The following is a 111057-nucleotide window of genomic DNA, read 5'->3' as shown; positions in this document are numbered from 1 at the left end:
TATTCTGATACAGAATCGTCGGAGACTGAACGTCCTTCGCCATCCTCCACCTCCAAGGATGGTCTTTAACCCTGAAACAGAAAACTCTACCAAAGGAATTGTTTACAAAACAGATTAAACTAGTAATCTGAACTTTACTCAGAGATGATATAACAAAGTGAAGATTCAAAATATCATTTTATTATTTCTAAAAATTTTTTTGAATTCAGGATGTGTTTTCAACATTCATATTATTGAAAAAGCATATTGAAGAGTCTAAGGGTGAATATAGAGCATATAACTTATTAAAAAATATAAAGTTATTTTTTTGAAATGATAAAAAATATAAAGTTTAATATTTTTTTATAATAGCAAATATTAAAGTATAATAAAATAATATTTTAATTTAAAAATTTAAAAATTACGGCTTACAATGTGTAATTTCGGTCTAAGAAAAGCAAATTGTTCTCTTGAGACACATAATATTAGACTAAAAGACTCGAAAATGATCCGATGAGTTTTCACAATCTATTAAATATAAGGATTTTTTTTTTTAATTTTTATCGATGGACAGTAAATCCTAAACTAAATTTATTTAAAATTAATAAAAAATTAAGAAAATTATTTAGATTTTTAAACGTATTTAATTGAATTCTTTTTAAATAAAAATTATAAACAAACAAAACATATAATTTAATTAAATTTATAAAATTTCGTGTAATTTAAATAGAACCAAACGAAGAGTTTCTGTTGGTACAGCTTAACATAAATTGCGGAACCAAACGGCCCTTAATGTCGCCCAGTTTCAATTTGTGGATCGCGCTCAAATTAAAATGAAGCTTCGTAAAGAAAGCATCCGCGGTTAAGCTTTAAGCCATGAAGAGAGGCTTTTCAGGGGAAAAACCATGCATAAATCCGCCGGCTTCGCGATCAAATCCTTTCGCTCTGTTGCCTATCATACGTCGTCCTGCACTTTGCCCAACCCATCTGCATCCTTGATTCATGAATTCACCCAGTTTTGCTACCAAAGAAATCTGCCCAGAGCCATGGAAGCCATGGACGCAATGCACAAACATGGAATTTGGGCCGACTCTATCACCTATTCTGAGCTCATCAAGTGCTGCTTGGCCCGCGGCGCCGTTGAACAGGGAAAACGTGTCCATAAACACCTTTTCTCTAATGGGTACCATCCTAAAAAGTTTCTGATCAATGTTTTAATCAGCATGTATGTGAAATTTAATATGTTGGATGATGCTCGGGAGTTGTTCGACCAAATACCTGAAAGAGACTTTGTGTCTTGGACCACGATGATATCAGCTTACGCTAATGCTAAGCTAAACGACAAGGCCTTGGAGTTTCTGATTTTGATGCTTAGAGAAGGTGTGAAGCCAAATATGTACACCTATTCTTCGGTTTTGAGGGCATGCGACGGATTATCTAATCTTAAGCAGCTCCATGCTAATATCATAAAGAGTGGGTTAGATTCTGATATCTACGTTAGGAGTGCTCTCATTGATATATACTCGAAATGGAGCCAGACTGGAAATGCATTGAGAGTTTTCAATGAGATGGCGACAGAGGATTTGGTTATTTGGAATTCTATCATTGCCGGGTTTGCTCAAAACGGTGATAGTGATGAAGCTTTAAAACTTTTTAAGAGAATGAAGCGAGCTGGTTTTCCAGCTGAGCAAGCAACGCTGACGAGTGTCTTGAGAGCCTGTACTGGGTTAGCTCTGTTAGAACTGGGGAGACAGGTTCATGTTCATGTCTTCAAGTATGATCAAGATTTAATCCTGAATAATGCCCTGCTGGATATGTATTGCAAGTGTGGTAGTTTGGAAGATGCCGATACTGTTTTCACTCGGATGGTGGTCAAGGATGTAATCTCTTGGAGTACCATGATTGCAGGGTTGGCGCAAAATGGTTACAGCAGGGAGGCGTTGAGGTTGTTTGAGTCAATGAAAGTCTCAGGCCTAAAACCAAACTACATAACCTTTCTTGGAGCGCTATTTGCTTGCAGCCATGCTGGGCTTCTAGAAGCTGGCTGGTACCATTTCCGATCAATGAAGAAGCTATTTGGAGTTGATCCAGGAAGGGAACACTACTGTTGCATGATTGATCTTCTTGGAAGAGCAGGGAAACTTGATGATGCACTGGAGTTGATAAATGAAATGGAATGTGGACCAGATGTTGCGACATGGAGAACATTGCTTGGAGCATGCAGGGTGCATCGGAATGTGGATCTGGCTATACATGCTGCCAAACAAATTCTAAGGCTTTATCCTCAAGATGCAGGAACCTACATACTGTTGTCTAATATTTATGCAAATGCTCAAAGGTGGAATGATGTTGCGCAAATTAGGAGGACCATGAATGACATGGGAATTAGGAAAGAACCGGGGTGTAGCTGGGTAGAAGTGAATAAGCAGATTCATGCTTTCATTCTAGGGGATAATTCACATCCTCAACTTGATGAGATCAACAAACATCTGACTCGGTTGATTCAAAAGCTTAAGGGAGTTGGTTATGTCCCAGACACTAATTTTGTGTTGCAAGATCTTGAAGGGGAACAAAGAGAAGACTCCCTGCGACACCATAGTGAGAAACTGGCACTTGTGTTTGGTTTGATGAGTTTGTCCAAAGAGCAAACTATTAGGATCAGAAAGAATCTCAGGATATGTGGAGACTGTCATCTCTTTGCTAAACTTGTAGCAAAGGTGGAGCATCGTATTATTGTGATCAGAGATCCCATCAGGTATCATCATTTTCGATATGGGGTATGCTCCTGTGGAGATTATTGGTAAGAGAAGATCAAGCATGGAGCTTTTGCTGCCTCCACCACAGAGCATTAGATGGATGAGAAGAGGGAAAGATAGAAGACTAACATTGCAATTTACACCTAAGAAACAATGAACAGCTCAAAAAGGTCATTTTCTAAGCGGATTGTCAGGCGATTGAAGACAGGTGTGCTAATTTGATAACCAACTGATGCTGCTAGACATGTAACCTATATGTATTTATCTGAATATTGAGCATAGCTTTGAGCCTCAATAGTAGTAATTTATTGAGATCTCAATAAAGCCCCATCAGATATAGTACAAACTTTGTCAAAACTTTCATACATAGACACAGGGACTGCAAAAATTGTTCTGCAATGAATTATCATAGCGGCAAGAAATGATATTTTGAAATTTTGAAGTGAAATGACATGAAGATGAATCAAGTGCATTGTGAAGCATTCCTTAAGGAAAAAAAGATACATTGTGCAGTACCAAGTTCAAATAGCACAAAACCAAACCCTAACAGTTCTATTTTTATCAGATTTGCCTGCTTATTGAGGACATATCTGAACAGTTCTTTTACAAGAACAGAAACTTCCATAACATGTGGCCTTGAAGATGGGGTTATCTTGTAATTCATCTTTAGCTTGCTTGCATGCTCAACTTAGAGAAGCACAAACTTTAATTACTGACTCGTGGATATCAATGTCTTTCAGGTGCTAAGCTTGGTTTAGGAGCTGCAAGGAGGTAGAAGACATGTTGGTTAAACTCCAAAACCACTGAATGGATATTAAGGTAAATTCGTAAGCATGCAAAGATTGACAGGAGTCAGCAAGGCAATATCCATGTTAGATTCCTAAAGATGGCACTCTTACAAATGCAGAGAACTATATGAATCCAAAACAGAATTCAGTAAGGCAAATTTATAATTACTAAAATAAATATTGATCCTCAGTCTTCCAAATCAACCCTATCACTCACTTCACTTTCTTGTATTAAATATACAAGGAAGAAAAAGAAGATGATAAAGACGCAGAATTATGATTTGGAGTTCGGCAGAAGATTTTGGTGGCCTTGGCTTCAAAGGTTAGCAGTAAATTTGGCATTAGGTTAAAGATGATTTTACACAGATTCTTAGAGGCTAGGTATGATTCCTTAAAATAATTACTTTGTTTAGATGAACCTTTTAATAAGGGTAAAGTTTCCATCAATTTGAAAACCTCCAAATTAATAGATTGTTAAGGTTTTGATATTCTACGTCACATTGCTTTACCGCATCATATTTTAACAAGCTTCCCTTCGCTTTTTTCAAATATTTTTTAGATTTTTTACCCCATATTTTGAATTGAAAATTTTATAAAAACTCAACTCAATTGATATTTTAATCAATTTTTTAATTTTAAATGAAAATTTTAATTATTAATCGCAACTAATTTTATAAAAATTTATTTAATTTTTCTTATAAAATACATTATTTCAAACAAAAGTTTATTTTACTTTTTGGCCATTTAGTAATTTGATTGCCTGGGTTTTGATTCTTTTATTCTTTATTTATTATTTTCACGCTTTTTATTGTTTGTTGATCTCGTGTAGATATAAATCTTAAATATTATTAATACATATTTTATTAAATAAGTAAATTATACAAAATATATCTATTTATATAATATTAATAAAATAAAATAAAATTACATATAATTTAAAAAATAAAATAATATTACATTTAAATGTGAATAGTATTTTTAACAAGTAAAAAAATATATTTAATTATTTGATAATTTAATTTATATATTAATTTTAAATGATATAATTTTATAAAATAATTTATTTTAAAAATAAAAAATCAAACTAAAATTGAATTCAACGGTTTTGGTTTTAATTCACAAGAGAAACAGTAATAAATTCCATTAATTTAAGATTTTGGTTTGATTTATGAATCGATTGACTAGTTCAATTTTTGATTTATTCAGTTTAATTTATGATTTGTTCGGTTTCATTTACGATTCAAATCAGACCGTGGACAAGTCTAATCTCGTACAGCATATGTTGAACTTTGGGTTATATATAATTATATATGTACCCCTAAAATGGAGATAAAACCTAAAAGCTGAGTGTTCGTTTTTGTTGGATCATGCCACTCTCTATTTCTGTATAACATGAAATAGAAATTTAACGATTGAAGTATGTTTTTCCAAGAAAAGGCAGAACATGATTGGAACATGGATTACAATCGTTAAAAATGATTGTAACATGTTTTCCCCAACAAAACAAAAACATGATTGTAACATGTTTTCTCAATAAAATAACAGAAAGGACATGATTGAACCATGGATCTTGGAAATGTATAGATGTTTGAATCTCAGAGACTGGAAAACTTTAACTATTCTAGAAATAATACTTCAAATGCCTAAATTAAAAATAAATAATTGCCATTGTCTAGCAATTGTAACAATAATTTAGAGCATTGAATTAGAAAAATGTGACATCGTAATCTACTTTTAAGTTCCTTGCTATCGTAACTAGGGATTTAAATCACCAACCAATAGAATTAGAATTAGAATCAACGGCCTAATCCCTGAATTTTCCCTTCGTGCCGAACTAGACCTAGATTTTTCTTTTTTCAATCAGCATAGCAACAATATGAGAAGTCTTGATCTTGTTTTAAGAAGATCGCAGATATAGGAGTAGGAATAAACTCAAAATCAAGATCTCATAATCTTTTTAAACAAATTTAAAGTTTATTGATTAAATAACAACTAGTTTTAACTCTTACGGGAAAAGAACTTCTAAAGAAACACATATACTTTTTTCCCCAAAAATAAAAAGTTCATGAGCCAAAACAAATCACTACCTATCAAACCATTTCACCTGCTAAATAACAAGTTTTAATCACTAGTAAACTGTCCTAAACAAATAATCCTGGATTTCCAAACACAAACTTGAGTCTCTCCCACTCCCACTAGTGTAAATGTAATGACTTTTCTCAGCTCCTGTGGGTCTCACCTCTTAAGTTTCTTCCTCTTTCATCTCAAAAGAAGAGCCAAAATAACATTAAAAAAATATCTAATATAAAAAGGGGTTCGAAGTTCAAACCCTAATTGAGCTAAAGTTTCGGATTCTTCTTTCTAATTCCAAGGCTTTCCGCTATTTGTGTCTGCCATAGTGCTTCATCGTCTCGGAAGGACTCAACTACGCTTGATCTCGGGTCTGCTGCATGTCCCCACAATGCGAATCAAGGCTTCCAAGGGTAGCTTTTTGAGAATTTCAACAGTATCTTCTATGGAGTGTCTAATCTTACCAGCAAAGCAAAGATAGCTTTCATTTCAGCCAAGGAGATTCAGGTCATTTCCTAAAGAAAAGTTCCCTCCATAGCCTCCCACAAAAGAGAGAAAAGGCAAAGCAAGAATAAAAGAATCAAATCTAAGTACATCTTAGACTTCTCCTAGGCCTCATTATCTCTAATGGGTGCTCTTAAAGCCTTAGTTCTGCACTTGATCATGTTACAGACATGCAAGATTGCTGCCACTAATGCCACTGATGAGGAATGGAAGACGGCCACTGCAACTTACACCAAAGAACAATTTGGGTCAATCACTATAGGTAACTTTTCTCATTACTAGTCCTACCATTTGGGTAAATGTTCCACCATTTCAACTCATACTGGGGCTTCATGTTCCACACATCTCGGTTCTAATTGAGAATGCAGAAATACATAAGTATGGTCGATTTCAGATAGGATGGGATTAAGTCTCGGCTAAGCTCAGTTGAGTTGAATATATACGGTTTTGCAAGTGTGTAATGGCCTTTTTGGTGTTGCAGAAGGAGCTTGTGGGTATGGTGATATTCACAGAGCCACCTATGGTAAGTATAGTGCTGGATTGAGTAGTATGTTGTTCAACAAAGGGAGTACCTGTGGAGCTTGCTTTGAGGTCAGATGCGTAGATCACATCTTATGGTGCCTGCAAGGTAGCCCCTCTATCATTCTCACTGCCACAGATTTCTGTCCTCCAAATTATGGGCTTTCAGCAGATTATGGTGGCTGGTGCAATTTTCCCAAAGAACATTTTGAGATGTCAGAGGCAGCATTCACTGAAATTGCTGAAAGGAAAGCCGATTTAATTCCAATCCAGTACAGGAGGTATAAGAATGAAATTACAAATAATTTGCAAAATAGTTACAATTAATAAGCAAACATTATTATTGCAATTTTATGCAGGGTGAAGTGTGAGAGGAAGGGTGGGGTGAGATTCACAGCTAGTGGGAGTTTTAACTTCTTACAGGTGCTCATTACCAACGTAGGAGTAGATGGTGAAGTGGTTGCAGTGAAGGTGAAGGGATCAAGAACAGGATGGATACCTATGGCAAGAAACTGGGGCCAGAACTGGCAATCCAATGTCAATCTTGTTGGACAGCCTCTTTCTTTTGAAGTCACTACTAGCAGCAGAACACTCACAGCTTACAATGTTGCACCAGCAAACTGGCAATTCGGTCAGACATTTGAGGGCAAACAATTCTAGCATGAAAAGCTTTCAAGTTCCAGTATGAAATGTGACGTCCAACTTGAAACTTTGATTTGAGACCCTGGTGGTGAAGAGTTCAGCAGTATTATCTTTAGCATACTTTTTATACAACCATTACTTCTGTCACTCAAATTTTCCTTCCATGCCATAAAGTTGTCCTTGGTCAAAAAGGGCGAGAAAGCTGTATAGAAAAGTTGAGAAGGAATAGGAACACAGGTCCTGGTTTTCTCTTTCTACGAGACATTATTTATTCAAAAGTTAATTAATAATGCAATGGTAATTATTACAAAGTTGGGGAATCTACACTCTATTCCAACTCCGAAGCTCCCCCGCTGCCCAAACAACCCCCAAATATTATTATTATTATTATTAATAAATACAGGTGTGTAAAACTTCAACTCTCTATAGACAATCCCTGCATAATGAATAAGGCTGTCTTTAAAGACGGCATACTTGGCATGACATATTAGCAAATTGAAAACTACTTAACAACACCAAAACCTTTTTTTACTCTCATACAAATGTTCGTGTGCTTGCACATGCAGGAAATGATTTTCTATATCTGACGTGCAAATTATGCAAGGAATATTGAAATGCGGGGATAGATAATAAGCACTAAGCAGCCAAAGGAGCGAATTTATGTCAGCATAAAGATGACACAGCAGTACTAATAGCTGCCCAGGGCAACATGATATGTGCAACATGAGCAAATAAGAATTTCTGCATCTATGTAGAATTTGAATTAATATTTGAATTAACTTTGACTTCCACCATCATGCAGGCTATCTTAAGTGGCTCAACAATCTGACGAATTTACGGTATTTACCTCTCCCATTGGCAAATGTAGATTACCAAGTTCACAGGCTATGTACCTCACAAGGAATGATCCAACCACATGCTGAACAGCTAGGGTAGAACCATAATCATAAAGGGGGGAAAATTGGTACATGTCACTCCTCTTTCTACACAAACTAAATGAGTAAAAGAGCCTTAGTTGAAAAAACTTGCAAGCTTTGAGCAGTAACAGAAGTGATAATGAAATCAATGAATGATGTGGCAAATAATCTTATGCGGTGATTAAAAGCCATTAGATGGCTCAGTAAAATACCGGTAATGTGAAAAATCAAACATACTGCAGAAGTAATCCCACAAGCTCTGGAAGAGGTTCAATGTTACTCCATGAGGTTCTTCAAAAGGCTTTACATGAATGAATGTAAAGATGGCTTATGCTCCCTCATCAGGCATAAAATGAAGAACTAATTCACCTTCCATCCGAGCTATTGCTTGCTATCATCTCATCCTCATCCTCCACTAAGAAATCCAGTGATTCACCATAATATCTTTGCGCATCCTGCCTTAGAATAGTAGAAGCACCAGATTCACCTAATGATTCTAAACCATTTATGAGTATTCTGAAGGTTGGCCTATCAGGTTCATATCCTATAGCTTTCATGAAATCATAGCACTCCATGGCAAGTCTAGGTAGGTTAGAATTTATCAATGTCGTCATCAGAGCACTAAACCCCTCAGTTTCACCAAGTAAATTACTTTCTGTTTTCAAACACGTGCACAGAAATTCGACTTCCTTTAAATACCCATTACTAGCCATCACTTGAATCATATCATTGTACAAAGAGAGCTGGGGCTTATACCAGTACTCCTTCTGAATATCTTCAAAAACCTGTGTCATGCAATGAATAAATCAGCAATTGCAACGTAGAAATCAAAAGGCTGAAGGTTGAAGACATCTTTTGAACTTTTTTTTTTCTTCTGAGAAAGAGAAAATTTTGCCTTGAACAAGATGGAAAAAACCTATCACACCCCGACTCTTTATTTTGACTAAAAACCTCACCTGGCTAGCTCAATGTGATCCACTTATTCTTGAAAGTTTGGCTCGCTGAGAAGCTTGTAATACCCGGCTAGATTCAGACATCGGAATTCCTACCGTCCGGGGGAGTTCGAGGATGTCAGAGGTCTCTGGAAGGGTAAGAGAAAGTTTTCTAAAATATTTTCAAGTGTTTTAAAGGGTTAGCGTAGAAAAGGATTGAGTTTTGAAGAGATATGGCCAAGGAGGCATTTTGCCATGTTCGGCCCCCTAAGGTTAAGTTCGGCCGCCTAAAGTTCCCTAGTTTCGGCCCCCGAAGGTTAAGTTCGGCCGCCGAAGGTTGCATAGTTTTGCATGCGATTCGGCAGCCGAACCTGAGGCGGTTGCTCATCTATAAGGGCACCGAGTGGCAGAAAAAGGAGGAGGTTTCTTCTCTCCTTCTGACCTAGGTGAGGTCTTGATCTCCTTAAAGTATTTTCATGGTTTTTCTTCAAATCTTTCACGGTTGTAATGAGTTTTACCCTTGTTTTGAAGAGTTGTGAGCTTTAAACAAGGTTTTGGAGTTTGAAGCTTTTGAAGCTTGGTTTCTCCATATCTTTGAGTTTGGATCATCTCAGCCTTTGTTCTTCAAGAGGTAAGTGTTGATCCATGGTTCTTATGATGTTTTTATGAGTTTTGTAAAGGGAAAAGGGAGCTAGGCATGAGTTTGCATGAGATGTGCATCATAGGGTTTATGAATCCTTTATGTTTGCTGTGTGTCTTGTGAGCTTGTTTGTTGGAGTTTAAAGTTATTTGAAGCTCCCTTAGGCTTGTTGAAGTGTTTATGCATGTTTTAGAAGGGTTAAATGCATGTGTTGAGGTCTGAACAGGTGATGGAGGGACTGACAGGCGTCCTTGTGCACGAAACTGAGTTCTGGCTAAACTCAGGTTCGGCCCCCGAAAGTCCAAGTTAGGCCGCCGAACATGCCTGACTTTCGTCTCTGGAGGAGACATTCGGCCGCCGAAAGTGCTGCCGAAGGTGCCCTGTCCAGCCTTCCTTTGCTTGTTTTGCATGCATGTTTTGTGATGTTTTAGAGGGTTTTTGGAGAGATGTTCATAGTTATGTTAGAGTATGTTTGGTACCTCATTTGAGTCCTCCACTGTAGGATTGGACCCGAGGAACCAAGGTGTTTAGCAGTAGTAGCTGTTTCAGAGGTAGAGGTAGCCCAGAGGTAGCCAAGTAGAGACTACAGGTGAGTGGAACTAACTGTACTATTTTACATTCAGAAATGACACGAATCTAGCATGATCCATGCATCATAAAATGCCATGTTATGTATTAGGTTGTATTGCATTAGATTCCACGAATATGCTGCATTGCATAAGCTGATATTTGTGTGGATGAATGTTGGATGATCCTAAGCCCTTGATAGAGCACAGATACAGAGTTGTGGCATGAGATAGCCATACCAGGTCGCCCCTGGTTAGTCCAGGTCGCTCCTGGTACTATGAGTGAGACAGCTGGGCTGTCAGATCAGAGCTCAGAGCAGTCCAGGTGAGGCCTAATCGCCCCTGGCACAGTTGGACATGTTATGATATGAGTTACTTCAGAGTAGTCCAGGTGAGGCCTCATCGCCCCTGGCACAGTTGGACATACTATTATGTATGTAGAGGGCTATGGTGACAAGTTCATCCTTGAGATGATATGTTTGTGATGTGATGCATTTCATGAGAGCATGTAATGAATGAACTGTTTTTATTGTTCCTCCTCACTGGGCTCTAGAGCTCATCCCACTCCCTTGACCCCAGTTTTGCAGGTTCTGAGAGAGCTAGGAGAAGTCAAAGTCAGCAAAAGTACAGAGGACAGTTATGCATGAATGTATGTTGTAATAGGATAGTGGACATGATGTAATTGAAAGATTAGTTGTAATGTAATAGATAGATATGTACTGTTACTGGATAGACTTATGCTTTCCCTAGTGTCACTGCTATAGTGTGATGTGTGATTCATCCCTTGTACACAATCCTGTTTTACGTTTCTTGATGAGAAATGTGTGAGTTAGGCTTAATGTATGGCTTCGATGAGATACCAGTGGGATGTGTTACAGATTGTGTGAATCCCTGGACCACAGCAGATAGTAGTCCCTGGTACAGGCCCTGAGGGCCATTTCAGATTGACATTTCTGAGTAGCAGTGGTTAAGCCTACAGAGTTTTACAGGATTGTTGAGTATCGTTGTATCATGTATGGGATTTATCAGGTACACAGAGAGTATAGTCGGCTTGCTACGGGTCCCGGCGGCCTTAAGCCGATCTGGATCCTAGTGCCAGTAATGGTTCGGGCCGTTACAGAGGGGTACCGGTTTCCGGGTCGTTACAAAGCTGTTCTTTTAGCTCACAGCATTGATATCTTAAGAGCCCAAATTGAAGGTGACTCTTCTGTGACTATCAATTCGCTGTTGGGTAATCCTATTATCTTGGCTATTCAAGCAGTCCCATGATATCACTGTTTTTTCTAGATTTTTACCCGAGTATTGTTTTTATCTTTGTTAAGAGAGAGGCTAATGTTAGTGCTCACAAACTTGCTGGGAGGATTTTATCGGACCCTGTGTTCTGAATTAACTCTCTCTTGCAATTTGATTTTTTATTTTATCTGTAATTCATTCCTTGCCATCTAGATGGCCTGTCAATGAATATATCTTTAATAAAAAAAAATATTTTTTATTTACCTACTGCACTCTTCGATTATTATTTTAACCAATTACAGTTAATATAATTTTCCGATTCATCTGTATACGGATTTTATATGTAAAAATTTACAAATAGATTAAGTTTACCATTAAGTTTCATATCACAATTATTCATTAATGAGTTTAATAAATTGTGCTTGTTAATAATAAAAAGAAATTAAGGATACAATATGGTCAATAGATTGCAATGACATCTCTCACTTCTGCAGGGACAGATTAAACGCAATAGGCCAAATCAAATCGACCATGTTTATAGTAGGCTAGTTGCAAAGATCATAATCCCTATGCTTGAATTTGATAGTAAATTACAATTCCCAATAGATAAAATAACAAATGACAGACTAAGAGATTAATAGAAAACCTGGAGGGCCAAAAGGCAGTGATTCTGGCGGATGAGTTCTCGGAGAACTGCCAACATATCGAGCTTCAGCAAGCGGCTGAATTTGGAGCGGATAACATGGCGGAAAGAGTGGGAGTTGTCGGCGTTGTTGTTATTGTAGTAGTAGGATCTTTTCAATGCCTGGATGGCCTGGATAGCTTCGATGCTGAGGTTCCTACCTTTCTGCAAGGGCTTTCGATTGTCTCCTCTTCCTTTCGCATAAACAATCATACTTGCAGCTCTTCTTCTTCTCCACACAAATGTTGTAGCCAGTGCAATGGATGCTGCTGGTATTGATGACGTCACCGTCATCTTTCTCCTCCTTCCCTAATCCCTGCTTCTGATACAGCAAAATGGCAAAACTCGCCGTTTAATTTGTTGGATAACACATTGGCAATTTCTAATACGCCATTTGCTGATGTGCTTGTATAAATAATATAAAATTACTATTCAGTCCCTAAACCATGTATAAATTTATTAGTTAATTTATTAATTTTAAAAATATATTAAATATTTATGATATTTTAAAAATTTTATTAATTAATATTTACATTAATTTTAACTATTAAAAATTTTAAAATTTTATAATTTTAAAAAAATTATTAATTAATTTTTAAAAATTTTTAAAAATTTATTAATAAATTATTTTATGTCAAGAATATTTTAAATTTTTTTTATAATATTTAACTATAAATTTAATGAAAAATTAACTAATAATTTTTTTAAAGTGTTAAAAACACTTTTCAAAATTATGAATTAATTAGTAAAGTCCTATACCATGAAAAATAAATAATAATTTTTTATAAATAAATAAATCTCTTTTTATATATAATTTATAAAATTTTATTTATTTTAATTAAAAATAAAATATTATATTTAAAATAATAAATAAATACATGCAGACTATTCACGTAAATAATTTTACACATAAAATACTTTATACACACTTAATCGAATTAATCGAGTCATATAACAACAAAGTACAATTCTAGCAGTTTGTTAAAATGCCTAAACTGCATGCATTATTATACTTCACTTACACTTATAGTAATAAAATAAACGGCTCATCTCGTCTCGTCGTGACATTCTTTTAAATTCTATGTCATTCCATTCCCACAGGGATAGAGAATTCGTCACTATTTTGACTATGCTATGTTACCGCCGAAGAAGTCATAACAGGAGAACACTCATTTTGAAATTAGGAATGTCAACGGGTAGGGTACCCGCGAAATTGAGGGTACCCAAATCTAAACCCGATTATATATAAAATTTCCGAATCCATTCCAAATTCGTTTAGTATTTTAATTTTACTATCCGTACCCGTTCCAAATCCGTTTAACGTACAATACTCAAATCCGACCGAATCTGATTTTTTTAAATTGAATTCAATGAAAAAAATTTAAAAATTTAGATTTTATAACCCAAATATTAAACCCTAAATTAGAAAATTTGCACAACCTGAATTAGAAAATTTGCACAACCTGAATATCAACCTCAATTATCTATTCAACTAAAACTATTCCTAAGATATGCACAAATATTAGAGACATACCCAGCAGTAGAAAAATGTTGGAGAGCAATAATCAAATAGCAAATATCCAAATAATCAAATTAATAGTTCATAAATTCTAAAATTCTTTAATAGCAACTAAATTTTTTTTAACAATATGGACATAAAAGATCTGATTATCAAAAAATTTGATTGCAAACCTATTCTAGCCAGGAGATGTCGCCGACGCCGATTGTGGAGAGGCGGAGAGAGTTGTCTCCGACTGAGAAGTGGGAGATGTGGCCACTGGAGAGAGAGAAGGAGATATCGGGAGAGAGAAGATTTATCGTCGACTGGGGAGAGAAAGGAGACATCGCCGGTGTCGATTGGGCTGCCGACACTCGTCAGTGAAATGGGGGAGAGAGGCGGGACTGTGGGAGATGTTACCGACTGTAGAGAGGAGATATTGATGACTGAGGGAGAAGAAGATCACAAAACCCTAACACGAACAAAATATCACAATCCAATGAATTCCAATACCTGAAAATTAAACTCGATTCCGATTCATTGAGTTAGGGAAGGGAGCTGAGTCGTTTGTAGGAGGAGAAGAATCGTTAATACCTCAGTATAAACAAATGACTGGCGGGGAAGAACAGTGAGCTCCTGCATTACTACGGTGACTGGCGGACGGGCGGATGAAGAAGAGAGGAGAAGGTGATATCTGATTGGGCGTCAGTGAAGTGGAGGAGAGAGGCCGATTGGAAATTGGGAATTATAGGAAGGGAAGCAGGGAGAGAGGCGCGACGGAGAGAGGGTAGTGAAAATGAAAAAAAAGGAATTATGGATCAGGGTTAGGGTTAAGGTTAGTTTTGTTATATACTAATCGGGTTCGGATAACGGGTATTCGATAGTCTAATTTCGAACCCTACCCGAATCTGAGACGAGTAAAATTTTTCAAACCCGAATCCGCCCAAATCTGTTTTGTAAAAATCCAAATCCGTCTAATAGGGTTTGGGCGGATCGGGTACCCGTAAAAACCCGCCTGCCTAACATCCCCATTTGAAATGGACTTACTACTCACATGCTCTGCACTTGTCTATTCGGCATTTATCGTGGGCACAATAACAGTACACTAAAAGTTCATTCTTGCCGGTCCTCTTTACTAGGAGTGGACTTACTATTTACATGCTCTGCACTTGGCTATCCAGCGTTTATTGTGGACACGATAACGGTACACTAAAGGTGCGTCCTTGCCGATCCTTTCATATTAGGAAAAAATCCTCTCAATGCCCTAACACCCACATCGAATATGAATAGAAGTCTCACCATATTCTGAACCCAATTCAAGTCCTTAATGCAGCGTTTATTGTGAACACGATAACGGTACACTAAAGGTGCGTCATTGCCGGTCCTTTCATACTAGGAAAAGGTTCTCTCAATGCTCTAACACCCACATCGAATATGAATCGAACTGTCTCACCATATTCTGAATTCAGTTCAGGTCCTCAATACTCTAACACTAATACCAAACTAAACCCAACTCATCGAATATGGACCTTTCCCGTGAAAGAGTGGATAACACTAGATATGGACCGAATTGTCTTAATATTTTTAATAATTATTAGTTTCACAAAATATGTACTTTTGTTTATTTTAAATTATAAATTACATTTTACAGCAAATATTTATTTTTAACTCTTTAATATAATTTTATTTTAAATATTATTTCATTTATATTGAAAAATAAAATTTCATAATTTTCAAGAATAATATTTTAATATAAAAATCATTTAATTTTTAATGAAACTATATAAATAAATAATACTCCATTGTCTCATAATTTTTATTATTTTATTTTTTATAACATATTAAAAATATAATTTTTTATTAAATTTTTAATTATATTCATTTTAAAAATATTAAATTTTATTAAATATTAAAAAAATATTTTAATATTTAAAAAGATGTTATTTTAAAAATAAAATAAATAAAATAGAAATATAATAGTTAATTTATATATTAACTATTTATATATATAAAAAATAAATAATAATTTTAAAACAACTCAAAAAAAATAAAATAAAAATTATAAGATAGAAATAATTTATCAAAAATATTAAATAAACTATTCTAATTATATTAAATAAATTTATTTTGATACCTTTTCTCAATAAATTTATAAATATAAATATTTGAGTTTTGGATAATTTACATAATTTTTTTAAAATTTAATAAAACTCTCGATAATTCATTAAATTTTCAGTAACAAATTAATTTATAAATTTAATTTCTATATAATTAAATAATTATTTTATTGAAAAAAATATATAAATTATTGTGAGTCACTATTAACTAGAGATTTTATGTTTTTTAATAGTTATAATGATTAATATCTTTTTTATGATAAAATATTTTTATTTATTATTTTAATAAAAAAATGTATTTTAATTTTTAAAAATGGGTGAATTTATGAGTTTTATCTATTATTTTTTATTTGTTATTATAGTAAATAATTTTAATTTTTAAAATATAAATTAATATTATATAAGTATAAAAAGTAATAATTAATAATTTTAATTTTTGTTAAAAATTAATTTTTATATTATGTATGTATAAAAATTACAGATTAATTTTATATTTAATTTAAAATTAAAAATTAATTTTATAATTAGGAGTTCGTCTACATTATTTTTATATGTATCAAAAAGTTTATACTTTATAAAAATTAAAAATTAATTTTTATATTTACATATTATAATTGAAATATGTTTAAATTGATTTTTATAAGTGTACACATTTTTATAGAATATTAATTTTATATCTTAAAAATGAAAATTATTTATAATAATAATACAAAAATAATGAATAAAACTTACAAATTCACATATTTTTAAAAATTACAAGTAGTTTCTCAATTTTTTATTATTAAAATAATAATAAAATAATTTTTAATTAAAAAATATTAACCAATTAAAAGAGATACTTTGATTATTAGAAAATATAAAATTTATAATTAATAATTACTTAACAGTAATTTATGTTTTTTATTAATAAAAATAATTATTTTATTAGATGAAAAATAAAATATTATTAAAAATTTAATGAGTACTGCCTTATAAATTTCCTCAAACCTGAGGGAGGTCCATTAAATTAGTTTTTAGTGAATGGAATTCTTAGGCTATGGTGTGGCGAATCCAAGCAATGGAATGGGCCACCATCTATCGTGCTAATTCTCAGAATCTCAACGGACAAAAAACGAGTAGAAACTGTGCGAGTTAGCATTGCCCACAAAAAAAAATAGAGGAAATTGGTATTCCTTTTCCGCTCACGAATTCGAAGTTGGACCCTCTCTCCCTCTAATCCTTAACATTTCTGTGTCGCCAATGAAACAGGTGAAGAAGTAATTAATGATTACGATCCCAAAAATCAAGCGTAAGTAGTAGAGCTTTGCCAGTTGGGTTGAATCGGAGATGTCGCTGAGAATTAAGGCGGTAGTAGACAAGTTCGTTCAGGAGCTAAAGGAAGCGTTAGATGCTGATATTCAAGATAGAATCATGAAGGAGAGAGAAATGCAGAGTTATATAGAAGAACGGGAACGCGAAGTTGCCGAACGAGAAGCTGCTTGGAAGGCTGAGCTCTCTCGTCGCGAGGTTCTTTCCTTTCCTTTTTTATTTTTTCCCCTTTTCACCTATGTGTATATGCCACTTGGTTTCACTGTTGCCTTGCAAAACAGGTTCGGGTTGTTGGAAAAATTTTGGGTTTTTATGGGTTATTTTGAATAAGCCGGATTTTTGTCAATTTTTCGTACTCGAGTATTTCAAAACTTCTGCTAGAAATTGATAGGGTTTCCAACCCAAAATTCCCAATCGATATTGATAATGGAGTGCTTCGATTGTAATTGATAAAACTGCAATCTCTAAATTGGAACTCACATCCCATTTCCTTTTGTGCAAATTACCTCCATCCCGAATAAACCCTTATATTTGGAAAAAAAAAAAAAAAAAACTTTAGTCAATTATGAACCATCTGGTACTTACCTAGTATGATTCTACAACTTCTCTCCCATATTAGCTCAAGGAAACTTTTTCTGTGCATCCTCTAACTTTTTCTTTTTTGGGTCAGTGTTGGATTAACACATTGAATGCTTAACTAAAATCAAAACTCATTAAATACTTGAACCCATAAAATCATACTAATTAAACATGAGTTAATTATATTATCAATAATTTCCTAAAAAAATAGAAATGGTCTCACCTATTGCATACTTTGCTTTAAATTTTGTTGAATTATCATAATCTTATTGCGAATAATTTTGCTACTTTATGAAAATTTAAAGCAAAATCAGCAAAAGTTAAAAGTGCAATTAGTAATAAGTTGGACTATTTTTCTTTCTTTTTTGACAAGCCATTTATATGATTTTTCATTTGTTCAATGGGTTGTGATTTTAGTTTTTAAGTGTTTAATAGGTTAATACAAATAGTAGGGATATAAGCATATTTTTACCCTTTTATTCACATTAAGTAAGGGCTGAGAGATATACAAGGAGAGTAGAAAGAATGTTTTCGATTAGAGTAAACTGTTATCTCTGGATGGATGTATTGGACAGCATTAAGGTGCTCCTACTAGTATCCTGCACTTTAACATAAAGCAGTTGTTTTTTGCACCTGGAAATTCTTTGGTTTAATATCTTGGGGTTGCTGTAGCAAGTTCTGAATCCTAATTTGCTGCAGCAAGGTTCTTTTGTAGTTAGTTCTATGGTGTAAGGTCTAATCAATACTGCCACATATGTATATTTTGAATTGGGATATTTCTAAAAACATCTTCAATTGAATTGTCATAGTCTTGAATAACATATTCAATATTGTAAAATGTTTCATATATGCGCTTTTTTCGCACCAGGGCATGCTTATCAAATGGAGCCCAGATCATACCGTGTTCTTTATTTGCATTTTGCGGGAATTGCTACACTAATGGATATGCCACATCACGTCATGTCAATCTAGAAGCTGACTCCTGATTCATATGATATGTTCTTAATGATTATTAGGGAAAAAAACCTTTATCATTCTTATGCCTATACTCTCTAACTATCCAACAGGACTAACACATTCTTATCTCATCAGCTGTGCAAATTAGTGTGTTGTTAGAATCATGTCAACTTAGTGTTAGAAAATCGACAACCTTTTACTAGTGTTTTTTGAATGCTTGGAATGCTGGACAGCTGATTTTAAATGGAGTCTCTTCATTGGTAGTTTTGATGGTCCCACAACTAAACGAGTGTGCTTGTTATCAAGCAACAAATGATGCCTGCTTAGTAACAAGTGCAATTAAGAGTGTAATACCACTTATGTGACTGCCTAGTTCCAAAATCGCTTGCTTGTCAGTAAACTGCTCATTGTCTCTTTATGATATTAACTTCACAAACATTATTTCTTTGCTTGTTTCAGGCAGAGATTGCTCGCCAAGAAGCAAGGCTGAAGATGGAAAAAGAAAATCTTGAGAAAGAGAAAAGTGTTCTAATGGGAACTGCATCAAATCAGGATAATCAAGATGGAGCCCTTGAAATCACTGTAAGCGGCGAAAAATATCGATGCCTAAGGTTTGCAAAGGCGAAGAAATAGGCTATGGGAGACAAGACCAAAACCACATTCTACTCTGCTTGGCTAGGACCAACAGGAGGAGACAAGTGGGGCGAGGCTTCATGACTGTAATATATATTCTTTCCTTAGACACTGCCCTGATAGTGCATTTGAAATGTGCACATCACTAGTCCATAAAGTAGTCCATCTGATTTAAATCAATGAAGAAGGGGTTAATGATCTATGGGATGTCATTCTGTTGAATTCGCAGTTATTGCTTTCATCACTTTTTTCTTTTCCAAATGATTTTATTTGATTGTTATTATTAGTATTTTCAGGCTATTTTATGGTTCTCCATTCCTCTTCTCCTCCATGATTTTCATTGGAGATTCCTCCCTGCCTTGAGTCGTTCTCTGGTGTCTGGTCTAGCGAGAGACAATGGTGACCTTGGCCCAACGGAAATCCTCTCTTAAAGCTACTGCTGGTGCGGGGGTTGACTGGAGGAGAAGCGCCACCAGCAGTAGCTGAGAAAATGAAGCCATCATATGATGTTTGGCCGGTTGAGATTTTTCACTTGCTATGATCTTCAGAAAATTATAATTTTAAACTCATTACTTTTAATACTATTTAAATTCTTAAATTTCTAAAATTATAATTTTACACACTTAAATTTTATAACGTACGTACAAATTACAACCACCTAATTACACTAATAAAATTAAGCAGTTACACTAGATATCAAATTAAATAAATTAGAAATGAATATGTCAATATACTTGGAGCCATTAAAATAAAAATCCATTTATAATTTTGGTTAATTCCTTAAACTTTATCAATTTTTATTTTATTTTTATATTTTTAGTGGCTTATATCGGATTATTATTTATTTCCATAGCCACTACTAAGAGTCAAAATATATTTATTTATTTATTATTAAATATAAACTGAATATCTAAATTACACATAAATTTTATTAGAAAAAATAACGAAATTTTCAATTTATATTTATCTATTTGACTTTCCTAATTTAACTTTAAAATCAATAAATTTAAAATACATAAATAAATAATTTATTATCATATATTAGAAAGATTAGAAGGATTGCAGAATATTTATGATTATTTTTAGATGTGTAACTGTGATTTATTTTAGATAAATTTATATTTAATAAAATTAAATTAATAAACTTTTTTTTTTCATTTGAAAAATATAAATTAGGCTAAAGGCATCTGTGATGGATTCCGAAGCCCGATGCGGAGGAGTAGAAAATAGGACACGCATTTCCTTTCTCAGGAAGAAATCAGAAATCAAGAAATCAGAAATTAGAAATCAGAAAAGAATACAGATTTGAATTAAGCCAATTCTAGAAGAATAACAATGGAAAGCTCATCGGAATTGGTAGCTTTCCCGTTGCTAATGACGCCGATCGAATCCAACTACAGAGCTTGCACTATTCCCTATAGGTTCCCTTCTGACAATCCCAGAAAGCCTACTCCTACTGAGCTTCAGTGGATCGACCTCTTCTTCAATTCTATCCCATCCTTCAAGTATTTTCTTCTTCTTCTTCTTCTTCTTCTTCTTCTTCTTCGCTTTATAAATTCAGATTATTTCATTCATTGCATGGGCTTCTGTTTTATATTTATGTGTCCCCTTTCAGGAAACGAGCTGAAACTGATACTACAGTTGTGGATGCTCCTGCTAAAGCTCAAAAGTTTGCTCAAAGGTAACTTACTTTTTTTAGCTGCTTCCTGATATTTATATATAAAAAGTTCTGGGTTATGTTTAGTTTTTGTGATCAAGTGTATAAGAATTTCGTTTTGCAAATGAATTTTCTATCTTAGTATGCAATGGATTAAAAATATACATTTTTTTAACTATGATATATGCTTTTCCTGTGCTTTTTGATAGGTATACTGAGATCCTTGAGGACTTGAAGAAAGATCCTGAAAGTCATGGTGGTCCCCCTGATTGCATTGTATGATAAATTTCATAAATTAATTTTATTTTTGTTTCGATTTCAGCAGGATAAGTTTATACTTGCTTCTGACTTTTATTTTCTCTCTTGATCTTTTTGGAAAATGTAGCTTCTGTGCAGACTGCGGGAGCAAATACTAAGAGAATTGGGATTTAGAGACATATTCAAAAAAGTCAAGGTATTTTTGTACTACTTTAAATAGGAGGAGTGTGTTGTGTGGGCGCAGTGGGGGTCACTTGCTTGTTTAGAATAGAGAACAATTTTTATATTGATTCCTCTCAATTCCAGTTCTGTTACCATGGAAGGAAAGGAATTGAAGTGAAGATGAGTGGAAGAAGAGGAATCACCTCTTTCTACCCTTAAAAGTAGTTGTTATGCTTACTCTTGGTATATGATCATTATACATTGTTGATGTTCTTGTTTTTGGTTTTGTAAATTGCTTGTCTTGTTAATGATTCTCTAGTGTGTTTTTCATTTTCTTGGCCCATTGAGATCGTTTGCTCATCAAAGCAATGGTGGTGATATTTCCATTTCATTTAAATTGAAGAGATTTTTTTTTTGTGGTGTGATGCAATAGGATGAAGAGAATGCAAAAGCTATATCTCTATTTGAGGATGTTGTTCATCTTAATGATGCTATTGAGGATGGAACCAAGCGTCTAGAGAATCTAGTTAGAGGAATATTTGCAGGAAACATATTTGACCTTGGTTCTGCACAGGTTGGTATAATTCATAGAAGATTTTATGATTTTGTGATCCTCTCTAGTTTCTTTAACAGGAGATAATTGTTTGTAACTGGTGGATTTAAGTCATGGTGATATTTAAGAAAAACAGATAACTTGTGTTTGGGATGACTTTGCTTGGATAACTCTTTTTCTCTACTCAGGCTCATGTTTTGTACATATTCTCACTTTAATGACTCTAAGTTTCTTTTGACCTTCCTCTTCCTTCAAGTCTTTTTTTTTTCAATTTACTAAGTCTTTTTTTTTTTCAATTTACTACCTTTTCTTGCTTCTGGAACAACAAACAAAGCTTTTATTTTGTTTATTTAACAGGTTCCAAATTAGCAAGTTTATGTAAGTTCTTATCATAACAACATAAATACTATGAATTGGTTCTTTCAAATTGATAACTTGCTGGCTGCTACTGATAATTTATGTCAAAAAATGAGATCATTTCTCAGTTCACCTTCCTCTCTCATATATCTAATATTTCCACTTGCTTGAAGCTTGCTGAGGTTTTCTCAAGGGATGGAATGTCCTTTTTGGCTAGTTGTCAAAACCTTGTACCTAGACCTTGGGTTGTTGATGATTTTTACACCTTCAAAGTGAAATGGAGCAAGAAATCTTGGAAAAAGGCAAGTTCCACATGCCTTTACTTTTTGTGATATCTCCTTTTGAAATAGTTTTTCCAAAAGAAGTTGGCACTACCATCCATGACAGAAATTGTCCTGACCCGTTTCTTTTCTTTTTTGTTACAACAGGCTGTCGTCTTTGTTGATAATTCAGGTGCAGATATAATTTTGGGTATTTTGCCCTTTGCAAGGGAGCTACTTCGACGTGGAACTCAGGTTTGTTCGCATTTAGAAATATATTTGCAACTAACCCAATCATAATTTTCTGATGTACATTTCTGATCAGATTCTACCTAGTCCAAGGTCTTAAATTGTGGTCATGGCTAGTCTCTAGTTCTACTGTGATTTTTTTTAATGATTAATTTGCAAAAGATGGGGGCAGCATTGTGGCCATAATCTCAAGGATTAATGACTGGTACAGGGTGGAAGCCATTACCATAATGGCCATAACAGCTCGTTTCACCTGTGATTATCAAATATTCTTTAGAATTAGCATGCCAAAACCATTGAAGAATAGCCATTGTACTGTGTAATGATTGTTATTTTATATCTTGATTTAGTTCCTCAACTTTCAAACTTTTTCTAACCTATTTTAGATGATCTTATGGTGGGTAAATGAATTCTTTAAATATAAGTTTTTCCATGTAGTCCTCAAATTTGATTTTGAACATTTAGTATCTTGTGCCTGTATTGCTACATTGATTTAACTGTGAAAAGGCAATATTCAAATATGTCAACCCAAAATTTACTGATTCTGAACAACCATCCTACTTTGATTTTGAATGAATCTTTGTATATACCTATATTGAGGTTTTTATTTTTGGGTACATTGGAAAATATATATTGAGCTTATTGACAGTTGTTTTTATTCAATTTTGAAATTTGAGGAGTTGCTTATTTAACTTTTTACTGCCCTCAGACATTTTGATGGGTATAAGAAAATCCATTTTTTCAAAATCTTCTACACCATTGCTATTCTGATGGGCTATTCTAAATCAATTTGATTTTGGCTATTTTCTAAGGCTGCTTATGATTCAGTTTATCAAATGAAGGCTTAATGATCGTTTACTTGAATTGTAAAATATAGCTTAAACTTTTGATTATATTATGTTTTACCTTAACTTTTCACTTTAATGTCTGTTTTCTTCAACTTTAACATAGAAGGCGAGTTCACTTGCTTTCTTAATGAGACCACTGAACACTACGGTGCTTCTAGTAGGTCACTTGATCATAAACAAAAATAAAAAATGGAAACAAAGCGAAAATGATTTTGGCCCTCTTAAGCTTACTTTTTCTCCATATCTTCTGTCTCTATCTCTCTCTCCAGGTAGTGTTGGCTGCTAATGACTTGCCTTCCATCAATGATGTCACATACCCTGAACTGGTTGAGATTATATCAAAGGTGAGAGAGAAAAACTCTTAAAACTTTGTGGATATTGTATTCTTGATTTTCTGACTGAAGTGCCATTTTCTAGTTGAAAGATGGAAGTGGAAAGCTTATGGGAGTCGATGCCTCTAATCTTTTGATTGCCAATTCTGGAAATGATTTGCCAGTAAGGAACAGAAACAATATATAAGACTTATATTGCTTGTTGAATGAGTATTATTTCATCAACTGAATGATGGGTATTTTAGCTGTATGGTAACAAGCCCCTTTTGTTGATTTCAGGTTATTGATCTTACAAGGGTTTCACAAGAGCTAGCTTATTTATCTAGTGATGCTGACCTTGTAATTTTGGAAGGAATGGTTAGTTTTCTCTCAAATTAGCAAGCAAACCTGTACAATATGCAATCTTATAAATTTACAATTTAATATTGATTTTTTATTGTTTAATAAATTTATTAGTTGAAAAAATTAACAAATTATCACATAGTGACTATTTTTCATCCTTATATTCTAATAAAAAAATAGAAAAATATCTAAATGCAAAACTATATGGGATGTAAAAGTGTAATGACCCCAAAATGGACCGTCACCGGCGCTAGGATTCAGGTCGGCTTAAGGCCGCCAGAACCCGTAGCAAGCCTGCTATACTCTCTGTGTACCTGTAAATCTCATACATGATCATACATTTTCTGTGAAAATAAAAACTCTTTGCTCTGAACCAAGGCTTAACCTGTGCATGCACTATCTCTGTACTCTGTACTCTGTACTCTGTACTCTGTACTCTGTACTCTGTACTCTGTACTCTGTACTCTGTACTCTGTACCCCTGACTAGAGCTTGCTCTAGATGGGTTAACTCATACCTGTTAAGCCTGGTTTTTCACATACAGTAAACAGATATACATATACAGATCATGTTATGAACAACATCACTAAGTCAAGCACATCTCTAACTATATACACAACTATTACATCTCTTTAATATTACATGTCCACTCTAGGCTATTACAAATCTCTTTACTCTTTCCGTACTCTGCTGGACTGTCCCTGTACACTGTACACTGAACCTGCAAAACTGGGGTTAAGGGAGTGGGATGAGCTCTATAGCCCAGTGAGTAGAACAGGAAAACATCTCATTAAAATATGATCTCATGGAATGCGTCATAACGCAGACAAACCACATCAAGAGTAAACCTGTCACCACATAGTCCCAGTAACTCTGTGCCAGGGCGTAGAATCGAGCACCTGGTCTTCCTGTCATATATGTATATGTGTATATAACACCTCTGTACTTACCATTGCCAGAGCGTAGTCAAAGGCTCCTGGTCGTTACTATAACTGCCAGGGCGTAGTCAAAGGCTCCTGGTCTTTACTATACCTGCCAGGGCGTAGTCAAAGGCTCCTGGACTTCCTGTCTGAGACTATTGGATCATTCAGCATTCACTCACATCACCAAATAACGATGCAATGCAACAGATTCGTGGATACTAATGCACTCAACCTATTGCATAATCATGATGCATGAGATATGCTAAAACATTCCATTGTGCAAGTAAAGAGTTAAGTTTAGTTCCACTCACCTCTGGCTAACTGGACTGACTCTGCAGGCTCTGAAAACTCTGGAGCAGAACTCACTGCTGCTCTCTCTGGTTCCTCTGGTCTGTACCTATACAAATAGACTCCAATGAGGGACCAAACTAACGTATGACCAACTCTATTACATTCCCCAAGAATCCCCTTAACCTCACTCTATCATCCATGCAAAGCATGCAAAGGAAAGCTGGACAGAACACTTTCGGCGGCAGGTTCGGCGGCCGAAAGTCCTCTCCAGAGACGAAACTCAAGCACCTTCGGCGGTCGAACTTCCACTTTCGGCAGTCGAACCCTTTCGGGGGCACGTTTCGGAGGCCAAAAGGCACTCCAGAGACGAAAGTCTCTAACCTTCGGCGGCCGAACTTCCCTCCAGAGCCGAAAGTCCAAAAGCTCGGGGGCAAGCTTAGGCAGCCGAAACCACCTCCTCACACCTCCTCAGGGGTTCGGCGGCCGAATGTACCTTCGGCTGCCGAACCTGAGTTCATCAGCAGGGCAGAAACTTGCCCTGCCTCTCGCCCAATGCACAAAACTCACTCCACTTCAAACACTTCAATACTTCCACTTGCATACACTCATGTATATGCTTCAAGGGGTCAGAAACTACCTTAAAACCCCAAACATACAACAAAAACAATACAGAAACAAGCCTTGCTCACAAAATCATCAAAAACTCACAACTAACCCTATTCATGCAACTCTCTCCATAAACCCCATAAAACCTTCAGAAAACATAAAAACAAGCTCAGGATCTTCACTTACCTTGTGAAAACAAGTAGATGAATGATCCTAACGTGGCGTTTTGAAGCAACTCTTCTTCAAACTCTCCAAACTTCACACCTTTGAGTTTTTAGCTTAAAACCTTCAAAAGATCATAAAAACGAAGCAAATCTTTGCATGATGTAATGAAAACATGAAAGAATACTCACAAAGGACAGAGTTTCACCTCAGCAAGTGAAAGAAACGGTGCTCTTACCGCTTCAACCGACTGAGGGCCATTTATAGGTGGCTGGCCAGACCACCTTCGGCGGCCACACGTGAAACCGAAAGCCATGCATGTTCGGCGGCCGAACCTCAACTTCGGCGGCCGAACCTGGCTTTTCTGCCTTGGTTCATTTCACCCAAAAACTCATTTCCTTATGCATGAAACCGATGAACATATCAAAACATTTAAGAAAAACATAAATCGAACCCTTCTAGAGACTTCCGACATCCCGGATCTCACCGGAAAGCAGAATTCCGATGCCGGACTCCAGCCGGGTATTACAAAAAGTACATCTATTCAACAATTACCTGCAATCCACTGGAAACTAATGTACTGAAAGTAATTTTTTAAAAAAGAAACCTCTAATGTACAATGAGATTACAAAAGAAAATGTAGAAAAAAAAACCCCTCATATTTATGATGTGAATTGGAAACCAAAGAGTACCAACAGTTATACCAGTAGAACATTAGCAATCAAAAGGACCCTATTAGTAGTCAAAACAAATAATAAGTCCTATCTTTGTTAAATATCCAATGAATAAAGAATAAAATAATAAGTAAAACCTTTAAATACCGTATTCACTAACATAAATGAAATAGGTATTCAAGCTCTAACTATTTCTTAAAATTTAAAAATTCTAAAAGTTAAAGAAAACTCGATAGCAATTTGGGAAAATTGAAAATAGTTTTTTGTTTTCCATTTTATATTCTCTAAGAAAGTTCCTGTTTTCAATTTTCACAGAAAATAAGGAAAACATATTTACCTATCAATAATAAAAAATAGTTTTTTATTAAGAAATTTTAAAGAAGTTCATAATTTCATTATTAATAAAAAATCACTATAAAATATATTTAATAACCTCTTTTACTTCTAAAAACATTTTAACATGTGTGATTCATTTATTTTGTAATAGTATAATTTATTTATTATTGTAAATAAATATTTTTAAATAATTATTTAATTGTAGTTATGAAATTTTATACTATAATATTGGTTATAGAAATGTCAATGTTTTTCATTTGGAAAATAGTGGAAAACAACTTAAAATTGTTTTCCAAAGCTTACTTAAATTCTTGAAAACTGGAATATAAGTTCTCCAATTATCCATTTGGAAAATTGGTACATGTAAACATGAAGCTGTGTTCCAGTTTCTCATAATAGCTTTTCAGAAAACTACTCTTGTTATCCACAAGTGAATAGACATTTACGATCTTGCATGTAGCTTCTAAGTTAGGGAGAGTAGATAAAAGAAAGAAAGCAAACTTGTAGGGAGAGCAGTGTGAAGAACTCCCTTGAAAACAAGTAATTGGATTGTTTTTTATACTAAATAATAAGAAGTAAGATTTTATTGCATTCTTTATGTTCTTAAGGGCTATTTACCACAAAATGACAAGAGTCAATGAAATGGGGTGGGCGTGATGACTAATTATTTACATTTTGTCAAGCAAAATGGAAGGCTATCATGCTTCATTTGGATACTTTTTTAGAAAAGATCATTTGAATAATTTTTTTATTACCCATTATGTCCATAACTTCAGCACAAGTATCAATTATAGTCATTCCTAATCTTTTCAATCTATGCTCTTTCTTGATATCAATTATGTCCAACGTAAGATTTTTGTGAAGATGTTCCATGTGTCAATGGAGAATATTGTATGTGCATAAAATATGAAAAAGTAGTGGTACAGCCAACACGAAGGAGGTGTGTATTCCACTGAGAAAAAATAAAACAATAAAAGAGGTCTGTGAGAATAACCCATGTGCTGATGTAGAAGAGTGTATAACACATGGATAAGTGAAAAATGCTTTTTTTTTTTCCTTTTCTTTTCTTTTTCCTTTGTTTTCTTCTCTCTCTCTCTCTTTTTTTTTAAAATTATAAAATGGTATTTTAACAAAGTTATAGATCATTAAATATTAAATATTGAAGATGTGACATTGGCAAGTACTTTATATATTTTATGCAATGGATGTAGTCCACGTAATACATACATATACTGCTCTGGCGAACACTTACTTTGGAGTAGCTATGATATGAGTATGCCAAAAAGAAGGGTATTGGTCACAGCTGATGCTTTGACAAAAGAATTGATTTATTTTGCATCATTAACTTGCAATTCCAAGTAACACGCTAATGATAATCTCAGGATGGCTCTAGTATTGACATAGCTCACGTCAATGAAAACTTTAGATTAGCTTCAGACATGGTAAAAACAACTTTGTCTCTCGTATATGAAAGTGATAGAGGGTGGAAGATATTCAGATGTTGTTGGTTGACCAAGGAACAAAGAAATAAAAATCCCTATTATGATGTTAGGATAGAAAGTTATATATGGTTATGAATGATTTAGGTAGTCACTAAGAACGTTGCATTCCCCAGATTTTGCAGCTAAACATTTGTTGCTTGTGGCAGGGTCGTGGGATAGAGACCAATCTTTATGCTCAGTTTAAGTGTGATTCTCTGAAGATTGGAATGGTAACTGTTTAAGTTATATTACTTCTTTTTTTCCTCTCTCAAGTTATCAGTAAATAGATTTGATTTTAAGTTGTGATTGGTTTCATAATGAATCTCTCTTTTCACATTTTTCTATCCTTCTTTAATCAGGTGAAACATCCAGAGGTTGCTCAGTTTCTTGGAGGACGGCTTTATGATTGTGTTTTCAAGTACAATGAGGTTTTGAGTTGATAGTGTTATTCTTATCTGTACTTTTAACCCATTTTTCCTAGCCAATTATTCAACGTACACATATTTTAGGTCTTTATCCCTAGAAGAATTTATATCTGTGAACAAAAGTCAGTTCATTCAATTAATAAAGCAGCACAGAAACTGATCAATCCACTTTCATTTTGCTAGATATGTATGTGTGGATACGCATCTTTTTTATTTTTAATCTGAGACATGATTGTTTTGTCTCTATAGTTGGTGTGTGGGCATATGCATGTGTGATTGCCCTAGCCTGCATAATCACTTGCATATCGCTGTTTTATACTGCTAACTAGTACAAGGAATTGTTGGACATGAATTTTCATTTCATTTTATTGAAAGAGACAATGGCAAGTGTTAAACAGGGAAATTGCATCAATCAGGGAAGGAGCTATCGCAAAAGAAGAGGAAACATTTTGCTGTTGACATTAAGATTACTTATTTTTGGTGGGATAAGAAGCCATTTTGTTGATCCCGCAGAGCCCTTCTGGTTTTCCTGTGTTTCTCTTCATTCTTATGTACCCTTTTTCACCCCATTTTGGTCCCCAGGAATTCTTCACAGTGACGTAATCTAGCCCCTTTGATGATCCGTATCCAACTGCTGCTACTCCATGATCTAGCTCTGTTCCACAAGGTCCACTGAATACCCCCTGCAAAACCAATAACCCCAATCCCTCTTTTTGTTCATGAAGTGTTTGAAAATTTGCATATATGACAGTATTCTTACTACATAATGTTTTTAGACGTGTGGAAGGTCTGTTTCCTTACCCCGCTGTAGAATTGGAAATCTCTCCCGGAAGCCTCAATAGCTACGCTGAGAGGCTGGTGAGCTAGTGCCTTCAAGAAACTTGATTCATCGTTCTCTGGCACATCATGGTAACCATTGATAGTCACTACCGCCATCTCTTCCTGAAGATTGACAGAGAAACGTTAGACAAAGATTTTACCAATCTTTTGACAGTTGGAATCTAGCTTGGGTTAAACCATTATCTGATGTTTGTTATCTAATGATATCTCACCCTCTTTTCATCACAAGTGCCTTCCTCCATGAGATATGGGTAGTCTTCCTCCTTGTGAAGTCCTCCATTGTTGACTATGTATTCAAATGCATAGTCCATGAGGCCTCCATTGCAGCCATTATTGAATGCAGTGTCACAATCAATCAACTCCTGCTCTGAAAGTGAAGTTAGGTTTCCTGTTACAATCTGGTTTATGCCCTCAACAGCAGCAACTGTGGAGAAAGCCCAACAGCTACCACATGATCCCTGGTTCTTTACTGGAGTCACAGCTCCTTTCTTTCTCCAGTCGACAGATTTGGGTAAGTCTACAATATCTCTGTAACTGAAGTCTTCAGAAGTTCCTTTCCTTGGGAAGTATCTATTCAATCCCAAGTATTTGCTCTTGAACTCTTCATGGGTGAGGTCTGCAAATTCATTCAATCCAAGCCAATATGTAGTTAAATCCCTGTTTCTACTATCAATGTGCTTCAAGTTATCTTTGAAAACCTCAAAACGGTATAGCTTCTCTTCAATGCTTCTATAGATCTTGAGGTGTTTAGACATCCATGATTCAAATAGCTCACTGAGTTTCTCCATAGAAGTCAGGTGCTCCGGTGAGTAACCCACGATGGAAAAATCATGAGCCACAACTGAACAGATGAAGAGAGATGCTAGAAAGGTAAAAAGAGAAATGTTTGAAACTGAGAGAGCCATTTAGGGTGAGAAATTGAGAGTGAGAAGAATGAAGAGGAGAGGGATGAAGGAGAGGGAGGAGGAGAAGAGTTATATATAGGCTTCGTTTCATGTATTTGTTGCTTTCAAGTGAAGTAGCCAAATTATTTTTTCAATGCATAACCAGTCTTTAAGATTGGTTCTATTGGCAAGCTTTTGCTTTTGTTCTAAGCATTTTGTAGTTTATTTGACGAGAGACTCAAGAGCATATATAGAAAGCAAAAGCTTTCTTAAACACTTTGTTTCATGTTCTTCCAGAAATCATGTTAATCAAATCAGAATTAAGTTTATTTTTGTTAGGTGTAAAAACTGTATGATTTACTTTTCCTCTATCCTTCTCAAATCAATTACTACCTCTTATCATCATTATCATTGTAGCTACTATTCTATAAAACTAAAGTGTTAAATTACAAAGAGACCTAAAGTTTTTTTTTTTTTTTTTGCACTTTTAATATGCTTCAATCTTTCTGCTTGAAAATTAAGTTCACCTCATATAAACTTTAGAAGAATGAAGTATATTCTAACATTATATGAAAAATTAAAATCCGAACCTAAAAGTCCAAGGAAAGTCTAGGTTTTGGAATTATAGGGCTAATATTGCTTGAAGACATTTTAGCAATTAGAAGTCTACTTAATTAGGTTAGATTTCTGTGGGTTTCATTATATCTTCTCATGGGCCGTGGCCATATCCAACAATAAGTGTGCATAGGCCATAAAGATCGAGCAAATTAGGCCTCTTTCATCAACTATCTTCCTGGAGGAGATCCGATTCAAGATTCAGATTCACAAATTGGATGAATTTAATTTAAATTCATTAAAAATTGTTCTTATATTGAATCAGAAGTGGTTGATCAGTTCAATTTTTTATAATTAATGCAAATTAAATTGAATCAAAATAAATGATGAAACCTTGATTTCAATTTTTATTATTCATAATCCTTAATATTTTATATTCAAACAATTGAATAGGCATGTTTTGGTAAACCTATCAAAATTGTAGCTTTTTAGGTTTTATTTTCTATTTTGAACCATGTTATTTTTTAAAGTTTATTAAACACAAATTTTTTATCTTCAATTTACTTTTTTAATTAATACATTATCTATAATTTAATAAATAAATAAATATTATAAATTAATAATTAATTAATTGTTACATTAATTTATATGGTAAACATCTGTTTATTGTGAAATAATTATTTTAATTATTTATTTTTTATATAATAAATTAATAGTTATATATTTATTTGAATAATAAAATAAAAGATATAATATAATTTTATTAAATACTTAAAATATATTAATTACATTATCATCAACTATTTGAACCTCAGTATAAGAACAATCTTTTCTTTTTCGAAAATAAGTTGTTTACATTGAAACAGTTTGTTGAGCCCAACAATACAATGCAACTTAGATTACAATTAAAAAAGGGAAAATTACTTTGTAGTCCCTGAGGTTTAACGTAATTAACACTTCTGTCCCTCTATTTTGGCGACCCAACACTTAAGTCCCTCACTTTCTTTTCTGTCCAATTTCGTAGTCCTTCCGTCCAAAATAGCCGTTTGGGACACGTAAATTGACAAAATTAACCCTCTTTCTTCTTCTTCTTCTTCTTCTTCTTCTTCTTCTTCTTCCCCTTTCTGCAACTTCTTCTTCTTCTTCTTTCTTCTTCTTCTTCTTCTTTCTTCTTCTTTCTTCTTTCTTCTTTCTTCTTTCTTCTTTCTTCTTTCTTCTTTCTGCAACTTCTTCTTCTTCCTTCTTCTGCAAGTTCTTCCTCTTCTTCTTCTTCTTCTTCTTTCTTCTTTCTTCTTTCTTCTTCTTCTTTCTTCTTCTTCTTCTTCTTCTTTCTTCTTCTTCTTTCTTCTTCTTCTTTTTTCTTCTTCTTCTTTCTTCTTCTTCTTTCTTCTTCTTCTGGGATTTCACATGGAGAGAAGGGCATTTTTGGAAAAAATTATCACATCTCACTTTTGACTCTTTGACCAAACGGTTTAAATGGACGGAAGGACTACGAATTTGGACGGAAGAGAAAGTGAGGGACTTAAGTGTTGGGTCGCCAAAATAGAGGGACAGAAGTATTAATTACGTTAAATCTCAGGGACTAAAAAGTAAATTTCCCATTAAAAAATAAAAACTAGGCCCAGACTATCACAAGGAACCCTAGAACCAGTCCAAGAACAGCTACTCAAACGGAATGGATATCCGTTATTAATAAATGGATAAACCCTTATAATTAAAATAATATTTAATATTAATGATTTCATTTAAAAAAAATTTATAATTACTAATGATCAAATTAAAAAATAATTTAATATAAATTTAATTTTATAAAAAAATCAACTTAATATCATTAGTCTATGTATTTATATTAAAATTTATATAATTTTAATTAAAATGTAAATGATAAATATATAAATTTCAATAAAATAATTATAGTGAAAATTTTCAAAAAGGGGAAATGTTATTGAATTGAATAAGGTAATTATTTTTTGTTTTTCAAAGGAGAAAAAGAAGACAACATCACATGACAAAACTTAGATGTAAATGCTGAATAGAGCGGTGGACCCCTCAGCACAAAAAACGAATAAACCAGCCTGTGATAGAGCTGTGAACACTACATTTCACCTCTTTCTCTCCTTTCTTCTTCTTCTTCTTCTTCTTCTTCTTCATTTCTCTGCTTCCTCCCAACACAAACCCTAGCTTCCTCTTCCTCTTCCTCTTCCTCCTCTCACAATGACCTCCATTATCCAGACCTTCCACAAGGCCTGCACATCAAACCATGGCCTCCCACTCTCCCACACTGACTCATCATCATCCTCCCAAGATCAAGGCCTCCGCCGAAGGCTCTCCTCTCTCTCCCTCAAAATCCACCCCATTACTTCCCCTGCAACATCGTGGTCCTTCCCCCGATCCAAATCTATGTCTTCAATGGGACAATACGCAGGCAGCTCCATCAGGAAATTGTGGGACTGGGGCTGGTCTTGGATCCTCTCAAGAAAACCTGTTTTCGCTAAAGATCTCGAAATGAATGAAGAAGAAACTAGGATTCTCGGTTGCCACAACAAAGGAAGCTGGAGACATGTTTTCTACAAAGTTAGATCAGAGATTAGAAAGATTGTGAGATCTAACGACAAAGTTGGCCTTCCTCAAACTTACAGGTATGATTCTTTCAGCTACTCCAAGAATTTTGATGATGGAATCAAGATTTCTCAATGAACCTAACCCTCAAACTCAAGATCATCATCAACCACCTTTCCCTTCCAATAAGATTCAAGAAAGGAGATTATATATAATATAGGATTTCTCTCCTTGTTGTCCGCCATTTTCTTTCTTTCTTTCTATCTTAATATTTGCCCGTCAAGCTTTTTGGTCTGCAATTGTGTATAGTAATTCTGCTATATCAGTTTGAGGCCTCTATTGGCTTCCGGATCGAGTTGGCCGAGGAATCGAACCGAATCGAGCTCAAATCGATCCAGTTGAGAGAGATATACGAAGTTGGTGAAATCTTGAAATTGGGTGTTATTTGATGAATGTGATAATGCAATAATTTTAATTAGTTTGGTTAAGTGCAAATTAAGTGTTCATTAGTAATAGAGATAAAGCATTATTGTTATTATTTTGTTGTTGTTATTATGTATTATTCATTGTTTAATTTGTATTTGTTTTACAATATAATTGTGTAATTAATAATATTAATTGCATTTTCTTGTTCATATATGTCATTTTCTAACCTTTTGAACAACTTATGGTGCAATTTGCTATGAGAAGCAACATCTCCTGTCTCACCGGACGCTTTGGGGCCCTCTTAATGTCCACATCATATTTAAATTTGTAAATTAATATTAAATAAATTATTATTTAATCCATATATTATTAATTATAACTAATTTAAAAATTGAAGGATGTAATTTAAATAATTAATATACAATAACTAGTAAATTATAACTATTGTTATTAAGGTAAAGTTTTTATCATTAAAATATTAAATTAGTAATTTTTTTTTATATTTTTTTATTGTGAAGATAGTGGTTAGATAATGCATTTTCACTTTAATTTGAATTTAAGGAAATATGAGAAATGAAGTGTCATTCTGACTGGCAATGATTGGCATCGCATTTGCACCTCTCAATTACGCAGTCAGTCAGTCACCGACACTTCCAACCTGTCTCCGCGTCCAAACACTCCTCTCTTTTTCCTTTTCCCATTAAAATAAATTTGTGGCCCATAACTTATATATATATATTTTCCTATGAAATTTATATTTTATATTTAGCATTTTTCATTGAATTTCATTTTCTGAGCATTTCCTACTTTCAAGAATAATTTTACAACGTTTTGCATAATTTTTGAAAATTATTTTACCAAGTTAGATTAATCATTAATCCCTGAGAATCTACTTTTTAATTATTATTATTATTATTATTTACAATACAATTTCAAGACTAATATAATTCTAATTTCATCAACAACAAGAGAATTTAAAGTAGGGTAATCCAGCAGTAAAGAAGAGAGTAGGCAGAGATCAATACGAAGCATACAAAATTCTTATTCAACAGTTAAAAAATCTATAACAGCAAAAGATTGATATCAGTAATGAAAAATAAAAATTTATAACTTTATTTATTCTCACCACAAATCAATGAATTTAAATCAAAATTTATTTTTTAATTCAACCTCATGCGCACAACCTCTATTCTTCTTATTTGTTCTTTACAAAATTAAAAAATAAAATTCATTTATAAGTTAAAAAAAAATTTGATGAAAAGTTTTGCTTAAATTTATTTTGACTTGTATAATTTCGATCGAAATTAATATTTTATAATTTTAAAAATAATTAATAAAAGTTATTAAAAATTATGACAAGTATAAAAATATATTATATAATTTAACCCATTTTTCACCGCACTTCAAAATCTTAAAACGATATATCGTGATTTACTTTCATTAGCAAATTACAGTGAGATTATAACATTTTTAAATATTACTGATCTAGCAGATATTTGTATTATTTTTAATTAACAATTTCTTTTTAAAAAATAAATAATTATATATAAATTATTACGTAGCAATATTTATAAGTTAAGAGTTTAATTTTTTATTTTTTTAGTTAATTAAAATATTAAAAAATAATAATTAAAAATTATATATAAATTTTACTAATAAAAATAAATAATCACGTATGATTTTAATACAAAATTAACTATATATTTTAAAGTAAAAAATAATGAAATTATAGGATAATTTTTTTAAAAATATTATTTATTTTTCTATCAATATTTTTTAAATATTATTTATATTCAGATATTGTAGTTATTAGCAATCATATCTTTCAATATTTTAATTTTATAATTTCAATTGCTAGTTTTTATATCTTAATTTTTTTTATTAGTGAAGACAAAAATATAGAGAAAGCAGAAGTGATAAAAAGAAAAAAAAATAGAAAACAAATGAATATGATAGATGAAATTATAATTAATTATTAAAATAAAGGAATAAAATTATAAATAAATAAATAAATAATAATTTAATTTTAAAAGTTGATAAAAAAATTTATCAATATGTAGTAAAAAATATTGGGTTTTAAAAATATAATAACAAAATTATCATAAAATTGATTGAATAAATATTAAGTTTCTCCTAAAATTAAGTAAATGACAAATAACTTATTTAGACCAACATAAAAACTATATTAAGTAAATGATTTTTTTTATAATTAATTTTGATTGGGCCATGAAAACGGGTACAGTATAGACATATGGTTTGATGCTGAGATGGAAAGTGTAGAGTAATCATGTGTCGGTGCATTATAAATTCCAACGGAAGAGAAGCACATGGATCCCACCTTCGTGTCGGTCAACAACCAATTTTCTTATTTTTTAATTAATTTTTTATAATAAATTTTAATTTCAAAGCAAATTGTAAAATTTATGAAATAATTATCAAAATCTCGACTTATCTAATTGGGTTTTTAAAGCTCCATACACTTCCCATGACTTTAATTTTTATTTTTGGAGAAATTTTTCAAAAGAATATTATAAAATTTCTAGGAGGGGACTGTGTTTGTTAAACAGTTGTGTGAAAATGGGATATTGCTACAATTATAAGATAGGCCAATGGTGGTAGCAAAGAGCCTAACCCTCCTCCTAATATTAGGTATTAGGCTTTAGATAGCCTTGATGTTGGGCCCTAATAGCCTCCTTTTCTTTTCTAAAGTTTGTTCCTTGTACTAGGCCTAGAAGCATGTTTTTATGCATTCAATAAAACTTTCTGTATATATGTAAATGTTTCAAACAATGCAAGTGTGAAAAAGAAAAAGAAGAAAAATTCCACTTGGGCTCATAACTGGACCAAAATCTAATCAATCAATCCCAATTCACCAACAATTTAGAAGCATGAATCCAACCATGTCATCTATTTTTTTTTCCTTTATTTTTTGAAGTAACCAAATTTCACAAGAAATCAGATGACCATCAATTATCTTTGATTCTCGTCTTTCCTCTTCCTTTAAAAAGAAAATTGATTGCAATTCCAGTGATGTGTGGACATCCTTAAAGCAAACCGAACTTCATTGAGAACAAATTAATCTCACAACAAACTTCATTAAAAGCAAATTTCAAGGTAATCTATCTAGACTGTAATAACAAACTAACTAATCTCAGGAACACCCTTAAGCGAACCAAACTTCATTAAGAACTTCTTTTGATTACAATCCAGCATCTCACTCAAGCTACATTCTACATTTTTCTGTTTCAAAAGTTTGTATCTTGACTCCACAATCTTCTTCAAGCTGTGCTGAAAGAAGCTGGGATAGTCGGCTGCTTCATCAATTTGTCTCCCCATTACTTCTACCAAAAATTTCATCCTAGGTTCCAACGAATTTTTAATACTCTTGATCAGAATAGGAGGATAACCAGTCACAATCGCAGCTATTTGTCTATCCTCAAATCCACATCTCCTTAGATAAGTAAGATTGGGCCGCAGGATCTTGTTCACATCTCTACACAAAACTTCAGGGAAGTTCATGACCACAGTTTGAAGATTCATATCTGTCAGGCCAACGGACTTCATAAACTCCAAAGTAGGACGTAGTCTTTTGTCGACGCTATAACCCATTATGAAGGGGTGTTTCACCAGGACTTTGCCAATCATTCCATCTTTGTTAAGTCCAAGACCAGCAAGAAAGTCGACAATCTCAGTTAGCTTGGAATTAATGCTGTAACTGATAAGCCTTGGGTTGAGAAATATGATCTTGCCCAGTTGCTTTTCAGGAACACCCAGTGCCTGAAAGAATGCCAAAAGTGGGCAAAGCTTCTCTTCTACACTATGAGAAAGTATGTGAGGGAACTTAGTTATGGCAGAAGCAACTTCAGCTCGTTTGTTCGCTAGTGTAGCAAGGCATTCAACCATTGGGACGAGCTTCTCATTGAGGTCCAGAGTAAGGATTTTGGGGCACTTTGAAATAACGTAAGGAAGCCTTCTCTCTTGAATGCCAATACTTTTCAGGTAAGACCAATTTTCAGATGCTCTTTCCTTTTGAATGCCCTCTAGGCGCTTGCACTTTCTGAACATTTCATGAATACTCTTATCATCAAAACCTCTATCCCTGAAGAACCACAAAATGCTACCAGCATTTGAAGTACTGGCCAGTTCCATATTGCCTGAGGGAGAAATGCAAATCAAGGTCAAGCTGTGCCTGAACTTGTGAACTTAAGAGAGAATTAGAACACCAATTATCTCGAGAATCACAACTACATTAAATGAAAAAATGGCTCAGATAAGCAAATGCTATGAACATGTGCATTAAGAGGCAACTCAGGCAAGAAATCAAATAGTAATATGTGAAAGAAGTAAACATGAAGAAAGAAAATATCGCCAAATAACAGAATCCTCAATGACATAAAATTCAAGTTTGCTAATCATTTGTTCATTAATCTCAGATCAGCGCAACCAATTACCACAATATACACATACCCATGAAGATAAACACGAAGAAAATAGTGCAAGAAAGAGTAATTGATGTCAAACTAGCATGAACTATGAAATGCTCATTGAAAAAGAAAAGGGATTCACCAATATATAAGGAAGAAGAGAATTACCTAGGGAGCGAGCAAAAGCAAAGAGCTTTCTATTGGGAATAACCAGAAGCATAAGGTCCGTAACAATGGAAAATTTGGGTAATCAACAGCAAGTAGAAAAAGCCTTATCTGTCTTCCACCAGAGCCGCCGATGTTATCCTATTTGCTGTGTGAATTCCTTTATTTGGTTAAGAAAAGACCAAAATACCCTCGTACAGTACTGCCTGCCCTTAAGCGCAAGCAAATGAGTTTCGTTTTGGGCTCCTTGTGGCTAAAACCCTAATTCCCTCCAAAACCCATTAATCGGTGGTAATCTAAATTGAAATCAGATAGTGCAGAAGCAGGATCCATTCCTTCAATCTATTAAACAATGGCGTCATCGCACGGTCGAGCATTGAAGCTGATCAAAGTGAAGCCTCATCCCCAGTTTGCTCGCTTCGTGTCAGAGAATCTACGCCGTTTCAGCTACATGCGAGAGCCGGCAACTGGTTTCGGTTCCAATTTCAATTCCAATGATGAAGATAATGGTGCAAGAGAAGTCCAGAATCCGCCAAACCCCATACCAAATAGACCCTTAAGAGGCGAGAGAGGCCAGAGGCCCTCATACAATCCTCAGTCTCAGTCTCACCCTACTCCTAGAGGACCCAGAAATGCCAAGCTTTCTGGCTCGCCTAGGAATACGAATCAATATCAACATCAACACCAGCCATCGGATGATGCTTTTCTCGAGAAATTCAAGCTTCGCCTTGACAGAAACAAGGAGAGCGAAATCCCCCTACCTAACGATCCTGCTGCTGCTAGTGCTACGACTAACATTAAAGAAGAAAAAAACAGCGATTCGCCTCCTCCAGAAGCCGATGACATCTTCAAGAAGATGAAGGAAACTGGGCTTATCCCTAATGCTGTAGCCATGCTCGATGGGCTTTGCAAAGATGGCCTCGTCCAGGAAGCTATGAAACTGTTTGGCTTAATGCGCGAGAAGGGTACCATTCCGGATGTTGTTGTTTACACTGCTGTTGTTGATGGGTTTTGCAAGGCCCACAAGCTCGATGATGCCAAGAGGATTTTCAGGAAAATGCTTGATGTTGGCATACCTCCTAATGCTTTCAGTTACACAGTCTTGATTCAGGGATTGTATAAATGTAAGCACCTTGATGATGCTGTTGATTTCTCCTTCCAAATGTTGGAAGCTGGTCATTCTCCCAACGTCACTACCTTTGTGGGTTTGGTTGATGGGTTATGTAGAGAGAAGGGCGTTGAGGAAGCCCAGAGGGTTATTGCTGCTTTGCGGCAAAAGGGATTTTTCCTTAATGACAAAACGATAAGAGAGTTCTTGGATAAAAATGCACCATTATCTTCTTCACTTTGGGAAGCTATATTTGGCAAGAAACCCTCACCGAAGCCCTTTTGATTACCGTTCTATTGTTTATCTAGTGCTATTACACCTTGTAAGTGTTTTATGTTCTGCTTGTACTCTGTTTCCTTGATTTTCTCCATGGACTTGCCTACAAAGGTTTTCTTGAGATAGCATTCAAAGAGTTTTCATCTTCATCAACGAGCCGGCTTTTTCTATTTTGGCCCCCTTCAATTTCTTATCCATGTACAAATGATAGGTTAATGATAACTGAGAATTTAGCAAGAGTATGAGCCAGATATGGCATTCAAAGAGTATTCATCCTTATCAACGAGCCTGTGGCTTTTTTTTTTTCACCTTCAGTTTCTTATCCATTTACAAATGATAGGTTAATGGTATTATTGAGAATTTAACTGGAGTATGAGCCATTATTGAGAATGTGCAGTCGTGGTCGTCATTGTAATGCATTTAACACTCTGCGATGGATGGTTAGTCATTCTTTAACATATACATAATGCATAGAGATATATCAGTTTCTTTTTATTAGTGACAACCTGTTTCTGTCCGATGTTAATTTCATGAATGTTCTTTTCTCTATGCTTGTGTTATATGTAATTTGATAATGAAAATATTGAATTTGTTGATTCATATGTAGGAGAGGGCATTGGAGGCATTATTCTTTCAAGACATGTAGAAAGCTGCATGAAAACACTTGTGATTTTCTCCTTAAAAATTAAGGTGTCAACTCCTTTGGAGTAACTTTGCACCAGAAGCTGTCACATGTCCTGGTTTATCCATTTTTTTTTTATTTTTTTTATTTTTTCTGGTCCAATTGACCTGCGATATGCAATCTAACAAACAATGTTTCAAATTTTCTTCAAATCCAGAATTTTTTTTGGTGCTTGTTTAGGTTTGGATACCAGCATTGTGGATTTACAAAGTGATATAACATGTTTAAGCATGACCAAAGAAATTCCTGCATTTTGTTGGAAGTGAAATGAATTCTATTGGAACCTTAGACATAGCATCTAAATGCTCTGACTTGAGGAAAAATCTGTATTGGAATTCCTGAAGTGCTTTGGAGCCTAACGTTAGTGCCCAAGCAGGCCTGAACTTTAGTTGGTTGGTTTATCTACATTCTCTGGTGAGGTGATTGCTTGAGGTAGTGAATCTGTGCTATCCTACAGTTCTTTTATGTTCTCTAAGCTTTCTTCTACCTATTCTACTAAACCACACTTAATTTAAAACAATTATTTGTGTTCACCTGTGTATATGTATGCTTGGCTTGTTCATGGTGCATGTTGATTTTAATTACTATTTGTTGTTATGTTTTGCTTTGCTAAATATAGTTTTCCATCCCAAGCCTTATTTGAAAAGCATTTAAAAGGGTTTTCTGTGCATTATTCAGTGCAGCAATCTGAAATTCATGATGGAGTAATAGTGCTTCTTGAGCTTTACATAGTCATCTAACTTTGCATTCAAACATTTAGTTTGAAAAGCTACAACTGCTAATCAGAAGTCTGAATCCACCCTTCAGAAGAGCACATGCACATGTATGGCTGGCTAGGTTGCTACTATCATTCCTATGTTAAGCTGGTTTTCCTTTGCTTTGACATAATTCCCATACGCAAAATGTTCCTTATGAAGAAGGTTTGTCGCTGGTCTTATGTCAAAATGCTCTTCCTTCTTGTTGAAGCTTATGGGACATCGTAGTGCTAAGGGCTGAGCAGTTTTTAGTTTAAATCAGAAACCAAACCAGAGTGAATCAAACTGAAAATTTCAGTTTGGTTATATGGTCCATTCGATTTGATTTTTGTTACTAATTTAGGTTTTCGATTAATGAACCGAAATCAATGAAAAAATCTAATAAAACCCGTATATATAATCTTAAAGAAACCCTAGCCCTAGCTCAACCTTCAGTTGTCTGTGTTCATTCATTCTTATCTCTCTCACCCATCAATTCTTCCTGCTCCTTTCTTTTTCCTCAAACTTCACTCACTATGCGTCTAGCGTGCCTCTGACTGGCCCTCTTCTTCTTCTTCTTCTTCTTCGCCCTTATCATTGGCTCCTCCATATCTCTTCATCTTCGTTGCCGTGGCCTTCAGCATTCCTCCAAATCTCTTCATCATTGTAGCCATTGGTCTATATCAAGTAACTGGCTTTGATGTCTTATGCGATGAAGGTAGCAATATCCAAGAGACCAAGGCTGCATCCCACTCACTAGATTCAATCTCCAGATTTAACTCCAAGCATGAAACATCTTGTTGATTCCTTGGTATGCAATGCAACTAGCAATGGATTTGTTTTGGATGATATGTGTCTCACGATGGTTTGGCTTTTTGTATAATGTGTTGTTTTTTATTTCACTGGGTAATTTAGTTGATTCTTGAAGTTTTTTTGCTTGATTACCCTGCTTTTCTGTGGGTAAACGTGTGTGCTGTTGATTGTGGAACTCAGAGCCAATAGACTGAACTGATCCGAACTGATTTATTTCATTTGATTCAGTTTGGTTATGTCCTGTAATTTGATTTGGTTCGGTTGCTTAAAATATGAATTTTGGTTTTTCAATTTTTTGATTTCAATTCAGTTCAATCGAATGCTTGCGCCTAACTGTGCTGCCAAGTTTTAATCTTCATAGATGCATGTTCTTCTAGTTAGATAGGTTGCTTGATTGAGAAAACAAAGAACCCTAACGATCCTTCTGCATGTTTTTGTTATGAACTTCAACCATCATATTTTACAAATTGAGGCACTCTAGACTGTGACACGTACATGAAATGAAGTGCTAAAAGATTGTGTAGTTATACTTTTAACACCTGCATTCCGTTGTGATTAGTTGGTAGTTTAAAATTTTGCAAATCCAACAAAGGAAAGTGGGTCTTCATATGACCTCCTGCTTTTCATAGACTTACTATGCATTTTGTTTTTGGCACTCCGGAAAATTGATGAAGGAAATATGAACTCTGTAACTTAGAACTCATAGGCATCCATTGGACTGCTATGTCGCCAATACAAGGCATTTGGTCATTGTTGTTTCTGCAGGTAAGAGATTTGCAATGGAAACAACCTAGGAAAAGAGGATTAGTATTATGCGTAGCACGTGGGTGGTTATTGTTTATTATAGGGCTGCAAAATGAAGAGGTATATATCCATCCTCATGGGAAGAGCTTAAACCAACTCAGCAGCCAATATTTTATCCTTTACAAGATCTTTGGGATTTGGTCGGTATTAATTAATTTTCTTCTACATTGTTTCCTTAGTCAAACCTCAAATGCTTCATGTTGGTGTGGACACATTTATATCAACTGAAATCAGCTCTAGATAGTTCGTGCCTATTTCCCTGGTCATTTGAGCTTATATCTGCACTGGGAGTGGAATATTACAATATTTTATAAGAATTTATTTCAATTTAATTGGTTTTTAATATCAAAATTTTCATATTTGAAAGCATAGTAATTGAAAGATTCAATTCTTCTGATGTGTGTTGAAAATTGTTATTACTTAAAAATTTCAAGTCAATCGAGTTTTTTTTTTTTTAAATGACCAAATTTAAAATATGAAACGAGGACTAGGATAATGTGTGGGGTCGGCGCCGGCCCTTCCCTTCCGGGCACATTTCTTTAACTTTTTTTTTTAAGAAAAAAAAAAAAAACCGTCTTCAATTAAAATATACTTGTATTCTAATTAATTAAGAAGTTCCCTGCCGAAAGTCAATACATTCATTCCATTGCTAACTGATTAATTAATTAAAATTAATCATTGACTTAATTTATTTATTTTCTGTAAACAAGGTGGCTCGCTGCTTATATATATACACAATTAGAGATCTTCCCCTTCATCTTCAACCCTCTCTACCACAGCAGAAAACACTTTCCTATTTTACTTAGTTTCATCACATACACCAACAAAAAAATAAGAAGAAGAAAGAAAGTGGAGTTAAAATCAGGCGAAATGATCCCAATGATGTGTTCGAAATCTCACATTTGCATGGCTACAATTGTGTTCTACACTTGTATTCTCGTTCCACTTCATCAGCTAAAGCAGAGTCTTCTCAGTTTCCTGAATACATTATTATATGGGCAATCCTCCTATGTCTCGTCGTCGTCGTCGTCGTCACGCATTGTCCTGCCTTGCCTCCCTCCAGCTGCCAGGTTTGAGGACTTGCAGAAGATGAGTCATAGTGATATGTGCTCCATTTGCCTGGTGGATTTTAGGTCTGAAGATTTAGTCACCCAGCTCTCAAGTTGTAAACATGTCTTCCATTTGGATTGCATTGACAAGTGGCTCCATTGTCATCAGTTTACCTGCCCACTCTGCAGATCCTCATTTCTCTTCCATTGAATTTCTAGTTGCTTTAAGTGGGTTTTCTTATTTTCCCTCAGCTTCTTATTCTCGAGATAGAGTTTGAGGTTCTTAATTTTGGGACATGTTTATTCAATAATCATGGTTAATTAGTCATCTTATGGTGGACAAGGAAATCAAATGCATGCAGAATTAGTATAATAGAATCCAAATCATCCTCAACTTGAATTGAATAACACTAAGCTTTCTCAACATACACTTGTTCCAACTCACTACATCTAAATAACCAGGTTATACACATTTCTTGGTATTTTTTTTTTAAATCAAGGATCACAATAACAAGTTAAAGTATTTTTTTTTATACTTATTCAATTAAATTCTAAAGAAAATAAAATTCATATCAAATATGAGTTTTATTTATTGAGTACTAATTACTGGAATCCATGTGTGTAAAGGAAGATTTTCATGGGTATTCTATTAATTGCACTCCCAATTTTAGAGAAAAAAAAAAAAAAAAAGAAAGTGACCATGAGTCGAATAGTTTCATGTATTATTTAAGAATTTGCTCAAAATAAATCATCCTTTGACTTCATATTTCATGTTGTCAGGTTCAACAATCTAACTACAGCATTCAACACATTCTTTAATTGGTGGGGAATGATTTCACTTGTTAAGGCAATAATTATAATACCATGTTAGCGTATGAAATAATATGGCAAGCTGATAAAGAGTGGGCACTGAAATGCAGTTATTCAAAAAAAAAAACCTATTTGTTTTTCTTTTTAAACGGAACCTGAAACTCCCAAAATTCAACTAAATAGAATTAAAACCGTGAGTTTGGAAAAAAAAAAAAAAAAAAAAAAAAAAAGAGGGATTGTTGATTACTCACTTTATCTATTATATAAATATATAATCCATGATTGTTTTGTCATTCCATGTAGACTATGCTACATGAAACAGTCGTATATTCTGTTTGACACCAGACAAAAACTTGTCAGTACAACAGAAGAATTTTGACCCACTTTACAAAATAAGTAGTAAAATAATAATAACAAAAATGTTGCCTTTAATTTATTTTGTCCTGAACGTTATAGGACAAGTATTAAATTATTATAACAATATTTATCCCCATCTTTTCCAACTTTTTCGTAACATCACAAACTATTCTTACCAATACAAACGAGTTAATGCATTTGGAAGAAGACCTAGATCACAGAGGAAAAACACACTTCAATCATCCTTCTCTTGAAAAGACAAACATCCTGCAATTTTAAACACAGAATTCAGTAATTAAGGATAATCTGAAAATTGATCACTTGCTATTAGAATTATCACATTTCAACATTTGATATCATAAACATAAGATAACATATACATATAACATTGCCCTGCTAGCTTCTGAACCCCATAAAATACATGTCATGATTCATGCAACATATTAATGCCATTTTCTATTCCCTATTAGCATACTGCACTGGGCTGAGACAAATCGGCAAATACTGCAAAATAACACCAGGGAAAACCCTTATATTCTCAAGATTGTCTAAAAACATGGCAAAAGATAGCAGGAAACTTATATTTGAGACAAATAAGAAAAGAAAAAGGGGTAAATTACCATTAGATCTCCTGGTTTTTTGTAAAAATTAACTATCTAGTCCCTATTTTTAAAATCCAACTAAAATTTCCTTTATGTTTTGTCCAACAAAATTCTTTAGTACTAGTATGAAAAAAAAATGTTAATAAACTTATTTTAGCCAGACTAAAATAGTATAAATAATTAAAATTATAGGGACTAAATAGCGTAAATAACTAAGATTATAGGACTAAATAACATATACAGTTAAAATTACAAAGAGTAAATAATATGCTTAGTTAATTACAAAAACTAAATAGCATGAGAAGGTTAAAACAAGATGACTAACAAAAAGAATTAAAGAGCTTAATCTTACAAGATACAAGAATGACTTAATTGTATTTTCAAAAGAATAATAAGGATTACATAGTCAATTTTATTAAAATACAGAACTTGATAGTTATTTATTCAAAATATTACTAGGTAGTAAAACTTAGCGATTAGAATGACAGCATGCCAAGATAACAGTGCTATGGTTAATACAATTCTTCTTATGACAGTGCAAAATAATTGAATATGCTTAAATCAAGAGTTTCATAATCAGCTATTATTGAAAGGAAAATTGCTGTTTAGTCATAAAGTTTTATCACTAAAAATTATTTGGTTCTTACATTTTGAAAGTTAAGTTATTTAGTCCTTCAATTTTGCTTGCATCACACCTAGGTCATTTCATTTATTTACTGTTAGTTTTTAAAACTAAGGTACTAGTTAAAGCCTTGAATAATATTGCAATTATTCACAGTTTTATCCTCAGTTTTGTAATTAGTTACAATTTAATCGCTCATATTTATCTCTTCGTCTCTCCCTCCCTATGTTTCTTCCCCTCCTTTGAGAAAGAGAAAAAAGATGATGAAATTGTAAATAATTGCAAAACTTAAGGATGAAACTATAAATAATTATAATATTTAGGGATAGGGTAGTAATTTATTATAAAATACTAACAGTAAAATGGATGGAAGGATCTAAGTACATAATGAAAGTAAAATTGAATGGCTAAATAATCTAATTTCTAAATTGTAAGGACCAAATTATTATTAGTGATTCAACTCAGGGACTAATAGTTATTTCTCTTGTTGAAATTGTACTCATTAAGCAGCAAAAGTCAATAAGATGGAAAAAACGCAAAGCACCAAAAGACTGACATAGTAACCTTTTATTGAAAAACAAGTGAATAAAGATTTTGAATCACAGATACAATAACTTAAGGAGAAGAGAAATCAAATTCAAATGCAATAGCTCCCACAAAAACCAATCACATACAAATCAACCCGTGGATTCAAACTCAACATCTAATGGAAACAACAAAAATGATTAATATAACAGCGAAAGTAGCTATAAAAGAGCACCAAAGTAAATAGAAATCGTCTATGTTGAATAAGCAAACGGCCTGAGCTAAAATAGTCACAATAAGAAATAAATAAACATAGTCAACTTAGATCCACAATCCCTCTAAAAAGAAACAACCAAAACAAACACAATAAAGAGAAAAAAAAAGTGGAACAGTGAGGTTAACCAAAAATATTCCTCATTTGCCAAGGTTTTAATTAGGCGAGAAGAAAATTCAGCCTTCAAGGGATTACCCATGAATTATTGACAGAGAGAAACAGAGAGTGTGACGGTCAGCTGCTTTCAGCTGCCTGCTTGCGGATTTGCGGCACAAATCCGTCCCACATCGAGAAATGATGAGAAAATTGAATTGAATATAATAGCTAGCACAGAACTACTAAATAACTTGGGTTAACTATTTTGGGCCAAGTGGAAAGTGGGTCTAAAAGTTATTTGGACCCGGCTGTTTCAATTGGTATCAGAGCCACCCTGGGTCAGACAAATTGTGCAGAACTAGTGAGCCTGCGAGAAAAGGGCTACCCGTGAAAGACGAGGTGGAGCCGCCCGAGGTACTAGCGAACCACAATACCTAAGGGTCCGGTCCTGGTTAGCAATTGTAACCGATTCAGTTGCGACGAGGACGTCGCAAACATTTAGTGGGTCCGAGTGTGACGGTCAGCTGCTTTCAGCTGCCTGCTTGCGGATTTGCGGCGCAAATCCGTCCCACATCGAGAAATGATGAGAAAATTGAATTGAATATAATAGCTAGCACAGAACTACTAAATAACTTGGGTTAACTATTTTGGGCCAAGTGGAAAGTGGGTCTAAAAATTATTTGGGCCCGGCTGTTTCAGAGAGGATGGAAGGGGGGGGGGGGGATGCAGCCACTGGGAGAATGTCATTAGCAGGTATAGCTGCACAGATGATTGAGACTCGATATATAAAAAAGAAGAAATGAAGGAAAGAGTCAATGACAAAATCATACCAGATGCTTGGAGATCAAACACAGAGTGAAGGGTCACACTACTGGGAGCATCAGTTGTTTGCCAAAGAAGCTATCATCTTGTGTAGACACGTGCCTTCACTATGAAAACAATTCTTAATGCTCAAAACGTCTTCCCTGTGGAGGAACCATAAATGAAATAGATATATGCAAGTTTCCTTGTAGTATGTGGCCTTGATTTTGCCAGGACCACTTGTTTTAAGTAAAAAAAAAATACACATCTTTGATCGGCATCCCTTTCTATTAACTCCTACCTCACAGAAAAGCCACAACAAGAAGATAGCCACTTACATGTAGCTAGAGTTCTTGAAATTTGCATGAGAAATATAAATAATTATTGATAGGTGAAGGTAAATATCTATTCAACTAGTCGATAATTAAAACTACTTCAAGATGAGTCCCAAGTTCATCTGGTGCAAACAAAACTTGACAGGGAATAATAGAGAAAGTTAAAGAGATCGCATCATACAAAGTATATTAGGATTCTGGATATTTTGATGTGTGCTCAAATATGTCTTTATCTCGAATAATAGACTAAATACATATCTAGGTTCTTGTACGATCATCAGATGTTCAATTCAACCCTTTGTGATTTACATAAATAGCATAAAGGCATGCCTGTACAATCTTGCCAACACTCTGTATAAATTCAATAAATAATAGTTTTCTTGCATGACTCATTATGGAAGAGTCGACGATGAAAGAATAATGTATCTAGCATAAAGGCATGCCCTTACCTTTCGTGATTTTTGCCTGCATGAGTCATCATGGAAAATCATGATGAGTCCTGATCATGCGGATCTTAGAGCAAACACAAAAGGGAAAGGAAAGACAAGGAGAAAAAGTGATATGTCACACCATTGGTTAGACCAATGAATGCCATTAATTTTTCTTCCTTTCCTGCAGCTTACCTGGTATAACCTTTTGTGATTGTTAATATGCTAAAGATGACACAAAGAAAGCATAAATCATAAGAAACAATGTGTAATATACAGCACCATTCTATTCTCCCTTAAGCTACCTTTTATATTATCCTCCACTACTTGCTATCAAGAAATAAATTACAGAAAAGAACTGCAGGTTACCTCTATTAGAATGTTCACGTTCCCTGAGCTGAGCCAGGGCTACTGCAATCTTTGCGCCAACAAGAGAATTATTTTTTACAAGTGCAATATCTGAGGTTTAGTTGAGAAATTACGTTGCTAGATCAACAAGACTATCATTAAAAACCTTACACAGTACAACTTGCCAACTTCTTCATAGACATAGATAAACAAATTAACAAAATATTTCAGGTATAGCCAGTATCAGATAGGATAAAATAAAATTTAAAGAAAAAAAGGAACTTCCAAAATTAAGATGCGTTTGGAGCAATAGAAAGGATACTTGACGCCAGTGAGGCACCTCCAGTTATTTCATTCACTCTTGCAAGCAAGAAGGGGGTTTCAGCATTTCCTGTTATATTCTTGTCCCTGAAGATAAAGCTGGACACAGTTACTAGGAAGTAAACCTAGCAGTTGGATATTTCATTACCTAAATACACTTATCAACCTGGCTTCTCTAAGGGCACTTTGTATGGCAGACTCGATCATGTTTCCAGAAGCTGAGTGCTCTTTTGGGATCGGAACAGCAATCAAAATTCCAGTCCCAAGCTTAAGTTTCATATTAGCATCTGCAATTAACAAAAATCAAACACAAAAATAATTTAATTCATATCTGGAAAGGATGAAATCATGATGACATTAACAAACTTCACTTGCCTATCAACCGAGCACAGTCCTCTGGGGTGTCTACACGACAAGTTACCTAGATTACAGTTACAAATCGAACAGCAAAATTTGTTAGACGAAACTGCATTTTAAAAAATGATACAACTACAAACAAATAGTTGGTATAAGTGAATACAAAATCAAGTTTCTAATAATATAATTTTTTTTTTGTGCTTCTTCTAGCATCACCATAAATAACAGGATTATTTTTCATGTTTGAGTTTCTCTTGTATATTACCTCACACTTCTAACAACTTCTGTTGTACAAGTGAGGATGCTATCCACATACTTAACTATGTATTAGGTAAGCCCACTCCTAACTACAACTCAAGCATATTTTGGAGAGAAAACAGATTTGACATACCTTACAGCCACTTTTTTCTGTGAAAAAAGCAGGAAATTCATTTGTCTTATAAGTAGCAACACAAACTCCTTGAGTTTCCTGCATTATAAAATAGGTATGAGATTCATGATCAAAAGTGAATAACTTCCAATTATATTTGCAGAAGACAAATGTATATACCAAATATTCAAGGGTTCTTGGAATATCTAATATAGATTTCACTCCGGCAGAGATAACAGCGACTGGAGTCCTGCCAAGCTCAGTGAGATCAGAGGATATATCCATTGCTGACATGAAAACATGAAAAAAGAATCGATGTCAACAATCAGGGTTTGAATAACAATATTCTATGCTACAGTTGTCTTATATGCTATGACTCAAAGAGGTGAGCAACTTGCCCTTGAAAAAAAAGGAGAAGAAAAAAAAAATAGGAGAGGGCCAATGTGAAAATAAATAGCACAAGTAAATGCCATTCAAGGATGCAGGCAGGGGGGAGGGGAGCTCCAAAACCATCTTAAGCTGAAACTAGCTTAACTCATGGAAGGAAGTACCAAGGAATCGTTAAGAGAAATAAAAAATTATTATACCCAAATGCTGACTAACTCAACTTAGTAACACCAAGGAATTGTTAAGAGAAATAAAAAATTATTATACCCAAATGCTGACTAACTCAACTTAGTAACATCATGGCAACTTTACTTCTAGTGCACATAGTACAGGAGTCTCACACAATGAAAACCTTTAAGTCACTTGGTGAGGTTTCAAAAGATCTAGGATATACACACACAATCACATCATGTCACTTGGTGAAAACTAAATGCATAGACGTATATATATAAGCCATCAGTTCAGTTTGTTGCTGCACAAAAATAATGGCAGAAATCAGATCCAGATTTCCAAAAATACCTATCAATTAGTCCATCTACAACAAATTCAAATCATTAAATGGGTCACGACAGTTGGATAAAGTAATTTATCATCCACAATTTAAAGGGCAACATTAATAATAGGGATAAGGTCTGCATATAAGGTAATATAGGACAAAGAAAAAAAAATAAAACTGTAAAATTCACCACATAGTCTATCACAAAGAAGCAAGAGAAACATACTTTGTTCGCCATGTCTATGTACTCCTCCAATTCCACCAGTAACAAACACCGAGATACCAACCTGCATGAGTTGCAATATGAATGTCAGTGAAAGCCACACAAGTAGTACAAGAATGGAACAGGCACAAAAATAAAAAGGTGTATTCAAAATTTTTGACTCAGGATTACAACCATAGAAGCAAAATACATGGTTGCAGAAACAGTAGTTGCACCATTTCCTCTGGAGGCCACCTAGGAAAAAAAAACATAAATTTAGCTACAAAAGTTAACAGGGCAAATTAACTGGAGCACTGAGGTTAAAGGAAATTTACTGGTCCCAAATCTATAGATAAGGAAAAATTATGATACAGCTATCCAATAAATATTTGATTGCAAATGCTCAATTAATAACAGTAAAAATATCAAATCTAAAATATCTATGTTGGTCTTAATACAAACAAATTCTAGGACATATTATATACATTGTTATTGTTGGAAATAATAACATCCACTTGAAAATTGAATTCAAGTATTTTTCAAATTTTGAATGTTTATTTCTTTCCATAAAATCAGATACTATAATATGATAAATTGTTTAAATTTTATGGTCGTAACCATCCTTATCAGATGGGATTAGTTTGTTATTTTTTTATTATAAATAGGCTTGTTAAATTCAATAATTGTATGCAGCCAAAATATAGCCAATGCACAACTATTACGTTCCTACCTTCTCCATCTTCTCTTTTTGTATTTTAACCTTTAAACATATTTAACTTTTAAACCCTTTCAATCTCATGTTAACTTTTAAACCCTTTCAATCTTTTAAACCAAATTCTTTAAACCCAACAAGTGTTTTTGTCAACCCTTTAAATCAAATCCTTTTTAAACTCAACAGTTATATATAGGCAGCGACAGAACAATTCACATAAATACATAAATTAAGAAAGTTTATGACTATAGGAATGATATAATTGAGTAATATTCAGATGCACACACCACATGAGCAATATCCCTCCGAGCAGTTTTTTGTGCTCTAGTTCCCAGAGTAGCAAGTCTCTCCAACTCTTCCATGCTTAAACCTAAACTTAGCAACATTATTAATACAATTTAGGAAATATATCATGCAAAAGCAGATGAAACAACTTTAAGTCTTTCACAATTGCTGGGTTGAAACAAAGAAACATAGAACATCCTACCCCAGTGCCTAAAACACAATCAAGAGAATCAGCAAAATATATAGCATTAAAATAATAGCAGTTCACTCTCTTTATTCTATTCTCTTCTCATAATGCCTTTGGATTAAGGAGCATTAACAATTCTTTCTTTCATGCTGCCTTTTTCTAAGCTCTAGCAATAAATTGAACATAAAGTCTTTTCTGCACTAACACAGAATACTCTAGCTAGCCAATCAAGCACATGTTATTCTATATTGAGCTTGCCTCTAAAACACATACTGAGGTAGTTATATAAATTATACAGCTAACAAATGTTATGCTCTAATTCCGATTTAGACAATTAGTTAATATTTACCATCTTGAACCATAGGCAGGTTTTTCTATGCTCCTGCTGAAATTAAAAAACATTCATAGAAAGATGCAACAAGATTGATGTAGTTGCATTTGTTAAGTTGAAGATCAATGTTAAAACCTATGCATGGTTTGCCATCTAAAATTGCAACTGTAGCAGGAACAGCTCCATTCTTCCTCACAATTGCTTCAACCTCCTTTGCTGTCTCCAAATTTTGAGGATATGGCATCCCTAAACATGAGTCAAAAAGACATGAGCTACATTTTGCCACATCCAGAGACATAAACTGCAAATGAAAACAATATTGCAATTTATGAACTCACCCTTCTTCATTTTGTATAAATATGAAAATTATGATTAACAAGTATGACAATGAAGCTCTAATAATGTTCTTCAAAATCAAGTACCAAGAGTTTGAATAAATTCAGAGAGTATTTTGGAAGTAAAGAAACTGGTGGTTTATTAATAATGTTTTAAACAATGTACCAACTCTTTTACCTGTGTTCTCAAGCATTCTCTTAAAGGTCTCATGGTGTTCACTAAACAAAATTTTTTTTGATAATGAAATTGATGCCAAGAAATTTTCAAACTCCTAAAAAGTTCAGGATCATAAAATTACAAGGACAAAACAGAGCTGAACCAAAACTCAAGTTAACTTTAGTCTCCGATCTTTGACAGAACAATGAAAGTAAGGAACTATCAAGATATGCTTCACAAATTAAAGTTCAAAGGATACAAAGCAATCAGAGTACATAAAAACACAAAATGCAGTGAACTGGAATTACCATGGGAAATAATAGTGGATTCCAAGGCAACAACAGCATGCCCACACGACAAAGCTTCAGAAACCTCTGGAGAGACCTTCACCAATCCTTCTCCAATCTATAAAGCAAAAGTGATACACTTAAAAAAGGTTTTTTTTTTTTTTTTTTTTTTTAAAAGAAAAAGACAAATTCCAAACAATCCATCAACTTTCTTAATCTAAAGAGAAACGGTGAATCAACATAGAGATAGACGGTCTGACATATATGCATTATACGGATTACCATGGAGTTTGAGTCTGAAGGGTGAAGATGTCCATGGATATTGGATAATCGTGATAGAGCTGAGGAAGACATATTAAAAGAGTGATTGGAACTGCATAGAGACACAAAAGAGAGTTCAACTAACCAGAATGGTGATCAATATGGTTCTTTGACCAGCTCCCAGATCAACTGGTCCACATGGTCTGACCAGCCAGGTCAATTACCCGACTTCACATCATTTTTGCACTTCAACGATCTCGTGAAAACGATCAAACCATTTTCAAACAAGAGCTAGATTACTAATACCGTGACTAACAGGGATTGTTAAAGAAACTAGCTCAGTTCAAAACAAGTTTTTGAAATTAGAGGAACACTAGGACTATGAAGAGGATTAAAAAATAGAATAGAGGGAATCATGAAGTAATTAAGCAAAAATGGTGTGTTGATACCGTTTGTATACTGAAGAAGCTTCAACGTCCAGACGTCGCCAGAACTTAAGTGTGCCTGATAGGATGGACGGTAGTTCAGGAGGGAAATGTATATATATATACAGTCTTCAGCTTTATCCAGAAGGAGAACGACCCAGCTGAACAAGAACCGGGTTTAATGGGTTTGATTCAAATTGGACCATTCACCTGGTTGTATGGGTTGGGCTTTCTTCTTCCTAGGGTTTAGTGGTTCGAAAATTCTAGGTATCTGGCCCAACTTGCACTTTCTTTCTTTCTTTTAATTTTTATTTTTATTTTTATTTTTTATTTTTTATTTTTTAATTTAATTTCAGGTTTCAATTTTATAATTGCATAATTCAGGTGAAAAAGAAAAAAAAAAGGGGCGGTGGTGTAGTAGCTAAGCAGCCTAAGCTGAAGAGGTTTTGACAGAGTTGTGATCTCTTGAGAAACAAACAGAGAATATGGTAAGCTTTTCAGATCCTTTTTTTTTTAATTTTTTTATTTTCTGCATTTGTCTTTAGATCTGTTGAAATTATTTCAATTTTTTTTTGTATCGTTTAGGGTTTGGATCTATTATTTCATTCCTGTATTCTGGATTTGGATGTTCTGCGCTATGTCATTCACGGTTGTGTTGACAGAAACAATGGTTGATTGCGTGAAGCTTTTTATAATTTTGAATTTTGATGATCATTACTTCAGAAAATTTCAAATCATGAGATGATTTTTTTCTTTGCCTTAAAATAGTTGGATTGCAAAAATTTTTTCAGCTTAGGGAAGCTTTCCAATTTCGAAAAATCCTTGCAATAATTCATTCTGTGTTCAATCATTCTACAAAGAAGAAGGAAATCCAATCATTTATGTCTTCTAATTTTCTCCAAATTATTTACCTAACAGTGTTACAAATTCATGTCATTGATTTAGTAATGTGAATACAAACATTGATGGCTTCTGTTACTTTGTGGACCAGATTCACTTTGTCCTTCTCATTAGTCGACAAGGGAAAGTGAGGTTGACCAAGTGGTATTCGCCATATTCACAAAAAGAAAGAACTAAGGTAGTTATTAGAACTTCTCTTCTTACAGCTCTTTTAGTTTTGGATTGAGATTTCGAGTAAATACATACTTAGAAAGACCGTAACGATAGTGGATTGATGGTCTCTTGTGGTGCTATTTTGTGTTGAGACTGTTTTGCTTTCTTAACATTATTAAGCTCTTTGTGTATGGTAATGTGTGTGAGAAGGTTATTCGTGAACTAAGTGGAGTGATTCTGACTCGAGGGCCCAAGCTTTGCAATTTTGTTGAATGGAGAGGATATAAAGTTGTTTATAAAAGGTAATGCAAGAACACGGTGCACTTTTACTATCATACAGAGAATCTGTGAAGTGTGTTTTGCCGTCTTAGATCTGATTGATTTGTTGCTTCCAATTAATGAATTTTGCAGGTATGCTAGTCTTTATTTCTGCATGTGCATTGATCAGGATGACAATGAATTAGAGGTCCTTGAAATAATTCATCATTATGTTGAGATTTTGGACCGGTACTTTGGCAGTGTGAGTAAACTTAAACCTGTGGACACACTATTTTCATTTTGTGTTTGTTCTGAAAAATGATTTGTGTATGGAAATTGTGTTTTGAGAAAATGAATTAATGCTGTGATTTCTTTTACACTGAAGAACACCTGGATTTATATTGCTTTTAGCATTTCAAGTTTTATTAAAAAAACATAATTTTCTCTAACTGGGCAAATACTCTGAATATTTGAACTTTGTGCCCTATGTTCTCACACTTCCTTTTGATCTGTTTAAAAGAAAGAGTAAAAAGAAAAGAAGAGAATGATGTTAAAATAGGTTAAACCATGGTGGATTCTGTTCTGTCTGCCTTAGGCTGATAGACACTGATCTTAACTGCTAATAGCCAGCAATGGCTAATGTGGTTCCTGGACTAGTGGTTCAGTGCTTATTTTTATTTGCATCTTTTTGAGTTTGTAGAATTCTTGCAAATGATTTTTTCCCCCCTTTTTTGGGCTTGGTTTGCCCATTGACATGGAAAATGCTTTTTTTTTCTTTCCAATTAATTTCTTGTGCCCCAAGCACCAAAATGAGAAAAGAATTGTATTGTGTGAAACAAATGGAGTTTTAATGATTCTATATGTTGATCACTTGGTAATTCTTTTTATGCTTCCAGGTCTGTGAGTTGGACTTGATCTTCAACTTCCATAAGGTGTGTAACGATGTGATTGAAAGTTAAATTTGGTACCATTCTCACTTATAATCTGTGCTTCTATTGTTTAATCCAAGTATGCCCGAGTCATTAAAGCAGAGTGTTATTGTTTTAATTTACACATGAATATGAGTGTTTTTGTGCTTTGTCATTTGCTTCTTTGAACATGGAAGGCCTACTATATATTGGATGAGCTTTTGATTGCCGGTGAGCTTCAAGAGTCAAGCAAGAAAACAGTTGCCAGGCTAATAGATGCGCAGGTATAGGCTTTTCTTGTCCTCCCTTCCCAATTTTCTTCAGTTATAGATTCTTTCATGTTTCCTGAGTTTATTATTCATTGAGCTGTAGGATTCACTGGTGGAGACTGCAAAAGAGCAGGCCAGTTCAATAAGTAATATTATTGCCCAGGCTACCAAATAAGACTAGAAAGAGCAATTGCATTTTTTATTGATTGATTTTAAAATGGTGCTGTCATTAGTTGATGCTTATTGCATTTTTTTCCTTTTGATATGTGGAATGTGTGAGCTTGTATTTTATTAAACTGGATAGTTATTGTGATTCACCTAGAATCTGTCAAATGTGATTCATGCGATTGACCCTTGCATCAAGTGAAACTGATCACTAAACGCTCTCTGAATGTTGTTAGCGGTGATTGTACTTAAATACTGTAACAACTGACTTGGTAGAAGCTGCCTCATTTTTAACGATGATTGATGGATCGTTTTTTCCCTTAGATCAGGTGCCTGGGCTCTAATTTTCTCTTAGATGTACTCTCTTTCCCCAAATTTGTCATAGTGGGGCATTAAAACACAACTACCAATTTTGTGGTATGTTTTCTCTTGATGAGTAAATTGTAGGTATTTATAGTGGGGGAGCTGGCAGGCACATTTTCTTGCGTACTGCTTCTTGTAAACATAATAAAAGTACTTCTTGTCTTCGGATTCTGATGGATGAAATAAGGCTGAATCTTTTGGTCTTGAGAGGTATTATGCAATGTAATATAATGTTGCCGAGAGCCCAGGAAATGGAATTGCGGTGTATGTTACCGGAACCTCAGAACTTTTCTTGGCAAGTTGGATCTCTTGCTTTTAGTTGCAACTTACCTATGAACTCAAGGAGGTGAAATTTTCTAAAGCATAGCAACAGGCAGGTAGAATCTAAATTTGATTATTTAGAGTGTTTACATTATTGAGTAAGAGAATCCGTCACCGGCCGGCAGTTTATTATGAAAGAAATTTATTTTAACTCTTTTACACTTGCTTTTGAATGCGTCGTCCATTAATCTCGTTCTCGTTTTTGTTACTTAAAAGTTCATGGCTTCATAAGCTAAGGCAAACCTGTACCATGCCTTAGCGGGACCAACAAAAAATACAAACTGCATAATCTCTCATTGTGCTATTCTTTTTTGGGTGATCCTGCACAATTGGCGTGATGTAAACAAATAAAAGAGCAATCACATTGCAAGATATCGCTTGGAGCCGCTAACAATGAGTTCTGCGAAAGCAAAGAAGCAAGTTGACACTGGTAATGCTGCTTTGAACTGATAACAAACCTTTAAAAGATCTCCATATCCATAGACGATTCAAGCACTCCATCATCTTCCCATGATTTCAATTAGAGTTAATTATCAATGAAGTATCCATATAGATGATCTAACCAATTGGAGATTAATACTAAACTGTTGTTGTTGCCATGCATGAATTATTTAGAGAAACAAGTTGTGTTCACTTTTTGAAGACTCGATCATTATTTTTTCCTTTTTTTTCTTTTAAAAAAGAAGTGAGATCTATTGATCTTTCACGTGGAGGGTGATACAATGCTTTTATTCATGATTGTCAGAAATGAATCTCATTGATTTGTTGGACTTGAATACACTGATGCATCTTCTTATTATTATTTAAATAATTTATAATTTTATAAAATATAACCAATTTATTCTATTTGTTGGAATTCAATTCCTTAACCATGGGCTGATGGTTATGTGTAGTGGGGTTGGCGTTCACTTGGACAAATCATATAGGCAAATCTTAACTGTATCCTTCGGTCGAGAATAAAAATCCACGCACTAGCTTAGTTGACACCAACTGAAGACGTAAAGAGATGCAGAAAAGACAAGCCAAGTGATCTACGACGGCCAAATGAAATTCCAAATTGAATTTACAGCAAAATCTCTGTAACAGTAACCAACCAGTACCCAACTAAAAATCGTAATGTTGGTTGAAACTAACATCGACCAGGATTCTCACGATTCATGCCAAGAATCAAGAGGAAAATAGGAACTGGTCAGGCATGCAAGAAAAAACCAACATATTTGGAAAAATAATGTGAATGTGAACTATCTCAACATGAACACAGTTTCCACACCTATCATCTTTCAGCAATAAGAATCAAACACTGGCCGCCATGGACGACTTATTTCGAGATTTCCTTATTATATTTGCATGTAATTATGACTTCAAAACTGTCCAGCTCATTTCCCTGCACAAGTAATCATCTCTCCATATCCCCTTTAATAGCTGATTAATGTCCTCCTGGGTTAGCCTCTTCGCAAAAGAACAGTCCTTTTGGCTTATGTGTTAGCCCAGTTGCTGCTTAAAGCACGATGTGGTTGCAGCTAATCTTCACTTTGAGCTAGAATTCTCTCTTTCCTGCCTATGGATTCAGGAGCAGTTTGGAATACTGACCTATTTGGGATCTCTGAATCTGTGCTTAACACTAAACATATTCCCACAGATGCACTCTTCAATCTTCATCCAGTTGCTGTGCTTTTATAGCGGGGAGTATTATGAGATGGATTCTCTTGTAGCTATAGCTCTACATCCATTCCCAGAAAGAAGGAAAACAATTAAAACAATGTCAGCACTATTTCAAAGTTGGAACATGAAAATATTAGGTATTAGTGAAGGAACATGCAAGTTACGTCGATACTCTAGTAACTATCTCAAGGAAGCGCAACTAAGATAGGGTAGAAAGTTTGTGAAGGAACCTGCAAGTTATACTGATACATTCTCTGTCCAGAAGACCAACTGGGTATCCTCTGTAGTCTTCTACATTCTCTGAAATGACTGGCACCTGACTCAGACCATACCTATCCATGATGATTTGTACAGAGAAAAGGTCCATACTAGGCTTTGCAGTGCATGGTACTTGACAATTTTCACCATCTAGGGCACATACGTCAGATACTGAAAGCTCCTGACATGAAAAGAATCACAACATTCAAGATTGGATTGCTATAGAGATAAGATGAGAAAACTATAAATTATTGCTTAATCTGAAACTCTGTTAAGTACAGTAATCACTAATAGGATTCTAGTCTTGAACAGATGATCCCCCCCAAGAGCATAGGCAGAATGTTTGAACCTAAATTAATAAATTATTGATCTCTCTATAATGTCCAAACCAAAGTTTACTATCCGCTTGAAGAAAATAACAAAACAATTCCACTTTTTTCTCCTTTCTGATTTTCTTTAGAGTTTTCAACAGAAGTTTCTTTCATTTTGGGCCTTCTCTCACATTTAACAACCTTAAACAATAGCCGAAAGAATTTGAAACAATTTTGATTTGGATGTTTGTTAAAAGAAGAAATCTGTACCTTGGTTCTCTCTGATTTTGCTTTTGCTGTTTTGATGAAATCTTCAACATCCCCAAGATTCAGCAAACCAACTAAAACGTTGTCATCATCAACAATAAGTGCACAAGACTGTTTCTCTGCAAGCATGCAACTCACTGCTTCAGTAACCAAAGTGCTCATGAAAACAGTTACATATTGTGTTCTCATGGCTTCAGAAACAAAAATTTTCTTCTTTAACACTTCATTTTCAGTACTAGAATCATCTAGACAAAGAGAACTTTCAACTTCACAAAGATCACTTGAATAAGGAGTCTTCTCAGCAAGTACATAACCGGAAGATGGCCCTTGTGTGACAGATATTTCAGATTGAGTTGTTGGTAGGGCATTTTCTTTTTTGACTTTTCTGGTTTCTTTGACATCTCCTCTTCTAGTCTGTCCAGATGTAATCCATGAAGACAGCCCTACAGCTCCTAGTAGTGGAAGAACTATACGATAGTCTTGCGTCAATTCAAAAAGCAGCAAAACTGCAGTAAGCGGAACCTGACACACTCCCGCAAGTGTTGCAGCCATTCCCACCTGCAATCCGAAATTACCAGTGACCAGCCGTATCATGTTGATAATAATGACCAAAAGAAGGCAACATTCTAAGAACTTTTCAAATTTGGGCCACTTCTTTTAAAATTATAATAAAGGCTGTGATCATATTAGTAACAATATGTGCCTTTGCCCTTTGGTTAGCTTCTCAGTTGAGGAAGTGTGCTTGCTCATATGACACACTGACATGGCATTTTTCCTAACAAATATGCAGACTCGTTTAAAAACATGTTATAAAAACAACTGTCCTCAAAATATAAGCATTCAAGACCTTAAAATCTAGGTGTGAAATATATATATAGATGATAGAATGGTGTCAAAGAATGGTACCAGTCCATAAGCTTGTGGTGATGCCACTTCCAAGATGGAAAGTTGGAGTACTGGACTAGACTGAGCAACTGCAAAACTAATCAATTTCCCATATGCCATTCCTGTTGCTGCACCAATAAAGAGTGATGGAGCATAGTAGCCTCCTACTAATCCAGAAGCCCGGCACAAAGAGGTTGCAACTATCTTGACTCCTACAAGCTGAAGCAGTAGATCAGCCGAGAGGCCTTTCACAAATGGCCGAGATTCCAGTAAAATGTCAACATTTTCAAAACCCCAGTATAGGATCTCTGGATATGCCAATGCCATTGTCCCAACTGCTAAGCCACCCAGTACAGGAAATACAGCCCTTGGTATGCCAACATCCCTGTGAAGATTGTCCACAATCAACAACAAAAATGATGTGCATCTGGTTAAGGCCAATGAAACCAAGCCGCAAAGGATACCGAGCAACATATACAACGGGAGTTCTGAAAAATGAGATTAACAACTTTAGGATAGTCCCTCATCTTTCTTATGAATATAAAGGCTGTTGGGACAGTTGATTCGAGTAGCATTACTTATCAAATATCACATAAGAAAACGATTTTCTTTTTTTTTTTTTCAAAAAATGATCATGGTTCATGGTGTATTCTATGTAATCTTAGACAAACGTAGCATCAGCAATCATATAAGTGAAGCTCCAAAATAATATGGTGGCCTCACAGTCCTTGATGAAAAATTTTTGACCTCTTGAAAATGTTTAAGTACAGAAAGCTTTTGGCAATGACAACAAAAATGGCAAACACTAAGATATAAGCAATCAAGATGTTGGAAATAGATTCATATGAAGCTGGAATTGCAGTTGCACAGTATAACGTATTTACCACCGGCGGAGCGGAAATCATAGCCGGGGACCTTAAAGGCAGGTTCAGAACCAAGACCTACTTCTGACACAACAGAAGCTATTACAGCACTAAGTATAACCATGGAAGTGGTGTTTGAAAGAGGTGCAGACGAATTTGACGACGATGGCCACAACACAGACTCCACGGCGAAGAAACAACCGGCAACCGCAGCATTGAATCCTGAGAAAAATAATTTTCCTTTTTCAATCTGTATGACTTTTATGAATAAAGAAAAAGAGTTAATAACAGACGAGTAAACAATGCAAAGAACCAGAAGCGATTCCAGCAGCAGAGCCAGCAGCCAAAAGCGAGAGCTTGGTTCGGACATCTCGAGAAGAGAGAGTGAGAGAACCGATTCCTTTGGCAATAGAAGAGCCAATCTCAACACTGGGACCTTCAGGGCCAAGGGAATTTCCAGTGCCGAGAGTGAAACAAGCAGCCACCGCCTTAAAGAAGGGCCGGAAGGCATCCTGAAAAGGATTATCATCAAAAAGAAGAAATTGAATGGCGTTCAGTAAGCTGACAATCAAACCACCGCAAGCGGGGACGAAGATGACCCGAACCCAGATGGAATCAAGAGGCTCCTCCCTCAACCAGGAGGCACCTCTGTAGGGAATTCCATCCCAGAAAAGGTCGCGAATTTCATGAACAGCATTATTGAAGAGAACTACAGCGATTCCAGTGAGGACCCCAACAACGCAGGAGGATATTATTATACCAGAATTTGAATTTTCAGTAGCTGTGCTGGTAGCGAGTTCTTGATCTTCTTGTTGGTCTTGTTTCTGTTCATTTGAAAATGGTTGTCTTCTTGGTCCGCTTTCAGGCAGGGCTTTGCAAGTTCTGGTGAGCTTGTAATTAGAATAAACAGAAAAGGAAAGATTGTTTCTTTTGGGTTTGGATTTGGATTTGGGTTTGCTAAGACAGGAGACAGAGAAAGGAGGAGGAGAAGAAAATATGAGAGGAGGGGGGTGGTGGTGGTGGAGGAGGTGAAGGAAAGAGCTTTCCATATTGTGTCTGCGCGCGTATTTCCGATTCTTTCTAATCCAATCCTTTTTCCTTCCCGTTTGTTTTTCTCTCTGTCTGCTTCTTACTGCCACGCTGGCGTTTTCTCCTCCAACCACTTTTTATGACAAATTACTATTAAATCCCTGTATTTTCTCAAATTTTATTTACTTAGGCTCCATTTTTTATGAAAATATTCGCATATATCCTGGTTTGAGGCCTTTAACAAAATCTGTCAGTGGAAAAAAAAAAAATCTTTTAACTAAAAGAAAATCAAACAATTAAAAAAATAACTAATTTTTAAAAGAAAATTTCATGTTTTACTTTGAAAAGGTATTAACACCACAAGATTTTCAATAAATGAATTTATAAACACTTTTTATTTTTAATATTGCAACTATTTTATCATGTTTGTAAATATTCAATTAAAATATAAAATATAATTAAATTTTTTAGTATTTATATTAAATTTTTATCAAATAAAAATATTAACAAATTTATTTTAAACTTAATTAAAGAAACTAAATTATAAATTTAAATAGTATAAATATTTAAGGTTAAAAAAAGTTGATAAATATTTTCTTATAAAGAGTTTAATTATATGAATATAGGAATGTTTTATTGAAATTAAAACAAGGATTAAAAAATAATTTTGATAAAATATAGAGATTTCATAATTCGAGAACCAACCACTGTGGAAGGAAACTGATTTTAATTTTAGAATTAATGGTAAAAAAATTAATTTTAATTTTATTATAATTACATTTTATATGTTTTTATCAATTAAAATATATTCTTTTAAAATTACTTCTCTCCTTTATTTATATTTAAAAAATTTTATTTATCACATTAATATCACGTTATCATACTACGTGAATGTCACAAATTTAAATTTTAAAATTAATTATAAAAAAATTTTATATTATATTTTTATTATAATTTTATCTTATATTTTTACTTTTTATTAATTAAATTTGATTTTTTTAATAGTTATCAAATACACTTTACTCAACTATAATTTATGTAGTTAGAGATTTATAAAACTATTAAATTATTTTTTTACTATTAAATATATTTAAAAATTATTATTTAAATTTTTTAATTTTTATCAATAATTTTATAATAATAATTTATTTTAAATTTTTAAATTTTATTAAATAAATTAATTATAAAATATTAAAAATAATTTAAAATAATATTTAACATCATTCATTCGATTTAAAAATATTAAAAATAATAAAATATTTTTTTTAAAATATTTTTTAAATTATTCTTTTAACTTTTAAATATAATATTAATCTATTACTTTTTTTTAATTATACTAATATTTAAAATAAATTTAAAAAAATAATAATAATATAAATATTTAATTATCTAGTTTAAGTTGGTTAAATGGCTAAAAAATATATATATATATAATCTATCTGAAATTATAAATTTAATTTTTATTCTTTCACCTTTTAAAAAAAATTATTAATAAAATAAATAATTATCAAAAAAATTATATTTTAAATTTTATTATAATTCTATCTAAACTTTTAAATTATTATCAATTTTAATTAAAAAATATATATATTTTGTAATTACAATAAAATAAAAAAGTTTTTTTCATTAACTCTTAAATTTATTTATTTTTTGAATTTGTACATACATATAATACCATTAACAACAATGAAAGGAGGGCAAACCCACCACACCACTTCCTTCTAAACATGTATGATCTCCGAACATCTAACACAAAATTTAATACATGACCAAAAATGGGGGAAAACTAAAGAGATTATAAAGAATATTGAATAAACTGTAATTAATTTAATTCTTTGTAGCCACTGAATGCACTGTTAACTTTTATACTTTAGACTGCCCAAGCTCAGCATCCTTAATCAATGGCGTCTCCTCCTTCTCCAGTGTCAGAAATTTCATAGTCTCTTCTGAGACATCGCCTTTCAAGGCAGGAATGAACTTGGCTCTTGTTTGCTTCTCAGCTTCCACTGCCCAGCTATAAACCACCATTCCAGCGACAGCAAGAGCCATCCCAATTATATTTTTCAGTGTCATTTCTGAATCAAACAGAATCCACCCCAATATAAGGACACACACAGTTTTCATGTGCCCTAAAACCTGGAAAGATACTGCAGAGAAACGTCCGATGCAGAGATATTGGCTCACATTGCAGAATACAGCCAAGGAGCAGGACACTAGTATGAAAAACTGCAAGACATTTCTAGTCAGATCATGAACATATATTATATAGGGAGAAGTACAAAAAACTATCATGTAAGTTATCGATTTTTAACTTCGGATTTGTGGTTTACTTCAAGTTCTGGTGTGGTTTCCTTTAAGATCTGTTGTTCGATTTTATATCAAATTAATATATGGTAATATCATACTATACTATTAGAAAATAATGGTAATTTCGAAATCTCATACTAATGTGCATATCACGATATATTATTTTGGCACAAAATTGATTCACAGCCTTTGAAGAAGTAATCCACAGAGTCCGAAGTAAAAAATTAATAAGACCACAAAGTATTTTTTGTACTTTTCCCTGGTTTTTTGGGAGAGGCTGCTACTTACAAATCCGCCTGAAGATAATGCATAATTTGATATGAGTTTACCACTGAGGTAGTAATCAATGAAGGGACCTGTGAGTAGAAGGGAGAGAGCTTGTATTGGAGCTGTCTTGCTTAGCAGTTCAAAAGAGCCTACTGAATACTTCTTCTGTAAGGATCCAATTGACTGTTCATCACAAGCAAAAAATTACAGATCTTGCTTAAGCTTCCCATTTCGCAATCCAAGAAACAAAATGGAAGTTCATTTATTATTCAGATCTTGTCATCTGAATCCTATCAAATTGATAATAAACATATCTTGTATTATGCATATCCTGGAATATTGATCGGGTACTTATGCATTAATAATCAAAACAAGTGAAAGATGATGAGGAGAGCTCACAATTTGCTGTAAAGATGAAGACAAGACAGCAACACAAGCACTGAGAAATCCTTTGGCATTGACATTGACATCAGTAACAGTGCAGACACCGACACCCGCAACCACTACCATGACAGCCGTCTTCACTTCCTTGGAGTAGTGTTTGCCATGAAGAAACCATTCCATTACACAAACAACAGGAATCATACTCAACTTGGAGATCTACACATAGACAAAAAGAAATTGCAGAAACATGAGGCTTAAATACGTTTAGAATTGTATTTTATGAATATATGCAGAATTGAAGAAAGAGAAAAGGGTGAAAGAACCTGATAAAATCCAACAGAGTTGAGCATGAGGCTCAAGTTCATCCCTGTGATTGAAACATTGGCTACAATTGAGAACCAAACAAGTTCCCACAAGGGAATTTGCTTAGAAGCAGAATAACCAGCAGCATTTGAAACAAAGCCAACCAAGGCCGTCACAGAGAAGTGTAGACCCGTCAATGTCGTTGCTGGAAATTAAAAATCACAAGAATAAGCCTTCTTTAGGCATGAGATGAACATAAGAGAAAAGGAAAGAAAAGAACTCACCAAACGCAAAATCAAAACCAGTGGGGGACATGAGTTGTTTGTTGGCCATGATGATTCCAATGGAACTGATAATGTTCATAGCCCAAGCTCCAACATCTGAGACTCTGGATGGTTTTTTCTCCTCCATGTTTTTGAGTTTGAGCTTGGTGGATTAACAGGAAAAGAAGATGAGATTTATAAGTAAATGATCCTGGTAAGAAGAAATAGTGATGTATCATTGGATCGGTTGTCGTATTCTTGCATGATTTGTTGGCTTCATATTCTTTTCTTGCTGTCTTTCTCAGCAAGGGCATGTTACCTGCACGTTGCCATTCAAGTGAGAATGGGATAATCTTTCCCTTTTCTCAACTTTAAGTTTGCATAACTTTTCATGGATTACCTTTAAACTATAATCAACAGTTTTAATGATACTTTTTTTTTCTTCAAATTCTTATTTTTTTTTCCCCCATATTACGAAATAAGCACCCAAGCCACTTAATCATCGATCCAATGGCTGAAATTCTATTAGTTTTGCTATTGCTATTTACAAAAGCACCGTCACAATAACTAATATAAAATTTTAATAATTATTTTTCTATGCGGAGGCAAATGGATTATAATTACCATAAGCTGCCTCCTGCCTGATTGCCCATGTGACCCTTCTTGATTTAATAACTATAACATTAATGTAATCAATTTTGTCGTCACAAGGAGCAACACCTGTACCCAGATTTCTCTCTCTTGTTCCTCCCAACCGACTGTTACCATTATCATCGGAAGTCCTGTTCTAACATTGCTAAAAGTAAAGCATTAGAATAAAATGTTGCACTCTCAAAGTCCACATCGTATGATTGTAATTTTCAGTGAAAATAGACCGACTTTCGCGAGCCGTAACGTGAGTGCCATTCGAAATGACAGGACTCAAATTAGCCATTTTCTGCCCACGCAAACGCATGAAATAAGGTAGGTATACGAAATGGCAATTTATCCGATACCCCTACGACTCTTTTTTTAACAAAGCAACCGCATAATACAGATCTCCATTTGCATATATAATACTTCTAGGCAATCCAACCAAAATCCAGTTTTAGGTCATCTTGGAAAAACGAAGCAATTAATCGATAATTAGCTGCTCGAACAAAAGGACCACACCATAAACAAAAATATGAACAACATACTGAAAATATATCATTCAAATGATAAAACAGATAGCGTGCCAACATTACCACAAAGGCGATGTTTACAATAAATGACAACTAAATGGAAACAGGGAATAGAAAACATGATATGGCACGACCTAGAAATCCCACGAATTTTTTTTTTCCAAATAAAAAAAAAAAAGAGACGGGGAGAAAAAAATTATGTTACTATAAAATCGTAAGATTTAGCAACCGACAGCTGCAAAGACAGCACAGGGAACAAAATGACCCATCACACTTGAAGTGCCTACAACATGCACATGTCCCTCATTCTCCTAGTTACAGGAAGGCATCCTTCTCAAGCAACTTTAGTACTTCATGCTGGCTGTTTAGCTTAGCAACATCAATGGGAGTCTTGCCATCCATGTTCTGAAGTGTACTGCAGTTTGATAATGAACCAAGAAGCAGACTCAATACAGGGGAACAAATGTCACATAAAAAAAGATTCTAACTGATGCTAAAGACTTACACAGCTGCGCCATTCTCTAGTAGAAGGGCTACACACTCCTTCTTTCCATAACCAGCTGCATAATGAAGTGCAGTGTTCTTATTTTTATCCAGTGCATCAACGGTTGCTCCTGCCTCAAGAAGGATTTGAGCACACTTTACCTGAGAAGTAGTAAATGAAATTAAATCTAAGTGCATTTCTTATTTCAATGCCACAAAAAAATCTATGCATGTAAATCAGGCAACTTGTGCCACAAAAAAAATCTATGAATGCCACAAAGATCGAAGCCACTTACTGAGCTGGTCAAAATTCCTAACTTGTGCACACATCAGGCATTCAAAGCGCACACATACAATTCAAATTCGAGATATGAAAAGGTGCAATTAAATGACAGCCAGATATCTGCAATATTTGTTAGATTGTTCATATTTTGCAGTATAGTAAACCTATGAATGTAAATCTGTCTGTGCTCAGGTTGAATGGATTATATAAGCTTAACACACATAAGCTAATAAGAATGACATGACCTTATTTAAATTAATTTAAGGGAAACTAAGCCATGAGTGCTTAAAACACACTAGACAAGGTGACATGTACGATATGTTCCTTCCTGAACATTGAACTTTCCAAAGTGAAAAAGAATATACTGAGATGAGTCCCAATTAGTCATCTCTGCTAATCATTATTTCACTAAATCGGTTTTCAAATATCCCATATATTTTCTGATATTTCATTGACCAGTAGTTAAAAATTCAATATACCACCCACCCGCCATCCCACAAAAATTAAAACAAAAAAAAAAAAAAATTGCATACATGCACATGAGCGACAAGTGAGTTAACAGTCATACCTCTCCATAACCACAAGCAAAATGCAATGCTGTTCTTCCCTCTGAATCCTCTTCATCCTTGTCAGCGCCAGAAGCCAATGCATTTTTCAAACCCTAATTGATTCATGGAGAAAATTTTAGTTTCTGCTTAAACAGAATGTCTTCAGCTATTTAAAGTTAGATGGAATGACAAATAAAAATCTTGATGTAAGAAAAAAAATTGGAAATTAAAAGACCTAGAAGATCATTTTTCGATAATGAAGAGGAATAAAAAAGTCGTCACAAAAGTAATTTAAAAATCACCAAAATTAGGAAGCAGCCATTTATCTTGGGAATAAAAACAAAGCTATTAGCATGGTTTAAATAAAAAATGGAATCAATAGTTTCCAAAACGGTTTTGAAATTGGTATAAAAAAAGGTGCAACAGAATCAAACTGGATTACATCAAAACATTACAGAACTACTATCCCACCCTGGATTACATCAAAACATTAGTAAAATGTCCAAAATTAACAATAAATGAAGGATTGCACTAAAGATATAAGGATAAGGTATAAATAAATATTCCAAAAAGCATACTTTTTCAAACAAATTATTGAGAGAATATTGAAACATTATTTTTATAATTTGAATCTCTAAGTTATTATACTAAAAAATAGAAAAATCTAAAAAAGAAAAAAGAAAACCATAAGTTTAGACAAACTGCAAATGCCCCAACATAGTAATTTGAACACTTTCAGATATATATCCATGATCATTAATTTTCCCCAAGTAGTTTGATTAATTAAATATATTAAGTAATGATGCCTGAAATTCAATAAATAAACAAAATAAACAGTAAACCAAAGCAAGTTCCTAAAACTGTGTGTGTGTGTGTGTGTGTATGTATATATATATATATATCTTGCATATCTAAATAATGATAATTAAACATATATACTTTTAAAAAATTTAAAATAAAATAGTACAGAAAAAAGATATTGATTGTAAATTGCAACACAAAATAACCCCAAAATATCAAGCAGCCCATGATATTTTGGGCATGCAATGATGTGTCTAATTGCAACTCAGCTTCACCATCTGTTTCAACCAATTTGAGCTCATAATACTCCATTTACATGAAATGGAAATATTGGATGGTCCCCTCCCTCAAAATCCATTAGGTATCACCCAATAAGAGCAATACTTAATACCCTAGCAAATAAAAGTGACAAGGAATCCAACAATCAAGCAAATACAAATACAAGTTATAATCTACCTCAACATCACCAACACTAGCACAATGGTGAACAATTGACTCATCCTCCTCATTTCCTGCTTCTTCTGCTTCATCTTGTCCAGGATTTTCTACAGAAGCGGCTGCTTCTCCAGAAACGGCAAGACCCATTGCTTCACCCAACTTTTGTAAAACTTCTTTGTCATTCCAATACCTATGAGTATGAAATCAATATGCTTTGCTTAATAATGTATTAGCATTAAGTCAACTGAATGCATCCACCTTTGCCACACCACAAGGCAAGGAACTCTATACAAATAAGAATACTTTTTTGGAGATGAAGTACACCACTGCTCCTGAACTTTCGATTAAGTATTGAGTCATCCAATAAAGATCACAAATCCATTGAAACTATTGACTAAAATTTGACCATTGGCAATTAAATATAAAAATGAAGTCATTATAACACCAAACCAAGTGTAAAAGCATTTGTAAGTAACAATTCCAATTCATCTTAGTAAATATATGTCACTAACCAGGATGTTTACCATTCTAACACTCATATGGAATTTAAAAGTTTAGTGATAAATTGAAACAAATTAATTTGTAATAACCTCCTACAAACTTGTCACAATTCAACAACTAATGGCTGCAATAAAACCCAAAGTTTTGGCCAGCTACTACAAGCAAACAGCCTCACAGTACTATCAAGCTACTCATGATCCAAACCTCATCATGGCTGCTGGACCACCAGACTCAATCTCTTCTAAAATAGGTTTTAAAGAAGGATCCTCTTTGATTCGTGCCATTCGTTCCTCAATCTGATCTTTTTGTGATGGATTTGTCAAACTCTCAAGCATTTGAGACATTGACGGATCCTGAGGAAACAAAACTAAAATTTCAATCTAGTGGAAAGAATTTAAATCGAAAAGAAAAGATATATGCACCACCAAAATGAATATGAACATGCACACACCAAAACCAAGCAATATAGATTACCTAGACCATCGGTTGCTCAAGTATGTTAAAAGAAAACAGGAATGTAAAGCTTCCTTGTCTGAAAATGTGGTATGATAAGGTTTCTTTCAATTTGCTTAGTGGGATACAAAGTAGATTATCTGAATAGCACGTGTAATGAAATGTAGAAAATGTCATATATATGGACTGAACAATAAACATAAAGATTTTCTGCTATCCCATAGTTATAGTAAATTAATTTTCAATAAAAATATGCTTATATCAACTAATTCAATGCTATAAAAGATTTTTAAAAATTTTTTAAAAAAAAAAGAAGAGAAAATTCCCAAAACTTACACCATCATAATGATGATATTAAAATCAATGTTATCTCAAAGTATGCTTGAGATTTTTTAATTATCTACTCATTCATTATTTTTTGCATTTAAAATTCCAAGCTTTAACTCCAGTTTGCTAATAATACATAATCTGGATCATGTGATTTGGAACGCAAATCATTAAGGTGCAATGTTTTCTGAAAAAATTAAAAACAATTAAATGAAGCTGGAGTCCAGATATACCTGCATCAATGCATTGCCAAGGCGTTCAGCCATAGTCATAAATTGAGGATTCTGCATAACTTGTTGCATGGTGGAATAGTATTGTTGTGAATCGAACTGAGGGATCCCATCATCAGCTCCTACACCTTGAAGCGTTTTATGGAGCTGATCTGCCATCTGGTTAAATGAAGGATCTTTTGCTATTTGCTCAGCCAGTTCCTTGATGCTTGGGTCCTACATAGAGCAAGCCATGCACATTGACTAATGACAAAGGAAAAAGGAAATTGTAAAACCTAAAGGTCAAGAAGAAAATACGAACAAGGCTACAAGCGAAGAACAAGTATCAAGTATCCAATACTGCAGTGAACTAAAGCCAATTAATTATATAAAAAGTTGTGCCAGGAATAAATACATAAAAGTTTTCCCATTCAAATGAATAACTTTTGCTGAACATAGTTCAATTCAAATATTCCTTTCCCCCATCAAGTCCCACCCAATGACTCAAGAGAGACAAAAGCAAAAGGTGCAATTACGGCAACAGTTTCCTTGATTGCTTGAGGTGCAATGCATGGCCCAACAAAAAGCACTACATTTGTTTGAATTGATGTCATGGGATGAGAATGTTAAGATGGATGATACCTGCCACAACAATTCTTTATGTGGGTTTTGGGACTGAATGATTATGACCTAACTGAGGCTAATAAAGCAACAGCATTCCATAACAAAGAAAATTTTAACACAAGTATAGAAAGTAGAAGGTATTTTTTCCTTCTAATAAAGAAACAAGTTCAAAAAGTTTTGAACAAATTACTATAAAGAAGACAAAGGATGATGAGGTTAAAAATATTGCCTAGAGAAGAAACAGTGGGACAAAGTAGAATTACTTCGCAAAATGATGCTGATGATGAGGATAAGGCAACAAATATTAGATTAAAAAATTTTGCAAGGTAAGTGGATAGACAAGGAAGTGAGATTTAAAACCAAAAGAAGGGGAGAATAGGAAGTAGTACCAAGATTTGAAAATGGAAACAGAGGGACTGAAATGGTAGAGAAGAGAAAAAATAAAATAAACAATTAAAAAGTAAATAGTTAAACTCACTGCCTGATGATGAAATCAATAAGAACCCTGGGTGCCAAAAAATAAAAATCTGATTAGACTCGTAACAATTAACTGCTTAACCTTTTTGTACATGTCTTCTAGAACCTGGAACAGAAACCAAATTTTTATGTGAGGTGCACAGTGACCAAAGCTTGGCAGTGTGTACAGTTCCATGAATAAAGCAAGCATCTGCATGAGGCATCTCGCATGAACATAAGCTTTTGACTGCACTGGGTGATTAACAGCCAAATTGAAATGGACTAACTTGGCAGCTATGCAACAAATTAAACCAGCTGCATTTTAACACCTAAAATCATCTGCTCATACTCTCTCTACACTTTCTGATCGCAATAGAAGCATCTTAGCAAGCACAACATACTGGAAAAGGAGTAGAAAAAAGCATAGATGACATTAAAATGAAAATAATGTGAAATTGGATAACATACATTAAGCAGGCCACTCATCGCTGAGAAATCAAAAACATTGGGAACAAATCCAGGTCCTGGAGTAGGGGGAGCTCTTCCCTGTCCTGACTGTGACTCCCCAGACGACACTTCTGATTTAGGGATTTTGCTTTCAGTAGAACCTGTTTTCTCGTCTAGGAAAAGGCAAGGGATACGTGAGAAAAATTAATAAATCAGGTAACTAATTCCAAATAAAGTGACAGCAATTCACTTCAACAGGCTAATTATGACATGCAGCAGGAAACATCCATAGTAAGCATGAACAACAAATAATGAATATAACAAAGTGTTCTTCGTAAGATCCAAAGCATGTACAGTATCCAAAATGGAACGGAATGAAAGTTCTTATTTCTTATCTTTTGTTTGGAATAAAAGAACTCAATTCTTTTCAACTTAAAAAATTTTCATTTCAAACATGTTGAAATCTCACATGATTTTGCAAAAATTCATTTGAATTCTTTTCTTACAAAATGAATCATGCGAAATAAAGGGTTAATGTTTTATACTCAATACAGAGTACTAGTAAACGATTAAAAGAAGATAAAGAAAACATCCGTTAAGAAAAGGGCATAGAATTCTAGTGCTGCCATCAACTCTTTCGGCGATTAAGTATAAAGAAGAAAACAATTGAAGGATTAGAGCGCAATCCTTAGAGGAGGACCGACAAAACTCGAAGCAAACAAACAAAGTAAAACCCCAATAGATTTCAAGAAAAATAAAACTAGTAAATTGAGCAGGAAAAAAGAAGAGCATACCAGAGGGAACATCCTTGTTCGAATTGGAAGCCATGAGAAGAAGCTGAATCGAGAGAATTATGAGATGTCCAGGAAAACAATAAAAACGAAATTAAAATTCAAAAAAAGAAATAGAAATCAGAGCCAAACCCGAGGGAGATGTAGTAAAGAAATGAGAGACTTCGGTTTGAGGACTAGATTGGAAACCCTATCTGTGAGTGTGCGTGGGTGTCTATCTACGTGCGATGTGTCAACCTTCCTTCTCTAATATTAAAAAATAAAAAGAGAAGCAGACAAGAGAGAGAGAGAGAGAAATATTTAACAGAATAGAGGATAGAATGAGTTGGCGAGTGGGGCCACCTTAATCCTCATCTTCTCCATTCTCGTTTCGTGCCAAGGATTTTACATCCCCTTTCCCAATCTTCTATTTCTAAAGCCCAATCCGTGGGGCCCAATACATGACTGGGCTTTACCTTTAATTTCTTACTTTTTAAGGAAGATTAAAAAAAAAAACTCGAAAAATATTATCACCGACAAAATTAATAAAATTTAATTTAAAGATAATTAATTAATCGTCTTTATTTCAATTTAATTTAATTTTTTCCAGTTCATCATGTAATATTTTATTTTTGTATTTGATACTAAGTTCAAACATTCACGGATTTGTTGTTTGTTTACTGAATTTATATGATTAAAATACTATTAATGAACAGAATTTTAAATATACTAATATACTTTATTTTTTTTGTAATATTTTTTTATCAGCAAACATCTTGTATTACAAGCGAAAATTTTTTATATAATAATTAATAAAGTGAGATTGTCTATAAAACATAGTGAAATGGAAAAATATTTCTTTAATTTTTGAAATTCGTATGTTCTTTCGTTGTGTTTTGAGTGTTCAATAAATAATGTTGGCATGAGATTACTCCCTTGTTTGATTAACATTAACAAGCCCTTCTTCAGCAGATTACGCAAACGCGACAATTATGACAATAACTTATAAAACAAAAATATTAAAAACCAACTTACCTCCCTTAAATATTTTCTTTGTTATAAATTTTATCCTATTGTTTAAAGTTTATTAATCTTAGTCAAACTTCTTGATATAAATAGCAATTCTAACCTATTTAATAAGGGAAATGAAATATACATATATATTTAACATAACTATATCAATTAGTAAACAAATTATTTTGCTTGAACTAATCAGCATAAAATATTTTTCTTCTAAAAAATTATGTTACTGATTATAAAACCGAAAGATGTAGCAACTAATAGATGCAAAGACAGCACAGGGAACAAAATGGTCTATCACACTTGAAGTGCCCACAACATGCACACGTCCCTCATCCTCCTAGTTACAGGAAGGCATCCTTCTCAAGCAACTTTAGTACTTCATGCTGATTGTTTAGCTTGGCAACATCAATGGGAGTCTTGCCATCCATGTTCTGAAGGGTACTGCAGTTTGATAACGAACCAAGAATCAGAGTCAATACAGGGAACAAATTTCACATAAAAATCCACAAAATATTATGCGAACTGATGCTAAAGACTTACACAGCTGCGCCATTCTCCAGTAGAAGGGCTACACACTCCTTCCTTCCATAACCAGCTGCATAGTGCAGTGCAGTGTTCTTATTTTTATCCAGTGCATCAACAGTTGCTCCTGCCTCAAGAAGGATTTGAGCACACTTTACCTGAAAAATAGTAAATGAAATTAAATTCAAGTGCATTTCTTATTTCCATGTAACCAAAAAATCTAGACCGTTTTGTCCGTGCATTTCCAAGACCTCCAACACTTCTGACAGCTTAATCAATATACAAACATGTGCCTTCATCAAGAAGAAATAACTGACATAGTTGAAAGCACACCTTGGGATGTCCCAGGGTGCAAGGAGGAATCCCCACTTACTGAGCTGGTCAAAATTCCTAACTTGTGTGCACATCAAGCACACAAAGCACACACATATAATTCAAATTCGAGATATGAGAAGGTGCATTTACATGCCAGCCAGAGATCTGCAATATTTGTTATATTGTTCATGTTTTGCAGTATAGTAAATCTATGAATGCAAAGAGGGAGTGGTCTCAGGTTGAATGGATTATATAAGATTAACACACATAAGCTGATAAGTTTGAAGTGACCTTATTTAAATTAATTTAAGGCAAGTAAATCATGAGTGATTAAAACACACTAGACAAGGTGACATGTACTATATGTTTGTTAGGGTCCTTAGAATGAGTCTATTGCTGAAATTTTCTGGGGAAGAAATTTTCTTTTTTAGACCTATGGTTGCGATGGAACAAACTCCTTAGAAAGAACTAGAAAATCTCGAGTTGAAGTATTAAAAAACTTTGAAAAATTTTCTCATAATTCTTTTATTAAGTTATTGCACCATCTCCTGAAAACAAGAAACCATTAAGCAACATGAGAGAATCACCCTCCTACCATCAAGGAAAAGCAAAAAATTATTCACGGTCTACATAATGAGTTAACCACTAAGGATATAGCTTAACCACTAAGAATATAACCCTTGAAAATAGAATAACAATTAACAACTTTAAAAATTGAAAATTGAAACCTCGCAACAACAATGAAATCTCATCACCTGGCAGCATCAACAGATAGAGTTAAGAGCAAATAACAATAAAAGGATGGGAAGATAAGACTGATATTGGATTTCAATGGCAATTCCCTTCTAATAAAGTTTCACAGCCCAAAAAAAAAAGAGGAAATTCTAGCTCAAGCTAGCCCAATAATGGCTGCATAAAAGAAAATAACAACTTATCGTCCTCTACAGCTAATAATATTTATAAAACAATAAAGATTCTTTCTCTTTCTAGGTACTACCCGAGAATCACTCTAACCACCTATTTTGTCCATTCTAGCTTGGCAAATTTTGAACTATCTACCCTTTTCTTTCACATTTCTTCTGTAGTAAAATCTCAAGGGGTTTGGCCCATGGCTCATGATTCCTTGATCCCTAGTTGGGTTGCTGCTGTCATCAACTGCCACTTGTAGCTGGATCTTGTGGAGGCTAGGTCTGCTAACATTACTCCCCGCCTCCTCCTCTATGGGAACTGTTCAGCCAATAGCTGGTTGGTTGCTACATCTCCCATGTCATCATATGTTAAATCCAGCCAAAATAGTTTCTTGCACGAGTGTTCTCAAACAAAGGGTTCATCACAGTTAAAACGAAGTCCTTTTCGTCGTTGTTCCTCCATCTTCTCGCAGTTCAAGCGCTTAATTATTCGGTACCTTCCGTTGTTTATTGAGATGAATGATTGGTCGAAGGACTTGCAGCACATATGGGCCAATTTTCCCGTTCATACAATCTTGACAAGCTCATGGTCGTGACGGTTGATTAGTGAAGTTCCACCTCCACACCAATGTATTTTTGCAACCCGCTGAGATAAAACTGTAATTTTTTATCTCAAGTGAGGCTTCCAACTCGAGAGACAAGAATCTCAAATTAGATTTGGAAGTCAACAATCAATCATGCTTGCTTTAATTTTGCTAGCTTTCCCAATTTATTACTACCGATTGGTGGTCCAAAATGAAAGTTGCATTGGTGCTTGAACTCTTCCCAAATTAAGTTAGAAAAATCATGCATTAACTGCAAAAACCATAATTGGGCTATACCATCCAAATGGGAAGAAGCTAAATCGATTTTTTTCTTCTGCTAGGTACATTGGTGACATAAGAAGTGCTCATATCTACTCAACCATCCTAATGGGTCTCTTATCCATTAGGAAAAAATTCAATTGGGTGAATTTTGAAACAATAGTTTTGTTACCTAAATTATCTTATCCTACTGTTTCAGTCGTTCCTTTGCCCCTACAAGGTTGAGAATTGTTGCTTCCTTCTGCTACATTTGCTAGTTTGGAGTTGGTGATGTCACGTGTGAGAGATTCCAACTTAGCATTCAACTCTTCTCAACGAGCTTTGTTGGTAGCTTGCTCTTCCAAAAATTATGCAAAAATTTAATCAAGTTGTTATTGGATGGATTCACCCATAACCCCTGGCTCTAGTACCAAAATATTAGAATCCTTAGAAATGGATTGAGTTATGGGTCTGCGATAGGAATATGGAGTATTCTAGATTATATGTTAACAAAAAGGATAAAGCTTGTTGAAGAGAATGGGGATGGAAACATGTGATAGAACAGCCGGCAGAGATGACAGAAATTTGTATAAAAAGAGGAAGAGGATAATGGAAAGGGGACCTGAAAATATATCAATTATTTCTTTGGTTAGAGGGGCAGGGTTCTTCTCTGCATGCGAAGCTTTTCTTGAGGGCTCTTCCGAGTCATTTTATTTTTCTTGTTGGGTTCTTCTATGGTCCTTGTTACTAGTTGTGCTATGAGAGTAAACTTGTAGAGTCTTCCATTGCTAATCAATACAAGTTTTCATCATAATTTCATTTTTACTTTATTGCTCTTCTCATTTTTCAAGCTAACTCTATTCCTAACTCTTATCAGTCTGTTGCTGGAATTTTCTCCTTAGAGAGAACCTGAAAATCTCCTGAGTTGAAATACTAAAAAACTTTGAAAAATTTTCTCGTAATTCTTTTATTGAGCTATTGCACCTAAATACAAGAGACCTAAATACTAGAGGAGACATAAACATCTACTAAAAACAGAAAACTATTAAACAACATGGAGAATCACCATCCTATCATTAAGAAAAAGCAAAAACTAACTTGCACTATTGCATTATGGGTTAACGACTAAGAATATGGCTTAACCACTGAGAACATGACTCTTGAAAATTGAACAATAAACAACTTAAGAAAATGACAATTAAAACTTGGCAGAACACTGAAATCTCAGCAACATGTGGCAGCATCGACTATCACTTGTAGCTGGATCTTGTGGAGGCTGGGTTTGCTAACAACGTTCCTTCATGAACATTGATCTTTCCAAAGTAAAAAGAATATAATCTTCAAGATTTCTATCATAGCGAAATATGGCATTCCAATCGGTCTGTTAAGCAAAGCACTAAAGCTTTTGGTTCTTAACATTTGTATGTTCATAGATTAAAAAATAATAATAATAATTCAACTTGGCCTACCTAGAGTAAAGGTGAATGACAAAATTTTGTGTTAGTGACATTGACTCTTCCATTTAATTTCTATTCTTCTCAAGTGCAAGTCCAAGTGTCCAACAAAACCTATTTAGGTTCCATTACTGTTGCGTCTTTTTTTCATAGTTTTTTTTGCAATTATATGCTATTACACTTTCTCCTATAAACTAAAGCCTAACAGCCAACAATAATTCTTTGCTATCCGTTGATGATAACTATCCATATTACATTTATCATCCTGCAAGCTTCCGAATGAAGACATTCATCATTCATTAACTAAGCACTCCCTTCTCGCAACATAGCATAGAAGGTCTAGGCTCCTAACTCTGAGGTTTAAGTCCCAATCAGTTATCTATGCTAATCCATCATTCACTAAATCAGTTTTCAGATATGTTGTGATATTTCATTGACCAGTAGTTAAAAATTCTTAATATTCATCTACACCACCTCTTGCCACCCTACAAAAATTAAAGAATGAAAAAAAAAATTGCATACATGCACACAAGCAAGAAGTGAGGTAACAGTCATACCTCTCCATAACCACAAGCAAAATGCAATGCGGTTCTTCCCTCTGAATCCTCTTCATCCTTGTCAGCACCAGAAGCCAATGCATTTTTCAAACCCTAATTGATTAATGGAGAAAATTTTAGTCTCTGCTTAAACAGAATGTCTTCAGCTATTTAAAGTTAGCTGGAATTACAAATAAAAAATATTTATATAAGGAAAAAAAATATAGAAGTTAAAAAATCTAGAAGATATTTTTCAACAATGAAGAAAAATAAAAAAATGTTATCACAAAAGTAGTTTAAATATCACCAAAATAATCAAGAAGCCTTTTATCTTGGGAATAAAAATAAAGCTATATAACATGGCATAAATAAATAATGGAATCAATAGTTTCCAAAAAGGTTTTGAAATTGGTATTAAAAAGGTGCAACAGAATCAAACTGAATTGCTTCAAAACATGGCAGATCAGATCTGCCATCACAACCCTGAATTTAATTAAACCATTAGTAAAATGTCCAAAATTAACAATAAACCAAGGGTTGCACTAAAGATGTAAGTAAATATCAATATACTAAAAAAATCCAAAAATTATATATTTTCAAACATAAATCATTGAGAAAACATAAAATTTAAAAAATATATTATGCAAATCCAAAATTGAAACATTAATTTTGAAATTTAAATCTGTAGATTATTTATACAAATAATTGAAAAATCTATAGAAAAAAAAAAAAAAACTCAAGTTTAGACAAACTGCATATGCTCCACCATAAATACAAAAAGTAAACAAAATAAATGGTAGACAAAAGCAAACTCATAAAAAAAAGTATATAATATTACATACCCAGATATTTACATTTATACCCAGAAATCAAAAATAAAATAAAATAAAGTAAAACAATACAGAAAAAAAGATGTTGATTGCAACCAAAAATATCAAGCAGCCCATGATATTTCGGGTGTGCAATGATGTGTCTCATTGGCCATTGCAACTCAGCTTTACCATCTGTTTCAACCAATTTGATCCCATAAAACTCCATTTACATTAAATGGAAATATTGGATTGGTGCCTTCAAAATTCATATGTATCACCTAATAAACACAATACTTAATACCCTAGCAAATAAAAGTGACAAGGAATCCAACAATCATGCAAACACAAACACAAGTTATAATTTACCTCGACATCACCAACACTAGCACAATGGTGAACTACTGACTCATCCTCCTCATTTCCTGCTTCTTCTGCTTCATCTTGTCCAGGATTTTCCACAGAAGTGGTTGCATCTCCAGAAACTGCAAGACCCATTGCTTCCCCCAACTTTTGTAGCACTTCTTTGTCATTCCAATACCTATGAAAGCAATATTTTTGCTTAATAATATCCTAGCATTAAATCAACTGAATGCATCCACCTTTGCCACAACATAAGGCAAGGAACTCTTCACAAATAAGAATATTTTTTTGGAGGTGAACTACTCTGCTCCTGAACTTTGGGTTAAATATTAAGTCATCCAATAAAGATAAAAAAATTCACTGAAACTACGACTAAAATTTGATCATTGGCAATTAAATATAAAAATGATGTCATCATAACACCAAACCAAGCATAAAAGCAATTGTGACTAGCAATCCAATTCACCTCAATAAACATATGGGACCAACCAGGATGTTTACCATTCTAGCAATTATATGGAAGTTAAAAGTTTAGGGATAAAATTGAAACAAGCTAATTGGTAATAACCACAACTTAGTCCACAATTCAACCAAGGGTGTAAAAAGCCCCAAATTTTTAGCAGCTACTATTAGCAAACAGATTCACAGTAATATCAAACTACTTGTGATCCCAACCTCATCATGGCTGCCGGACCACCAGACTCAATCTCTTCTAAAATAGGTTTTAAAGATGGATCCTCTTTGATTCGTGCCATTCGTTCCTCAATCTGATCTTTTTGTGATGGATTTGTCAAACCCTCAAGCATTTGAGACATTGACGGATCCTGAGGAAACACCACTAAAATTTCAATCTAGTGGAAAGAATTTAAATCGAAAAGAAAATACATGCATCACAAAAACAAATAAGAACATGCACACCACAAAAGACAACAATATTGGTTACCTAGACCATCGATTGCTCTAGTTTGTGTAAGGAACATAAAGCATCCTCATCTAAAAATGTGGTATGACGAGGAGTCTTTCAATTTGCTTAGTGGGATACAAAATAGATAATCTGAATAGCATGTGTAATGAAATGTAGAAAATATCATATTAATGCAGTGAAGAATAAGCATAAAGATCTTCTGCTATCCTATAGATATAATAAATTAGTTTTCAATTAAAATATGCTTATATCAACTAATTCAATACTATAAAAGAACTTTTTTAAAAAATCCCAAAACTTACAACACAACAATGATGATATTAATAATAATGGTATCTGAGAGCAAGATTGAGATTATTTGATTATCTACTGATTCATTATGTTTTGCATTTAAAATTCCCCACTCTAACTCCAGTTTGCTTATAATACATAATCTGGATCATGTGATTTGGAATGAAAATAACTAGGGTGTAATATTTTCCAACAAAATTAAAAGGCAAATAAATGAAGCTGGATATACCTGCATCAATGCATTGCCAAGGCGTTCAGCCATATTCATAAATTGAGGATTCTGCATAACCTGTTGCATGGTGGTAAAGTATTGTTGTGAATCAAACTGAGGGATCCCATCTTCAGCTCCTGCACCTTGAAGTGTTTTATGGAGGTGATCTGCCATCTGGTTAAATGAAGGATCTTTTGCTATCTGCTCAGCCAAATTCTTGATGCTTGGGTCCTACATAGAGCAAGCCATGCACATTAAATAATCATTAGGTAATTGTGAAACCTAAAGGCCAAGAAGAAATATTGAAGAAGAAATATTGAAGAAGGCTATGAGACGAGGAACAAGTATCAAGTATCCATCACTGCAGTGAACTAAAGCCCCTTAATTATATAAAAAGTTGAGCCAGGAATAAATAGATAAATGTTTGCACATTCAAACGTATAACTTTTGCTGCAAGTTCAATTCAAATATTCCTTTTCGCACCAAGTCCCACCAATGACTCAAGAGACAAAGACAAAAGGTGCAATCAAGGCAACAGTTTCCTTGATTGCTTGAGGTGCAATGCAAGGCCCAACCAAAAGCAATAAATTTGTTTCCATTAGTGTCATGTGATGTGACAATGTTAAGATGGATGATACCTGCGACAACCACCCTTTATGTCGGTTTTGGGACTGAATGATTATGACCTAGCTGAGGCTAACAAAACAACAGCATTCCATAACCAAGAAATATTTAACCCAATTATACAAAGCACAAGGTTTTTTCTCCTTCTAATAAAGAAACAAGTTGAAAATGTTTAGAACAAATTATACTAGAGAAAGATAGGGTGATGAGATTAAAAATATTGCCTAGAGAAGAAGCAGTGGAGACAGAGTAGAATGACTTCACAAAATGATGATGATGATGATAACGATAAGGCAACAAATATTAGACTACAAAATTTTGCAAGGAAAGTAGATAAATAACAGCAGCAAGATTTAAAACCAAAGAAGAGGAGAATAGGAAGTAGAACCAAGATTTGAAAATGGAAAAAGAGGGCTGAAATGGTAGAGAAGAGAAAAATAAAAATAAACAATTAAAAAGTAAATGGTCAAACTCACTGGCAGACGATGAAATCAATAGGAACCCCAGGTGCCAAAAAAACTAAATCTGATTAGACTCCTAACATTTAACTGCTTAACCTTTTTGTACATGTTAGAGAACCCGGGAACAGAAACCAAATTTTCATGTGAAATGCATTGTGCCCAAAGCTTGGCAATGTGAACAGTTCCATGAACAAAGCAAGCACTTATATGAGGCACCCTGCCTGAGCCTCCACGCAAACACATGACCATGAGCTTTTGACTGCACTGCTTGATTGACAACCAAACTGAAGTGGACTAATTTTCCAGCTTTGCTACAAATCAAACCAGCTGCTTTTAAGGCCTAAAATCATCCGCTCATACTCTCTCTACACTTCCTGATAAAACTAGCAGGAATCGGAACATACCAAGAGAAGCATCTTAGGAAGCAAAACATACTGGAAAAGGAGAGGGGAAAGCCATAGATGACATTAAAATGAAAATAATATGAAATTGGATAATTTACATTAAGCAGACCACTCATCGCTGACAAATCAAAAGCATTGGGAACAAATCCAGGTCCTGGAAAAGGGGGAATTCTTCCCTGTGCTGACTGTGACTCCCCAGAAGACATTTCTGATTTAGGGATTTTGCTTTCAGTAGAACCTGTTTTCTCAGCTAGGAAAGGGAAAGGGATATGTCAGAAAAAATTAATAGAGCAAGAAACTGATTCCAAATAAAGTCACAGCACTTCACTTCAACAGGCTAATAATGATAGGCAGCAGGAAACATCTATATGAAGCAGGAAGCAATAAATAATGAATATAACAAAGTGTTCTTTGTAAGATCCAAAACATGTAAAGTAAGCTAGAATAAACGGAATGAAATTTCTTATTTCTTAATGTTTTATACTCAATACAGAGTCCTGTAGAAGATTAAAAGAAGACATAACATTGTTAATAAAAGGGCCTAGAATTCGAGTGCTGGAATCAACTCTTTCCGCGATCAAATATAAAGAAGAAAACAATTGAAGGATTAGATCAAAATCGTTAAAAAAAGGATTGATATCCCAAAACCCGAAGCAAACCATCAAAGTAAAACCGAACAGATTTGAAGAGAAAACTAGTAATTGAGCAGGGGGAAAAAAAAAAGAGCATACCAGAGGGGACATCCTTGTTCGAATTGGAAGCCATGAAGAAGCTGAATCAAGGAAATTATGAGATGTCTAGGAAAACAAATAAAATGATATTAAGATTTAAGAAAAAGAACAGAAATCGGAGCCAAATCCGAGGGAGGTGAAGTAGTTAAGAAATGGGAGACTGGTTTGCGGACTAGATTGCAAACCCTATCTGTGCGTGTGCGCGGATGTCTATCCACGTGCAATGCGTTCAGCCTCCCTTCTAAATTATTATATTTATAAAAAAAAATTACTTTTTAATCCTTACCTATAGCGTAATTAATAAATTTATTCATTTATTTTTAAAATTCAAGAATTTTATTTTTAATATTTAATTTCACCAAAATTTAATTTTTGTAAATAAGTTAATAATTTTTATTTAGTTAAAAAAAATAAATATAATATTAAAAATACCTTTATCAATAATAAAATAAAAAAATTATTAAATATATATATTAAAATATTTCTAATATCTTAAAAAATCTATTAATTAACCATTCCAAAATTTAGCATGGTGAAAAGTGCATCATGTAACATTGAAAGGTCTAAGGTTCGATTTCCCCAACCCCTTATTTTAAAAAAAACATCTATTAGTTAATTCTTTATTAATTTTATCATTAAATATTTTACTATTTAATCTCTATAGTTTAAAAAAAATATTAATTAATCCCTTAAATTATTAAAAATTTATTAATTAGTCTTTTATATTAAAATATTTTAAATTTTTTATAATATTTAACAATTAAAATTAATAAAAAAATTAACTAATAAATTTTTTAAAATGTCAGAAACGTTTTAAAAAAATTTTTAAATAGCGAGCAGTGATCAACAGCGAGTGATATTATAAAAATAATTTTTATTAAATTTTAATTTTTTATTTTTAATAATTTAAATTCTAATTTTTATTATTTTTATTTATAGAGATTGAGTTTAAAAGTTTCTCCATTCAATTTAGATAAAATTAAATTTTAAAAATTAAAGTATTTAATTTAAAAATTAGAGGAACAAATATATTAATTATATAATATTTTAATAATAAAAATATTTTTTTTTCTTAAATTCTTTGAGAGTGTGATTTATAAATTTGTAAAAATTAAATTTTAAAATTAAAATGTTGAATTTTATAAAAAATAAATCGGTCATTTTTTCTGTCAATATTAATATTTTTGATGGACTGATATCTAATTTTTTTTATTGAAGTGACCTTTAATTTTGATAAAATTAAATATTATAGTTAAAATGTTGAATTCTAAAAATTAGAGAAACGAATTTATTAATTAATTTATATTTTAAGAATTAAATAATAATTTTTTTTATAAAAAATTTAAAAATAAAAAAACAGCACACAGTAGAGAGAGTGTAATACTTTTAACAGAATAGAGGAGGATAGAATGAGTCAACGCATGTGGGGCCGAGAGTATTTCTCAAGCCCAATCCGTTGGGCCCAATACTTGACTGGGCTTTTCCTTTACTAATCACAGACAATTTTATAAAATCCATCCTAATATTATAATTACTTAAAAATAAAGTCTTATTTTTATTATAAACTCTTATATTTTTATAAACTGCTTTCTAAATACTGTAGTTATTGACTTCAAAAAAAAAATACTGTAGTTATTTAAAAATACAATAATTATAATTATAATTTATCTAATTTAAAATATTGAAATGATAATATCAGATCAAGAACGTACCTTTATTTTTATTTTATTTAATATAATGAGATTTTATTTTTAAATTAAATTAAAATATTGGTAAATGGCTACTTGATTTTCATTGTGTGTTGGGAGTTTGTGGTGTGGTTGAGGCAGAATTATGAATCATATATCATGTTTTGAATGTGGCTTGGAGTAGGAAATGACGGAAAATTATTATTCAAATTGATTCTGAAGTTGTTGTTCAGTCTCTTCAAGGTCAAGACAGTGATGTTTATAGACTGCAGTTTTTAGTTATTAATTGCAGAGCTCTTATCTGGCGGGAATGGGAGGTTAAGGTTGTGCAAATATATAGGAAAATTAATATGGTAGCGGATTATCTTGCGAATAGTGCGCATGGTGGAGTTTTTTATATGAGTCTTATTGATTTGTCTTCATCTAGTATTAAACTCCTCTTAGATGCTGACTGTATGAATATTTTTCATGATCGTATAATAAATTAAAGGGTTCTATCCCTCCTTTTAAAAAAAAAAAAAATTAATTAGAACATGTAAAACAATTAAGCTGGTTTTATTAAATATAGAATAATTTTTATTCCAATTACATAACTTCTATATTCAACTAAACACTAAACCAAAATAGTTTTGATTTTTATTAAATATAAAATAATTATACTTTTTAATTTTGCAAAAGGACTGTTTAACACGATAATGATATATATACAAATAATCAGTATTTGATTTAAATTAAAAAAATTGATAGAATTAAATTAATTTAAAATTTTAATTTAATTTTTTATATATTTTGATTCGATTTGATTTTAATTTTAAAAAATTCGGTTATTTTAATTCAATTTAATTTTGATTAAAAAAATTAAAAAAATTAAATCGAATGGATTAGTGATAATAGTATATTATTTTCAATAATATAAAGAGATTATATTATATTAAAATTAAAATATTTTTACTAAAAATAAAAGTAAAAAATAAAATAATTATTAAAAATTTAAACCGATCAAACTAAATTGAATCGAATCGAATCAAACCAGTTTAATTTAATTTAATTTTTTATTAAAATAGATTTGTTTCAATTTATATAAATATTAAAATTTTAATTTTTAATTTATTCGATTCGATTTGATTGAAAATCAAACCGATCAAATTCTAACCTGCATATATATCAATTTCAATACTCCAAAATCATTTCTGCAATTTAATTTTACATAATATATATATGGCAAGATTACATTCGCTCTCATTTTCAATTTTGATTTGTACATGTAAACCAAACGCCCAGCAAAGCGGACCCAAAAAGAGTTTAGGCCGGGTTTACCGACGGGAACCGGCCCAATAATGTATTATCATGCCCGCGGGCAGCCGGAGCATGATTTGGAAGTTGGAAGTTGGAACCCATAAAGCATCTCCCTCTCGTCGGCGTAACGATTTGTTTTGCATGATGCTGAGCTTCTTACACGAGCAATTTTTTTGATTTCAGATATATTTATTATTCTCACAAAGCCCTAACACACATTCCGGCAGAAGAGATAAATCGTAAAACAACGGATAATTTTCCTTCTCTGCAATATTTCTTGTATTAAACCCTAGTCACATTCTACAGAAATTAGCAAGGGGTTTGCGTCATTCACGTTCAGCTAAATTCCTTATGGCTCATTGTCCTTAATTTCACCTAGTTCCAGCTGCAGTTAGTTATTTCCTGTTTGATTTGATTTCTTCATGGACTGGCCTAGGCAGTGAGAATCCAGGAATCACACATGCATAAGAGATAATGAGTAGGCTTTCATTCAGGCCGCGGCCGTTAGATATTCACAAGAAGCTTCCAATTGTGAAGTCTGTGAAGGATTTTGAAGAAGATGACACTCCCACTTCTACTCGCAACTCTCAGCTCCTCCGAATTGCTGCTGTTGAGCCTGATAACGAGGTACTCCCTTCTTCTTCTTCTTCTTTTTTTTTTTTATTAATTTATTTTATTCTTTCTTTAAAATAATGATAGTAGCTTTGTTTCCTAAAGACTTCCTGTGTAACAATTAAATAAACGTCCCATATGTTTATCGATAAGGATGCATATTCTTCAATTGATTTCAACGTTTCTTTCTTTAGGTGCACCACATTCCAACCAAGAAACTAGCTTCTGAAATACCCACTCCTGAATTTGTTGTTGTTGATACATATGAAAGAGACTATGCCCGCACTTTCGCACAACCCACATCCTATCTACGTGCAAGGGGAGGTTGTTAACTGCAATTCACCAAAACAATCATTTATGTAGATTTGCGTCTGTATGAAATGATCAAACTCCATTCAATCATTTGCAGCTCGAGCGGAGCTTGGGGAGTTTGTTGAATACGATCTCGACAATGAGGATGAGGATTGGCTTCAAGACTTCAATAAAGATAGGAAGAATCTGTCACCTGAAAGGTAAGTAATCAATTATTTAAATTTCTCTGCCTATTTATATCAAGAAAGCTGAAAGGGTTATGTCTCTAACCTGGTCCCTTGGCGAAAAAAATAAGCCAAGCATTTCGGCGATTGGAATTACCCATGGCTCTGGAAAAAATAAAGCATCTCTAAATGTATTAACTATGAACTAATACTAGGAATCCCTAACCAGGGGGTTAAGTGACAATATGGTGTTAAGTGGATACTGCTTGCTTACCTTTCAACTGCCTGAATAATAGGGTGTTTAAACTGATATTTTTTACTTCTATACAATTTCCTTTTAGTATTAGATTGTTGATTCACTTGGAACTTTCTTTGGCTTCTTTTATCGTTTGTTTGAAAATCTGCTTTTCACGTTATTTTAGGTTTGAAAATCTTCTTTTCAAGTTGGAAGTATTGGATCATAAAGCTCGGGAAAGAGCAGGGGTTATAACCCCCACTCTTGCCTCACCAATCCCTGTACTTCTTCAACTTGATTCTGCAATTGAGGTGATTCGTTGATTTCATTGGGTGGTTCCTTGCAAATTTCGATGCTAATTTTCACTCATAATCTTTTGCATTCACAATATCTACAACGACTATGAAGTATCATATTTAGGTTTGGCAATGAAAAATGTACAGGTTTGATTTTCCTTGCAAATTCATATCACATCTTTCCATAACAGTGGCTTCAATTTCATGCATTTTGATACTCAGAGTGATTATCTGACAAAAGATGGATTTATGAGCAGAAGAGCTTGAGAGTGAAATCCCCTGCTTTTTTTCTAATCTTTTATTTGTTATGGTTGTTTGACAATTGATGCTTTCATTTAGAATGATTGATTGCCAAATCATTATACTGATGCCTTCTGTTTTAATTTATTGTTTTGGGTTTTTGTATAATTAATTTCTCATCCATATCTAGGCCATGCAAGCTCAAGCTCCATCCATCAGATATGCAGCTTTACAGTCTGTTTATAATTATTGGAAGGAAAAGGTATGAATTACATGTTAGCCTTTTGAAATTATAAGAAATTCAATATCAAATACATTTTTCTCCTTTTTCTTCTTTTGGCTTTTGGTTTAGGCCAAAAAAATCTTTTCCCCTGATAATTTAAAGAATGCTGGAAGATTTGCAATAAATTTGACATAGGTTTGGAAAAGGAGAGACACTAGTGGGATACTGCATATTTAGTTGTATTAGTGGATAATTTGTGGAAAGAATGACATGGAATGAGATCCTTGATTTGTTGGCGTGTTAAGAACTCACATTGCTATATGGTCTTCGTGATCATGAAAATGAAGCAATATATTAATTATTTATCAAAACTTTATGGCTTTTGGCTAGTTCAACCTAGCTTGGTTGAAGGTATGCATGTTTGTAACCTTGTACAGCTCATCCTCATATGTCCAAATTGTTCCTACTGATCCACTCCCATGCTTACATATTAACACAATGTTTATAATGTTGGTGTAGCCACTTATCTTTTTCTGTGCATATGGGAAATTTCTATACATGCTTATCATTCTACCTTGCACGAGGCACTACTATTTTTTGCAGAGTCCAAGTTGAACAGGACAGGTTTTTTTTATCTTTTTTTTGTTATTGATGCGTCAGTAGAAGTGTTCTTGCTCTTCTATTTAATTTTTAATTTTTATTTTAAATTTATGTTCGCAATACTTTTTGTTGATATTTCCCTGGGATTTCTTGTATTGCTCGGGTTTCATTGTTGTCTACATCATAACCTAAAGATTTTTATATTTCTCTTTCCTTATTTCTCTTTTAAAAACCAAATCATTTAGTGGCTTCATCTTTTTCCTATTTGGGCCAGCGCGAAAGATGGCAGAAGCCTATTTTGAGACGCTTGCAGGTTAGTGTAATCACTTGCTTTGTACAGAATTTCTGTGTTACGCTTCACTGCTGGAATAATATTCAAAATGTGTTTATTGGTAGTTGGTACATGATTTAAGACATCTTATGTTGTTAGACTAAAATTGTCTGATTGTAAAGACTATGCTCCCTCTTCTCTCTCTCTCTCTCTCTCTCTCTCTCTCTCTCTCTTCCCCTACCCTGCAATTTTTACTAGAAGCCTATATATTTTCTCATATTTGATTGTAAATGTAAAAATGAGCTTGAAATGATTTTCTAGCATTTGGAAATATTTTACTGAAATAAATTTTAATTTAATGAGGGAAAATCATGATTCCTTTGTCCCCATTTGTAGCATAACAAGATAAAAAAATGCACTAGAAATGGCAATTATGGTTTTTACCGACTGGCAATAGGTGATGATGACAGTTGATGACTAATGGATTCAAATAGGAAATTACTTAGCTTTCCCAACATGAAGGGAAGTGATATTTTTTACTAATTTTCCTATAAAACCAAACACCAAAAAATGCGATAAATAGTTTATATGAAAGAAACAAAGCCTTAATTAATTCATCAAATCAATTAAAAATTTTTGTGATTATATGTGCAATTGTATTCTAAAAAAATGGGAAAATTGTGTATCTCATCATAATATTTCTTTTCTGTATATTATATAACATATCCACATGCTCATTTCAACATTTGGACCTCATTGCTCATTTGGTTTAACTTTTCGAGCTAGTGTTTGGCGGTTGAAACTTCAATTGCTAGACAGCTAGACTGTGGCATTTGATAAACAAAAGGTAGCAATTGCAATCTTAAAACTTGGCTTTTGATTTTTCTAGCTAAAAGCTGCAAAAACTGTGTAGTTAAGGAACTTTTGGAATCAAAGGTTTGCTTTCAGGAAAATATGCCATTGAATTTCAAAATAATTACAAAAATGCTTATAAATAATTTAAGGTTTTAACCTTTTTATTATAAACATACATTTAAGTAGCCAAACAAATAATCAAAAATTATAAAATTAATTAATTATAGGGCAACTTTTTTTTCCTTGAGTTATATCAAAATTAACACATACACACGTTTCTCTATTTTTTAAACCTGAACAGTTTCTTTTTTTTTTTTTTATCAAAACCTGAACAGTTTAGTACCTGTATTATGACTTTGTCAAACTGAAGGTATCCCTATGTCCATATTAAAAGACAATGTATTTTTTTATAAAAATAAAAATTAAAAATTAAAAACTTGATAAGTCAAAAGATAGGGACTATAAATCGAGAGATGCAAGTGTCAATTTTAACATAATCTAAGGTGGAAAGAGCAGTATATCTTTATTAGTATTTAGATAATTTATCATACAATTAACAAAAAATTGGATGGATTTTAATTTGACAAAATAAAAAATATACGGACTAAAAGTATTTTGAATTTTAAAAATAAAGGGACATATGTGTTAATTTTAATATAACTCTAGGGTGAATAAGTAATTTTCCTCAATTAGAATATAAAAATATTGGATTCAGTATTTGTATATTTTAGTTGTCTATATTGCTAAAAGATTGATTTAAAGAGAACTCATTTGCATATAACATAAATTGTCATATAATATGTAACAAAAAAAATTGTTTACCAGTAATTTTATAATAGGAACATTTCCTCAGCTGCTGAATTAATCAGTTCAATGTTGACTACAATCACATAGCCATTTGAATGCAGACTGCACGCTGCTGAAAGCTACTGCTAAACAAAGGATGCTCTTAGTTCTTATGGAGTTAAGACATTGCATGATATAAAACTCTTCGATTTGCAATTGTACAACATAAGGTTCCCACAATCTAGTCCAAGCAACTGGGCTACAGTAGAAAATGTTCATTTCTGAATCCACTTAATTGTGATCTGTATTTTTGGTCTTTCTAGCTTGGTAAGACTTAATTTAATAATTTTAGGATTTTGCTAAATTTGCTTGTGATTAATGTGACTGAATGATCTCAGCTTTTGCAATGATTTGGTCATAATTGTTACCATTGTAAGAAGCAGCCTCGATATCTTGTTATAAAAAATTGCTTGAGGCTGATTATGAGATGTTAAAAAATGATGATTTATCTCTTTTTTCTGCATTTACATGTATGCATGTATTTATTGTTTGTTTCTATCTCTGTGTTTTTCCCCCTCTGGTAACAGCCTCCTCCCCCAGTTAATGACACCAATCCATACAATGTCTTCAGGCCAAGGGAGAAAGCTCACAGACTCCACACAAGAAGGGTAGGAGATTTTACATTTTATGAAGTTGTTGGGTGAATTTTGATTAATAGATATTCATCATGTAATCCTTGCATAATTTCATTCATTTGTATGTTTGTTAAGTCACTGTTCTCTTGTACAGATGCAAAGGAGGGAAAATAATGTACAGTCATTTGAAAAGCTTCGCCAGGTCAGAACTGATATTTCTTCTATACATCATTGTTGGTTGTTAATTAGGATGTGGAATAAATCTCAATGAATAATAATTTTCATTCCAGATTGAAATGATTTATCTGCTGTGTTTTGTGGTCAGTGCCACCAATAACGTCACATTTTTTTAGCTGTCAGTAGCACTTGAGGAAGATTTTAACCGTGGACATTCTATATCCATCTTTGAATCAAACTCATTGTTAACTTTGGAAATGCCAATAGCTGAAAAAAATTGGATTTCCTACTCCCATCACAGTGCATCAAGTGATTTACTATTTTCTGCACCTTTTACAAAAAAAATAAAATTGTTCTTTTGATCCATTTGCATTTGTTAATTTGTTTGGAGGACTTGAAAAGGAAGAACCTTTAAGAGAGAGGAAAAGCCCCTTGTTGCTTTTGTGGATTTTGTTGATTCTGTCGTAGTGAACTGGTGACGATCATTGTTGATGAATTTACTTTTCCAAACAAACAAATGAAATAAATTAGATTTCTTCTCATACTTGTTACTGAATATTTGCATTTTAAGTTGCTTTTGGGTTTATTGTTTTTAGGTTAGGCGAAACCTCAACCAAGCTAAGACAATACTCGAGTCTCTGATTAAGGTGATGTCTTATCGAAAAATACTGAATATCTCAGAATTTTAAATGATTTCATTGTCTAGAGTAGCACTCATCGGCTGCAAATAAATATGCATACAGCGGGAGGAGAAAAAAAGAGAGGCAATGGAGACCGAAGTGAGCCTCCAAAGGATCCAAATGAAGTACAAGGTCTGTTCGGGTTACCACATGTATAATCTGTGTTTTCTTTTTCTTTTCTAATTTTCCCTTTTCTTTTACTGGATTGTCTTTTTTTTTTCCCCGTAGCTTTTGATGGACACTATCCTAGAAAAAGGGTAAATGATGATCATCTTTAGTTGCTAATAGTTGTTAATAATGCTGCCCATAGCTATGGTGTTTATTTGGCTTTATATTACTCTTATACTTTTTTTCACAATGAATGGCATATTGTTAATAATGTTGGTAGAACTGTAAGAGTTCCATAGCACTAAAAACTCCAAAACCATTTTATGAAATGAATTTGAAAGAAATAGAGAAGAACTTCCCCAAAAGAAAAAAACAACACAATGTAGCCTGAGAAGCAAATATTCTCAGACCAATGGTAGTCCTTCACATTATGTGTAACTGAACTGGGCACATGTAGCCTCTAGGCATGGTGTCTCATAGGTTTTCATCTGCATGGTAAAAGATTCTTTTTTTATTGTTGGTAATCTAATTATTCTTGTTTTCCCTTGGATCCAAATAATGTTGTCACTATAGAATTTCTACTGTTATTTTTTCACATAACCAACGTTTTGATTCTAAGCAAGAGACTGATTGATGGTGAAAGTAAGCTTCTTTTTTCGCGTGCCATTTAGCCTACTGCCTTGCTTGAAACTTCTAATTGATTGGTGTTTTGGCTTATTCTCAGCATGAAACTGAGCTCCTTGAATACAGTTTGGCTCTTCCTGGATTCGCACCTCTGTCTTCCAAGTTTGCCTCAAGTGAAGATGAATTCGTGGATTCGGATGACCTAGCAAATAGTCGTCCACGTGCCCAACCTGCTGCAGTTCAAAATTCTCCTCTAATAGATTCTATTCTTACAGTGCCTGCAGGAAGCATGAAGCAGGAGTTTAAGAGGCGACATACACCTTATGGTTGGCTTAATAAAATGGTACACACAGATCTTTTCCATTCTAGAATGTGCTATAAAATGGTACTCCTAACTCTTTGAAAGGCTTAGCAGCTGCAAATTGCCATTGACTTGGTGTAATCTAACTTCATTATCTTGGATTATCCATATCATAGGTGGATTTTATATTTTGGAGTAAATGCAGGATCCTCTGGAGCCAGTTCTGTTGTTCACAAAACCTCTTGTTCCAGAAAAGTTGGGAGCTGCGGGCATTGTGCCCCCAGTAGATTCTACATCAAAGAATTTTGCATCTACACCTACTTACAGATTTCATGGAAGAATGGGTCGAGGTGGACGGATTGTTTTTGATAGATGGAACCCATTTTTGCACACTTCAATAGACATTGGCAACTCTTTTTACGTGCCACCAAGACCCCGACCTTCAGCATATAATTGATATTGATACTTGCATAGCTGTGGTTGATGACACTCTGCAAGTAGGTTTGGATGATAGTTATTGTAATTATTCTGTGTAATCGCAAATGCTATTTTAGGCCTTGGTGATGGATATTTTAGGCTTCTCATGTAACTATATGTTTTTTTTCCTTTGAAGAGCAATCTTGTGCTTTCTCCTTTCCTCGTAATTATTAGAAAAGCATGCCTGCGTTTGCTTGTTTGCTTGCATATGCAGGTGTATGTTGATGGTTACTCTTTGAATAATCTCTTTGGAAAAGTGAGACTGTACCAGTTAGCATTTTGAGCTCCTCCTCCCCTCTTCATTGTTATTGAGAAATTTGAAATTTTCAGAATCGATTTTTGGATGATATTGTTCAACTCTAACGCCGATGCTTTGATTTAAGTTGGTGCGAAACTTCGAAGTTGCCGTCGTCTCGTTAACTGCACCCAAGTCTATTCTTATCCTGCTATTGCTTTTGAAACATCTTACCCTGTAGATTCTGTCGATAATAAACGTTCACGGATGAAAAATTATTTGTTTTAAAAAAAATTCAAAAAAATGAAAAGATTTTCTGACATTTGATTTATTTAAAAACATTAGTCAAATATTTTTTAAAGGAAAAATTATGTTATTTTAAACGAAAATAGATTTTATTGCACTATCAACTATAAATTTATCATAATTTTTTAAAATAATAATTAAATATAAAAAATATTTTTTTTCCTCTCATTTACCTAATTTTACAAGAAATAAATTTAAATAAATTCTTATAAAATTCATATATAATAAAAAAAATTTAAACTATAAAATTATAAATTCTTTTATTTCACACAATAATTTTATAATAAAAAAATCCAATTGAATAATTTTTCCAAACGGAGGGTGCAGAAAAAAAATTTCACCAATCTCTCTTTGCTCCATAGTGTAGCAACTAACCGTTGCCCTTTGGTGTAACATGATTTTAAACCATGTGAAATCAATAAAACAGATGATAAGAAATACAAGAACAAAAGAAAAGAAAAAATTATTGAAAATTTTCAACAATGAATAATAAACAGAAGTTAAGCGTGGCCACAAATCTTTGCAAGCTTCAAACCTGCTATAGCTTCTGTACTAGAATATCAATTCTGCTACCCAAAACATAACGCTAGAACAAAACCCTCGTCAAGGTCCGGAAAAACTCAAAAAAGCTAGCATAACACTGACAAACATAAAGGCTTACTTTTCATCTCAGTAACGGGAAAATTTTGTGACTAAATTGAAATACAAAAACAGTTAAAAGTTATGGAGACAAATATAATTCAAAACTGTCCACATAAAAATCTCTTGTGCACCAAATGAAAAGCAACTAACAATTTCCCTCATCATGGGAGAACTTCCAAGACAATAATTCAAGAAATCTTTAGGCAACAGTTGGGGCTGCTGCAAGCCTCTTCTTAGCCTCCTCAATAATTGACAACTTGATACCCTTGCCCTTGGGAAGGGACACCCATGGTTTGTTTCCCTTTCCAATAGTGAATACATTGCCCAAACGAGTGGCGAACTCATGACCAGTGGCATCTTGAATGTGAATTGTCTCGAAACTCCCCTTGTGCTTCTCCCTATTCTTTATAATTCCAACTCGCCCCCTATTCCTTCCTCCAGTGACCATGACAATATTTCCCACATCAAACTTGATGAAGTCTGCAATCTTGTTACTCTCTAGGTCTAGCTTGATGGTGTCATTAGCCTTGATAAGTGGATCTGGGTAGCGGATGGTGCGCCCATCATAGGTGTTTATGTAAGGGATACCTTTTTGGCCAAATTGAACTGATCGAACTTTGCAAAGCTTGAACTGCAAACCATTAACAAATAATGGAATCAAGAAGTCAAAGCTGTCAAGCAAACATGAAAAAAACAACTCCTATAACATAGTTGTCTGAAATGAAATAAAAAAAATGCAAAATGTGACTGAAGAATAAAATGTTCAAACATAAGAAATAAGCAAAAGAACAGAAAAACCTTAGCCTCATCATCTCTGATGGAGTGCAGACGGAAGCGTCCTTTAGTGTCATATAGAAGGCGGAAGTTCTCATTTGTCTTGGGAATTGACACAACATCTATTCATAGAGAACAAAACACAGCATATGATACAAATGAATATTACATCATTCAAAGGATAAAAATATATAAAGACGGCTTCACATTAATATGGTGTCCACAACATAAATCACATATAATGACCACCTCCCAAGAAGAAGTCTATATTGCTGATCTCAAATTTCATAATCATTCTACACTGCTAATAAATGTGCCATATTTCCCATAGCAACCATCTCTGGCCAAACATTTTGGTAGCTAAAATCATTAATTGTCTATAAACATAAATCCCCAAGCCCCAATTCATAATGAAAAATAAAAACAATTCCTCTTGTGTGGAGATCAAATCTCAAGGAAAATCTAAATAAACAAATAAAAAAATAAACGAGCTATAGTGATCAAGGTGAAGTGACATACCCATGAAACCCGAAGGGTAAGTCTTATCTGTCCTAACCTTCCCATCAACAAGAACATGTCTCTGCATCAAAATAGCAATAACTTCACGATATGTGAGAGCATATTTCAGCCTGTTACGCAGAATAAGGATCAGAGGCAAGCATTCCCTTGACTTGTGAGGTCCAGATGATGGTTTGGGGGCCTGCACAGCAAATCATAGAACAACGTATATTCAATGAATAAGAGAGTATAGACAATAATAATATATATACCAAAAAAAATAGACACAAGGTTTACACAACATACAAATGCACCTCCAAGCTTGTCAAGCATCCAATGCTTTGGGGCATTAAGCCTCTTCAAGTGTTTCTTCAGCCCTCTTGCCTGAAATGCACCAAAAAGTAAAGATCAATGGAAAGCTACAGCAATTAGTCAAGGATATTATTCTAATATTAGTAACCGGATCAGCAACAATTTAAATATACGTTCAGATAAATAGGGCCTCCACTTTGTTGTGATACAAAAATGGAAGCAACTAAAAAAACACAATGGCTCCAAGAAGCACGCTCATGTCATTAAAAAATTTCCAGAATATTCTCATATGAATGACTACAGCCCTATTTATAGCTAAACACTAACAATGGTTACAAGTTCCCGCCCGAGTAACTAACAAATCGCACACGCCTAACAACCTGTAACTACCATAACAAATTGGAGCTCACTCTGCATGTCACTGTTGGATCCCCATTTTATTACTTTGGATTAAACAATACTCCCCAAGCGAAAGCTCTTTGTCCTCAAGAAGTAAATGCAGGAGCCTCAATTGAATATCTACAGCATACTCCAAATTGCATTTTCTAGATTTTTCTTCCCAACTGAGACAAAATTCTTGTGGGTTGGCATAGCTTTGTTTCATCTTGCATTTGATCATTCCCAAATACCCAACTGAAGTTGAATTCTTTTGCAATTTGAAGTACTTCACCTTGAATTTTATCATTTCCAAATGCCCAATTGAATCTTTTTGCAATTTACAGAGCTCCATCTTGCATTTTATTAATTATTAATTTCCAAATGTCCAGTCGGGTCTTGTCTCAACACTTGTTCATCTTGCATTTGATTTTTCCCAAATAAAATTTCAACCTATTTATGCCTTCTAACGTCAAATCTTTTTCTCCAGAAGTAAAGTCACAACTAACTATTGAATCCCAAGAAACCATATTTGCTCAGTAGCAAATGCAGCAACAATAGGAAGCAATAGAAATTGCAAAAGAACCAAATTATCAAAAATACACTACAAAGAACTTTTCCAAGGACAGCTGGCATTGGGACTATCATCCAACTGTTTGGCAAATGCTTCACCAACACCTATAAACATTAAAGACACTCCGCTATCTCCTCTTGCACAAACTCCACATTCCCATTTAATTTTCTTCTCGAAAGAGGATATGGTTCAATCAATCAAAGGTGCCACCTCATCTCCACTCCCCAATTTTCCCAAATCCTTCACTTTTCTAGCTTTCATGGGCCCCCTTGACTTTGAATTCTCAGCAAGCCCCACTTCCACGATCTCATCCTGCAGGCTGTCAGCTGAATTCATTGCCATGACTTTATGAAGAGCAGGTTCACAAGGTTTCAACAGCTACTAATTGTGACTCAGATTCAGGTCTGATTACATCAGAAATTACAACAGATAACTCCTCTGCAATCTCTAGATTCCCATCTTCTTAATCTACTTCATCATCAATAATGGTCACAAATAATGGTGCCTTGTCACAATTGTGGCTCAATGAATAGGTTTCTTAAAACCATAAACATAAACCCTCACATCTTCTATCATCCAACTCTGACCTTGTTCTTGTGATTTCAAGAGAAATGTGATCCATGATTCTCAATGCAATGAGAAATAAAATTTACGAGAAAGATGAAGAAATAATTGAATCAAGAAAATAGAAGTCCTGAAAAGAATTACCAATTGATGGAAACTAGAGACTAAATCAAGAAACAGCAAGAAAACAACTAAAGAATCACAATGGCTCCAAGAACCACACTAATCTCATTAACAATTTTCCACAATATTCTCACATGAACGACTACAGCCCTATTCATTGCTGAAGACTAACAATAGTTACAAGTCCCCCCCCCAAAGTAACTAATAGATGATGCTAGCCTAACAACCTTTTCACTACCAACAACTTGGAGCTCACACTGCATGTTACCGTTGGATCACCGTTTTATTAATTTGGATTACTACATATTTCAAAATCTAAACTTGGAGAAAGAAGATTTCTAGTCCGAAACTACAAAAAGGGGGAAAAAGGGTAAAAATAAACAGCTTTTACATAAATCTTCCCAGAACAAGGCAAAACTACAAATTTACACTCTTCTTGCTGTAGACCTGAATTTTCTAAGCAAGCGAGAATAAGTTCAGTCATGAAAGTAAAATAGAGGATCAACTAGAAAAACAAGTGGAAGCGAAAAGAAGAGATGTAAAAACCTTACCATTCTCTGAAGAGCGTTCTCCTCCCTCTACTTCCGCCTTCCGCTGTGTTGCTCTGCTGCTGAATCCCAAGGGAAGGGTCTGCGGCTGTAGGGCTTTAAATATTCCAAACTCTCGTTTCTCCTCCAACCCCAAAACCCTAATTACTTTATTTCCTTTTTTTTATTTCATAAAATCTAATTAAATAAGTAAAAATGAGAAGCACCGCCCTCTCTCAAATTTTACAAAATTTATGTTAATGAAAAGGCAAAATGACTATTTTGCCATGAGAGGTCTAAACTTTTTTAATTTAAATAAAACTTTTATTTATTGAAGTGAATTAAATAAATATTTTAAAAATGAGTTAAATAAATCCTTTTAATTAAAAAATAAATAAGCCTTTATTTTGATCCATATTATAATTCTCTACATATGATTGATATCTTTAAGTTGCTTTAAATTATCTATTCATCTCTAAAGAAATAATTAAATTCGTTTTATAAAAATATCTATGATGTAGATTAAAAAAAAAAAATCTAAAGGAAAGATTTTAAATCATCTGTCCATGATAAAGGACAAACTTACCAATTTTATTAAAAATGCAATAGATACCTATATAATACTGTAAATCAAATGTGTGCCGCATAGGAACTAATAGATTTTCTTTTGTTTAGCTTTGGTAAAATTAAATTAGGGAAAAGTTAAGATTTCAATCTTTTTTTGTTTAGCTTTGGCAAAATTAAATTAAAAAAACCGTCCAGCACACAGCACAACGCTTGCACAAGCCTCTCATTAAGGGCACGACAAACTCAAAAATACTAGCATAAGACTGACAAACATAAAGTCTTAATTTTCATCTCAGTAACAGGAAAAATGTGACTAAAATTGAAATACAAATACAGTAAAAAATTATGGAGACAAATATAGTTCAAAATTGTCCCCATAAAAATTTCTTGTGCACCAAATGAAAGGCAATTAACAGTTTCCCTCATCCTGATAGAACACCCAAGACAATAATTCGAGACATCTTTACGCAACAGTTGGGGCTGCAGCGAGCCTCTTCCTAGCCTCCTCAATAATAGACAACTTGATACCTTTGCCCTTGGGCAGAGACACCCATGGTTTGTTTCCCTTTCCAATAGTGAACACATTGCCCAAGCGAGTGGCAAACTCATGGCCAGTGGCATCTTGAATGTGAATTGTCTCGAAACTCCCCTTGTGCTTCTCCCTATTCTTTATAATTCCAACTCGCCCCCTGTTCCTTCCTCCAGTGACCATGACAATATTTCCCACATCAAACTTGATGAAGTCTGCAATCTTGTTACTATCAAGGTCTAGCTTGATCGTGTCATTAGCCTTGATGAGTGGATCTGGGTAGCGGATGGTGCGGCCGTCATAGGTATTTATGTAAGGGATACCCTTTTGGCCAAATTGAACTGATCGAACCTTGCAAAGCTTGAACTGCAAACCATTAACAAATAATGGCATCAAGAAGTCGTCAAAGCTATAAAGCAAACATGAAAAAAACCACATGTATAATTCATACCATTCTCAAATGAAAAAAATAAGAGCGCAAAATTAACTGAATACAAAATGTTTCACACATAAGAAATAAGCACAAGAACAGAAAAACCTTAGCCTCATCATCTCTGATAGAGTGCAGACGGAAGCGTCCTTTAGTGTCATAAAGGAGGCGGAAGTTCTCATTTGTCTTGGGAATTGACACAACATCTGTTTATAGAGAACAAAACACAGCATATGATGCAAATGAATATTACATAGTTCAAAGGATAAAAATACATAAAGAAGACTTCACATTAATATGGTGTCCTCAATGTCAATCACATATAATGACCACCTCCTAACAAGAAGTCTATATTGCTGATCTCAAATTTCATAATCATTGGACAGTGCCAATAGATGTAATATTTCCCAAAGCAACCATCTCTGGCCAAACGCTTTAGCAGCTGAAATTATTAATTGCCTCTACCCAGATATCCCCAAGGCCCAGTTACATAATGAAAAATAAAAACAATTCCTCATGTATAAAGATCTAATCTCAAGGGTAAACTAAATAAACAAACAAATAAATATAGTGAAGTGACATACCCATGAAACCCGAAGGGTAAGTCTTATCTGTCCTAACCTTCCCATCAACAAGCACATGTCTCTGCATCAAAATTGCAATAACTTCACGATATGTGAGAGCATATTTCAGCCTGTTACGCAGAATGAGGATCAAAGGCAAGCATTCCCTTGACTTGTGAGGTCCAGATGATGGTTTGGGGGCCTGCACAGTAAATCATAGAACAATGTATATACAATGAATAAGAGATAATAGACAATAATAACATATATACCAAAACAAAAAGGCGCTAGGTTTAGACAACATACAAATGCACCTCCAAGCTTGTCAAGCATCCAATGCTTTGGGGCATTAAGCCTCTTCAAGTGTTTCTTCAGCCCTCTTGCCTGAAATGCACCAAAAAGTAAAGATCAGTGCACCAAGTGTTCTAATACTAGTAACTGGATCAGCAGTTTAACTTCAAATATATGTTCAGATAGATAGTGCCTCCACTTCAAAATCCAAACTTGGAGAAAGAACATTTCTAGTCTCAAGCTAACAAAAAATGGAAAAAAGGAACAGCTTTTGAATAAATCTTCCCAAACAAGGCGAAACTACAAATTTACAGCTCATCTCGCTGTAAACCTAAATTTTCAAAGCAAGCGAGAAGAAGCTTCGTGATGAAAATAAAGTAGAGGATCAACTTGAAAAGCAAGTGGAAGCGAAAAGAAGAGATGTAGAAACCTCACCATTCTGTGAAGAGTGTTCTCCTCCCTCTGCTTCCGCCTTCCGCTGAGCTGCGCTGCTCCTGAGTCCAAAGAAAAGAGTCTGCGGCCGTATCGCTTTAAATATTCCAAACCCTCGTTTCTTCTCCCACCCCCCACAAACCCTAATTACTTCTTTAATAAATTTTTTTATTTTCATAAAAACTAATTAAATAATAAAAAATGAGAAGCGCTGTCCTTCCTCTAATTTTAACAAATTTTATGTTAAAAAAAGGCAAAATGCCTATTTTAGCTGTGAGTGGTCTAACTTTTTTAAAAAATAATTAAAATAAATTTAATAAAATTTATTAAAATAAATTATTATAAATATTTTAAATTTAAAAATAAGTTAAAATAGACCCTTTAATTTAAAAAAACCTTTATTTTGATTCATATTGTAATTCTCAACTTATGAGTTAATATTTATTAATGATAACGGTTATTTTATATTATTTATTCACTCTCCAATAAAATAATTAGAATCGATTCATATTAATCTATAAAAAACTTTTAAACCATTTCCCTAAAACCAATTCAAAAAAAAAAAAAGAAAACCATTTCCTTAAAAAACAACATATAAATTTTATTAAGAATCAATAATTTTCTATATTATATTATAAATTGAATGTGCAATATAACTAACAAAGATCTCATGTACTAAATGATTTTATTTTAATTAGCTTTTGTAGGAATTTTAAACATTAAAAACATATTTGAATATAAAAAATATAAGGATTAGCCAATATTTTATTGGTCAAAAACAAAATTTTTCACTAATAAAAATAAATTTTTTTTTTCTAATATAACAAAGATTAAATTGATGATATGGTTAGAAGGGAGCTACGCTGTGATTGGCTTAAAACTGTAAAGAATAGAATGTGAGGTTGTGGATGCCTACGGTAACCATTCTAATACTCAATTCAGTATACTGAAAAAAGAGAACGAATGAAATAAATAAATTAAAACTTTTGTGTGAGATAATAGCATACATTGTCTCTATGATTCTTTAGATATAAATAAATATAGCATTTTTTTTATTATTCAGCGATGATGCGGGGATATTACCAGCTAATAGGTTGGTAATCCCACAATTATAAGCGTAATGGGGATACGCTATACTGTGCTTACTAGCAGTAATTTCGTGTCAAGACTCACCTTATTGAAGAAGTGTGAGTCTTAATGATGAACCGGCCATTAAAGTATCCGGATCTTCCTTCCCTTAGACTGGACTGCATTTTCCACTTACCAAATCCTTGCCACATGGCCCTGTCTCATGGCAACAGCTCATGGCTTACTTTAGGCGATTATTAAATAATATCAAAGGTCCACAGCTGGTCTCCGATTCTTCAAATTCGAAGTGACTATTTGTCTTTTTGGTTACATGGCACAACTTGACTGGCCTTTATTGCTTGCGTCGTCTTGTCTACCTTTCGGGAATCACTTAGCTCTCCAACTTGGCTAGCTTATAAAATTTATGGGCGAATGACCTTCGAGAAGTATTTTTCAACTTACCAAATCAACAATTACATATGTAATCTACTTATTTTCCCTGACCATCTCTAAATCCTTCTGTTATTATATGTATGACCTTATAGGCTCTCGATCAGGAGTGGTTCTGGAGTTATTTCCTCAAGCTCAAGTCTCCTCTCTTTCCTGCTATTCCTGATGAATTTTCGAAGAGTATCACCCCTTATTAGCCTCTCAATCTCATCCTTTAGTTGTTGACATTCTTCTATCGTATAATTGTTATCTTCGTGGAAGCAGCGGTACTTTGTCCTGTCTCGTTTCTCTGCTTTATTGGGGTTGAGCTTGGACAGCCACCTGATTTTTTTATCATTTTTCTTAATCCACATCAAAATACGAATTCGTAAGACATTCAATAGAGTATAATTATTATACTTACTTTGATCATCCCTCATTCGGAAGATGGGATAACTCATATGATCTCCTTCATGTCCTCGTCTCTCGGTCTTTTGACTTTGCTTTGGGTTCGCCCTCTTATCCTCTTTTATTGCTTGGATTTCGTCATCCATCCTGATATACTTATGAGCTTTGTCTATTAACTGTCGATACGTCGCAGCTGGATTTTTAATTAAGAAATCCATGAATTTGACGTTGCGAGTTCCTTTATTCAATACTTCACATGCTATCTCATGATTTAAATCTATGGCTTCAACATTGAACCGTGAGATAAAACTCTTCACATGCTATCTCCTTGACGGATCTTCCCCTAATCAGAGAAAGAATTTTAGGAGGTGTGCAAGTAATAAATCTGGATTTAACTAATGTAGCAAACTGTGTAAAATTTTAAATTAAACCTGAGCTTAGATGATGGTACCATTTCTCAACCAAACCTATAAGTGTTAATGGAAACACTCGGAACAATACAAAGTCTTTAACATCCTAAAAGTGTATAGTCATCCTGAAGATTGTCAAGTGACTTATGGGATCTGTTGTTCCGTCATACTTGTCTAAGCTAGACAGTTTGAACTTGGTTGTTAAGACTTTTGCTAAAATTTATTTCGAAAGAGACGAGGCCCCATCTAGGCCGAAATCCTCCTCTTGCTTTGTACAGCTTGTACTATTTTTCAATTGATGCATTTCGGAACTTTGTCTGATTCATCTTTAGACTCGGCCTTTCCTTTAGGCTACCTTTTGGCCGCTTCTGTTTGAACCCATTGGGGTGTCTATAGAGACTTCCTCCCTTCTTTCGGGTGTCATGTTTGATGCCTCCTCCCTAGTCTTATATTGTTCGAGAGTAGCCTGCAGTCTTTGAATGTAACGACCCAGAAACCGGACCGCTACCTGCGCTAGGATTCAAATCGACTTAAGGTCGCCGAAACCCGTAGCAAGCCTAACATACATCCTGTTATACCTGATGAAATCCCATATATGATCATACATTTTCATAAAAACTTAAACTTTTCATATACCAAGCTTGACCTGTACGTGCATCATAACTGTAAATATAAAAACCTCATACTAGAGCCCTCATCAAATGCTCTAGTAGGGTCCACATCTCATACATCAAGTTTGGTTCAACACATCTCATCATTAAAAATATTTACATAAAGATCATGTACAAAAGGGATTACAATCTATCAATAGGGCCAAGCATAATACTATCCATAATGCCTTACATGTCCACTACTAATCTATTACATAGCATATACCATCAACCTTGGTGACTTCCTGTGCTATCTCTAACCTGCAAACCTGGGGGTTAGGGGAAAGGGGTGAGCTACTAAAGCCCAGTGAGCAGAACCATAAAAAACAGTTTAATAAACGTATGCTTTCATTAAATGCGTCACATCACAAACAATTCACATCAAGGATGGACTTGTCACCAATAACCCTCTATATAATCCAATATGCCTGGCCCACAACGGGAGCTCCTCAGGACTTTCGCTTAACATAACATAACATATCCAACTGTGCCAGGGGCATAGTGCAGGCCACACCTGGTCTTTCTCTTACATATTGCCAGGGGCGTAGTGCATGCCACACTTAGACTTCCATATCATATCATAGCATAGCATATCGAGGGCTAATGGGTCATCCAATATCCATCTACATCAACAGCAAATTATGCAATGCATCATATTCGTGAATTCTAATGCAAACAACCTATTACATAACATGTTATGCGTGATGCATGAACATGCTCAAAAGTTTGATTGCTTAAAACAAGAGATTAGTTCAGTTCTACTCACCTCTGGCTAGTACTCAACTGACTCTGAAGCAGCTATCTCACTGCTGGTCTCCTCGGTTCCTCAGGTCCGATCCTACACAGGTGGACTTAAATGAGGGACCAAACATACTCTATTAAGACTCTAAACAACTCCCCAAAAACCCCCTAAAACATCACAAAACATGCATAGAAAACGAGCAAAGGAAGGCTGGACAGAGGACTTTCGGCGGTAGGTTCGGCGGCCGAAGGTCCCTACAGATTCGAAAGTCAGACACTTTCGGGGGCAAGGTTCGGCGGCCGAAAGCCTTCATAGACCCGAAAGTCACTAACCTTCGAGGGCAGGTTCGGCGGCCAAAACTCCCCTCCAGATCTAAAAGTCCAACTTTCGGGGGCGAGTTTAGGCGACCAAAACTGCCTCCTCTGGCAGGTTCGGCGGCCGAACCTGGGCCCTCCTGGGTGGCAGAACCCGATTCTGCCATTATGCCCCAAGCCACCAAAACTCCCACAACATGCATCCAACTATTCTAAAACATGCATAAACACATTTTCAAGCACATAGGGGCATAAAACTAGCCTAAACCCCAACAAACATCAACATAGCATCACATTTATCATTAAACTAACATAAACCCTAACATTTAGACCTACTCTAAACATGCATTAAACACCCTTAAAACCTCTTAAAACTTACTTAAAACATATAAAAAGGTATGGATCTACACTTACCTCTCGAAGATCGAAGGTAGACGTGACCCAAACTTGGAGATAAGGGGAAAACGAGCTCCGGAGGTCTCCAAGCTTCAAAACTTTGATCTTAACTTAAAATCTTCAAAACAAGGAAAAAACTTGTCCAGACTTGAAGGATTTGAAGGAAAAACATAAAATCGACCATGAAAGGGCGGAACCTCACCTATGCCTGAAGATGGAGAGAGAAAACTCGCCCATTTTCGGACAAAGAGTCTTTTATAGGTGGCTTGCCAGACCACCTTCGGGGGCCAAAAGAGCCTCCGCAACTCCACCATGTTCGACGGCCGAACCTGGACTTTTCCTCCATGGTATTTTCTTTCAAAACTCAATTTTCTTTCTTTGATTAAAACCATAAAAATATTAAAACATTTTATGAAAACCTTTATTTTCACCCTTCTAAGAGATTCCAACCTCGGAATTCCAGATTCCAACGAAGATTCCGCCGGAAGGTTGGAATTCAGGTGCCGAAGCTTAGCCGGATATTACATTGAATGTATTGGAGTATCTGTTTGTTGTTTAAATTATTGAGGTCTGTTTCATTAACCATAGTGGGCGTGTTTTGTCTATTGTTAAAGGTGGAAGCAATGATGATACCTTTGTTGGTAGCAATATTAGTAGTGGCTCAAGAACTACTGGCTATTTTGAGAATGAAAGGAGAGAGATATTTTTCTACGAGAGGAGGAATAGGAGATCGATCGTAATTCCAATGAATAGAGAGGATTCAATAGATTTCTCGGTAACGAAATATTGCAAGATTAGATTAATGACGTGATCGAAAGGAAGCTATGTTGTGATTGGCTTAGACATGAAAAAAAGAGAATGTGAGATAGTGGGTGCCCACAACAGCCACTCCAATACTCAAGTCAGTATATTGAAAAAGTGAGTGAATGAAATGAATTACTTAGAACTTTTGTGTGAGAAAATAGTGTACCTTTACTTATATGATTCTTCTCATTTTATATTGTAAGAAACTGAAGATAAATATAATATTTTTTAATTATCTGACAATGGTGCAATCGATTGCTTAATAAGAGATATTATCGGTTAATTGGTTAATAATTCTGTAATTATAAACATAATAGAGATATGCTGAACTGTGTTTACTAATGTTAATTTTGTATTGAGTCTCGCCTTATCGAGAGAAAAGTGAGTCTTGATAATGAACCGAGCGTTAAAATATCTGAATCTTTTTTCACTCAAATTTAACTGCTTTACTACGTTATTCTGTCTTGAAATAATAAATAACTCATTAATTATTTTAAACAATCGCTATATAGCATCACTTCCTTTAATTAAAATTAGTTTATTTAATAATAAAATAATAAGATACAAATAAAATAAATAACAGAATAATAATAAACGCGTTGTATTTATAGTACTGATAATATATCTCATAGTAGCTTATGGTTTAAAATATTATCTTTAGCGGTATCTTATGAAATAATTATTTAATAAAAATAAGTACATTTTAAACATAAAAAATATTAAATTTTTTTATAAAATTACTTTATTTTATTTTATTTTTAAATAAAATGATTATATTATCATAATTATACAAAATTTAATTATAAATTCATTAGGATATGGTACCTTTTAATTATAACTAATTGTGCGTCGCACATATTGAATTATATATATATATATATTATAAATTTAAATTATAATAAAAAAAATTTAACAAAGAGAAATTAAGAATAAATAATAATAATAATTTTAAAATTTAAACCTATTATATTTTTATGTTATTTTTTAAATAATTAATTAAATTTATTATTAAATTAATTAATATCTTATTATTATATTTAATAAATCAGTTGATGTTTTGATTTATCTTTAATAAAGAATAGATTATGGTGTTAATGTTTATAAATTTTATTCAAATTTATTAAAATTAATTGAGAAGTGAAATAAATGATTTATTACATAAATTTAATAATTATTTTCTTTTTTCATGTAGAAAATTTCAATATCTATTTTTTTTACAATTAATAATATAATGTTAATTTATGTATTATTAAAATTTAACGATATAATAAATTTGAATTCAAATAAATAATCATTTATTTAATTTTAAAGTTTTAAGTATTAATAAATTTAAATATTTTAATATTTTCTTAACTAAGATTAAAAATTAATTTAACAAATAAATTAAAATTATAAAATTATAAAAACAACAAAAAATATTTAAAAATATCATTATTATCCAAACTTATAATAGTTTTTTTAAAATTACTTATTTTACTGTTTAATTGTTTTTAGTATATTTTTTAAATTTCTTTTGTTTATTTCAATAAAATTTAAAATATAAATTCCTTTAAAAAAATAAAAATAAGTGCAAATAATTTTTACATATAAATATATTAATCCCTTTATTTATATTTATATTTATATCATCCATATAAATATTTTCTATAAATATAATTACATACAAATATACATAGAATTAGAATGTTAATGCACCTAAATTTATTAGAACTTCTATATATCTTTTTAATTTAAATAATAATATAAAATTTAAGTGCAAATAAGAATATAATTTTTAATTATTTAATTTTAATAAAATATTTTAACAGCCAATCAAAATTAGTTTTTCATTGTAATTATATTAAATTAAATAGATAATTTATATATCTTTTAAAATTTTTTAGCTAATTAAAATTAATATAAAAATAAAATTATCATCTATTTTAAAAATTAAAATTTAAAAAATAAAATTGTTAATAATTTAAATAATTAAATATTATTATAAATAATTTAAAATTTTGAAGGAATTATAGAAAATCCATTTGTTTTCCCTCAAACCATTTTTATATATAATATAGATTATATTTTTATAAATAAACAAGGATTAAGGAAAACATTATTCACAGAATTTTTTTGCGATGGTCAAAACTTTTTAATTAATTATGTATAATTAATAGTAAATATAATTAAAATGTTAAATTGAATTTAAAAAATAAAAAAATTTATAACATAAATAGTAAAATTTTATCTTGTTAATAAAATAGTTCAAATATTTATTTTTATAGTTTTGAGTCGAATTTATTAATAAATAATGTGGATTAGGATAAAGTAATTTCTTTCCATAGTCATTCTTTTTAGTAAATTTTATTAAGTTAAAGTCATTCTCAAACTAAATCTTGTATTTTCAAATGAAATATATACATTTTAATACGTTTTTGAAATATCATAAAAAATAATTAATTATTTTAAAATAAATTTAAAAATATATTCTACAAAAAATTATTACCCACATCTACAACTCAATTTACACGCTTAAATAATATAAAATTAATATGAAGTAAGATATATCATAATTTATAGATAAAATTTCCCTTATGAAATTAATATATTAT

The 111057-nt window shown here is 33.5% G+C and overlaps 18 protein-coding genes across 39 annotated transcripts; 8 read left to right on the top strand and 10 right to left on the bottom strand.

The window, feature by feature from the left end:
- Positions 1–729: 729 nt before the first annotated feature.
- On the top strand, positions 730–7402 carry LOC110601010 (pentatricopeptide repeat-containing protein At2g03880, mitochondrial). The gene is made up of 4 exons (XM_021737982.2): positions 730–2943; positions 3476–3671; positions 3768–3845; positions 5923–7402. The coding sequence occupies exon 1, from the start codon at positions 885–887 to the stop codon at positions 2781–2783; it is 1899 nt and encodes a 632-aa protein (XP_021593674.1). The 5' UTR covers positions 730–884; the 3' UTR covers positions 2784–2943; positions 3476–3671; positions 3768–3845; positions 5923–7402.
- LOC110601012 (protein THYLAKOID ASSEMBLY 8-like, chloroplastic) lies at positions 5628–12614 on the bottom strand. 5 transcript variants are annotated; one of them, XR_002485754.2, is made up of 4 exons: positions 12193–12614; positions 8388–8960; positions 6670–6857; positions 5628–6317 (listed from the first exon to the last, which is right to left on the bottom strand). XR_002485754.2 is itself a non-coding variant. In XM_021737984.2 (2 exons), exons 1-2 carry the CDS (start codon positions 12520–12522, stop codon positions 8541–8543), a joined length of 750 nt encoding a protein of 249 aa, XP_021593676.1. In that variant the 5' UTR covers positions 12523–12614; the 3' UTR covers positions 8259–8540. The 5 variants fall into 5 exon arrangements, 1 of the variants encoding a protein (XP_021593676.1); XR_002485753.2 differs by having other exon boundaries at positions 5628–6857; XR_002485757.2 differs by lacking the exons at positions 5628–6317; positions 6670–6857 and adding an exon at positions 7985–8250.
- LOC110601011 (expansin-A16) lies at positions 6175–7566 on the top strand. The gene is made up of 3 exons (XM_021737983.2): positions 6175–6359; positions 6579–6897; positions 6976–7566. Exons 1-3 carry the CDS (start codon positions 6221–6223, stop codon positions 7274–7276), a joined length of 759 nt encoding a protein of 252 aa, XP_021593675.1. The 5' UTR covers positions 6175–6220; the 3' UTR covers positions 7277–7566.
- A 4232-nt stretch (positions 12615–16846) lies between the features above and the next one.
- LOC110601040 lies at positions 16847–19520 on the top strand. The gene is made up of 2 exons (XM_043950908.1): positions 16847–17349; positions 19147–19520. Exons 1-2 carry the CDS (start codon positions 17170–17172, stop codon positions 19318–19320), a joined length of 354 nt encoding a protein of 117 aa, XP_043806843.1. The 5' UTR covers positions 16847–17169; the 3' UTR covers positions 19321–19520.
- A 985-nt stretch (positions 19521–20505) lies between these two features.
- Positions 20506–29419, top strand: LOC110602206 (damage-control phosphatase At2g17340). The gene is made up of 12 exons (XM_021739664.2): positions 20506–20825; positions 20936–21001; positions 21187–21253; positions 21363–21431; positions 21831–21971; positions 22481–22609; positions 22736–22822; positions 23934–24008; positions 24082–24159; positions 24276–24353; positions 28978–29040; positions 29170–29419. The coding sequence occupies exons 1-12, from the start codon at positions 20656–20658 to the stop codon at positions 29248–29250; spliced, it is 1104 nt and encodes a 367-aa protein (XP_021595356.1). The 5' UTR covers positions 20506–20655; the 3' UTR covers positions 29251–29419.
- Positions 29420–29573: 154 nt separating this feature from the next.
- LOC110602207 (cysteine protease XCP1) lies at positions 29574–31147 on the bottom strand. Its single transcript, XM_021739665.2, has 3 exons — positions 30288–31147; positions 30037–30177; positions 29574–29918 (listed from the first exon to the last, which is right to left on the bottom strand). The coding sequence occupies exons 1-3, from the start codon at positions 30978–30980 to the stop codon at positions 29703–29705; spliced, it is 1050 nt and encodes a 349-aa protein (XP_021595357.1). The 5' UTR covers positions 30981–31147; the 3' UTR covers positions 29574–29702.
- Positions 31148–33602: 2455 nt separating this feature from the next.
- Positions 33603–34712, top strand: LOC122721895. The gene has a single exon (XM_043950931.1). It carries the CDS (start codon positions 33729–33731, stop codon positions 34209–34211), a length of 483 nt encoding a protein of 160 aa, XP_043806866.1. The 5' UTR covers positions 33603–33728; the 3' UTR covers positions 34212–34712.
- A 2828-nt stretch (positions 34713–37540) lies between these two features.
- On the bottom strand, positions 37541–39243 carry LOC110601821 (transcription termination factor MTERF6, chloroplastic/mitochondrial). Of its 3 annotated transcripts, none has more exons than XM_021739155.2 (2): positions 39092–39243; positions 37541–38688 (listed from the first exon to the last, which is right to left on the bottom strand). In XM_021739155.2, exon 2 carries the CDS (start codon positions 38646–38648, stop codon positions 37641–37643), a length of 1008 nt encoding a protein of 335 aa, XP_021594847.1. In that variant the 5' UTR covers positions 38649–38688; positions 39092–39243; the 3' UTR covers positions 37541–37640. The 3 variants fall into 3 exon arrangements, with proteins under 3 accessions (XP_021594847.1, XP_021594845.1, XP_021594846.1); XM_021739153.2 differs by having other exon boundaries at positions 37541–38653; positions 39092–39228; XM_021739154.2 differs by having other exon boundaries at positions 37541–38743; positions 39092–39220.
- Positions 39244–39440: 197 nt separating this feature from the next.
- LOC110601822 (pentatricopeptide repeat-containing protein At4g38150) lies at positions 39441–41327 on the top strand. Its single transcript, XM_021739156.2, has 2 exons — positions 39441–40518; positions 41080–41327. Exon 1 carries the CDS (start codon positions 39441–39443, stop codon positions 40479–40481), a length of 1041 nt encoding a protein of 346 aa, XP_021594848.1. The 3' UTR covers positions 40482–40518; positions 41080–41327.
- Positions 41328–45769: 4442 nt separating this feature from the next.
- LOC110601767 (pseudouridine-5'-phosphate glycosidase) lies at positions 45770–55030 on the bottom strand. 11 transcript variants are annotated; one of them, XM_021739056.2, is made up of 16 exons: positions 54890–55015; positions 54462–54552; positions 54201–54297; positions 53536–53646; positions 52885–52967; positions 52081–52140; positions 51910–51970; positions 50981–51087; positions 50822–50899; positions 50449–50494; positions 50240–50360; positions 50075–50160; positions 49774–49863; positions 49426–49441; positions 48671–48805; positions 45770–45988 (listed from the first exon to the last, which is right to left on the bottom strand). In XM_021739056.2, exons 2-15 carry the CDS (start codon positions 54531–54533, stop codon positions 48721–48723), a joined length of 1113 nt encoding a protein of 370 aa, XP_021594748.1. In that variant the 5' UTR covers positions 54534–54552; positions 54890–55015; the 3' UTR covers positions 45770–45988; positions 48671–48720. The 11 variants fall into 11 exon arrangements, with proteins under 11 accessions (XP_021594748.1, XP_021594756.1, XP_021594755.1 ...); XM_021739064.2 differs by lacking the exon at positions 54462–54552 and adding an exon at positions 54586–54686 and having other exon boundaries at positions 53536–53701; positions 54890–54941; XM_043951568.1 differs by having other exon boundaries at positions 45876–45988; positions 49426–49599.
- Positions 55031–55216: 186 nt separating this feature from the next.
- Positions 55217–57841, top strand: LOC110601769 (AP-1 complex subunit sigma-2). Of its 2 annotated transcripts, none has more exons than XM_021739066.2 (7): positions 55217–55353; positions 55857–55943; positions 56129–56220; positions 56330–56438; positions 57073–57108; positions 57282–57368; positions 57457–57841. In XM_021739066.2, the coding sequence occupies exons 1-7, from the start codon at positions 55351–55353 to the stop codon at positions 57526–57528; spliced, it is 486 nt and encodes a 161-aa protein (XP_021594758.1). In that variant the 5' UTR covers positions 55217–55350; the 3' UTR covers positions 57529–57841. The 2 variants fall into 2 exon arrangements, 1 of the variants encoding a protein (XP_021594758.1); XR_006348843.1 differs by having other exon boundaries at positions 55274–55353; positions 57073–57140; positions 57457–57472.
- A 1388-nt stretch (positions 57842–59229) lies between these two features.
- LOC110602310 (chloride channel protein CLC-e) lies at positions 59230–63538 on the bottom strand. Its single transcript, XM_021739797.2, has 6 exons — positions 62762–63538; positions 62470–62670; positions 61607–62073; positions 60704–61258; positions 60095–60303; positions 59230–59922 (listed from the first exon to the last, which is right to left on the bottom strand). Exons 1-6 carry the CDS (start codon positions 63495–63497, stop codon positions 59892–59894), a joined length of 2199 nt encoding a protein of 732 aa, XP_021595489.1. The 5' UTR covers positions 63498–63538; the 3' UTR covers positions 59230–59891.
- Positions 63539–65076: 1538 nt separating this feature from the next.
- LOC110601315 (UDP-rhamnose/UDP-galactose transporter 2) lies at positions 65077–68017 on the bottom strand. Of its 2 annotated transcripts, XM_021738408.2 has the most exons (5): positions 67023–68017; positions 66759–66943; positions 66451–66651; positions 66073–66234; positions 65077–65703 (listed from the first exon to the last, which is right to left on the bottom strand). In XM_021738408.2, the coding sequence occupies exons 1-5, from the start codon at positions 67147–67149 to the stop codon at positions 65341–65343; spliced, it is 1038 nt and encodes a 345-aa protein (XP_021594100.1). In that variant the 5' UTR covers positions 67150–68017; the 3' UTR covers positions 65077–65340. The 2 variants fall into 2 exon arrangements, with proteins under 2 accessions (XP_021594100.1, XP_043807069.1); XM_043951134.1 differs by lacking the exon at positions 66073–66234.
- Positions 68018–68167: 150 nt separating this feature from the next.
- On the bottom strand, positions 68168–74813 carry LOC110601314 (ankyrin repeat domain-containing protein 2B). Of its 2 annotated transcripts, XM_021738406.2 has the most exons (9): positions 74658–74813; positions 74529–74571; positions 73756–73907; positions 72232–72444; positions 71423–71571; positions 70736–70907; positions 69499–69591; positions 68670–68809; positions 68168–68579 (listed from the first exon to the last, which is right to left on the bottom strand). In XM_021738406.2, exons 2-9 carry the CDS (start codon positions 74560–74562, stop codon positions 68480–68482), a joined length of 1053 nt encoding a protein of 350 aa, XP_021594098.1. In that variant the 5' UTR covers positions 74563–74571; positions 74658–74813; the 3' UTR covers positions 68168–68479. The 2 variants fall into 2 exon arrangements, with proteins under 2 accessions (XP_021594098.1, XP_021594099.1); XM_021738407.2 differs by having other exon boundaries at positions 74529–74793.
- An 873-nt stretch (positions 74814–75686) lies between these two features.
- Positions 75687–85147, bottom strand: LOC110601095 (ankyrin repeat domain-containing protein 2B). Of its 2 annotated transcripts, XM_021738105.2 has the most exons (8): positions 84924–85147; positions 84291–84442; positions 82722–82934; positions 81952–82100; positions 81283–81454; positions 80126–80218; positions 76068–76207; positions 75687–75968 (listed from the first exon to the last, which is right to left on the bottom strand). In XM_021738105.2, exons 1-8 carry the CDS (start codon positions 84955–84957, stop codon positions 75869–75871), a joined length of 1053 nt encoding a protein of 350 aa, XP_021593797.1. In that variant the 5' UTR covers positions 84958–85147; the 3' UTR covers positions 75687–75868. The 2 variants fall into 2 exon arrangements, with proteins under 2 accessions (XP_021593797.1, XP_043807068.1); XM_043951133.1 differs by lacking the exon at positions 84291–84442.
- Positions 85148–87976: 2829 nt separating this feature from the next.
- On the top strand, positions 87977–95710 carry LOC110601672. 2 transcript variants are annotated; one of them, XM_021738897.2, is made up of 12 exons: positions 87977–88534; positions 88714–88843; positions 88929–89031; positions 89418–89541; positions 89957–90028; positions 90864–90902; positions 93089–93169; positions 93291–93338; positions 93910–93960; positions 94057–94125; positions 94826–95068; positions 95232–95710. In XM_021738897.2, the coding sequence occupies exons 1-12, from the start codon at positions 88382–88384 to the stop codon at positions 95481–95483; spliced, it is 1365 nt and encodes a 454-aa protein (XP_021594589.1). In that variant the 5' UTR covers positions 87977–88381; the 3' UTR covers positions 95484–95710. The 2 variants fall into 2 exon arrangements, with proteins under 2 accessions (XP_021594589.1, XP_043807021.1); XM_043951086.1 differs by lacking the exon at positions 90864–90902.
- Positions 95711–96717: 1007 nt separating this feature from the next.
- Positions 96718–100612, bottom strand: LOC110601285 (40S ribosomal protein S4-1). Its single transcript, XM_021738368.2, has 5 exons — positions 100458–100612; positions 98265–98342; positions 97980–98160; positions 97485–97582; positions 96718–97317 (listed from the first exon to the last, which is right to left on the bottom strand). The coding sequence occupies exons 1-5, from the start codon at positions 100458–100460 to the stop codon at positions 96886–96888; spliced, it is 792 nt and encodes a 263-aa protein (XP_021594060.1). The 5' UTR covers positions 100461–100612; the 3' UTR covers positions 96718–96885.
- A 652-nt stretch (positions 100613–101264) lies between these two features.
- On the bottom strand, positions 101265–103400 carry LOC110601286 (40S ribosomal protein S4-1). The gene is made up of 5 exons (XM_021738369.2): positions 103249–103400; positions 102829–102906; positions 102544–102724; positions 102068–102165; positions 101265–101895 (listed from the first exon to the last, which is right to left on the bottom strand). Exons 1-5 carry the CDS (start codon positions 103249–103251, stop codon positions 101464–101466), a joined length of 792 nt encoding a protein of 263 aa, XP_021594061.1. The 5' UTR covers positions 103252–103400; the 3' UTR covers positions 101265–101463.
- Positions 103401–111057: the final 7657 nt, after the last annotated feature.

Source organism: Manihot esculenta, chromosome 15 (assembly GCF_001659605.2).
Source record: "Manihot esculenta cultivar AM560-2 chromosome 15, M.esculenta_v8, whole genome shotgun sequence".
Classification (NCBI taxonomy): Eukaryota; Viridiplantae; Streptophyta; class Magnoliopsida; order Malpighiales; family Euphorbiaceae; genus Manihot; species Manihot esculenta.
Note: the sequence above shows the minus strand (reverse complement) of the source record. Positions and strands in the feature narration are given on the sequence as shown.

Excerpts from the sequence above, each read along its gene's own strand:
- LOC110601010 (XM_021737982.2), top strand. The coding sequence starts at position 885 with ATGCATAAATCCGCCGGCTTCGCGATCAAATCCTTTCGCTCTGTTGCC.
- LOC110601011 (XM_021737983.2), top strand. The coding sequence starts at position 6,221 with ATGGGTGCTCTTAAAGCCTTAGTTCTGCACTTGATCATGTTACAGACA. Across the intron at positions 6,360-6,578 it reads ATTTGGGTCAATCACTATAG|AAGGAGCTTGTGGGTATGGT; the intron begins GTAACTTTTCTC and ends TTGGTGTTGCAG. Across the intron at positions 6,898-6,975 it reads ATTCCAATCCAGTACAGGAG|GGTGAAGTGTGAGAGGAAGG; the intron begins GTATAAGAATGA and ends AATTTTATGCAG.
- LOC110601012 (XM_021737984.2), bottom strand. The coding sequence starts at position 12,522 with ATGACGGTGACGTCATCAATACCAGCAGCATCCATTGCACTGGCTACA. Across the intron at positions 8,961-12,192 it reads ACTGCCTTTTGGCCCTCCAG|GTTTTTGAAGATATTCAGAA; the intron begins GTTTTCTATTAA and ends TGCATGACACAG.
- LOC110601040 (XM_043950908.1), top strand. The coding sequence starts at position 17,170 with ATGTCGCTGAGAATTAAGGCGGTAGTAGACAAGTTCGTTCAGGAGCTA. Across the intron at positions 17,350-19,146 it reads CTGAGCTCTCTCGTCGCGAG|GCAGAGATTGCTCGCCAAGA; the intron begins GTTCTTTCCTTT and ends TGCTTGTTTCAG.
- LOC110602206 (XM_021739664.2), top strand. The coding sequence starts at position 20,656 with ATGGAAAGCTCATCGGAATTGGTAGCTTTCCCGTTGCTAATGACGCCG. Across the intron at positions 21,432-21,830 it reads ACATATTCAAAAAAGTCAAG|GATGAAGAGAATGCAAAAGC; the intron begins GTATTTTTGTAC and ends GTGATGCAATAG. Across the intron at positions 24,009-24,081 it reads TGGTTGAGATTATATCAAAG|TTGAAAGATGGAAGTGGAAA; the intron begins GTGAGAGAGAAA and ends GCCATTTTCTAG.
- LOC110602207 (XM_021739665.2), bottom strand. The coding sequence starts at position 30,980 with ATGGCTCTCTCAGTTTCAAACATTTCTCTTTTTACCTTTCTAGCATCT. Across the intron at positions 30,178-30,287 it reads GCACTTGTGATGAAAAGAGG|GAAGAGATGGCGGTAGTGAC; the intron begins GTGAGATATCAT and ends GTCAATCTTCAG. Across the intron at positions 29,919-30,036 it reads ATTTCCAATTCTACAGCGGG|GGGGTATTCAGTGGACCTTG; the intron begins GTAAGGAAACAG and ends TTGGTTTTGCAG.
- LOC122721895 (XM_043950931.1), top strand. The coding sequence starts at position 33,729 with ATGACCTCCATTATCCAGACCTTCCACAAGGCCTGCACATCAAACCAT.
- LOC110601821 (XM_021739153.2), bottom strand. The coding sequence starts at position 39,143 with ATGCTTCTGGTTATTCCCAATAGAAAGCTCTTTGCTTTTGCTCGCTCC. Across the intron at positions 38,654-39,091 it reads TGCTTTTGCTCGCTCCCTAG|GCAATATGGAACTGGCCAGT; the intron begins GTAATTCTCTTC and ends TTTCTCCCTCAG.
- LOC110601822 (XM_021739156.2), top strand. The coding sequence starts at position 39,441 with ATGGCGTCATCGCACGGTCGAGCATTGAAGCTGATCAAAGTGAAGCCT.
- LOC110601767 (XM_021739056.2), bottom strand. The coding sequence starts at position 54,533 with ATGTCTTCCTCAGCTCTATCACGATTATCCAATATCCATGGACATCTT. Across the intron at positions 54,298-54,461 it reads CTTCAGACTCAAACTCCATG|ATTGGAGAAGGATTGGTGAA; the intron begins GTAATCCGTATA and ends TTTGCTTTATAG. Across the intron at positions 52,141-52,884 it reads GGAGGGATATTGCTCATGTG|GTGGCCTCCAGAGGAAATGG; the intron begins GTGTGTGCATCT and ends TTTTTTTCCTAG.
- LOC110601769 (XM_021739066.2), top strand. Across the intron at positions 55,944-56,128 it reads CACAAAAAGAAAGAACTAAG|GTTATTCGTGAACTAAGTGG; the intron begins GTAGTTATTAGA and ends GTGTGTGAGAAG. Across the intron at positions 57,109-57,281 it reads TGATCTTCAACTTCCATAAG|GCCTACTATATATTGGATGA; the intron begins GTGTGTAACGAT and ends TGAACATGGAAG.
- LOC110602310 (XM_021739797.2), bottom strand. The coding sequence starts at position 63,497 with ATGGAAAGCTCTTTCCTTCACCTCCTCCACCACCACCACCCCCCTCCT. Across the intron at positions 62,074-62,469 it reads TGATTTCCGCTCCGCCGGTG|AACTCCCGTTGTATATGTTG; the intron begins GTAAATACGTTA and ends CTCATTTTTCAG. Across the intron at positions 61,259-61,606 it reads CACCACAAGCTTATGGACTG|GTGGGAATGGCTGCAACACT; the intron begins GTACCATTCTTT and ends TTCGGATTGCAG.
- LOC110601315 (XM_021738408.2), bottom strand. The coding sequence starts at position 67,149 with ATGGAGGAGAAAAAACCATCCAGAGTCTCAGATGTTGGAGCTTGGGCT. Across the intron at positions 66,944-67,022 it reads TGGTTTTGATTTTGCGTTTG|CAACGACATTGACGGGTCTA; the intron begins GTGAGTTCTTTT and ends TTTAATTTCCAG. Across the intron at positions 65,704-66,072 it reads CATTATCTTCAGGCGGATTT|TTTTTCATACTAGTGTCCTG; the intron begins GTAAGTAGCAGC and ends AATGTCTTGCAG.
- LOC110601314 (XM_021738406.2), bottom strand. The coding sequence starts at position 74,562 with ATGGCTTCCAATTCGAACAAGGATGTTCCCTCTG. Across the intron at positions 73,908-74,528 it reads GAACAAGGATGTTCCCTCTG|ACGAGAAAACAGGTTCTACT; the intron begins GTATGCTCTTCT and ends GCCTTTTCCTAG. Across the intron at positions 68,810-69,498 it reads TTGCTTGTGGTTATGGAGAG|GTAAAGTGTGCTCAAATCCT; the intron begins GTATGACTGTTA and ends ACTACTTCTCAG.
- LOC110601095 (XM_021738105.2), bottom strand. The coding sequence starts at position 84,957 with ATGGCTTCCAATTCGAACAAGGATGTCCCCTCTG. Across the intron at positions 82,935-84,290 it reads CGATGAGTGGTCTGCTTAAT|GACCCAAGCATCAAGAATTT; the intron begins GTAAATTATCCA and ends TGCTCTATGTAG. Across the intron at positions 82,101-82,721 it reads TTGGCAATGCATTGATGCAG|GATCCGTCAATGTCTCAAAT; the intron begins GTATATCCAGCT and ends GTGTTTCCTCAG.
- LOC110601672 (XM_021738897.2), top strand. The coding sequence starts at position 88,382 with ATGAGTAGGCTTTCATTCAGGCCGCGGCCGTTAGATATTCACAAGAAG. Across the intron at positions 90,029-90,863 it reads ATAATTATTGGAAGGAAAAG|CGCGAAAGATGGCAGAAGCC; the intron begins GTATGAATTACA and ends TATTTGGGCCAG. Across the intron at positions 95,069-95,231 it reads ATGGTTGGCTTAATAAAATG|GATCCTCTGGAGCCAGTTCT; the intron begins GTACACACAGAT and ends GAGTAAATGCAG.
- LOC110601285 (XM_021738368.2), bottom strand. Across the intron at positions 98,161-98,264 it reads ACAAGCTTGGAGGTGCATTT|GCCCCCAAACCATCATCTGG; the intron begins GTATGTTGTGTA and ends TTTGCTGTGCAG. Across the intron at positions 97,318-97,484 it reads TCAGAGATGATGAGGCTAAG|TTCAAGCTTTGCAAAGTTCG; the intron begins GTTTTTCTGTTC and ends AATGGTTTGCAG.
- LOC110601286 (XM_021738369.2), bottom strand. Across the intron at positions 102,166-102,543 it reads TTACCCTTCGGGTTTCATGG|ATGTTGTGTCAATTCCCAAG; the intron begins GTATGTCACTTC and ends CTCTATAAACAG. Across the intron at positions 101,896-102,067 it reads TCAGAGATGATGAGGCTAAG|TTCAAGCTTTGCAAGGTTCG; the intron begins GTTTTTCTGTTC and ends AATGGTTTGCAG.